Source organism: Melanotaenia boesemani, chromosome 5 (assembly GCF_017639745.1).
Source record: "Melanotaenia boesemani isolate fMelBoe1 chromosome 5, fMelBoe1.pri, whole genome shotgun sequence".
Taxonomy (NCBI): domain Eukaryota; kingdom Metazoa; phylum Chordata; class Actinopteri; order Atheriniformes; family Melanotaeniidae; genus Melanotaenia; species Melanotaenia boesemani.
The window spans coordinates 18,397,755-18,541,933 of NC_055686.1; the positions used below are offsets into that span (position 1 = coordinate 18,397,755).

Genomic DNA, 144,179 nt, shown 5'->3' on the forward strand with positions numbered 1-144,179 from the left:
AATTAAAAATGCAGCAGAAAAGGTTTAATGATGTAATCAGGCCATCTCCTTTTATCTTTGAAATGTTAACATCAAAGGATAGTAAATAGGGTAACATTTTACAGCGTTTCACAAACAGGTTATGGGTGACAAAAGACAGCAAAAATCTTGAAATATTTAAGAGCAGGAAAGAGAAAGAGAAAAAAATGTAAAAGTTTATCTTCACCTTTAGTGGTTGTGGCTCAGGAAGTAATCTTAAACCTTACATCAGTGTGTAAATTGATGTGTGTGTGAGATGTAGAAATAAATCCTAACAAAGGTTTAAAAATATATGTTAACAACCAGCTCTGTGTTGAGCATATTTGTACCACATTTGTTACCAGAGGTTAGATTTTGGAGGTGGTTGTTTGTGTGTGTGTCTGTGTGCGGCTGTACATATTGACTTACTGCCATTATTTTTTTACTCCTCATCAATCAATAATCATCACGTAGGCTATCCGATTGTTTCTCTCCCTAATCCCCTGATCAGATGAAGATAGCTTCAGTGTGCAGAATCATAGTGTAACACTACATATGTCTTCAGCGTTAACTATTAACTGGATTTGGGTCGTGAATAAGAGAAAAAATTCTGCCATCACTGGATAATACATCCAGTCAAATTGGACCCTTCCCCTAATGGTTTCTCGCATGTTGCCGCTTGCAGATTTGTTAGCATTCATTTCTGAGGATGTGCAGAAACAACACTTCAAACTACTCCAAGATATATGAGGCACCCATAATAAACATGCTTACACATAATTATATTTATATAATTATAAGATTTGTTGTATGATAGGTGAGTGTGCCTAAAATGAGCAAAGTTACATTATATCTTTATAGTACGTACTTTTTAAAATCTGCTGTTAAAGTTGAGCTATTTCACACTTGATCACTCTTATTTTTGCCATCATCATGACCAGTTATTTCCTGTACGTAGTATTTCATATTTCTATTTAACTTGTTAATGACAGATTAATGATTTAAATCAAGAAAGACAGAAAACAAAAGAGCAAAGCACTCTCTTCTTCTGTTTTTTTGCAAGAGCTGAAAATTAGTACCAATTATGAGAATCTCAAACATCTTAGAGAAGAGCTTTTTGTTTGGGAAAGCAAAGTTTTGCTTTTGTTTTTCCACTTAACATGCACCTGCAGCATTACATTTAATTAGAGTAGTTAGCATTTCACAGCACTGTTAATATGAAAATGGATGCACAAATGCAGAAGGAGAGCTATCTAAATTGTCTTAAAACTGAAATGAGTGTGAAAATCAATCCAAAATACTTCAGTCTATGAAGTGGTAACAGGTGGTTGTTTATCAACGGGAAAGGAGCATCTGCTTTTTTGATCCATATAAAGGGCTAACATAAATTTTTTTGAACACACAGTTATGTCACTGTAAATGCAGAGTTGTTTTTTTTCCATTTCAAAACTGTGATGAAAAATAAATGTCTTATTCTTAAAATACAAAAGCACACAGCTTCTTGGCCTCCGTTTGGATGTGTTTGAACACATTTAGCATGTTGGAAATGAAGCACAGGAGGGACAGAAGCAAGCTGTCGTTGTTAAAGTGGGGGTGGGGCTGAAGGGGATAAATGAGGAATGACTTGTGCGCAGTGTTGTGACTAGCTGGTTGGATTCATAATCCTGCAAAAACTGCTGAGAGACAAAGACAGAACATCTGCTCGACACATCTGAAGTGCAGTCTCCGGCGAAAAATAAAATGTGATGACAGTAGAAGTTCCTCATTTGTTGTATTCTTGTCTGGTGAGAAGCAGACATGTTTGCTAGCATGACTGCTCAGTACATTCAGGAATTCATTTCAGCCAATTTCCATCAAATTGTGAGAAATGAGAAACAAGGTGAAGCAATTATTGTACTTGCCATGAAATAATTTGTGAACATTTTGCTACATGTCATATGCAATTCTGCATGCATGGCAATATGATACTGTTGGGTGCTGAGCGGTCTGTCTCCACAGCATGCTGTTTTGGTCTGAAGTCTTGGCTGTAACTTAGTTTATGGAGATATTTTCTAAACATTTGTGGGGGTGGCTCAGCTCAAATGGATGCAAATTGATGCACTGTTGACACTTCTAGCATAGCCAGAAAGATCAAATATCGCTGTACAACACCACATTAAGAAATCCTCATTTTTCATACTTGAGTTATGTTTAAGTTTGAGGTGTGATGTACAAAAACAAAGAGCAGCAAACTGCAAGCCACTCAATTACAGTCAGGGCTGCACATTTTTACGTTGACATGTAATCTCTATTACAAAACCTAAGACATTGTACATATTTATTAAATTTTAAGCGTTATGTACTGAAATGCTGAGTGAAGTTTTGCAAACTTATTATTCATTAAACTGAGAAATATGTGCACAGACTGTTGTCTGAATGTCAAGTAACTTCAGCTGGTGAGGCGTTACTTTGTGTTCTCAAGGTGTCAACATGTTTCTATGTCCTAACATTTCTTTTGTGTAGAAACATTTTACTTAGCACTAGATGTTGTTTGTTTTAGACAAACTGAGGATGGTAGCTTGGCTTATACAGGGAGTACTCTGAGCAGAATGATGGCTTAGAGAGACAAATACTGTTATTTACTCTAGCCCTTGTCAGACACAGGTTCCTAAATAAAAATGACTCTTTTCTTTTTCTCTTTTTATTCTATTAATGGCAAAAACTGCCCTGTAATGATGGATCCATATTGAAAATGTGTCAAATTAAATATAAATATATAAACAGATAAATGGGTCATTCAATTAATTCGTTTAAAAATATATGTTTAAATATTGCAAAAATGTACTTTTATTTTCCCTTTATTCTTCTAAAGGAATCACAAAAATTCTTTAAATTGGATATTAAAAATTCTAGTTAAACTAACTTGATTATTTACTAAATAGTATAAGAAATTGATTTTTTGAAAGGTTGAATTAAAAAGCATAGTCATGCTCATATTGCTAACATTTTAAAGAAGAACAAACTGTTTTACACTTCACACAATCTGATATTGTAAGTATTTGTTTATATTATACCTGCACTCTACAAGGTGACGAGGTATGCACGTCTCAGAGCAAAACAGCTATGTTTGACTTTTGTTCGTTTCTCAAATGCAACTCACAAAAAGCATTTTTATTGACCAGAATGTCCTCATAAGAAAGAAGAAAAACACTGCACACAGTGCTCTTTAACTTTAAAAACATGGTTTTTAAAGAGCCTCCTTTTTTTACTTCTTGGTTCAGTGTTAACACAGTAACATTACTTGATTAGGGTTGGTAATCTATGTTATTGATTAGAAAAATACCCTGTTTTAAACTAAAATACACAGCAGACATTCACAGCGGAGTCGAACTAAAGTCATAGTTAGACCTGGCTTTTTAATGACACCATCATCCTTGTCCCTGAATATATGCCAAGGATGGTACTTAAGTGTTTTACAACGGCATGCCTGATGCTAAGAAAATTGACTGTATGGAAAAATGGTGCTTTTATCTTACTCTGCAAGAGATCATTGGACAAAAAGTTTAGTTGGAGTATTGTTGGTCATATTTCTGTGGAGGGAATGTTGTTGTTCTTAACACAATATCTGGGTGAGTTAATTCAGTTTAAAGTGCACTTGCGACATTTGCAAAGCCCAGTTTTGGTTGGTAAAACACAATAACTTAATATTAATTCAGTCATGTAAACATACTAAGTATGTTTTCTCTTTTTTGTGTCATGCAGACATTGTGATTCTTTCTATTGTGCCACTGTTACTTAATGGGTACCAATTTTGTACATAAAAAGCAAAATAAGAATAAATAATAAAAAATACTAATGGAAATATGCCTATATCAGGAAGCATTAATAAAGTGGATTGTGTGCTTTAAACATGTGCTAATATTAATTAATCCTGACAACTGTATGTCAAATTGACTGCAGACATTGCTTTTCTATATAAAGAAATGGATATGGGCACGTGAAATTTATGATATGTATAAATTTCTGTTTATGGAGTCACTGCATAACTGTATAGTTAATCACTTTGGTAATTAACACACATAAATGGGAAACACCAAACAAACATACACATATAGACTCTCACAGCCACACCCACACACACAAAAAAAGAAGAAATGCAAGAAAGTACAGCAAAATGTTTACAGTGCTGCAACATACAACTGAATTAACATTAAAGACACGTCCGGTGAACTGAGGCTTCCACTCTGAGTTACAGAACGCACCCCCAGTCACTAGGGTGACCAGAATTCAAGTAAGAAAGAAAAAAATAAAATAAAACACAGAAGCTTTGAAAACATTGCATTTCATTTGTCAAAGGTTCCTTGGATGATTCATTGTAGCTGACATCAGTAACAGAAAAACCAGAGCAATGGAAATCTATTCCAATGTGGAGAGGCTCAACTTCCCCTTTCGCAAGAAAAACTGGATAATGTGTTGGACCCAGACCAGTAGGGGGTAAAATAGCTTCATCAGTCTTTTCAAGTCAAAGTGAGATGGAGAGAAACAAGTGAAACACCAATGCATAACACTGACATTTTTTAATAGAATTCATTTATAACAAATGGAACTTGTGTCAGCAAAGAACTGATTTTCGTACAGACTTCTTTCGTCACCAATGTAACCTAAGTAAGAAAATAAAAAGCACTCCTTTCATTCAGAAAAAAACCCAAAACATTTTACGCTTACAACTAATCAGAGGTAATTGTATGATCTTTTTAACAAGCCTTTTTTTTTTTTTTTTTTTTTTTTTTTTTTACAATTTCATTATTTAATTTTCAGTCTATGCATCCAGACGAGAGATAGATAGAGAGCAGAGAACACAACGTTTATTTCTGTTAATGACACTCCAAGCTTGAATGGCAAAGCCACAAGAACAGATGGTTTGGGGGACAGATTTATCTGAAGTCATCTGCTGGAGTTACCATGGCATCTGAATGGATGCTCTTTTTTCCCCCACAAACTTTTTTTTTTTTTTCTTTTTTTGTCTTTTTCAAGGGTTGATACCTTTTTTGTGTTATTTACATACACACAAAGTGACCGTTTCAGGAGAATTTTTTTTCTATAGATGGGTTCAAGTAATATATTATTGGGTTTAGAATCAATAGGGCAGTGCATAGTACAAAGATAGAGAAAGTGCAAGTCTTCCTACCAGGCCAGCTTTGGCCACTCTGCAATGTTTCACCCATGCATATGAAAAATCTATTTAAAAAAAAAAAAGAAAAGATGAGAAAATAAACATGTTCTGAGACTTGAAAATAATGTTACATTAGTCACCATGAAGTTAAATAATAGCACTTTTACTGTATATATCAAAATTATGATAAACATAAGGAAATTTGTTAATAATAACCCATTGCTGCTTAAATTAACAAGGGAAAGAAAGCACCTGGAATGCACATCCACAAAGCCATCAAAGAGGGTATGGAGAGATTAGTGATGAATCCTAACTCATTTTTGCCTCCTCCTGTTGACTTGAAAACAAAAAATGGACATGGCACGCTGTATAGGATTGTCAGGATAACGGAACAAATTTGTTTCTCTCTGCATCTGCTCTCTTGTGACGCATATGTTGTCAAAAGGCATGAAGAAGAAACCCTTCGGTGATGACCTGTGCATTATGCATCCTTTTACCAAATCTGTTTTGGAATTTGAGTTTGCTAAGCTAATCTGTTATCAAATGCAACTCTGGGAACAATTGGTTAAACGCTCATTATTATTATTAAAAGTTGACTTAGAGACATGGATCTCTCATGCTGTGTATATCTGGGTTGAGTATTCTGAAGTCCCTGACTCCATCTGAATGTACTAGAGTATACGTATTGTAGCTGTTTTGACTGTTTGGTCAGTGACTTATAAACTGGTTTGTTCTAATTCACTCAGCCACAGTAAGGCCACTGCAAATGAAAAATATGACCTCTGAAATGTTCTTATTTGCATATATAATCTCATTATGTGACAAATGAATACTAGAGGTAAATAAACTATACATTTACATTTACACTAGATGCCTAGATTAATCGAAGGATACATTAACGGTAAATAAAACATTATAAAAACAGGCATAAATATAAGGCACTCTAAATGCAAAATTAAAAACATAAAAAAAAGTCATTACCATTGAATGCTTTAAAGAACCACAAGAAAGTGACGTCTTTGTACCTTGCCCTATTGTGGGGAGTGTAAATGTGGGCATGTTGACACCTGCTAGAAACTGTGAGAGCTTGAAAAATGTACCAGCGATGCTTTGACTGGCAACTGATGTTGAGGGGGTGTGGGAGACAGAGGATAATGTCATGAGTGAAAATATATCTACATAAAACCCTACCTGAAACACACATTTATTGCACAAGAAAATATGCACTGAATCAGAATACAGTTTTGTCCTACTGATGTGCATTCCAGTGAAAAAAATCTCTTCATTTCCCCCACAGTACCCCACTCTCACTCTGAAAGCTTTCATGGACAACCCATGTTTCATATACTTTTACTCATAAATTATATACTTTATCAATATATTTAGATCATATTTATAGTTGATATACATATTTCACATATATTTGACAATATAAACCTTATCTTTATATATTCTTGTCCAATTCATCAGCTTCTCTTTATCAATACTGTAACATGGAAGAACTAAGATAATCTGTAGCAGCAACTTCATACTTTGCTCATCCCTGTTGATTCCACAAAGCCCCAGTTTATCTCATGGGAGTGATTAAGTTACCATGTATATGAACATGGACAAAAAAAAAAAAAAAAAAGAAAGGAAAAACATTATGACCAAAAAAAATAACTAAGTTACATTTTGGTATTGTGAATTCTATCCTGTGCAACAAACTGAGAGACAACAATGAAATAAAAAGCAAAGAGACTCTCTGCAAAACAGCACATACATTAGAACAGTTCTACAGCTTAAAAAAAAAGAACATTTATGTAAGTACGATTACCACTTTTTACCAAGTGATAAGTTTGTGTAAAAAAGGAAAATTCACACAGTTAAAAAAAAGCACATCAGCTGTATAATAAAGAACTATAAAACTAAATCAATAATTTTTATTTATTTCATAGATCATTTTAACTTTACCCTCTCCCCCAAATTTGGACGATGAACACTGTGATGGGAAAAGGGGTGTTTATTATTACTTTAAGTCTGTCCTGCTCTTGTGGATCAAGCATTGTCATCCTTTGCGATGGGTTGTCTATGTGGACTTGATTGTGAAACAGATTTTTTTTGTCTTTTTTTTTTTTTTTTTTTTTACAATGTGCATTGAGTTTTTTCCCCCCGCAATTTTGTGTGCTTCCGATGCCTCTCGTAATGGTTCATAATCACTGATGCATTTCTGACGATGTCATTATTGTTCATTTACTTTTTTGTGTTGGTTTCATTTAGTTTTATGAGCCCCAAAATGAATCCTTGAAGCAAAAGAAAAGGTAATTCCATATGATGCTTCAAAAGTCAGGATTCCCTCACTTTGTGCCAAGGCAAGGTTTTACTGGGGTTGAGAAATACTTGGTCCTCTGGGAATCATCTTTTTCATTTTTTTTTTTTTTTTTTGACAGTCATGTCGCACATCCAACACTTAATGAGTTGTTAGCAAAGTTAAGGAGTACTTTCTCAAGCAGGAATTTATGGCTCAGAAGAGAGGCTCGCTGGGATATCTTTTTCCAAAGGGCCCTCTGCTTTTTTTTCTCTCAATACCGGATCTTTTACGTTGCATAGTGATCAAAGCTTCCCAAGTACTCCAAGCCAGCTCTGTAGCAGAACTGGTATTGATCCTGAAAATAGAAAGAGAAAGTATTAGTGCAAACTGGTTGTATTTATGTATTTCATTATTATTATTCAGTTTTACACCTAAAGAACTAAACCACATATAAAGTTCTGTTTAGGTAAAACAAGAAAAGAAGAACACTTCACCTCTGTCTGCACCATAGCTGGTCTTTGTGTTCGGAGCATTTTCACTGTCTGAAAGATGTCTACTACTCCCTCATATCTCATTCGTTCCAAGACGATGCTGAGGGTGATGAAAACCCCGGTTCTACCAACGCCAGCGCTGTGTAAGAGGCAGAGATCAACATAAACAATGAGGTTGATGTTGTGACCAGAGACACTTTGTGTGTGATTCTTGTTCTGCTGATACAAATTTTGTTTTAGATATTTCAAGATAGTAGGATTCACTTTTCCTACAAGAATGCACAGTGCTTTGTAAAGCTGGTTGTCACTTACCTACAGTGGACCGAGATGGGACCATCTTGGCCAAACTGCTCTTTTGTTTTATGTACTTGGCCGATAAAATCGATGAAACCCTCTCCTGATTTTGGCACTCCTTGTTCAGGCCAGTCTGTGAACTGAAATTGCCTTACTGTTCGTGACTGTCCATCCTGAAATGGGAGAAAAAAAAAACCTAATGGAATCCACACTATAATGATAAAGGTCTTGTTTGGATTTGAGCTGCAAAGTGTCATTCTTGAAAATGCAAGACACAGGTGGCATCAGAGAAAATGCATTATTAAACATGCCAGTCATCTTTCCTAAATGCATTTAACGTGATCACTAAAGATGATTATTCCTTTGATGTGCTTCCCTTGAGAGAGTGCTATGAGTGAGTCGACTTTGAGGGGTGTGCATTTCTTAAGTGATGTTGTATCCCCTTGATAAGGAAAGCAATCCCATTGACGAGACAGTGTAACGTGCTCTACAAAGGGATGCAGCCTGCAACATTTATCTGTCTAAGCCTTTGATGGAATTAAAAAAACTGGCAGCTATGAGCTGTCGGCACCAAACTTGTTTTTATTTTTTTTTTTGGTTTCTTTTTTTTTTATGCACACTGACATGTGTCATAATTTCCACAAATTTACATGTATGTCTCTTTTACACTGTAGGCCATATTTTGGTATAAACAAATACGTGAGAAGAATGCCAAAATCTTCACCAAAGATGACTGAATAAACCTGGGTAATTAGTTAGTCTTTAAACATTTTTATTCCTTTGGATTTAAAATGAAATGTGATTAAAAAATTGTAATATGGGACATTAAAATAACCAGTTGGTTTTTCTGCCTTTGGAAATTCCCTGTTCCAGTGACCTTAAGTTAAAAAGCAGTGTGGCTTCAAGTTGGAGTTAGAATATAATTGCTGACCTTATGGTGATCCAGTCATCATCCTCCATGACTCAAGGATGGGTCACAACCCACACTTGTATTTTAGAGCTCCATTACCACAAGATTTGATTTTTAGAGGTTGCTTCATGAAACAATGTCTGCTTACCCTGGCATCAGTCACTTTGAACTCTCTCAGGATATACTGGGGCATGTTATACTCTGCCATAGGGTCCACCACAAAGTACTGGTATCTGGCCGACCTCTCTGCTGGCCAGTACTGGTGGCATTTTTCCTAGAGGAATAAAGCACTGTAAGCAACAGCATTCCCTTTATATGAGCTTTAATGTCCTAATTCTTAAAGGTTTTCTTCTTGTACGTTCAGTAATTGCTGCTGCTGGGAATCTTAGAAACTCAACTAAAGAATCTTACAGTTTTACACATGAAGATGCAAAATCAAAGTCATAAGTGAAGTACCCGTACCCTGCCCATTTCTCTAAGCTTGGTGAGCATGACGACAATAGTGGAGTTGTGCTCCCAGAGCATTCTCCAGAAGTCCTCTGTGGTCTCTGCCAGTGGTCCCTGTGTTGCAATGTAAGCTTTCTGTTGCCTTAAGGAAACAAATCACATGATACAAGGTGTAATGCTATCACCATGGAAATAGATAATTTAATATGCCATATTTTTCTATTATATTGAGCCAATTAATTGTTTTTCTGGTTACATATGTACTTACCTGTACCCATCAATGAAACTGGCATTGATGTAGTCAGAACCCTCAACTCCTCGAATGGGCTGAAGACACACTCGTGTGGACTCGTATGGCATTATGTTAACAAGGCGGTTCTTGAACTTGTTGCAGGGGAGATTGGCACTGATGAATCGTGACGTATGGGCTTTAGTATTAGCTAAACGCTGAACAGGGAAAAGATCAGAAGATTTCTTTTAGCATAGTGCTTCCAGGTAGAAGTGTTGACATTAAGATTTCATTTTATTATTTTTTTTTTTTACCATTAAGAGGTATGTTTCTGAAACTTAAGAACTGAAAACCTTGAACAATTGCATGACATGTGAGTATGGAATATAATGAGCTACACAAAGATGATCTTGTAGGAAAGTATGGGTCATGCATCAAAGTGATAATTAGCCCAAATTGCTCTTTTCTTCAAAACAAAAAGAAATATTTTATGAAGAAAAAACTGGATCATGGATACACCTGCAAGTCTTGACTTGGCAGTAGTGCAGTGTAATCGAACCTGTTCATTTCTGATGGCAAAGCAAGGCAGCATGTGCGTGACATGGAAAGCAATATCATGCTTACAGCAACACCGCAGACTGCAAACTGCTGGATAAGGTTGGTTGTAAATGCAGATTTTATTGCTCAAGAAGTTCTGGAAACTGTTCTGCGGTGGGGCAAACCTGTGTTTGGCGTTTTCATGTAAACTAAGACCCTTGTTACTCTAGGGAGGGGATGGTAGGGGAAACCAAAAAACGGTGAATTTATCGTATATTGAGTTACACAAGCAAGCAAACTAAATGGAATAGAGAGGAAACCACAGGCCCCATGCTGTCTAGTCAGCCTAATGGTGACTGGAAAAGGGTTTGAGGTATGACATTGAAACCTGAATGTGACTTAATACAGAGGATGCCAGAAAATATACATATGGAAAGAAGTTGAGGTAAAACATTGTTAGGTGTGGTTTGCAATATGCAGAATATGCTGGTAAGTCTGTACCTTAAACTCAAGTTCCATGCCAGTGACATTCTCTCCACCCTCTATCTGGGTCAGTTTCTGGATGTAGGCGTATAGGTTTCTGGCGGGCACTTCGGTGGTGCCGCAGTTGACAGCCTCCTGGAGGGCGTCATGTATGAAGACGTACTGGTCCTCTGTCTGCACCATGTAGTTGCGTTGGGCACGCATTAGTGTTACATGCCCGTAGATGTCTGCAGTCTTCTCGTGCTTGATACGTTCAAGCATGGCGTCAATCACGATGAAGCAACCTGTGCGTCCCACCCCAGCACTGTAGCCACAAAAAAAAAAGTTTTATTAAAAACTTGCATATATATATATTTACAGTCTTGCTCACAAGCTTTATCGCAACAGCGAATGCACACGATGCATCTGAACGCTTGATGAAATTTTATGAGGACAAAAGTTGAACACTACAAAGTTTGTCACTGCAAAATGAGCCATTTCATTTAGAGTATAATTGAATCTGAAGTGGCACTGTTCCAAAGAAGGGTTAGCTCTCAGCTTTTAGCAGGCTTAAAACTGGCTTTGCAATCTAGCTTTTTGCCTCCAGACCTCACCTGTGCTCTCCACCTGATCAGAACTAATCACTTATGCAACATCAACATTTAACCTTTATCTCATGGTTCTGAAAAGTGCCACTACAGAAAATGTGATACACAGCTGCAAATTGGAGAGAAACATCTTTTCCCATGGCCCTGTTAATGTGCCCGGCAATGTCTGAGAAGTACACCTGACTACAATTAAGGCCATTAGATTAGCACAGTGCACCTAAATGGCATAAGAGCTTATTAAGAGGCACTGAAAGGCAGGTCTCTTCAGCAAGATTTGCACTGGCATATTTTTTCATTAATGTGTGGGGAAAAAAAACAGAAAAAAGAACAAAACATTACTCTGGCAAAGGGGGGGAAATGTTTTATAGTTTCACTTTGACCTCTCCTTGCAAGTCAGAATGAGACATGTTGTATAAATGTAGCTCATTCCACAGACTGCTGACAATTTAGAAATGCTCACCCCTGCACATTACATGTTTTAATAGTGCATGGCTCAGCACAGAAGATGCTTTCTGATGACAATTTATTTACTGTAGGGCAACAGGGTTGTATTAAATTGTGTTTATTAACTGTCCTCCTATGTTCCACAAAGCTTGACTTGACTTGCACTTGACACTTAAAAGTAAATAGGTTATTCAATTCATTAAGCTGACATGCCTATGAGGTGTGAACCATGCTCGTGTGCCTCCTCCTTCTGAAGAGGCATTTGTTTTTCATTTGCTTCGAGGAACAGAGTAAGGGTTTAGAAGGGAAACTCAAGAGGCAATGAAGTTGTCCCCAAGGGCCAAATCTGGTTAATGTGCCATGCTGCACTGGAACTGTGCAGCTGCAAGTGGAATAAAGACACATAAGGGAGTTGTTGGCTTTAGCAAATGATTTGATGATCAACCTGAAAATGGTTTACACTGGCTGTGTGGGACCTTTATGTTTTTTTTTCTTCTTTTTCTTTTTTTTCTTTTTTCCCTCTCTCTCTTTTAGGGTGAATTAAAAGTGAAGAAGGGAACTGGGGTACAAAGAAATGTAAAAGTGCCCCTAGGATATTTAAAGAATGAATCACTCTCAGGTCTGAAAACACTTTAGACTTTGTGGACAGGATACAGAAACTTGAGATTTCCTCCTTTACCCCAGCTGTTTCCAATCTGAAAACATTTTACAGTGCAGACCTGAAAGTGGGAGAGTGATGACCTGCAAGAGAGTAAGTGACAGAGAGACAGCACAGCAGATAAATAGATGGAGACAGAGGGAGATGGCGAATGGGAAGGGAGGAGAGGGAGGAGAGGAAATGGAAGGTAGAATTGTATTATGCAGCTGAAGAAACTGGCACCTATCTTGAAGTTGAGCAGTTCTTGAATTAGTTTTATGATGGCTAAGCTGCAGGTTTTTATTTATTTCTTTTCTACATGTTAGACAAGGAAATGGTGAGGAACATGTGTAATGTCCCTTTATTGACAAATTATGTTGTGTGTGCGTGTGGTGGAGTGAGATGGTGCAGAAAGCTGTCAGTACATTTGACAGCTGAAGGAGAGCTGGCGGACTGACTACACTAATGACCTGACACTGGCTTTTCAGCCAGTCAAAACCAGCTGCTTGGGACATAGACACACACTAAGTGTCAGGCTAATATGCTTTGCAAGAGTTTAGGGAATAAGGGATGGGAGAGAAAATTCTGTGTAAAACACAGCTGCTATGGGTCCGGTGAAGATAAAGCAGTGAAAGCAATTACACATGTATTGTTACAAAATCTCTAGCTGTCAACCAGCCTGTCACTATTTTTGCTACTCTGCCTATAAAACAAGCACACATGCACTTACTCACCAGGAAAATTTGGTTGCTATTAATGTTGTAAATAATCCTAGTGTGTGGCATGTATGAATACTTTGCAAATGCAGAAATTAAATAAAATTTTTGGAAATGTAAAAATGTGGAATCTTCAAATTTTAAACCGGTTTTGTTTGTTTTGGATTAGCCGTAACCCGATGGAGGGTATGAGTTTTTTCTTTCTCTTTCATTTTCACAGGAAAAAAATCAGTATGCCTATCCCTCCCTTTATTAAACCATGAATATACCTAACTGCATTGGAATCGCTACTGTAATTTGGCACCTTGGAGGTGGTGGTGACTCTGTACAGCTTAATGGAAAAGAAGCAACCATGTTTAATCTTGTCCTCTGGGGGAAATGTTCTCTCATGTTCCTAAACCTGCCCATGAGACTGGAATTTTATGCTGTATTAGGTCTGTGATTGTAAGGAAGCCAGTATTGACAAATTCCAACCAGATTTATTATCAGCATAAACTGAAACCTCTTGGTCTTATGAAGCCTTGGTTACATACAAAATGTCTAATTTTTTTTATATATATTTTTTATTTAGATTTTTTAAACACAGCTGGGTGCAGTCAGGTGAGGTATATTGTCTACATTTACTCCTTATGGTATAATGGATTTCATTAGCGGTTCCTTTTTGCACCAATCAGAGTCCATAAAGTCTTGTCAAAGCAAACCTACAGTATAACATAATTTAATCTCCTGAAATCCAAAATAAATCCAATTGTGCACTGAAGTAGGTGCCTGACAGAAATCCCAAGAAAAACTATGTCCATGATTTTGCCGTTTCCTACAACACATGTAGTTATTGGGGGAGATATTGCTGAGCTAAAGCAGCTGAAATACTTTAAACCTTTGTGCTCTATCAAATGTTATCCTTTTGGGTGGCTGAGAGAGGCCAGTGCTCTCTAAAGTATTCAATCTTGTCCTTTTGAACTCCTGTAGGACTTCACAATGACTGCAAAGCCCTTCAGCTAGAAGAGTAAACAGACACTGACTTAAGGGTGAGTGAAACAATAGGAATTGTCCTGGAACAGGATTTAATAAAATGTCTACAATGCAGATTTTTTTTTTTTTTTAAATAAAAACAAAACAAAACACCTGCACGTGTTTTGATGGATGGGAATGCATTAACCATCGATTAATCCCATGTTAATGATTTTGCATTAGTGTATGCATTAGTTTTTATTTTATTTTTTCTTTACTATTTGGAATGGTGGATTAAATTGGGACATTATTTGATATTTGTTATTTTACAGTGTGAAAAGTTTTGTTTTGTATGGAATAAAGGTGATAAATTGAGTATCCAAAAATAGCAGCAGTTGATGTAAATTAATTAGGTAGGAACCATGTCAAATGTTTTTATTTTAAAAAGTTTTAAATATTCCCTCGTATGACTCTCATTAAGACATTTGTGTAAAGTCTGTTGTTGGCTTTTACAATCTGCTTTCCTACAGATTTCTTATAGGTGTTATAAATGTGCAAAATAAAAATCTGCCCTGATTTCTACAGCACCAAATATTCTTATCTTTACAGCTTCACCCCAACACACATATTTTGTCATATAATGCAAATATGTAAATATAATTCCCGCTCTATTTAAAATGGTGGTGGAACATGAAATTAGGAAATGCCTGTTGAAGGATTTGGAGCATGGACATGACTGTATCTGATGGGAAGCCAGAGGAATTCAAAAGCCCCAATCTGCTTTGTGACATTAATTCCTCCTTTTTTTTCATAGTTTTTTTTTTTTTTTTTTTTGAAGTGATTCGCCAACTAGCACTAATTAACTCCAGCATGTGGTAATTCTAAGTTTTCCATAATCCCCCTTCTCTTTTTGTGACTTTCTGACAAAAGTTTGTATCTGTAATGCTGAGTGTTGCAGCTCTTCTTTAAAGTTCTTCTCCTCCCTTTGCCACTTTTTTCTGTGCAGAGCCTCTGATGACTCCCTGAGTTAAGACAAGCCAGAACAGAAGTCTCTGTTATGTATTTGTGCTCTCAGTTGGGAGCCTGGCAGCTTATGCAGCTTTGGAATCTGAAGTTGCTCTGAAAGTTTGTTTTTACTGGATGTACTGGTCTAAGATATAAGCCAAGGACTTGTGGATCGGTGATGTGCGATATGTTAGAGGTGGAACGAGGAATACAAGAGGTCAGTGTGTCAATGTGTGGGAAGATATTTTTAAGTTTGCTAAGAAAAATGACACTGGTGCATTTTTAAATCACTGGGTTATTTTAAGTGGCCTCTATGAAAGCTAGTGGGCTGACTTGTTTGTGCAACAGAAGGCTGAAGTATATTTTCTTTTTAGAGATATTGTCAGTAAATAGACTCAACTATGAACATCTAAATGACTGAGGATATGTCATGTTTTTCCATATGTATTCAAATATCCGTTACAGGAAATGGAGAGGGAAAAAAAGAAATCAATTTCATGCTTCAAGATGTTTTTGCAAAACCCTGTTGTTTCTTACCTGCAGTGCACCACCATGGGCCCTGCATCTGGAGGATTGCAAGCTTTCACCCGTCTCAGAAAGGCCAGGAATGGAGTGGGGTGCTCTGGTACCCCATGGTCTGGCCAGGCAGTGAACTGGAACTGCCTTACCTCTCTCTTCTCACTGGAGCCATTCTGAATGTGGAGAAGTAGGAAGGTTAGTGACAAACACATTTTGCATCAACCATCTGACATTTGAGGTAGTGCTGGAGAAGTGCATTGTATAAAGTTAAATCCCTACTTTAAAAAGTGCAAATGTCCTGACACAGTAGGTGGCCAACTCTACTGTGTCTAGCAGTGTTACTTGGATGAGTCCGTATGTCTCTGTCCCTCTTGTGGGCCAGTATTGATCACATTTAACCTGCAGTGGAGAGAAATGTCAAATTAGACCACATCTGAACAAGCATTTAGAAATGCTTTCTGCCCCATAGTTAGAGTGAAATAAAGTGGAAAATGATGCACGTCTACAATGTATTTGCTATTTGAACACTAAGCATGAAGGCTGCACTCCACCAAGTCAAATAATGGCAAAATGAATGTTGAAATCCTCCTTATTCCTGCTGACTGAGTTTAATTTTCTAATCAATGAAATGGCCCGCAATATTTGTATACAGCTAGCAGTGCTATTAATTGTCCTGACATACTCTATAATTACAAATGTAAGCACAATGTCCAGTCATATAATCGTCTCAGCTTTATTGCTACTTGAATCTACAGCTATTTTCCACTAAACGGCCTATAAAACACTTTTCAATTGTGGTGTTACTGCTTAGCTAACAAAAAAGAGGTACTACTAGGGTAGCAGAGGAAATAATTAGGTTTGTATAGGATTTTTTTACTACATATTATGTGATTTTTAGAGTATATTTCACGTGTGAATATTTGCATACTTCTCAGCATATCTTATGGCATTTTTCTATATTGAGCTTTAAAACAAAATAAACAGGTATGAGTATTTTAGTCTGGTGGGCAAAGGGTGTGTCATCCACTAATATCAGTTTCATAGCAGCTGCCATTGCATTTTCATCAAAAGGCAGTACAGTGTGTGTGACACCAGGACTAATGAAATCACTCGTAGTAGTGTTTACTTGCAAATAGTTGAGCTTTATATATCCAAAACATACAAAGGCAGCATAAATGCTTCTCAGCACTGATTAGTATGAAAGTCCCAGGCTGTCAGCAGGAGCAAAAGCACATTATGAGCTACAAATGTCATTGTATTAGTATGAAATAATCAGGGGAACAGCCACAAATCATACTAACATCCCACAGTATCCACTCAGTAAATCAGACACCTGGCGACACGGATCTCATTTACCTATCAAATCATGACAAAGAAATATATTTGCTTTGCAGATTTTATGGAAACTGAGTGAAACCTGCTTTTTAGATGGAGTCGGCACTCCAGTCATGGAAAAGACACGCTCTTGAAAAATGCATGCAAGTGTGAAGGTCAGTACACACTTGTATGCGTTACAGCTTTCGGTCTATGAGTAAGCCTTTGAATGCTCAGTGAAAACACTGCAAGATGTTTGACAGAAACTGTGACTTTTGATCACGTTAACCTTTAAGAACTAGTAAGTCCTGCCTGAGTACTGCTGGGGAGAGTGGCTTAAGAGTCTCTGTCTTTATTGCTGATTGTAATCCTGTATCTTCAGCATTAGAAGGTAGGTAAAGTAAGTCGAGCTGCTAATTAGTTCAAACAATTCAGAAGTGAGAGACTGGTTGATGGAACGTCTATTGGGTTCTTGTATAGGATAAACATGTCAGATATAAAAAAATAAATAAATAAAAATATCTGTCTTTACCAAAGAATTTATGTTGGAATTACATATCAGCATAGAATGGAAAATGAGTGTGCAAAGCTAACAAAAAAAAAAATTGGACCCTTACCCTGGATCTCTCCTCCAGTTTGGTCATCATGACAATGACAGCACTCCTCTGCTCCCAGATCATCCTCCAGAACTCTCCAAATGTCTCTGGCAGAGCTCCTTGGGTGGCAATATATGCATTCTGCTTTCTGTAGCCATCTATGTAGTTGGCATTAATATAGTCACTACCAGGGATACCTTAAAAGAGAAAAATATTCAGAGGAGAGAAAAATTCTTAAGTTAGATTGATTTTAGCATGTAAAAATTAAGCACAATATATTCTTTGGGCACCTTCTTAAGTTTTCAAAGTCTTTTCCCCCCAGTTTATTGGTAATAATGTCAGACTCTTGTCAGAGTGCCTAGATAACACCATATTTCACCCTTCATTGTGCTTCCTAAAAAGATGTCTGTAAAAGCAATGTTTCTGTAAGAAATATAGCAAAATCCATCACTTTTGGAGGCAATGTTATAGTCCCAAAGGGATTTGTATATGCTATCAACAACATATTTAAATCAACAGTTTTTTCCCCCTCATTCCATATCTGCAACCAACAAAACAGATAAAGCTTGGTCTCACACACAGAAAAACAAACCAACAAGAAACTAGGAAAACAATTTTTCCCCGGCTCCCCTCACTCCCTCTTTCCTTTGCTTATATTAAATGAAAGGCACAGCAGCCTTTTCGAATCCAGGCAAAGAGACAGAGCTGACAGCTAGTCAATGCTTTAGGACTGGCAGTTTAGGGGCTCCGTGCACACATGGTCGGCCAAGATAAGTCTCATCTGCATGGGCGCCACGTTTCAAAGAATCCCCTCACTCTGACTGCTTCCTCTACCCCCTCCTCTCCTTCAGACTCCCTTTTACTCCCAGGTAACTTATTCAACAGAAAAAAGGAAGGAAAATGGAATAAGAACACATTAAAAGAACCCTCCCACATTATTTCTCCTCCCCACCCTCGCATTCTGCTGTTGAAGTTGTCCACACAACCAAGCAGCTGTGCATTTCTGTGATGGACAAGGGATAAGTACAATTAAGCCGAGTGTGTTTTCAGTTTGAAAAGAACAAGCAAAAAAAAGAGACATGACTATGGTTTAATGAGAACGAGGCAAGTTGTTAAATGCACATTTGCAAAATGGTTTTCTTTTATTCCTTCTGTCACTCAGGATTTAGACAATTTTTTCCATTTTCTAAGTCATAATGGCTATTAAGAAATAAACATAGCTTTTTCTGCAGGGTTGCTTGCTATTCAGTCTTCAACAGAGAAAGACAAAGGAATCTCAAAGAAGATGCTGAGCGCTTCCGGGATGTAAAATGGTTAGGATGATGATTTGTAGAGTTTTGTTGATTTTAAACATTTCTTCATAGACTGTTAGGAGCCTAAATTTTCGAAAATAGCTAATATAAGGGCAGCTTTCTTACTTAACACATAAACATCAGGGCTGTCAAAAATAACATGTTAACAGTGGTAACTAAATTTTTGTAATTAACAGCGTTGATTTTTTTAACACAATCAACACATGCATGGCATAGCAAGCTCCATTCGTTATGCGGGACATGAAGGCATCTAGCGGTAAGCTGGAAAAGATGGATTTAAGAATAAAAAGAACATTGATGGAACAACACATGGGCGTTGCCCGCGTGGAGGATGATGGTGTTTTAACACCCACACTTTTCGTGTTGAGAGGGTTCCACACCCAGACTTTTTTTTTTTTCCCCCCTGTGTTGTGCACAAACGTGGCTGGTCTAGTGGCTCTCTGTTCTTCTCTTAGTCTGCTCCTCCTCTTGGTCTCCTGTTTTTCCGGGAATCATGACGGCTGATGGGCTTTTCTGACGCCAGTACTGTCTCTCTTCTAGCATTTGTTTACTGTTCGGGTGAGAAGGCAGTTCATGGTACATACCAGCACATATTTACCCCAAAGCAAGAGAACTGGCCAGGAAAAGGGGGACACAAATGGGATCTTTGTGTTTTTGGCCAGATCATCAGTTTTATCAGAGTTTCTTCATCAATATCAGCTGTTTAACTTTATTTGTCAACATCTGGTGGTTTTAAGACAGACATTATCACCATGTAGATGTGCTGTAATTCTTCATCTTAATCTAGAACAATGGTAAGAGATGATGCAGAACAACATAAAGAAGTACATGACATGCAGAATTTACTGACCGTTGGACATCTGATATTACCCAAGGAAAGATCAGTTAACACAAAATACTTGTATGCACTGGCTTGCAGTAAAAATAAATAAATAAATAAATAAAAAATAAAGGGAACACTTAAACAACACAATGTAACTCCAAGACAATCACACTTCTGTGAAATCAAACTGTCCACTTAGGAAGCAACACTGATTGACAATCAATTTCACATGCTGTTGTGCAAATGGAATTGACAAAAGGTGGAAATTATAGGTAATTAGCAAGACACCCCCAATAAAGGAGTGTTTCTGCAGGTGGTGACCACAGACCACTTCTCAGTTCCTAAGCTTTCTGGCTGATGTTTTGGTCACTTTTGAATGCTGGCGGTGCTTTCACTCTAGTGGTAGCATGAAACGGAGTACACAACCCACACAAGTGGCTCAGGTAGTGCAGCTCATCCAGGATGGCACACCAATGCAAGCTGTGGCAAGAAGGTTTGCTGTGTCTGTTAGCGCAGTGTCCAGAGCATGGAGGCGCTACCAGGAGACAGGCCAGTACATCAGGAGACGTGGAAGAGGCCGTAGGAGGGCAACAACCCAGCAGCAAGACCGCTACCTCCGCCTTTGTGCAAGGAGGAACAGGAGGAGCACTGCCAGAGCCCTGCTAAATGACCTCCAGCAGACCACAAATGTGCATGCGTCTGCTCAAACGGTCAGAAACAGACTCCATGAGGGTGGTATGAGGACCCGATGTCCACAGGTGGGGGTTGTGCTTACAGCCCAACACCGTGCAGGATGTTTGGCATTTGCCAGAGAACACCAAGACTGGCAAATTCGCCACTGGCGCCCTGTGCTATTAACAGATGAAAAAGATGAAAAACCCTCCATGTGCTTGCCAGAGGTAACCTGACTGCCATTAGGTACCGAGATGAGATCCTCAGACCCCTTGTGAGATCATATGCTGGTGCGGTTGGCCCTGTGTTCCTCCTAATGCAAGACAATGCTAGACCTCATGTGTGTCAGCAATTCCTGCAAGACGAAGGCATTGATGCTATGGACTGGCCCGCCCGTTCCCCAGACCTGAATCCAATTGCACACATCTGGGACATCATGTCTCACTCCATCCACCAATGCCACATTGCACCACAGTCTGTCCAGGAGTTGCCGTATGCTTTAGTCCAGGTCTGGGAGGAGATCCATCAATAGACCATCCGCCACCTCATCAGGAGCATGCCCAGGCGTTGTAGGGAGGTCATACAGGCACGTGGAGGCCACACACACTACTGAGCCTCATTTTGACTTGTTTTAAGGACATTACATCAAAGTTGGACCAGCCTGTAGTGTGTTTTTCCACTTTAATTTTGAGTGTGACTCCAAATCCAGACCTCAATAGGTTAATAAATTTGATTTTCATTGATGATTTTTGTGTGATTTTGTTGTCAGCACATTCAACTATGTAAAGAACAAAGTATTTAATAAGAATATTTCATTCATTCAGATCTAGGATGTATTATTTTAGTGTTCCTTTTATTTTTTTGAGCAATGTGTATATATATATATATATATATACATATATATATATATATATATATATAGAGAGAGAGAGAGAGAGAATGAGAGAGAGAGATATAGATAGATAGATAGATAGATAGATAGATAGATAGATAGATAGATAGATACAAAAATGGCTTTGTGCATCTTTCATGTTCCAAGTTGATATGCCAAAATTATAAACCAATTAGTCAAATTAAAGGTACACAAAGTTTACGGGAATTATTTAAGATAGATGAAGTTGAGAAAATTCAGTGATGTCACTGCATTTAAGTCTATAAATGTACTTTAGTATCAAGGTGCCTGTTTGCCAGAGATTCTTCTGGTGAAAACTATGTCAAATCCCAAATCCCTTTTTATTCAAAGAACTCAAAGTAAACAATGGGTACACTACTTACCAGAAGGCTTTGATAAAGCTTTAGAAGGAAAAGAGGGTGTCCCTTATGTCCCTCTGGCAGAAAACTACTCAATTCAACTGCACAAAGGCTCCAGTGTGGTTGTACAGATGTGTTGGCTGGCTAATGGATCTCCATCAACACTCAAGCTGTGCGCTATTTCTGAGAGCCCACAGAAAAGGCTCTCCAAGTCTTTATCTATCTGTTATTGTCACATTATCCATTTACTACTTTGTTTATTTTCCATCACCCTCCATGGGAGCAGTTCAATAGAAATGGTTAATTAATAGCTCTGTGTGTAAGTGCAATTTTGTTTAATCATAAATGGGTAAAGGAGTTAGTACTTTGAAAGGTTATTTCATAATGCCCTTACAATTATTAAAAGCTGTGGTGTGCAACACATATTTAATGCACTGAAAGATCATGCAACACTGTTCTACAATGGGCTTGTGTGACATTGTGAAAGTAAAAATTGGAGGTGAAAATGTGACTTTCATTGTAGTGCAACCAAATGAAATTCTTTTAGCAAGAAGGGATTACTTAATTTTTATAGGTAGCAAAAAAGGAGACACCTACCCTAGCACCTACCCAAGAGCAAGAAATATAATTTATATTATAAACTAAACTGTTTGTAGCCCTGTACTTGTATTGCATTCCTAATTGTAGGTGAATACTTAGCTCGATTCTCATTTAAAGGAGAAACATGCTTTTTTCCCCTCATGTTATATCTATCTTTGCAACGCCAAAGCTATCAAAAGTCATTTCTGAGCATGAATATAATCCAAAAGAACAGCATGGCTCCCCTCTTGAGGTTTTGAAGACATATTTGTAACAGTAGGATCAATGCAACAGTTAGGAAGAGGAAGATGTTGGTGGGTGGCATACCATCGATGGCAGTGAGTAAGACTCTGGAGTGGTCGTAGGCAATCACGTTGGCATATCTGTTCTTTGGTTTGTTGACTTCCAGGTTGGAGTGCTCCCATGTAAACTGTTGACCAGGGTCAATGGACTAAAACAAAACAAACAAACAAACAAACAAAACAAAAAAACAAGACATTCTTACATTAATACAGTGATGATTTTCTATATTGAAACCTTTATTAAAAAACTTCCTTGCTAAAATAAAATTTCAACACTGAAGTTTTCTCCATTAGAGGACTTATTGAGACATGCCTTTCAATATCGAGCAATTGTAAATATAAGTCTGATCTATTGTATTTTACTGATGTTTAATTCAGCTCCTTCAGAGGGTGCTTGGAAATTTTAAGCTCATTGAAAGTTATGTGCATTTAGACTTTTACCAGGTTTTGGATTACCAAGGTCTGAAGAAAGGGCTTTATAAAGGTAAAAGCACTGCTAAATATTTTAGCCATGTTTGTCTGATGTTTGAGTTGGCCCTGCAAGCTATTATAGTATGTGCCTAATGGCACATTTGCAGGAGAGCAAAGGCTGAAAATATACATTATGTGCTACAGTTATGCATAATATTGATTTTAGTGGTGCTGTTATACCTCCTCCAGTGCACAAAACAGTGAAGCAGAAAGGCCTGTAAAAAATAGCTCAAATATTACTTTATGGAATAATCCCTGCTCTAACATTAATACTGTTTTGGCTTAAGCATAAATACTGTTAACTAATTTAAGCACAAAACCATAGCATAAACTCTCAATTAGTCATGACATTTTCATTATATATATATAAAAGGAAATGTAATAAGATAAAATATAATTAGAATCAAAGTTTACTGCTCAACAAACGTATCATGCAGTACTTTAACTGTCCAAGGTGTCAGGGAAATGGTTTGGCATCAGCATAATCTTGTTTTTTTTTTCCATCACAATGTGAAATGTTTTAACAGGATCCGCTGGTAAGTAAAAAATGGCCATTAAATATCCTTTGTGCAAAAGTCCATGAGATTACTGAGTCGAAAGGAAATAATTTTTCTTTGAGTGTAAGCAGATATATATGTAGATGGATAGTCTCATACAGATATGTAGTGTTTGATTTTAATAGAATTTATTCTGCTTAGTCATTTCTGTGGATTCGTAGCAGACACTGGAATGAAAGTTGACTTATAGTCTGCAGAAATTTGACTTTCATGTGAATATTTTTACTTTAAAGTGCTGCATGAACAATATTAATTGGCATGAAATGACCATACCATACATTATAAATGAGGATATGCACAAAAAAAAGCTTGTATTTTCAATTGGTCACAAAGGAAATTATGGTGTTCTTTCATGCTTTCTTGCATGATTAACAGAACTTTATGGAACATAGTGGAACACCACACTTGAGACTAGTTTAGTTTGATATCCAAAACCTTCTCTCAGCTTTCTAAGGCATGGACTGATAATGGTCCCTCATTACTGATAAATGAACTATATAATACAGTACCACATTGGGGAAAATATAAAGGTATGAGAGATATAATTTCATAGAATTTAATATTAAGAGGTTCTTAAAAGCATCTAAACTTAATGTAGCTCTGCACTGACTTATTTATCAACATAAATAAATCAAACAGCAATACATGGATGACAAACCACTGGTTAAGCATGACATTTTATCAAAATATGTCAGTGGATTGCAACATTGCTCATAATAAAAGTCTTTATTTCATTGTTCTTAGAAAATTGCTTTCCACTGCTCTCAAGTAGGCAGTATGAAATTGGAACTGAAAGGTACTTAAGCTGCAGTAATGATTGGGCAGCTTGGCAGGCACCAATATGGTGACCTCATAGATTTTGGAGCGGCTGAAGGACCTGCACAGAGAAATGGGCAAAGAAGGGGCTCCTATTCTCACAAAGAGAAGATCTCTTGTTAGCATAGTTTTTCAGGCTCTGTATGTGTTCTGCAAGTATAAGTTCATCAAAGTAGCTGTGCTGCTATATGGGAAAGGATAGATGGAACAAGAGTAAGCATCTGTCTGGCTTTTACTGGCTGTAGAGTGCTAAGAAAAGAGACAGGATGCAAGATGGATGCCAAATTAGCCTTCACCACACCAGTGTGCAAAAATTCACCAAAGTTCAGCAGTGTGGCTTTGAAATGCGTAACATTTTGGTGACACACCAAGCATGAAATCAACTTTATTCAACTTTACTGTTTTGGAGGATCCCTTAACTTTTGGAAACACTGCTTGACAAAGTCTCTGGTTGAAAATCTGATAACTTACTTTGAGTCAAGACAGCTAGAAGCAAATGTTCTGAAAAAATGGTCCATATATCTAGATTATATACAGGCCAGTCTTGTTCCTGGATAACTGGTAAAGACACCACTTTAAAGTCTAACAATTTAGTAGATTTGTGGCTTAAGTAATACAGGTCAAAATTTCCCCTCAGAGGCTGGAAAAAAAGAGTCAGGCAAAGTCTTTTCACTTTAACCTCTTCTGTTGGAATCAATAGATTCAGGACATGTGACTGGTTTCCTACAGGGACAGTCAGGAAATACTATAACATACATACAGTACAAATAGTTCTAATGTGGGCTATTTCTTTTTTTTTCTGAATGAGTCCTGCTCAGATTTGTAAAAAAAAAATTAATTAATTAATTAATTAATATATATATATATATATATATATATATATATATCAAGGTATAGTTGCCATACATGATATGTTGAAAAACCATAGTCCATAGAACTTATTTAATATCTTACAGTAAGGCTGTACTGAATATCTATATAATTTCGAATTTTAAAAAAAAGTTATTGCCTGCAGTTTAGGTATTTTAATAGCCTACACTTGTCAAGCTAGAAAAGCACAGGTGTTACTGACAACATAGGTATTGCCCTGTTATCCATTCATGTTTCTCAGGAAGTCATGTCAGTGAGCCAGTAGGCATAATAGCAGGGTCCTGGCACAGGAAATGGAATGCAGCCATTATTAATGGTATTATTTACACCTGAGTGAGAGCCTGCTTTGGAAATAGACAAAAAGGATGATTTTAAATCTCATCTCATTTTCTGGTGAATGCATTGATTACGGAAGTGTGGCCAATGTTCTTCAGATAGAAGCCACACTGGAAGCATCGTGTGAAAAGGAAAGTACATGCTATCAGATCAAAGCTTTTAGAAATGAAGGTAAGAATAATAATAATAATAACAATAATAATAAAGAAAAAACATGACATTATATAGTGCTTTCACTTTCTTAACAGCAGGTAAATCAAGATGCGTCATTAATAATTTGATGTTTTTGACACTCACCTCATATTCTTGGGAAAACTTGAGGTTGTCGTTGGCTTTTAGGTGCTCTAGATGATCTGCAAAGTCCATGACGGGGATGGGAGGGTGGCTGGCCATACCTGTCAATCAGACGGGCTGAAAGTTAGTGACCAGAGTTTAAAAATGGCATCACCCAAGCACAAGCAAACAGTAAACCATTAGAGAAGCAGCATGTGGTTATAACAGGGGGGAATGGAAAAGTGTGGATCTTGTTAGGCTAGTTTGTTCACTCAAAGCAGTGACCATGCTTATAGAGGGAATATGGACACAGAAGCCAATGAGAAGTCATCGAGCAAACTTGACACCCTCCCCCACCCCCCCACTGGGCCTCTCCCTATTAAGAGAGAAGAATGTTATTCACACAGAACGCCATAGTGGATAGTTAGCATGACAGTAAGACACAGACACAAACATCCCATCAAACAAACAAAAAGACATTGAATGTTAGGCCAGCTGTTGATGTCTGCTTTGAGTGATGACATGTTTTCAGGCTGTCATTTCAAACTCCGCCTCCTGTGATGGCATTAACACCAGATGGATTAGATGCAGATGGGAATACAAGACTTGGCAAGAAAAAAAAAAAGAAAGACAAGAAAGAAAGGAGCGAATTTAAGCTGGAAAAAGAAAACAAAACAAATACAAGTTGTGTCAAATGCATAATCGAGACCAACTAACTTGACAAATGGAGGTTACTGGGGTAACTGGGCGCACCTGAACCTGTGAAGGAAACGGCGGTGGAATTAACTACATTGCAAATGTAAAAGCAATGTGAAGACTACTTTTCTTGACAAAAGAAACTAAAAGAAATCTAAATGTGATAAGAAACAGCTGAATGATTAAATGGGACATTCATTAGTAACATACAACTCATGTCATTACGCTTATTTCATGGAAACAGGAAAAAAAGAAAAAGCTTTGGAAGCTATTAAAATTCAAGCAACATGAAGTTTTGTTTATGAGCTGAAAGATATGTGATTTTAACTTTAACCAAAGGGTGATGACGTGGTGTGCTGGATTAGACTTCAGCCTGTTGATAGGTTTAATTTAACAATGAACACTTAACATGACTGAATAAAGAATATGGTTGAGCGCTGGGTTAGGTAAAGATTAAGGAAAGATTGTTTTTGTGTTTGTGCAGAAGTTATGCACCATTTTGACGCACAAACTCAGTGACAGGCGTTCCGTACAACACTGAGGTGATGTTTGATGTTGGTTTCTGGCACAAGTGGGCATTAGCTAATGGAAGCTGTGCTGTTTTCCCACTCACTCTTGCATCTCTCTGAAAGACGGCAAAGCCTGTTTCTATTGCAGCCCACTACTCAAAATCCATTTTCACCATGGGGGTACAATGAAAGTTCCTTTTTCTGACATGCCATCATTCAAGCATCCTTAAGATGAAAATGTCCAATGAGGTGATAAAGAGGTGAAAGGAACGGAGGGGGAAAGAGAGGTGGTCTAATGTAGAAGCACATCAGGACTTGACATAAAGTGGTCTGATGATAAAGAAAAAAAAAAAAAAGAAGTTGGGTCCTTTTTACAAGCTCTTATAAAGGCTTTTGGGGGAGGAAGATGATGGCTCCGTAGGTGAGCAAAAATAGTGGAAAGATGGCTGAGATCACTCTGAACCAAAAGGAAAAATACCCCTCTGCTTGGATGAGAAAGTCTATAATGGTTCTAAAATCATTGAAGAGCTTTCATAAATATGCATAATCTTTTTGTAAAAATGAGCCTGCGGGCATAATTTCATTCTCTGGAGTAGTCTGAAAAATATGGCTTTGATATTACATTATTGGCAGTCTTTAAACACCTGTACTAAACTGGCCAATGCCAGAGGAAGTCAAAAGGCAGTTTAGATGGTCTGCTCTCAGTCAGGCTGGGGGTAAAGATGCATACTGCAATTTTTTACAATAAACTGTGAATCTAATAATTTCTCAAGATGAGAAACGGTCAAATGAAAAGGCTTAGGTAGGACTGAGGTCACTGATCGGTCACTGCAGCAGTAAAAGTCAACGTCCACCACCAGTGTCTCCATTTTCTTTGGATTTTATGTAGAATAAAAAAAAAAAAAAAAAAAACATTTTGCATTTCCCTCACTTTCTGCAGTACAGCATCCTGTGACTTTAAACAGCACTGTGTCATCCAAACAGGTCTTTGCTATTCTGAGTAAGCATGACAAGTTGTGATGACCTGGATAACCCAGGTGCAGATGAAGATAACATATGCCATGGAAGTGTCAAGCTTGCATTCCTGCCTCTTTCCACTATGAGGTGTCTCCAGGGAAGAGGGTGTCAGTTTTTACCCTCTCTGCCTCCTCCAAGCACCTGTCTGCTGTCTCTCTACAAATTGTTGTCTTGTGTAGTGCCAATCTCATTGTGAAGGTGATGAGGATTTTTCTATATTGTATCAGCAAATCAAGGGACAATGAGTTATATCATGTTGATAATGTAATTTTTTCCCTTCAAACAAGCAATCAGTGAATCACTAATCCAGAATATACATTCAGTCTTAGATTCGCAGCAACACAAATGCTTTTAGCTTCATTCAGAACCCTTACCAGGTGTTTGGAAGTTCAGACGTCGGAGCTCAACGGGATCAGTTGGATGATGAAGCGGCATTTCCTTGCTGTTGGGTAGACTACCTTTTCTGGCTTCAGATTCTGTTCTTTTTCTGTAGAACAAATGGAAGTTTTGATGAGAAAATGTACCATTTGGTGCTTGAAACTCATAATTGTTATTGTGCAGCCTCAAACCCTGTCTTGTCTCATGAATAATAAAGGCAGATATGTAATTAAGCAGGTGATGGTACTACAGGGCATGGACTAAACATCACTTTCTAGTATAATGGCATGCAGAACAATAGCTGTTAGCCATTAAATGCCACCTAAGTGAAGCTTAATGTTCACTTTTCAGTGATTCTGTCAGATGCAAAGATCTTTTGAAGACTGAAAGCTTTACTTAGAGCATCTTTCAGTATGTATAATATTGTAAAGTGGTCTTATTACTTTGTATGTTTACTATAAGCTTACTTCATATATTGTAATGTATAGGTTTTCTGTATGGTTATGGTTTCCCTCAGGAAAAATTTAATAGATTATCAGATTTCTTACGTGCTCCAGTCCTTTTTAATTATAGCTATCCTTTTTTTAGTATTATGCAATTAGCTTTGATCACTTTTACACAGCATGTTGTTTAAGTTCTACAAACACGTTTTTTCTCTTTGAAACTACTTTGTCACTCTTACCTGTCTGGTTTGCTGCTCCATTGGTCAGCAAGAAAAGAAATATTAACACAACATTAGATAGTGAGATTTGTAGCTTTATATTATTGAGAATTCCAGAAACCAAATGGCTTGCTATATAAGAAACAAACAATGCTGTCGTATCTTAGTTTTGCTAAGATTAGTTACGCTTCACTTCAGGGATTATGTTCAATTATGCAGCCTTGGGGTTTTTTGTTTCCAATACTACAGATTCCCAGGTGCAACCAGGATTTGTACATTGTAACTCTGTTACTTTAAGTAGTTTCAGCTGATTGCTTATTGTTCATGCATAAAAGTCATCTCTTGACTCCTAATTGCTGTATCTGTCTTCCCCTGCCTTCGACTGCCGCATTTATTGAACTCACAAATTATGCATGTTTGAGATTCTTGTATGAGTTATTGTAAATGCAAGCGACGTCAGATCATGTTCTTTATTGAATGTGTATGAATTAAGCATATGCAGCAGCAAAATTAATGCTTCTTTAGAGAAAAAAAAATGTTGGTCTGGCAGCAAATATGACCTTACTTTTTCACTGTCCATGTAGCATACCAATAAAGAACAGTTTACTCTGATTAATGTTAGTTTTTGACATGGTTATCCATTGGTTCTTTCTTAGAACTTAACAAAACATGGTCGTTTTCTTTCCTTAACAGGAAAAATACTTCTTGGTTATGCACTGAATGCTCCCTAATATGTAACGAGTGTAACTGCCTGCCACAAATAGAAACCATTAAGTCTACCATGTATGCAGTCTTGGATCATTTTAAATTCATCTTCTTATTATTCAAAGTTTAATGAAGGACAAAAAGGTTTAAGCAAGAGCCAGAATAAAGCTGTACATATAACTTTAATGCAACTGATATATACATTCCTAAGTATTAGCACTGTAACTGATTTTAGCTTCTGCTGAGTCTTCAGTTACTAATCTCACCTTCTAAAACTACACCTTGAGGACTACTATGAATTTCTGCTTATGTCTGGACATTTGATTGAATGAGCTCTGCAGAAAATTTGCCTAATGTAAAGAGAGAATAGAGACAAGGTAGCAAAAGCTGTAATACATAAATGAAGATATGTAAATGCATGTTTGTAAGCTTTACATGTCCTAGCAAAACAGGAGGCAAGCTTAAGGTCAAAGTGGGGATCTGAAACTGAGTTCCCACGTGGAATGGGTAATGGTGAAAGGGGAGGGGTTGGGATGGCTGGGAAGCAAGCCCAGACCCCAGGGTCTTTCTAAAGCTGCACACACACACGCAGTGACAAGCAGCAGATAGTCAAAGCTCTTCCCTCCCACGCTTGACTGATGAGCAGTGACAGTCCGGGCTCTGACTACCACTAGGGGGTTTGAGATTAAAAAAAAAAAAAAAAAAAGCCGTTTTGATTCGTTTTGATTCACTGCAGCAAGTGTTTGCTACAGTGGTAAGCCAGTTTGTCAATGTGTGGAGGGATGTGTCTGATTAACTTGCAGTCAGCGGACTTGACTGTAAAGGATTGTGGGCGCCTGCGCTTGATGGCTTGACAGCTTGGGTAGCTGCATGTTTGGAGTTACTTATGCAAGATTTAAAGTATGTGTATCACTGAGAGTGAGGGTCATAGTTAATATGAGGATCAGTGTGCCTCAGATTTTAAGTTAAAATCTTAACTTTGGTGTCAGAATCTGAACATGCTAATTTGTGATTTGGCTTTTTGAATTTAAATATCATAAAAATACTGACAAACCATACGCTACTTGAATTTTAAATTTACATAAGCAAAATAAGTAAAATATAGAGCCCAACAAATCTCTTGCATTGTCCCTTTTTTTTTTTTTGCTTTGGAGAGTGTTAACACAGTTGATTCTTTCAAGGTGGATTCCTTTGCATTTCTTTAGCAACAATATTTAATTTTCTCACCTCTTATAAAGGAGGATGGCAATGACGATGCATATGATGAAGACAACCGCTAGCACAGGACCCACTACCCAGATGAGGCCTTCCTCCTCATCGATGATTGGCTGGGGGTCTATGTCAGCTGAAACCACTGGGTCAGAGTATGGGCTGGTGGCATACATGATCTGAGTAGGAAAAGGGAAAATCAGTGGTGAAAATTAACCATGAAACAGGAAACGTCCTACTTATATTGGAATCCACAGTGCATCCCTGCTATTTATCTACCCATGACTTCTTTTATCATATGTAGGAAATTGTCACTTTGAAATAGATCTATCAAACACTTCCACCCAATCTGTTACGCAAACCTCTATTTGGGGGGCTATAGACATACAAAGCAGCAGTCCAATTCACACTTGAAGAGTAAATGGTGGGGGGGGGGACTGCATGACCAACAATACAAATTAGGCCAATTTTAACTTTTCCTGTGTGTAATTTTTTTGTAAAGCTGCAGTTTGACCAATCCAAATGATCTTCTATAACTTTCCTATACACAGACCCTTGATTGAGTCTTTTTATATTCTAAGCGAATATATTAAAAAATGGTCTTGTGGGAAGAAAATGTATGCCTCAGTGGGCAAATTAGAGATTTGCCTTCTTCCATCATTATCGTTTTTGCTCTACCTGAACTCGGGGTTAGTGAAGAGAGTGTGAAGCAGCACTATAGACCCTGGAGCTCATCAAATCCATCATCTCGCCTGCAGCTACCTAATCATGTGGCTTTCTGGTCTTTCATCCAGACATACACATGCATACATATACACACACACACACACACTAGCTGCAGCAGCAAAGATAAGGTGGACCACACGTAGGATGCAATTAAAGAAGAGCTCTGTTATCGAGGAGTTCTGGCGATCGGCTAAGGTCTGAAGGGGTTTGTCTCCCTGAAGCAGCAAGGCTGAGCTTCTTGGGCCTGCTGCTGCTTTAAGTTTTTTTCTTAAACAAAGCCTCACAAGTGCTCAGAGTAACACATCTGACCAGAGGCAAATTCAACCCTCAGTGCAGATGAAGTGGATTGAACACTTAAAATCACTTGCATGGAAAACTGCAGACAAGCAAGAGGAACCTAAACATAATTGATATAAATGAGATTATACAGTAAAAAAAACGAGAAAAAGACAACATACGTTTTCAGACATTTCCAGAACAGCAAGCACAAAGAAGATGTATTCCTGGCCGTTCTGGAGTTTCTTGTTTTCAAACTCCCCATAGACCTTGCCGTCTCCCAGGGTGAATTCTTTGGGCAGGTCTTTGAAGTAAGCTGCAATATAGGTTTTGGGTTCTGCGTGTCGCTGGAACCGAAGGCTTCTGCTTGTTTGGTTTATCTCCTTCAGCAGCTACAGGGAGGAGTAAGAGACAGACAGTTGATAACATACAGAGACATATTCCAGTACACAGATGAAAACATATCCACAATTAACTGAATCGTACATCTTTTTAACATTTTTTTTTTTATTATTACTGAGCTGAAAATGCTGATTGCAAAAAGCGGAACATTACAGAAAAGATCAATGACTTATTTAATCTGTTTTTAGACTACAAAAGATTCTAAGATTAAAAGATTGTGTGGATTTCCAGCATATAAAACAGCTGAGGATTATCCAACAGCTTCAAACACAAAGAAAGAGACTGGTTTAATTCAAAACTTACATAGCTCAATCATTTTTTTTCTTGTTGATACAATCAAAAGGCTTTCTGCCTAAATGTGTCGACAAATAGAATCTGGGGGAGAATTTTGCAGTATTTGATAAGTATGCAGTTATGCATTTTCTATCCATTTATTTTATATATATATTTTTACTTCTTTAGAATTTACTTGGGTAAGTAATTTCCCCACCTTCCATCTCCCAGCTGTCAATAATAATAATTCTCAGAGGCTGAAAGAGGCACTGTGCCCTTTATATGAGTCTGTATCATCAGACTTCAAATTTCTAGTACAAAGCATGGATGATAATTATGCTAATCAAGCCTGGTTAGTTGTTTCAGTGTCTGAATGCATATCTCTGACTCATGTGCATGGCGATTGTGTGTATGTGCTGTATGTGACTGTCATTCACATTAGGAGTGTGTGTGTTCTTGTGTGTGCTTTGTTTTGGCTGCGGGGCTGTTGGTGCTGCCCGATAATGTCTTCAATCATTTCTCCTGTCAACACGGCTAAATCTAGCTGCCCTTGGGAAAAGTTGGGAAAAGGTGAGTGCCAATATTGACAAACAAATAAATTCTGACAGAGGGGTGACTTTTGGGCAATCGGTCAAGGCTACCGACATGGGCCTGTGGGTATGAGCTGTAAAGTCGATGCTGGATGAGACACTGTGTGTTTTCTTTTATCCTCCTGGACATGATATATTGTAATGTTTATATCATGGAAATAAATATTTGGAGGGTCCGTATTGAAAAAAAAAAAAAAAAAAAAAAAGATTTGATTTGATTTGCAGTACACATTACACGAATATTTGCCAGAATTTAAATATGGTTGTAATCAGAAAAGAAATTAGTTTCTATTTTTTAAACTTTCCAAGGGGAGAAACTACAATAAAAGCCATACTGGATTTGCAGGACCATCAGCTTTTAGTCTGGGACACTCCATCTAAAGGAATACATGAAATGTAATCACAGCTTAAAGCACATTGTGATAAAAGCTTTCATTTGCCTTCACGTTTAGTTATGCATGCAACGCGCCAGAATTATCTCACTTGGCTAAATATAAAAGTTGTCAAGTGTTCTGTGCATATGCAGTAGCCTAGCTTTGCCTCGAATGAGAAGAGACATGAAGGCCCGATGCAGCTCTTCAGGTAATTACCGCAGACACAAAGAGGAGGAGGAGGAGGTGGGGATGGGTTTGGAGTTTGCAGTGCACTTGATGGCTACTTCATGTTCTCATTTCCATATGAACAGTCTCTCTGTAGCTATTTATGTCAATCAGTAAGCCTCATCTTGTGTGTCTCCAGCCCACTTAAGTGCCTCAACTTATTTTTTCCAGTTTTGTGAAAATAAATATGCAGCCTCTGTTTATTATTATGAAGGCTGAGTTAAGAAACTGAATGCAATGAGTAAATAACAAAAGAATAACTTGAAATTTACAAGTAATATTTTCCATCTTGGTTACCTGACTGACTAGAACCAGGTCATGCTTTGAACCTACCTCTTCCAGATTCATGTCATCTGGACTGTCCCAGGGTTTGAAAAACTTTCCAGTGCGCTGCTTCTTCAGAGGTACAACCACGATATAATATCCCCTGAAAATGTTAAAATGTTAAGATGAAACAGGCAGTTGCACTTAACATTTTTTTTTTTCAAATCGTAGGACTTTTGTACTAAATAACCAAAATTAATGTGATACAGGAACAAAAGCAGAAGTCTTTAGTCTCTCACATGCCCAGTTATGCTAGAAAGGGTAGCCAGATGGCCAAACCTAACACTGATAGATGCATAATTGTGAACTAAGCAAGGTGTGCAAGTCATAATCATTCAATTAAGATAATTCCTTTAGTTTTAAGCATGTTCTGAGAAGTTGGTCAGTGTGGTTACACATCACTCATGTCTCCTGAGGACTAATTAAATGACCTCCGAGTGCTGAAAAGATACAGAATTAAAGGATTTTTACCCTTTCATCAGGGTGGCAAGAAAGATAACGGCCGCCTGCCAGAGTTGGGCTTCACGCTTAGGCATTGCACTGGCTAGCAACAGCCAGTATGGCACTGTGGCAGGCTAATGGAAACCTAATTAGCTTAAGCCCTGGCATGGGAGACAGTAGGCCAAGTGCATCCAGCAACATAAAAAAAAGGAAAAAAAAAAAGATGATTTGGAAGCTTCAATCTGCAATCGGATGTGCTCCTTGGCCTTCTGACAACCCTGGGCTTTGTTGAAAGGCTCTAAGAGACTTTATAAAGCTTAGAGCAGTGTGCTTAAATGAGTTGGGCAGCTCCATTGTGTAATGACTGAGTTGAAGTGGATATTACACTGGAATGCAGGGATGCATATAAATGACTGTTTTGGAAGAATCACCCCATACAAGGTCAGCTATCATGGTAAGTTGTTTGTTTCAAGTCGCAGTGTATTGGAAAAAAAAAAAAAAGTTATAGACATGAATAATGGTCAGAGAAAGTTGTGCCTTGCTGTCATAATGTCTTTATAAGCCAGATTTCTAGCAATTTAAACTATATATACTTCTTCTATACTTCAGAGGGGCCCTCTGACTTTTAAAACAAGTTGTTTTTTTCCTGTAACTTTATCTGTTGTTAATACATTTTACTCTCTGTGCAATAACACAGGTTTAGTAAATTCAAGTTAACAGGTTAGGCAATAACAAATTAAGATTTAGGTTGTAGCTTTTATTAAAAACTGATCACATTTACGATTATCATTTGTGCTTACCTTACTTTATCAGATGTCTGCACTGATGGTAGCTCTACAGTCACCATACCGTCTGAGTTGGTCTTGCCAATCAGGTAGGGTTTGGTACGGAGAACATCTGGGGCAGTCTTGGTGGACACGCGATGCTGGAGACCTCCAGCACTGTTCCCACGGTTAGTCAAGAGGAAAGAATACTGCGTCTCTGGTTGAAGGCCCGTGATTAGTTTCTGTGTTAACTTTCCATCCACTTCCACACTCAGCCCATTGTCATAGAGGATCTATGAGAAAATCAGTTGACACTGTAGTGATGCATTCTATGTGCTCCTCTGTTTTCAAGTTACCAGCTTTAAATGAAGCCTGGTAATGCTTACAGTGAAAGGTTGTGCAGGGTTGTAGGTCTCTGGTATTTCCCATGTGAGTAGCACCGATGTCTTCGTAGCAGCTTTCACGTGGAAATTTTTTGCAAACACTGCTAAAAGAAAGGGGGAGCATTTGATTTAGAAACAAAACATCAATTTTCTTTTAACCATCCCATAGTAGTGCTTACCTGAAATCATCTCCTTCAAAACCAGACTGAAAGCAGTACTACACTGAACTCAACACTGTCCTCTTACCTTTGTTTTCCTAAACACCAGCTCTTAAAATTAATGACTGACCTTTGCTTAACTGACAAGACATAAAGAGACATACATACATACCATGTGAGTTCTTAAATCAAAGATTAAAGACACTAATGATAGGGCTGTATGTTAATAAAGTCTTCTGGTTGAGTCAACTTCTGCCATGTGAGGCATTGAGAGGAAGTTGAGGCTGGATAGGGCTGAGCAGGGAAAGGCTGATTTTTTAGGGAAAGGGCTAAGAAAGTTCAGGGACTGGTCCTACCTTGATCCACAGGCTGTGTCCTGAATTGGACACTTGGGCTATAGGGACCAGAGCCCTTGCTGGTGAAGGCACACATTTTAATATCATAAGTGGTGTCAGCCCTAAGGCCATCCAGGATGACTGTTGATTCCGGGGCAGTGATGAAGAGTTCTGAGGGACTGCGTGGACTGTTGATGTCTTTATACTGCAGAGCGTATTTCACTATTTTGCCATTTCGCTCTGCCAGGAACACAGCTTGCCAGCTAACCTGGATGGTGGAGGTGGTGGCGCCCTCTGCTTTAATGTCCTGAGGGTAGCCACTGGGAACATCCTCATTTGTGGTTACTTCTTTGACTGTCTCTTCACCAAAGCCCACCTTGTTGCGTGCTGAAAGGCGGAAAGTGTATGAGGCTCCCTTATGGATCTCTTTGGTTGTGTAGTGGTTCTCTCTCTCTGGAAACTCAATTACAGTGAGTGGATCCACATCTTTGCGGCCAAAGCGAAGGCGATAGCCTTGCAGGGGCCCGTGAGTTACTGCTGGGGGATGCCACTGGAGGAGAGCTGTGCCCATGTTGGTTGTACTGACCATTAGCCGAGGTTTCTCTGGAACTAATGGTAGTAATGAAGAAAGGGACCATTTTTAGAAAGGTTAAAACATATTTTATTCTTGTTTTATTCTATGATTCATTGAGAAAAAAGAAGTGAGTCTTAAGTATACACTCAGATTTCCCCTTTCTTTATCACTAAAGTTCCCATTATCTTAAATCCCTTCAGTATTGCTATGTCACACAAGTGATAGTTATTTCTTACGACAGAAATGAACTCCATCCACACTTGCTGAATGTGGATAGCGCAGGTGCAAACATTTTTAGTCTTTTCATTACTCTGCAGAGTGGAAATTCACTTTTACATAGATTAGCAAAAAGAAAGGCAGTATTTCTCATCAGTGATGGTTACATTACCTGCGCCAGTGGTGGTGATTAGTTTGGGCTTGCTGCGTGCACCATCGCCCTTTGTCGTATAAGCTGCCACTGTAACGGAGTATGTGGTCTCGGCCTGCAGCTCTGTGATGATCATTTCCTGAAAAAGAAATACAAAACTTGAGCTGCAGAACTTTCATTTCCCAATTTGCAGATATGTGCAAGCAGAAAGATAAAGGTAGGATGTGATGGCACATTCAGCACGAACAGACTCATTCTCTCATATCTCATACAACTGAGGCAAATTTCACTCGATGAGAGTAGTGTTGATAAGCATTAAATTAAAAAAAAAACAAAAAAACTTAATGGTAAGTTCTTTTTGAGTAAACTAATGACTTTGTCAGGCCATGATAATGGAAAATGGATTACCATTTGGATTTGCAATTTTATCTGTTCTCTTTGATTCTTCTGAATAAAAGGTTCATCTTTAGTTTTCAAAGTAGGTATAAAATGCTCAAGCTATCAGTGAATATAAGGGGACAAACGTATTTTTAGCAAGATGTTGAGATTTTCACAACATGCCAGACATGCGGAGGATGAAAGCATGTTTAGCTACTCACATGATCAGTAGAATCGTCATATTCCCACTGATTATGATATCCAGGTTTGAAAAGAAAAGAGACACCAAATGAACAACTCACTGATGAGGAAATATACACACAGTTTGTCTGCAACCATGAAATAAATGTGTTGATAAATATATATAGCATAAGTACTAGTAATGATGCATATGAATATGTACAGATAAATAAAGATCAGTGTCATCTTTCCAGTAACAAAATTAGTCAACAAGTTAGTTCAATATTAATGTGGTACGAGTCAAATAATTCAACCATAAATAAAAGACATTGTTGTTACCCATTTAAAGGTGATATAGAGATAGCAGTACATTGTGCCTGAGGAATGAGGTGGCTGGCTGTGGGGGGTGTTGTACCTGGGCATCATCAATCAGGATGTCCTTGATGACTGGCTGTCCTGTGGGCTCCCCATTAACCATCCTGACATAGTGCACCTGGTATCCTCGGATCTGACCGTGCTGCTTGGTGGGCACCGGTGAACGCCAGATCACTTTAATTGATGAGGAGTTGACAGCCTCCACCTCAACTTTACGAGGTGGCCCGCTAGGAACTGGAGGAACACCATGGGATAGAAGAAAAAAGGTCAAAATTATAGAGAACCCCTTCACCCTCTTATTAAGCCTTGCCCAAGCTGTAGCGCAAAATGCTGCAGTGATCCAAAAAAAAAAAGGAAAAAAAAAAAAAACAGCACAAAAGTGCCTCAAACTGCAACAAGCACTGCATGACATTGATATTTCAACAATGGTTAGGGAAAAAAAACAACAGCAAAAACAGGTCTGACAGCTGACCTAATCTTGTAACATTAAAAATGGGTAGAGTGGATTTTAAAAACATGGGATAAAATTGTGTTTTTGAAAATAGAAAAGTGGAGCCAAAAGGGACTTCAAGACGTTTATATGCTTGAAGCAAGCAGAAGAATTTGGCTGTGAAATAAAAAAAAATTAATTAAAAAATGATTGTCTATCAAATGACAGAAAAATATATACATAAAAATATTTGAAAAAGTGCCAATTTTTTCCACTTTCTGCTGTTCCCACTCTCCAAAATGTCTCCTGTTGTCATGTGAAAAATTAGGCAAAAAATTCTGCCTTTAGGAAAATATAAAAAATAAAAATAAAAAAGTAAGAACAGCTGCAGTTAATATTAAAAAAAAAAAGAAAGACTGTAAGTTGGAGGCCTGCAGCTGAAAATGTCATACCATCTGTTGAAATAGAGCAGCGAGAGGGGAGAAGGGTAAAAAAAAGGTAAAAAAAAAGTGCTTGTGTAAGTCACAGTTTGTTTGGGACACAAAAAAAAAAAAAAAAAAAAAAAAAAATGTCCATAATGTGGCTGACAGCATCAAGCCGTGTAATTTCTGAAGCAGGCAGAGCGGGTAGATAAGAAGAGGTAGATATAGGCAAGATTGTTAGTGTTTCATTAGGTAGGTTAAGAGGGGTAGACTGGGTTTGCAGCTGGAGCTTTGGGAACACATACCATCCTCCTCTGTGCGGATGAGCTGTGGAAGGCTCTCCGGTCCTGCTCCAACATCTGTATGAGCATTGACCGTCACACGGTACTCTGTCCATTTTTCCAAGTTTTCCAAAAGGTATTCAAGGCTTTCTGGAGGGATGCTGGAGATTTGATAGGTAGTAGTATCCTCCCCTCCAGTAGCAGTATACTGGATGGTGTACTGCGTTATGATCCCATTTTGCAATTCCACTGGGGGTGGCCGCCAACTTACCAGGATGTTGGTGGAGCTGGGGCTAGAGCACTTGACTTCCTGAGGTGGGCCTGCAGGTTCTGGTTTGTGGGTTGGTTTTGTAGCAGGAGCAGGGTGTTTGTTTCATTTTGTTTCATTGAGTTGAATTTGTTGTTTTGGAGTTTCAGTGTCAGTTTTTGGTTTGATCAGGGTGACGATGGAGAATTGACCAAACAAAGGAAAAAAAGAAAAGGAAAATAAAATGAAATGACAAAAAAGGACAAGGACTTACATGGGCAAATGAAAAACATGTTTTAAATCAGTGAAATATAAAAAATAAAGACAAAACAAAGGCAAAGATAAACCATACACATGATGAATGGAATATGTCGACAAGAAAAGGGGAATCTTTACAACACAGTATGTCACTTACCTTTTCTATGGAAAAAAAAAAAAAAAGTGAAACTAAAATACATACTCATATACTAATTCTTAGATCCTGAATTTCTAAATGAAAACATATTGCAAACGACTTCAGATATAATTCAAGATAAAGCATTGAAAGTAAGTACATCAAACTTAATTCAAATTTTGCAAGCAGTTACCATCAATCCAAAAACATAAAGGTTGATGCTGTAGCTAGTTTAAAATAGAAAAAATGTTGCATTTGTCACCAACCTTTCCGAAGCCTGTTGGTTTGTGGTAAAAGCCTGATTGTACAACAGAGAACTTCCCAAGGAGACATGACTGATTTATTAGATTCTGATAACAATGGCATGCAATGTTTTCCTTCTTTAATGTCCTCAAAACACGAGACTGGGCAGAGTTTGGATATTTGAACTTTTATACCCACCTGATCTCTGCATCAGTCAGTCAAAGCCCTCAGATTTATCCTATATGTGCCAATTTAAACATTAGAATGAACTGTTTTGTGTGTCATGTATTTATTTATTTTCTTTTTAAAAAAAAATGATATTTAGCTGGTAATAAAAAAGACCCTGCTCTGTATATATATTTGTAATAGTGAACAGAATCCAATTTTTTAAATTTTATTATAAATCTGAGGTCTTTTCCTTTATTATAAAAGTAGTTCTTACTTTGAGCTTTCTATGATCTTAATAGTCCAAATTTTTCTTGATTATAATTTGAATGGAACATTAACCATTTTCAAAACCTCTTGTTAAGTCCCAATTTGTTATTACTACTAAAGCTACATAGAAAGCTCAGTCTGAAAATGTAAATATTCTCCTGTTCTTGGCTGACATGCTATGTCAAGAGACAAGGCATCCTAAAAGCCAATGATGCTCTTTAATTTATATAACACATATAAAGATCAGAGCATACACATACAAAAACTTTAACATTTAATTTAGCCAAGACTGATTTGGTACAACAAAGTTGGAAAGAAGTGGCTTTTATAACCTTGTCTGCTGACTTTGCAGGAAAGCCTGTTTACACTGTCCATGCTGCCCTTTTAAAGTGAATGCTACATAATCTGGTAGTCGTTATTTATGTGATTAGTGTTTACATCTTGAGAAATTTTCAAATGCATCAAGCATCTGGAAAAATATATATATGTATCTGAGCTTAGTCAGACATTACTGCCAGTTTTGTCATGTTTTGGATGTTACTGCTCTCACAAAATAAAAGGAAAAAACAAAAATCCAATGCATTTGAAAATGTGTTTCTTCATAAATAGTTCAAACTCTGTCAGATAAGGAAGAAGACCTACGTGTCTGTGGAGTTTCTGCAGATATCTCACTGGTGTAAGCTCCAACTCCATGTTTACTACGGGCTGCCAGCCGAAAAGTATAAGTAGTGAAGGGCTTCAAGTCCTTCAGAAGGTATGTTGTTGTTGGTTCAAAGCTGATTTGTTTCTGTGAAGAGAGTTTGACATTGTGAGATTTCATATAAAAACAGTGAATATGCACATTGGCAAAAGAATATTGTTTTATACAGTTAGATTCTGCAGACAGCATTATTTTAATATGCAGATTTAATCTAAATGTGACCCTCTACCTTCAAAGCTAGTGTCAGACAATATTACAAGTGTAAAAAGAAAAGTTAGAACCCTTAAATTGCTGATTTATCATACATCATGATCTACTTGTGAGTCTTGAAACACCAAAATTAGTACAGCATTACACATATCATGTATTTTGTTGATATTCTTACAAGACTGACAATATATGAGCAAATGATTTAGCTTACCAATGATCTGTAAATGTCAAGCTCATAAATATAAATTGAATGATAATAGGACACTGAAATATTTTCCAGCTATGTCCAGTTAAGTGCTCATGACATTGTTATCATGGACAGAGCAGGAGGGTAAAAATCAAGTCTTATAATACAATATAACTGCACAACAAAATTTAATTACATTGACACTACTGAATATGCAATTACAGACTTAAACTCTGAATACTGAACTCAGTGACTTCACATTGTAATATAATTACCTCCTCTCTGTCGTCTTTCTTGCTATACATGAGCTCATATCCCGTGACTGAATTTTCTTGTCCAGTCTGTGCCGGAGCGTTCCATGAAAGTAAAATACTTGTTTCTGATTTGGCTTCTCCTTTGAAGTCAGTCGGTTGGGAGGGAACTGGAATTTCAACAAAGAGATGTTTTTATTACATTATATTACTCTTAATATTCTGCATGATTTACTTTCATTTCAGTCACACTGTTTTTGCATCAGTATCCACAGTGAGATGCAGCTCTGTCAAAGCAGGCAGTGTAAATAAAACATAATGCATTCTTCTTTAAATTTTTTCATTAAGAAGTAACCAGACAACTTTTTAGCTGTGTGTTTTGAATTGACTTTCTAAAGCTAAACATTTTTTCTTGCCTAATTGAAAAGCAAACCGAAATGTTAGTTGACAGCCTGGAGATGTTTATATGTGTTTACAATGCACAACTATACCCTGCTAATGAGGGGGGGAAGAAAAAATGAACTGCAAGAATATTTGTGACTGAGTTAAACTGTAGACTAGGAACAAATTTCAAACTTGCTCGTGTTGTATATTAATTGTCACCAGGATTCTTGTATAAGGAGAGTAAACCCACCTCCAGTTTTAGCGATGATTTGCAGGTCTGGAGAGAGGGGCCCATCACCTACCGATGTGTAGGCCAAAACCTTGATGTAATACGTCTTATTTGGAATGAGGCCCTGGATGGTGACAAAGTTGGATCCCCGCACAATCTGCTTCTCCCAGAGGTTAACATGCTGAGACGCATCCATGGTGTAATAGACTCTGTAGCCCATGATCTGTCCGTTAGCCTCCTCTGGTTCATCCCACTGGATGACTGCTGTTGTGGTGCTCATCATGTGACCTCGGACCTGCCTTGGGGCAGTGCTCGGGGCCTGCTCTGCTGTTTTGGCCTCGATGCTTTCGCTGGGCGGCCCTCGTCCAATGTTGTTAACCGCCACCACCCGAAACTCATAGTCAGAGTAAGGGCTGAGCCCTCCCACACTGTACCTGGTGGTGGCTACGCCATCAATCTCTTTGTACAAGTCGTCTGAGTACTTGGACTTGTGTTGGATGATGTAATAGGACACTGGTTCAGGATTACCAGAGTCCCAAGTCAATGTTATGCTGGTTGCTGTGCGTTCGGTTACTACAGGAATGCCAGGAGCCTTGGGTAATGCTGTGATGAGAATCATTACATAAATATGAATTAAAATGCTAAATTTATGGGAAACGGTCAAAAGTTTTATCTCTGTTGAGTAATTTATTCTATAAACCAAGGACACCTTTGAGCCATGGAGATACAAGCTTGTATTCTCCATGTTCAGCATTAAACAGTGCTGTTGTTGTCGTTAATCTTAGATTTCTCGTTATCTCTTTAATAATTAAACAGGTAAATTTATTGCTTTAATTCCCCCACACTGTGGCACACAGCAAAAGATATCAGGGCAATAGATTGTCTTTATATGCCATCTGAAGTAGGCTACTGGGAGAGCTGCCTGACTGTTATATTGTGACTAATATCTCTATGTAATGTCTCGGAAAAACAAAGCAGAGAGTGTGTGAATGGGGGCCCTGTCCCTGGTGTGCACAAGAACATGACAACAACAATCTGGGATATCTTTCTGGTACACTGCAGCACAGATATGATTACCCTCAGATAAGTCCAATGTCTACAGAGGACACCAAACAAATAGTCACTACATTTCTACTTCAACATACCCCCTCCTGCCTGCCTACATCTTCCAATTAGAAATGGTGAGCTTGTGGCTGTGTAGTTCTCTGGCTGAGAGATAAGCACTTCACTATCACTGTTTTTTCAATCTGACATCAAATGCTTGTGAGACTGGCATCAAAGTTTGTGGAAAAATTTAAGGAAATCTCTGAATATAGCTTGTTGTGGCAGTAAGAGATAAAAACAAAGCTTCTATATGCACTTATATCCTTAGAATTTCTATAGATGTTGCAGTCATTCATTATGAATGGAAGTGATAAGAAGCGCCTTTACCTTTTACTGTTATCTGTGCCACTGCCTCTATCACCCCAAGGGTTGACATGGCCACACATGTGTAATTGGCTGACTGCCGGACATCTGTAAGCTCCAAGACGTTACGTCCAATGGGCATGTCGTCCTCTGGGGTAAGGTCCTCAGCACCCAGCATCCACTTGACATATGGCATGGGAGAGCCTACTGCCACACAAGTGATATTAACACTGCCGCCTGGCATGATCTCATTGTCTGTAGGTGGAATGGAGAATCGTGGTGGCACCCGGCGCACTGGAAAAAAAGACAAAATGAAGTGAACACCAAACAGAAACTGCAACAACCCTGTTTCTTTATAAAAAAAACGATTTTGTATTTCCCTGAATGTTGACCAAACAAGACACTTTAATATTTATATAAATAAGAATATTAGTAAAATGTTAAAGCATTAATCATAGCATAAAAACAACCTGTTTCTTTAACAGGTAGTTTATGATAAAAATTGAACATTTTAGGTGTATTCCATCTCAGAATTCGATTTCATGGTGAATGGGTAAACACCAGCACGAGCACCATGCACAAACTACTGCATCACATTGGTACAGATATATGGAGAGTCAACAGCACTCCACAGTTGTATGCAAAGAAACAACTTTTGGGCTGCGCACTTCCAGCTGATGTGAGATAATGTGCTGCACATCACATCCTCACATCATACAGACAAATAGATACTAGACTGGAGCTGCACAGACAACAGAGAGGAATGATGTCATTCTGTGCTTTTCTGGTGTGGTGCAAATATAAACTAGGGCTGCCAAATGTTATGCATTAACACTACATGAATTTAACAGTGATAATACCATCTCTGGGAAAAAACTGACCCAAATAAAGTGGTCAAAAAATATAAACCTTTAACACCAAATTCTTGTAATTTCAATAACAAATGAGATATCTTTAGCTTATCAGAGAAGAAAAAGTTATGCTGGTTCATAAAGCATTAATGTATCCACATTTCACTTATTGGTTCTATGAATCAGTGTGTGCCTGACAAGGAGTCAAAACCACGAACATTAACTGCTGCTAATTTGAAAGGGTTCATGAGCGCTACAGTTCTATAACTGTGGTTGGACAGAAAGGGCCAGCAGAGGTCATTCATATTTAAGGAAAACCAACTTTCTTATGAGGAGAATATAATATAAGACAATAAAATATACACATCTGTTTGATTATCAATCTTTAAACACTCAACTGCCTCATATGGCTTTTTTTTTAAACAGTGAATCTACATTTTGCAGCACTGTAGTATAATGTATGATATTAAAATGGACTGATAAATGCATATCATTTGACAACTCCAGCAGCTATCCCTATCCCCTATGGAAAAAAAAAAACAAAATAAATCAATAAAAATCTAAATCAGAAAATAAAAAGCTACAACTTTGCTATAAAATTTTAAATGAACTTAAATCTACAATGTTATGGACACATGGATGGCCTAAAGGCCTTGTAGAGGGGAGCAAAAGTCCATCATGCATACAAGGAAATTATGAGACTCCTGGAGACAAGCATGTAAAGGAGTTATAGCAGGGAAAGTGCTGCAGGACAAAATAAGTAATCAAAGGGCATCACATAATGCAAATGGAAGGGTTAGTCTTGTGTAAATGTTGCACAAGCTAAAGGTTCTGGGAGGACCAAGGGAGAGCAGAGAGAAAAGGAAAGAACATCATCATACAAAACAATTTATTAGTTTGGATTTGTCTGCAAAAAATGTGAGGAACATAAGGACAAAACCGGACAGAGACAACCAGGTACCATTATACAACTTAAAGGGAGCATTCAGATTATACGTGAAGTCAGTGTTACTGCTCATGGCATTCAGGATGGATTACTGTTATCTTAGTTTATATTATTTAGTTCAAGTAAGCCTTCAAATAACTGTCATGTAATATGTCACTTGTAATCATTTGAATACTGATATTTATTGTCTGTTAATGCACCCTCTTAATATAGTGGGTCTGTAATATACTTATTTGTGGAGATATTTACTACACTTGACTATAACAAGGACCATGCACTTCCTACTGTCTGCTACTAATTCACAAAGCCCATTCTGTTGAGCAGACTGCAGCTCTCCAGAGAGGAAATCTAGGGGAACTGCTTGCATTATTAAATACAACGTTTCTCTCACTCAATATTTAATTAATATCCAATTGGATCACGCTCCCCACAGACATAATATTATCCTGCTCATTTGAATATCATTACATTTGTCAAGACTTGTGGATAACACTCTAAATGCATGATTCTTTCATGACTTCCAGAGCAGTAACATCCTCATCCAAGGAAATGTATAATCTCTGCGGGCAAAATTGTTTTTCCAGCTTGACGCTTGACTTTAGTGCCAATTGCAGCAAAGGGTGTATTTTTCTTGAGCATACGTTTATCTGTGAAAAAATTCAGCTGGAGAGAGTGCCAGAGGGAAACTGCTTAAATGGCTACATGCAGAAAACCCACATCAGTCAACAACTTGTTCCTGCTTCCTTTTAAGGTCTTTTTACCCTACTGGTGTGCTATGCTTAAGAGTTATCAGAAAAACCAAGCAGGAACACTGACAAGGTAAAGACTGGGGAAAGGGGATAACTAGTTCAAACATTAACAGGTGATCATGCAAATAGACCGTCAGGCAGATGCAAATATCTTCCCCACCGTCCCACCTTAAAGATGCAAACATGCACCACCTGTTGGACAGTCAAGCATTCTGACAAGGACCAGGGGCATTCTCAATGGCAACATAAACACTGAATGTACAACAGAGAGTGAAATGATACTGATAGAAGCAAAAAAATGGGGGGAAACAAAAAAATCCAAGGTACTGCATCTGTGCTTATATCTCAGTATCTTTAATGTGCATTTCACTGTAATGACCTGGAAGGGGGAAAAAAAAAAAAAAAAGTTGTTTCTGTTTTGTGTTGTGTTCAAAAAGTAAAAACACACCAACCTTCTCGTAGCTCTGAGGAATGTAGGGAATTTGATGCAGAAAAAAATGAAATGAGGAAAGGAGAAAAAACAAGGGAAACACAGAGAGTAAAAAGGCCATGTTTATAGTGTTAAAAATGCTGCGCAAAAAACCCTCAAAGGACCATAACTCTCTAGGGTGGAGGGAGCCCCTTGTATGTCCCTGACACCCAGGTTATAGAACAATAGTTTCACCTATCTGAGCTCAACATTTATAATTGACAAAAAGAAAGAAATAATAATTACTTTTATATGTTCTGCCCAAGCCATGTGGTTAGCTTATAATAATCAGAAATATATGTGTAGTTTAGCTTTATTATATATTTTATTAAATATACTTCAAGCTGGTTGGTAGCATAATGTTTATAGAAGTTAACCATAGGACTAAGGAGCATTGTAGAGTTGATGTGGAAAAAATAATAATAATCTGTTAAATAAATTTCAATGCAAACAGTTAAACAACAAAACTTGACTATATCAAAAAAAATTTACAGAGGATCTTGTAGATAGAAAATGTAGATAAAAACAAATGATATCTCAACTGCGCCGCAAGTACAAGATTATTTAATTTTAGCAGAATAACAGATTTAAAACCTGTAGCTAACACAAGTGTTGCACTGTTTTTTACAGGCCTATTTTATATGTGAGGTAGTATTAGAAGTGTGTAATATACTTGGATGATTGATAGCACATTAAGTTCTCTTAAAAAAAAAAACTAAACAAAAACTAACAAAAAACAAAACAAGAAATACATGATCACTAACAAAATTTGGTTAACTGTATCCTTTATACTGGTGGAATACATTAGGGACCAATGGAGGAGATCTGCCTACCCTTTACCACCCCCACCAAGCAGGTTTTAAAAGTAATTAGTAGATAAACGCAGCAATCAGTTTCATCACTAGTGTTAGACTTGGGATAACCAACAGAACAGACCAGAAACAAATAACATAGCACTGTAGGTTCAAATCTGTGCAGGTAAGCCAAGTGCAAGGAAGAGAAAATAAACCAAAATGGAGCATACTTACAATGACCTCACAGAACATGGCCCCTGTAGACTTTATTGGCTGATTTAAACATTTCTCATGAATTTTAAAGAAAATGTTATTACCATGTTTGACAGAAGCATACTGGTGGTTTTAAGACACGTTTCCTACCTCTGACATAGAGATTTGCTGGGGCAGAATAACGGGTTCCATCGTTGTTGGTTGCCACACATTCATACTTCCCCTGGTCAGACTCTTCGCTTTGCTCTATCTGGAGGGCTCCTAGTTGGGAATAACAAACGGGGCAGCGAAGTATATGTGGTTAAACTTGATTTATTAGCATCAAGTTCATAAGCAAAAATGAAAAAAAAAAAAAAAAGAAAAAACAGAAAACAAGGTTGTTTGGCCTTAAGGAGGCCAACTTAAGCCCCCTCCATTTCTAGTTTTCTTTATCCTTTCACACCTTAGCAGTTTGGACAGTTTGAGGAAAATTATTATTAAACAGTCTCCGATACTGCATGAATAAAATTACATCCTGGTATTAGTTACTAGGAACAATATATTTTAGACTTCATCCTCCAATCAGTATCACAACTGGACCTATTGGCTAAGGTTAAATGGAGACTGTGTAATCCCACTATAGGCGAATCTTTTGTGACGTCAGTGTTTACCTTTTGCCGCATTGCATCACGGTATTGGGTGGCAAGAAGCTGCATCTGTTAGCTGGATTTCTTTGCGTTTGGAGTTTGAGGGCGATCTACTACATGGTTCACTCGTGTTGTGTGATTGGCTGTACGGCTCGTTGGGGGCCCAACAAAAAGTTTTTCCGCATTCCCACCGAAAAAAGAAGGAAATGGTTACGTGCTATGATACGTGCTTTGATACCTGCAAGCCTCACTGGTACACGCAGCTGTTGTAAGTCCTATCCTGACCGCTGTTTCTACTTTAAACATTAAAGCTGCTACATGACTGCATGTTTCTCCTAGACTGGATTTGAAAGAAAAATTTTGTAAGATGTTATGATCGTTTTTCACGATAGACCAAACGCCATTTAAATTATAGTTAACAGGACCAATAAAATTGAAAAACAGTCATTAGATTTAAAATAAAAAATTCAAAGGCACTGATAAATAAAGCCTTACCCGGCTTTGCAGTCGCAGTGACATGTGATTATTTCACCGGTTTCTTGGGCGATCACCCACGGAAGATGCGAATCACGCTGTGACTCTGCTTGGCCGGGTCTGACCTCCGCTTTGAGCACGACCACTGATTTTTGTTTCACCGAAAAGATTGGCGCAACCTTTCTTGAAACAAAATAGTTATAAGCTTCGAGGCTTTTAAAAGCTTTTAACTTCTCGTGGGTGAAGGGTCCAGGGCTTTCAACTAAATAAGAATAAATATCTCCCCAGCACATCTGTGGCCAAGATGCAGGTGAGTCAGACCAGTATTTTTCGTCATCCCAGACTTCATATGGGCTTTGTATTTGTTCGATTTTGTCTGCAACACAAATTTTTAGTTTCTCTCTAAACCTCCTCTGGTCTTCGGAGCTTAGCGTACTTATATAATTTGGATTTCGCCCGCTTACTTTCTTGTTTATGCTAGCAGGTTCCGCCATCTCAACAGGTCTTCTTGCCACCCAACCAAACGCGCATGCGCAAAAAGATGTAAACAAAGATTCGCCTAGGTAAGGGATAGCTGCAGATGATAACCATGCAAGACATTGCAAAACAACTAACTGTTTCCCTTAACAGAGCTAGAAAACACACACAAATGAAAACAGTTTAAACCAAAAACAAAAAACATAATATACACCTAAGTTATATTTTATAGTTTATACATTTACATTGTTAATGATATCTTTAAAGATAAAAAAAAAACGATGTCTTATAAGGTCTTAAAATGACACTCATCCTGGGCCCAATGTTAACAAAAAAATGTAGTAAGATTTACTTGGAAGAATAGGGGCAAGTCCATCAAAATACAACATGTCACTGGACTGGTCAATATGGGGATGAGTGATACTGCTTCAGGGAAACATGGATCAAACAAAAAGAGGTTTACAGTATAAGAAAGCAGCATAACAAGGGAGGACAATTGAAAGAAAGAAATTTAGGTATGTTTTTTTTTTTTTTTTTTTTTTTTTTAGTATATTCAATCACAGATCAGTTGTAATATTCAGCCTAGGGATTAATTTGGGACTTCACCTGGGTGAAGCAACTTTCAAAAAAAATGCAGCGCATAGAAAAAATTTGAAAAATGCTGCTCAGATATCTGGAAAAAATGTAATTGAAGTATTATGTAAGGCAAAACCAACATATAACCCTCTGTAACAAAAGTTTTGACATGCAAATCTTATCAAGAAATGTATGTCGACACAACTTACAACCTTCTGACAACCCTTAGCTGAAAAATAAAATGCAATTGTATTAGAAGACAAAATTCAAAATATCGGCCTGAGCCAACAAGAATGCAACCAACCACTGCTTTAGCTTGTGAAAGCCACAAAAGACACCCATAAAAATCCACTAATGGGATCAGCAGTGTGGTGTCACATGACCCAGAGAAAAATGGCTTTATGCATCAACAACTCTCCAGCTCCATGTCACACGGCAAAAATGAGCCAATCAGGTCCTCGCCAGACTCTACTGTTTGCCTTTCCCAAACCCTGAAGAAAAAAAAAAAAGTCAAAAAGTAAAATAGCCTCCAAACCCAAGAAAAGTAAGAAAAATAGGTGAAAGAGGGGGGAAAAAAAGCACCGTAGAAACTTTATCAAAAAAGTGGTTGTTTGGGCTTTTTTTTTTGTAGAGGTACAGGAGAGGAAAGCAAATAGAAGAAATGGAAAAAATAGTTTGCAAAGATAGAAAGAATTCTTTGGGAGAAAAAAGCAGAGGAGAGCAATGTTGTCTTCAGCATGCCTGCGTGATTCCACAGCATCTGTGCATATTTTTAGTGCTGAACAAGAACAGCTAAGGGGGAAAAAATGCTTGGTTGTTTTAGTTGGACAAAAAGAGGGACACATGATTCGCTATGGCCAAAAAGAAAACAAAAATGAACGTAAAAATATAGTTTGGGAAAAAAAATTGTCATTGGATATGCTTATTTGAGCCAAGGCAAGCATATCACAACTGAGCTAAACGGGCTTTGAAACAAGAATACAAAGGAGTAAATAAAGCGTAGACAAATGATGAAACACTAATTTAGTCAACAAAACAGGACAAAGAAGAAATATGGTCCATGTGAACGTAATGGTTTCTGGTCTTGGTAAACAGGACAAGAATGGAGGTGATTCAGGTGAATGGATGGGTTGACAGCAAGAATGAATTAGTATTATTTTCATTCTGTGAACGTCAGTTCAGCACTCTTACCTCTTATTGGTGTACCACCTGGGTGGATAATATGAATGCAAATAAGATTAGAAAGAAGAAGCATTAGTACGAGTAGATAGAGGCTGGGGGCTTTGGAAGAAGAATCAAATTAGATTTAACAGGGTATGTAAATAAAGGTACTACAGGACAGAGAAAGGAAAGAGAAAGAGAGTAAGAACTTTTCTGTACTCTACTGGCAAAGAGAGACAGGATTCATAGAATCATAGAAAAAGCATAGGTCAGAGAGAAGAACTTGTACATTGATGTACCAAGAGGGAGGTGCCATTTTGGAAGTGGCAATGCCTTCTGAGGACCATCTACTGAAGGGGAAAGACTTTCAGGACTGTGTATAGGACTGACAAAAGATCTTCATCTGAACTAAGCAGAGCTGGTCACCTCCCTAAAGCTCTTGAACTTCCAATACCTAAGGTGCTGATGTTTAAAAAATTAAGTGAGTAAGTGGTGGATAAGTAGTGAGGAACAAACATGTGAGGACAGATCATTACTCGGGTCAGTATATGACAGAATTAAACTAAGGTTTAGTGATCATAATCTCTAGATAAGGTGATGATATAGTGGTAGGACACTTGAACACTGTGGAAGTGAGGGAAGAGTGTGTGCATCTATAGTTGTAGCCCTGAAACTAAACTATCTGTTAGTAAAATGCATGCCATGCATTTTAATTATTGTAGGAACATGGAAATTAGTGGGGTGATGTGTGCTTTAGAGCTAAGCACTTACCAAAGGATTCTGTAGATTTAAAAATATAGAGAGAAGAAAGACAGCATAAGAATATGATTATATTCTTTAAGTAATTTTAGTTAACAAGGTTTTGTTAATGATTTAGCAACTCTACGTGAATCAAAGTCTCAGGTTAGAAATAAGGGTTAATTTGACACAGTTCTACTGAAAACAAACCAGCAAGGAAGTAAGGTTAACATGATGATTTAACAAAGGACAGCTGTGAAATCTGTGAAGACAGGTGGTCAAACAGACAAGACTGAAATCTAAGTTGTTATGCTATTGTGTTGTCAGCTGGCACATAGCGCTGTTAGCTATAATAGAATTTTTGGAAAATAGAAGAATTTCTCTAATGAAATATCAAAATCAAACTGGGGAAACTGGGGTGTAAGGGCTTATTAGGGTGTATCAAATACAAATAAAAACAAATTTGGCATCAAAACATTAAAGCAGGGACTGCAAATTCAAAGAATTAAGAGGGAGGTGTAAGATTTCTGACATTTTATGCACTAAGGTGGCTGATTAGTGCCTACAATAAAAATATTTTTTTCTTTCCTTTTTTTTGTTTAACCTTAAAATGCTTTTTAAAAAAATATTTTCAGAAAAATGCATAAGCACATTGATTCATTTGCTTTCCTGGATCCTATTTTAAAAGCATGTACACTCCTTAGTCGGTTCTGAATGAAGTTGAATGTTGAATAATAACTGTTATAAAATAAAAAGACAGAAGAAATGAAGAAAATGGTGGTTAAAAAATTTTGCACCAATGCAGTGGAAAGTAAATGAACTCAAAACGGCAAAAATAATTCATTGTAAATAGTCACAGCAGTGAGCAATGATGGTAGAAGTTAGGGTGGAAGCCAGCAAACACAGCAACAATCCCAACAGCCCATGACAACACTGGAAGACAAAGGGAAACACATACTGTACAGACGACACACAGAGGGGCATACATAGAGTAGAGAACAGGAAATAGTAGAAACAATGCCATTACCTATAAAATAAAAAGCCAAATGAGAAGTTAAATCATGGGAGGAAGTAGAGGATGAAAGAACAGAGGATTCAACAGGGGAGCAGATCAGATAGAAGAAAACAAGAAAGAAGAAACCCTGCTTTATAATTGTGTTTTTGGCAGAGGAAACCTACCTGATCTGAGCTGTTTAATGCGTCCATTGTTGTTGGTGGTGTTGACAGGAAGAAAGTCTTTGAACCAGGAGATGTCTGGGTCAGGGTTGCCGCTGGCAGCACAGAGCATGGTGGCAGTGCGTGTTCGCTCCACCACTTTCAACTGTGGGCCCATGTCTATGGTGGGGAAACCAGGGGGCAGCTGGTCCTCTGGAAACAGGTGGGAGATATTGTGGCAGACGTCAGACTGAACATGTCAGCGTTACTTATTAAAGCTTGTGCTAGTGAAGAGGGAAAGCCCGAGGACATTAAGAGAAAAATGCAGAGATATGCGGACTGAAGACAGCACAAGAGACAGAACAGGAATGCTGACGTTCTAAGGGAAAACTTGTGTAGTATTTTTCCTTACAGGATTGCGATTGGCTGGGACATACAAAAAGTGATGAAGGATGGACTAATATATCTATCTATACATATATATATATATATATATATATATATATATATATCTATATATCTATCGATCTATCAATAGATAGATATATAGATATATAGATAGATAGATAGATAGATAGATAGATAGACAGATAGATCGATAGATCGATAGATAGATAGACAGATAGATCGATAGATCGATAGATAGATAGACAGATAGATCGATAGATCGATAGATAGATAGACAGACACACTCACTTCAGGAAATGTCATTTCAATTAAAAGTTTAGAAAGATATTTGGTCATTTGAACTTCCATTGAAATGAAGAGAAAATGTCTCTATTTGGTAGACAGCTGCTAACAATTCTAACTAAACTAACTAAAAATACTTTAGTATTAAATACCCAAAAAGTTGCTAACCACTAGTTTCAATTTTAATAGTATTTACATACACTACTGTTCAAAAGTTTGGGGTCACTTTGCCATGGGATTCAATAGGGAAGTGACCCCAAACTTTTGAACGGTAGTGTACATAATTTCCCCTTATTTGATTTGTTACACAAATAATAAAGAAGGAGATTTCATGCCTACAATATGGGGTGGAAAGGAAGTTAAAAATGGCATAAAACCAAAATTATAAAGTACACATGCTTTAACATTATAGTCTAGTGCAGCACTTACAGTTGAATTTAACCACTGCAGGTGTTAAAGAAAGTAAACCTCAGTTCTACTGTTGTTTAGCTTAGCTTGAACAATGGAAGCTCAAAACTATTTTAAATGAAAGAAAAAAAAAGAAAAAGAACTAAATAAATGAGAAGATTATTTGCTAACTGGTGCGCTTGACAGATGACAGTCGAACTACCCTTGCTTACACTCTCTTTACAGCTAAACCTCTTCTAGTGGTAATTCTACGATACCCCTTTACATCTAACATTGGGCAAAAAAAAAAAAAAAAAAAAAAAGCACATAAATACATTTTCTAAAATGTCAAACTCTTTTTGTGGTGATGGAAAACAAGGGAAGCAGCCACCATGGCTATACATCCATTCAGGAAAGGTGGAGTTTTGATGTTCTTTGATGATAGCAGGTGGCTTTGCACTGTTGTCTAAGCTGTTTTGTTCATGCCTTTGTCTAAATTTTCTGACGGAACAAGGGCAGGCTACGACTTACTGTTATTTTAGATGTGACAGAAGATAACTCACATTTCGCTTTGCTCCAAATGTTTATTTAGCAAAAGAAAGAAAAGAAAAAAAAAAAAAAAAACACAAAGCCTTAAGCAGCTTTGCCTGAAGCTCACTACTCTGAAGAGGAAGTATTTTAGGCTTGCAGCAAGTGAGGATTTCTGGGAAGCTGCAGACTGGAATATTCTATACCATGTAATATCCCCATTTGCAAATTGCCAGACTCTCTGTAGTGTTAGCCAAGTCCAGACCTGCAAAACAAGACCCGCTTCTTCCAAGTTCCAACAAGGTTTATGTGCACCTTAAAGTCGTCCTTTTCCTGCTGTGATATAGCTAATTAATGTCTTTCCTTGCTTTTGCAAACACCACCTTTTTGGAAACTATTTCTTCATTAAATTTTCATGAGGCGTCATCAATTTGGAAACAACTTTGAGATGCCATAGCCTGCACACTGCACAATGACAAACATGGCTGCTTTCCAACAGTGCCTTTGGGTATCTGGCATGAAAAACCACCTCCATGGATAAATCTTCTCAGAAATGGAACTGCATTACAAATAAGTGACTTCAGACTGAACTAGAAAACTTTTCAATGCAACTCTGTGTCCCTGCCTGAACTAATGTGTCATAGACAGGTATTGTTTGAGCATTTGAAAATGGCCTGTCTCAGCAGCATTCCTTCTTAGCGGTTTTAATTCACTTAATTACTTCTAATCCTCTATACAGCCTACACTGCCATTTAAAGATGGTCATTTTCTTGGCTGCCATGTGCAGTTAGTTATACAAGATATCATAGTCCATCCATCCTTAATGTCCACCACTGCAAGTCCTTCACATCATGAACAATATATATGTTGTTTATTATGTGTTTCATGTCCATTACCATAATGAGATATGCTCCAACTTTGTGCTTGTTAAAAGTTTGTAGGTGTTAAGTGTTGTGTTTGCTTGTTGTTGGCATAAAATGGCTGCTTATAACAGCAACAATCACTTAGGCAATTGCCCTTAGTTACATAGTTTCCACATTTAATTCACGTCAACGATATGCTGGAAAGTTGAACTGGAGAACAGGACAAATTTTTGGAAAAAATTTATATGCCACGATTCATTTAAGTGCAAGCATATATGTCTACAGTGTTTTTTTCTTCTTAAATTAGCACAATGACATATAATGAGGCAGTCAGTAGTTATTAAGGGGTTAGGGTAAGGGTTATTAGGGGCTTTGCTGCAATGCAATGATATTAAATATGTAATCTTTTAACAGAGTCAAAACAAAGATGTCCAATATTTACTCAAAAGAGAATGTAATCATTGATATCACTGACACATCTTGGAATTTCTTAACCTTTTGCCTTTAAGGACTGCAGAAATACTCAAAAACGTTGACGTCTACTAAAGTTTTCTACCTTAAATCCACACATTTATTTAAAAAAAAAACAATCAGGAAAAAAGAGTAAAAAAAAAACAATGTTCCCAACTACCAAGGAATAAAGTTTAATGTTAGAAACTGTACTGTTCATTCAAATAAAGAGAGACAGGGAGGAGGGGAAAATGAATTAATTGTACAAGGTAGCTCTGGTCCAAGCTCCCTCCAGCCTGTCCAAGGTCGAACAGACAATTAGTTGATTCCACAGTGAGTCAAAAGTAGACCTGATCAAATACAATAGCCAGAAGCAAGCCTACGAGCATAGATGCATGTTGAATATAGTAATTGGATGTGACAATCCATGCGAACTAAAAAGCAGGTCTTGTGAAAATGTGATCATAATTTAGCTGTCCTTTCAGACCTCTCATGCTGCAGTGTGTAATGTCTCTGGTTATCCAGCTCTTTGGAGAAAAGATAACGTATCGGACCAAATATATTTAAAAAGCCACATGGTGGAGCCTCAGTTGTCAAGCCTAGTTTTAAAAACAAGAAGTCAGTAATTATCCCTTATTTACAGCTGAGATGTTTTCCAGATTGTGAAAAAACATGTAAAATTGTGGTTCAGTCAAATGAACAAAAAGACACTTTCCAAACCCACCTTTGCCTTCCTTTAGAATGAGTAAGTGTTACATGAAGCTAGCCTGTAATTTCAGTGCAGGCAGCTGATATGACTCCAGGCAGTGCATTTAAAATTAATGATCTGTTACATGGGTTTCTGGCCTTTTGGATGCATTGTTACTTAGCCAGAAATGCAATTCACAGCTGCCTTGAAAGCTCATGCTCATCGAGAATTACTATAAAGTCTTGACATCAGCAGTATGGTATCTAGAAACTTTTCTCACAAAGACTTTGTGATTTAGATAAAATAAACATAAGTATTTCAATGTTCTCTGGCTGCTTGCAGCTCTCAGCTGTACCTTCATTTATTTCACAGTGAAGTGAATTACCATTGTGACAATAAATAAAGGGAGGGGAAATTGAACACATCTGGTAGCTCGTGCTGTGATTAACAACTCACGTCAACAGAGCTGCTTCAGCATTGTCCTTACAAGGCCAAGCTCAAGAGACCCAAATGAAATCAGATTAATCACTATTTAATCACACATATACATTTTTCGAGAACTTGGATTATTGACAAAGCCTTAAAAAGTAAAGATTGAAATAATTAATCAAGTGGCTAGATGTTTTTCCCATGAGCTGTTTGTATTTTCACTAACAATCATAAGGTCGGTTTGGTACTTGCATAAATTGCCACCAAGGAGCTGCTTCATTAAGACCACTTCAAGAGCTCTGAGCCGCTATGTAATAAAAGTGGGAAATTGAAAAAGAAGTTTAGTTTGCTTTCAGTTATTTATTTTTTTTCCCATTAGCTTGCAAGGGTGACTGGGTATGATGGTAAACATGTACTGTGATCAGAAAAGGCAGTAAGTCTGTGTATGACTGAAATACATGCATTTTCCTGTGAGAGCTGGTTATATAATAAATATTTAGTTTTATATGTTTTTCTAGAAAACTGCTCTCTAACAAGGATATGATTTACTGTAATTTCGTGTCTGTGCAAAAATGGTTATTTAGCTGTTAACTGTTTTTCTTTGGCTTTAGTTAAAACCTTTTTAAAGGGCACTAAAAACCCACCCCTGCAGGGAAACCTGGGTTGATATTCAAACTGTCCTTAACATATAGCGCAGTTACCCTGTATAGCATATGAAAGTCATACTTGAAAGGTGAGATTAATTCGAAAAGAAAAATGAAAAGTTTTTACATATTTTCCTTGCTTCTTTACTATACCTCGCTGAGGACTGCAAACTCAAGGACAGACTAAGACAAGGGCACTTCCTGCTTTACAGACCCATACTGTATATTCAACAATGGATCTACACACTAAATGAGATGGAAGGGAAAGAAATGCTGAAGTCACCTTCTAAAGAAGTGCTGAGCACTGGTGCTTGATATAAAAAGACTCCCAATGACAATTTGCACACATTAGCCACTGCCAGGCTATCAGGCCATATGAGTGTGTGGTGCCAAGTACTGGATGAGTATAAAAAGGACATTGGCTCAAAAACTACCTCAGTGAGCAGATTTTTCTTGAAGACATAAGGCCGTCGGACATAAACTCACCCCATTAGCAGATTATATCTATTGATCACTCGCACAAAATACGAGCATAAGTGAAATCACATTTCCCTTGTATGACAACGGTGGCCACTTCAGATTACAAAATGTTGTTTCAGTGCACCAGTAAATTCTGCACAATTTGCCGTCATAATGCAGCTGTCACCAATGCAGAGTCCGTTCAAAGTAGGCTTGAAACCTACTGTGGTCTAGCAAGTGGAATAACTAAATCAAACAGTATCCTTCTTTAAATAATCTTATTTTGAAAAATGAAAGCTTAATAGAGTCTCAAAATATGAATGCATTCAGCAGTAATAAGTTTCTATTTACATCTTTGCTTAGTTAGTGCTGTGTTTCGTTTCTGCTGCACTTAATATGACTCGAGCTTGATGTTTAAAAAGCATTACAAAGCTAATGTGCTTACATACATGGAGTGGTTTCATTAGAAAGACAGGGTAGCCAGACACACAGTGCCTGCTTGTGTTCAACACAACTTACACTCTGTATATGTAAATTGACAGCTGTTTGACACTGTGTCCAGACATCAGGATTCAGAGCCTATTTCTCTCTCCTGCTTTGCACCTTTACAGAGTCCCCAGAAATATGAGCATGTCTCTGTCAGTTTTTTTATTTGGTTTGCAGTGAGTTAGTGTTACCAGATATTAACTCTCTGCTATGTGCATAAAGTGGAACAGACTGGACAGTCTATATCAAAACTATTAATATTTATACAAGAGACTGTGGGGATGTCTTAACATATTCTAGGGATAAAGACATTCTTTTAAAGGATGTAGCATGGGCCAATATAATAGTCAGGAAATGAAGTGCATATATTAAGTCACATCGATTTTGTGAGCTATGGGTGATCTTTTATGACACTGAAAACAAATTAGGCTCCAAGAATAACCCAATAAAAGACTTTGTTGCACCAAAAGATTGGCTTCCAAGTGAAACCATGAAAACATAAACCTTTCTGGTCACATTCTGGCTTTAGTTCTGTAGTTGCTGCACAAGGATTGGATTTGGTCCGACCTTTTTCTCACCAAGCGGAACAAGACTTTTCACCCTGTGGTTGAAGTTATTCTTCAGGGAAAATCCCCGCCGGCCATAATAAGATATATTTGTTGGACCTATTTGAGTGGATACAATCTCTTCAAAGAGGCTGTCACAGGTCACTTGCTGTGGCATGGAGAAGAAAAATGTGTGTTGAGACGTGATGTTGTTTAAATGCCCTGCCTTATAGCCCAAGATGCTGGATATTGAGCAATGTAGCCCAGACGCCAAGTGTGACACTGATGTTTTGAGCTGATTTTTACTTTGTACTAAATGTAATTTTTGTTCTATCTGAAATTAGCATTTTTTTTCATGACCGCCTCATTTGAGAACCACCAGGAGAAACAACACTCACAAAAAAGAAAAAAAAATAGAAAACACAAATCTTCCCCTTGAAGTATGACAGCACTGCTTATTTTTTTCCCGCCGCTTGAACCAAACACATTTTTCCCACTACACCATAGCATGTAATTTGAAATTGAGGGACACTGATTAAAAACTCTTTTCATGCTCAAGAATCTAAAATAAGTGAGAATGGAGATCAGAGTGCTTATCAAGTTAATCATATAGTTCCCTTACAGAATACAAGAACATTATTTAAGATGGATTTTTTCTTGCTTTGCCAATGCATGAGTGTGTCTCTGCTCAAAGTTTTATAAACTGGTTGGAAGTTATATAAAACAAAAAAAGAAAGAAAGAAAGAAAAGAAGACCATGTTTACAATTTAAGGGAGTGTGTGAAATATGTGAAGGTTTGCGAGTTTTCATGGCAGTAAACTGGAATTGGTGACTACATTTCAGTCAGTGTCCCTCTTTCGTTGCACAGATGGTGTTCAGTGTCCTCAAAAACACTGACATTTTGAGACACAGTTTTGTATTTTAATATTTTGTGTTTCCAAAATGAGGCTGCTGATTTAGATTATGTAAATAGAGAAGCAATGGCCAGGATAATTTGTTTGCAGTTTTGTTTTTGCTTTTTTTTTTGTTCTTTTTGTTTGTTTTTTTTTTTTTTTTTGCAAGCCTCGTTAATACATCTGTTCGGAGATGACCTGTACTCTCCAACAAAACACTCTGTTCAGCTCCTGTTCCACTGACATATTCTTTTTTTTTCCCATTGGCATGGAGGGAAATGTTAATTATGCTTTTGTTTTGACACAAACAAAATTACTCAACCAAACGTAAGAGCTCTTGATTAACAAAGCAAAGCAGCGATTCCATTTTTCGCCAGTTCCATGACGGCATCTGTTCTATTTTTCCTCCTTTCTACACTGTGTTTCACAACCATTGCCAACATCATCATTGATTTCCTTGCTCTATTTACAATGTCCAGTTTGTGCTGTGGTTTAAAAAAAAGTGTACTTTTTACAGTTTAGCACCTAATGATTGGCATGTTTTAAATCTATGCCCAGTCTTTATCAGCTACCTGCAGCTTGGTGTAACAGTCTCAGAGCTGCACTTTACACACAACACTCCATCCATCATTCTTTCAATAAACGTTTGCAGAGGAGACTTGGGACATTCATTTTTGGTTCATTAATTTTTCTTTTTTCAAATGGCTTTGCAGCAGCATTTTGAGGTTTTGACAATTTCCTTCATAATTATGTGGAATTATGTATGTGGAATCCATATAGGAATTTCATTTCTTTGCATAAGAAAGGCCTCAGGACAACACAGTAAACAGAGGCTATAGATCCGGTAAAGTTTTTGAAAAATACTACTCCAAACATGCCTAGACATTTTCATCAGCAAATGTCCTGGCCCTGCCTTGGGTGGAATACTTGGAATAGTCAAGATGCAAGTGAGTGGGATGACCCTTGACATTAACAGCATAAAGTAGCATTCATCAGTGGTGGGTAAAGACATCAATTTAGAAGGCAACAAGTCACATAAGAATGCAGAGTATAAACATACTGCTCAGAGAAATGAAAGAAGAGGAACTGGGATGCTTAAAACTTTCCTTAATGCCCTCAGAGAATCCAAAGCCTGTATTTATCTCATAGATACATCCCAGTGCTGTTTGGCACATATGTTGTCCAGTCTAAATAAGATTAGGTTTTACCCGAGAGGTTCCTTTGAGCCAGATTTCCCCAACATGCCTCCTGGCACCTGCACAGGGTAGATATTGCTTAAGTAATCCAATAATGGATAACAAAATGCTTAGCGCTTCTTTCTGCTGGTGTGTGATGGGGAATAAATCTGAAACTGACCCTCTTGCATTGTTTTTACAGGATAAATGAGCTGAACTCTGTGTCAACTTTCGAACTGTTTTGAAATGTGGCATGCATTTGGACTGATGTGGTTTTTATGATTGCCCAGACTAGACAAGATTTCCGAGGAGCTCAAAAGTGAGAGCACATCCCAATTATTATGTCTGAGCCCACTTTTCAAAAGCTTATTTGAGAAAATAAGTAGTTTAACATAACTGCTCCCCAGTCTAGGTTTACAGATGTGTCTCTACAGGACCTGCAGGTCAGACTTAATAATATGTATGCCGGTGACTTCTCATGATACATTTATCTTATAAATGAATATCTATGTTTTAGTAATGATTCTAAAATCAATCAGCTAATAATTTAAAAACTGCATTTGTGGTCAGTGGGCCCTCTAATGTATTTATATCTGTAAATGTGTTTAACAGCTTTATGTCGAGAGATTAACCGAAAGAAAAGAAAACAATGTAGAGTGAGTTTGCAGACTGAAAAACAGTAACCATGACCACAGTATGGCTTGCGGAAATTAGAGCATTCGTTTGCTTCTCTATAATGTGTTTTGTGCAAAAAATAGCATATTTCAAGAGAACCAGCAGCAAAAGCCTAGCTGCGCTGAAGAAAATATGCTTAAGTTTAGCTTATTAGTTCATACTACAGGTAGAGAACACAAGAATGAATATTACTGTGAATGCGTCACTGCTGGCTCATTCTGCTAATTTCAATTTACTGTAATAGAGTTTTTAGAGAAACATTCCCAGTCTGATATGTAGTGGCATTAAGTCTTTCTGGGTCAGCACCTCCGAAAGGTTGTGTAGTAATTTGTTGAACCATTATAGTTTCTTTAAGAAAACTGCTTAAAACCTGAGGGCAAACAGCTAGGGACCATTGACAACCCACTAAAATTTGATTTTACTCTTACTGCCTTTAGAGGAGAAGTCAGAAGAGGCTGTGAAATACTATCCAGTGTTCTTTAAAACTCTTGTGATGATGAATGTTTGAAGGAAATATAGGAGGAGTAAGGTGAAGGCACAGAAAGCTTTCCGATCCAAAGGTTCATAGCAGTCTGTCTGGGTGAAAAATGGCATCCTTTCCCCCTTTGCCCCGCACTGATTGTTTCTTCCATAAATCCCCTTTGAGATTGTCTAATTAATTGAATGCTGCTTATTTGTCATTAAAATCTCTCACCTAATGCCTGAGATTATGAACGAACCATTGTAAAATCAATCTTATTAATCATAGGGCTTTTTTTCCTCCAGAAAAACCTTCACAGATGAACAATCTCAGCTTGTGTTGAATGACATTGAAGAAGTAGTTATAAAACTCTTAATTGTACATATTGTGGCCCAAGATAAAAAAAAAAAGAAATGTCATTTGTAAATGGTGCTAAGGGGGGGAAAAAAACAGGAAAAACACTTTTTTTATACCCCAATACAGCAAACAAAATTTATATGAGCACTTTTCTGTATTTCTTATCAGTGAGTGCCCATATTATTGACATGCTTTTGATGCTTTTGAGTCTCCATTCTTTGAATGAAAAGTCTTCAACTTTTGGAGTTTTTGGAGTGCACACTGCAGAAAAGCATTTAGCTGAATTTTAGTTAGAATTTGTACATAATTTGGTGAAACGGTTTTTTGATTTGCTTTTAAAAACCCTTAAAATGACCTGGTCCAGCGTTCCTCCAAGCATGCCATCCCCTATGGACATTTTTTTTTTATTGCCAACGCTCCTGGGGCAGATTGGATCAGCCAAGCGGAGGGCATGCAACAGAGATGTACGCCACTTCTGGCAAGATGCCCCAACTCTCCGTAGGCTTCATGTCATTCATAAATATGACGGATTAGCTGTGATATTCCTCCATTTACAACATAAGTGAAGGGAGTGGGGGAAGAGAATGAAAGCAAAGAGGGAGTGTTAGTGTCGGGATGCCCTGTAGGGTTGGTACTAAAATGGATGGGTAAAGAGGGAGATGAAAAGGGGAGATGAAGCAAGAAGGGCGGAGAGAGGGCCTTTCTCTACAGGCCTGGCTGGGCAAGCAGCAAGGCAAGCAGGAAGTCAGGCACAAAGCTCCATTTACGCTCAGATGCCCCCCTTCCTCCCCCTGCTTTACAGACTACACATCAGCTCAGCCAGATGTACCGTTCTGAGTAAAGATCACCTGGGGCAAAGGTAGAAAGGGAGATTTCAAGACCTCCCCTACCTACAATCCTGTCTTCCACAGTGTGACTGTCTTATCCAGTTCATCTGAGACTTTGAAGTTGCTGTATATTCAAGGCTCCCTCAATCTTTCCTTGTCTGCCTCCATTTTTTCCCTCCTGTCTTGCATCTACCCCTGCCCCCACCCCCTCTTCAGCATTTCACTTTGCATATTCCATTTACTGGTTGTTACCCTGAGCAATGATTCCATTTACTTCATAAAACAGAGCCCCATTTATTTAGTTTGGGAAGAAAAAAAAAAAAAAAAAAGAAAAAGAAAAAAAAAAAACTCTGGCACTTGTCATCTCATTCGCCATCAGCATGTTCTTATCAGTAATATTCAACAGAGGAAGCCCAACTCTGTTTCATTGCTTTCAGCTATTTGCCAAAGACAAGGCTAAAATGGGTGTCACTTAATGTCTCTCAACTTCACAAAATGCCTCTGTAATCTATCTCTTCTTCTTCTTGTTTTTCATTTTAGCCTTTTCTTAACAGTCCATCAGCCTTCTATGATCCTCTTGGGTGCATTAAACATTTACAAATAAAGGGGACGTGGAAAGGAATATATAAACAACCACGCACTACCATCTCCTTAGAGACGCCTCCATCCTCACCATCACTCCTGTCACTTTGAAGCATATACTGCCAGACATCTGTTCTATTTTCATGTTTAAAGCTTACTCATTGTATATTTATCCTCTCAGCGCCCACTTGGGATGACAATATGATGCTTGATCTTTCAAAGTTTTATGAAGTATATGTTCAAATGTCAACATTGATCATGAAATCAAATTTAATTATTTAGGTTGTACTTTTTTTTATATCTTCCAGTCTGAACAGGGTGGTCTATAAAGACCAAGACCAGAAGCTGGAGCCAGCAGGGGCTTGAGAGAGCATCAGCAATATGGGAATCTTCCTACCGGGCAGGAAAAAAAAGACAGAAGGCAAAACTGTGAGACACACAGTTGCTTCATTAACCTTCATGTACTATACATTTAGAAGTAGATGGGCTAGTTTGGTCCAACAAGCATTTTCAATATGTTTTATGCAGAAATAAACACGAGTCTGTATATGGAAACTGGCCAAAAATTCACCGTGTGAGAGTTTTTGTGTCTGTTACGATATTACTTTACAAGCAAAATGTCATCTCATCAGCTGTCAGAGTATCTGCACAAAATCCTCTGAAATTTAATCACTTTAGAACTTTGTGCATGACAGTGCCAGATATCTTTATGATTCACGGCTCAGGTCTACTTCATTTGAACACGCTATCATCAAACTAAGACGAATATTCTGATGTGCGGTACAAATGTCTGAGGAAACCAACTTCATATGAGCTGACTTCTTTCTGAGAAAGGAAAAACCTAGCACCAGCAATTTCAATAATTTATAAATCTAAAAGCATGCTACAGGAGAAGGCAGCATGGGAGATTATTCATGCTTGCAAACATCCTGCAGAGAGGACCTTTTGGCTTTTAAAGAGCCATAATGGAAAATGGGGTAATGTTAGACTTTTAAACGTAAGCAGACAGACATTCCCAACCAAAAGTGACTGTGGGGGACGGTAGGTCCTGCACCAGGCTTTGGTTGATGATGTTTGAATATAAAAGCAGCTTTTTTTGGTCACTTGTGTAGAGATTTAGTAAGTAGGTTTTAAGCTGATGAAATGCACAATAAGAACATGTAAAACTGTCTTCCTTTCTCTATATTTCCCTTGCCCTGTACTTAACTGTGCTGAGTATAATGATGTATAGACAACTACTCAGGCCCTTCTTGCTACATCCTTATTCTCCAAAGTTGTTTGGTTCTAATTAGCAAGCACCCTTACATAGCTTGAGAAGTTTCTCAAGATCGTTACATGCATTAAGGATGACCCTGCAGTATCCAGTTAATCTAGTAGAAAATTACTTTTGAGTGCAGCTAAGATCAAAGCTCCTAATATTAGCACCCCTTGACTACCTGGTTCAGACTCACACACTCCTTGTTTTATGACTGTGTTTCTGCTTGCCTTGTATATAAAATATTCCTCAATGAAAATGTAAGATGTTCTACCGTAATGTGCACTGATTCTGACTGAGCCCTTTACTTTAAGGAAATTCCTATTGGGTGAGTCGTGTTGTGGTTTGATAAATTCTGTTGTATGAAATAATTTTCTGCGACTTAAGTTACTGTGGTCCACCATTAAGTATCTCGTTTCTACAGTTTTAGTGTATCCATCATTAATTAATCATGCTCGGTTGACAGAGAATGTGCCATTAGCTGTATACACATTCAGATAATAGCTTGATAAGTTGAAAAAAACAATCATCACATCTAATTTGAATCATTAATAAAATGTTCTAAATGCAGCAAAGATGTAGCAAAGGCTAACATGCTAACATGGAAAGATATCAGTATGCAAACATTAACATTAATTAGAAGCACTGTCACAGTGAGATCCTGTTTTGAATAATGTCAGCCCTTTAAATGGACGTTGTGACTTATCACTCCTGTGATTGTAGCTAAGAGGTGCTCCTCTAAGACTTGCAAAGAGATTAGTAGCCAAACATACTATAGTTTTAGTTTCAGATTATTATATCAATTTTTAGTCTGATTGTTTTGGTCTAGCCAGCAAAACTATTCTGTTAAGGTTTGAAATTAATTATACTATGGGTTAAAATGGAGACTTTCTGGTGGTAGTTATTTTGCATGTGTCATGTTATCTGGGAAGCTTTTTAAGTCTTAGTGATCAGGTTGGATAATGATGCCTATCTGAGCTTCCCAGTAGGTGGAAAATGGCATAACGTGGAAATATGTAAGCAAGTTAAAGCTGATAATCATGTCCATTTATTAGGGCAACTAAATTTAAGCTGAATTTAAGCTATGTGATTTCATTATGGCTTGTACACTTAAATACAACACACTGCTTTTTTTCATTTTTCTTCCACTCCACAAGATGAAACACTTTAAATTTTAAGTCTTTGACCACCAAAGTCAGTTTTTAATATACAATCTTATTTCACATGAAAAACTATTGCCACTAAGAAATGACTTATGTTATTACATTGCCTGGCACTGCAAGATCACTGAGGAGGAGAATAAAATACATGGATGGCAAGAATGAGTAAATATACGTGTCATTTGTCAGAATCAATAATTATTAATTTTGGATAATGTGTTTACTTTTATTCAAATGAGCACAGAGCCACAACATGTGTAGTTATCTATCTTGGTCAGAGTGCAGTATAAATGCCTGATAAGCCCAGCAGATGTTTTTGCACACTATGCAGACTGTTAAGTCCAACATCCATCTTGCTAGCAGTGGTTTTGTTTTGAATCATCCTGCATCTATGTAGATACTGATTGGCTCTAATGATTAACAGCGCTGTTAGTCATAGAGTTTTTGTGGAGGATATTTTTTTCTTTTCCCTAAGAAAAGATCAATTTTTCTGAGGACAGTTAACTTATCTTTTTAATTACAGTAATGAATAACTTGTCATTATCTGCTCAATTTTTGTGACATATGAGAAAGTGAAGTTGGGAATTAGGGGGAGAAGCATCAAGGCGGTATTGGCCAGATCCCAAGCAATAACTCTCTCTGTAGATCTTTTTGTGATACATCTAATGGACAAGATGATAATAGACTGTCTGTCAGGGAAGTCGTTTTCACACCATCACTAAATTCCCCTGCATGCTAAAGAGAGACAAAGATAAACAGAAAATCTGAAAAATGGTGCAAATACTGAAGAACAAGACAAATATAGCTGAGGAAGTGAACTGAGTAGAAGAAGCTTCACCAGGGTGGTATTCCATGGAGCAGGATTAAAGGAAAGCCTTGCTTATTTTGATAAGTCTGGCTTATTAAAGTGAGAGTTTTGTCACACCGACATGGCTTACATAAGTCCTGGCTGAGTTACTATGGTAACTAGTGCTAGAGAGCAAGTCTGCTCCGGACCAGGATAACTGCCAAACTTATACAAGGCTTGCCTCAATGTCTGACAGATCAAAACAGGACTCCCTAAAGAGTGAAATAATAAGAGATAATAATAAAATAATAACAAAATCTATTAAAATAACTGCATCTTCATTGTTTCTAAAAGAATCTGATCTGCTGAAGACAAGAATGGTGCTCTGAAACTGCGTTCATGGAACGACTTGAGACTTAATTAGGAGAAGGCGCTAGTTTGAGTCTGACTTTTTCAAGCAAGATTCTCTTCATTAAATGGAATAATGGAATATCTCCAAGATGATTATGTGGGGTTGACAATTCCAAACTTAACTGAACCTGTTAACTTTATGCCATCCTGCATCAATTGTGTGAAATTTCTTCAGAAAAGTTAAACAAACACCTCATATAGTGAGTCAGCTTTTTTTTTTTTTTTTTTTTTTTTCCCCAGCAATGTTTTTACAGGAGTAAAATGTATTCTTCTGACAAAATAATGTTCCGTGCTGCAGCTCGGATCTGGCCTTTCACAGAGAAGTTTAAGGCAGCTGCTGGCTACTTCGTCTCCTTTTTTGTAAGCCACTGATCACGAACACAGTAATTTAACAATGGTCACTTGCTTCTACCCGAGTGCTACATTTGCTCCGGCAGTCTAAAACAGCTGATGCAGCATCTATCTTCCTAAGCAATTTAAGCATAAAGACCAGCTTTTGTTCTTCTTGCACACTGCACTTGTTGCAATAGATGCAGGAGCAGACAGATAAAATATGACATTGAGTACTAAAGAATTAAGGTGCAATTTAATCATTATTATTGATTATTACTGGTTACTTCTCAGTTTTCTTATTTTTGCTGTGCAGAATGATACACACAGTTTATGTTGTTCCACATCTTTATATCTGTCACTAAGGATATTAATAAATTGTTTTTTTTTTTTATTATTAAGAACCAGAACTGATTTTCCCAAAATGATTCAAGTGCATATATTGTCAATAAATAATCACAGATTCTGTAGAAGCTCTTTCACTCGAAGTAGGACTTGTCTAAGCTACACAGCTTTGACCATCCCATTGCACCATTCCATACAAATGGAAATGATGCATTCTGTTTTTCCGTCACAGTAGAGCGGCTTCCCATTTTCTGCTCCTACTATCAAGTTGTGCACAGCTGCATAAGTTTGCTAGCTTGTGTGTGAGGCACAGGAAATGGCTGTTGACAGCATAATGGGAGTATGGCGATGCAATATAAATCCTTAATCATGCCTGAATCATGAACTGCAGCACTCAAATGCACACATCATTCTGCTGAAACTATTATTAGTAGGAAGTCTAGACCCCAAGAGGTGTTTTGGCTGCATTTTCAGGTTCTTTTCTTTACTCCTTGTTAATAGATTTCAAGCTGTGCTAACAGTGCAGAGTCAAATGTACTGTTGTTACAGGGTTGGCATGAGTAAACATATACATATAAATACAACATCTTTTAGAAATAAGCTTATGAACGGGATCAGATCCAACTGAAATGAGATCATAAGCAGCTATGATGCCCAAAAATCTGCTGTGACTTCATTTTTCAATTCTTGTATGCCATTCTCAGTTGCCAAGCTAATCAAGACAACCTTAATTCAAAGACACAAATCACATATGAGCTGGGTCATTTCCTAGTTAATCAAAACAGAGTTAACAAAAAAGAGGAGGCTACCTCGCGGCGTAGCCTAGCAGATTTGACTCAGAACATCATTATGTTACAGGGTTCGCCTTTCATGCAAATCACTTCTCTGAGCCTGGAAGTTCATTACTAATGGCGGTTCCCATCAAGTTGGAGGCCTATCAGAATACTAATATCCCCTGGTACTTTGGATTTGTCACCTCGAGCCCTCTCTCTTCATAACATGGCAATTACAGCGATGTGCTTTTCCTTCATGGAATTAGGCATCACCCCCTGTGGCGAGCTTCCCACAACAGATGCTTCACAGTCATTTCCACAGACCATTGGAGCCTAAATGAACTAAATGAACAGTCACTTTATATGTATTAGGCCTGGTTTAATGGCACTTCTCTTTATCTGCTTACTTATCTATTTCTTCAATCCTGCATCACAAACTTCTGTTCAACTCTAATATTTATTCACTGAAATGGTCCAAGTAGGCAAGAAATATTTTTTTTATTATCATTGTCAAGAGTCCAAACTTGAATAATGTGCAATTGCTTTTTTTGTCATTTTTCCAAACTGCAGTTTATGTAACTGCAGATCAGCAGTCCTATATTTATTGTACTGTAAGAAATATTTTTGGAAAGAGCAAGCTTTTTAGTCTCGTAAATAATACATAATGCATTCTCGAGGTAACCTTGCATCTCTTTTTATACAGTATTATGCCCTCAACTGTGTCTGCTTACATGCAGCACAATAATCAACAAGTTTATTAGGTCTTTTTTTTTTCTTTTCAGAATTTTTTAATACTAATCCTCAATTTCCTATGCAGCATTATAAAAATGGTTCCAAAATAGGAAAGACAAATTACCTAATTATCACATTTCCTTTAAGCTATGGTTACAGTTATGATAATGTTATTACTTCTCATTCTTATTCTAAGATGGTCATATAATTACTGACACTTAGCTCATATTGAATTCCCGCTATTTCATAGTCAGTAGTGATGGATACAAGTAAAATCAACCTATTTTTATATGAGAAATTTTAGATTAAAATTTTAATCCTGCACAATGTTAGCATTTCATCTTCATGGAGGTCAACGTGATTGAGAACAACTTTATATTTGAATTGAAGCAGAAAAGAAAAAAAAGGGAAAAAAAGAGAAGCTTGCTCCCCTTTTTCTATTTTCTTTCTTTTTTTTTTTTTTTTGTACCTGATGGGTTTCTATACACCCTCAATACATTGATGGGAAAGGAGAGAGAGAGAAGAGCAAAATGGAAATAGTAATAAACATGCTAATGCTAGGCCGTGGAGCTGGGAAGAGCAGCTTCTATCCATCCCTCAGCTATCTGTTAGTGTGTGTGTGTGTGTGTGTGTGTGTGTGTTAGGGAGACAGTGAAAGGGAAATACAGAGATAGAGACTGAGTGAGAGTGAAAGGTAAAAAGAATTGTGCGCAATATTGCATGTGAGTAAGAGGAAACACACGCTACCACACACTCACTGTGTGCTGCCGAGTAAACAGGAGTGAAATGCATGTGAACGTGCCACCTTTCTCTTTCAATCGGCCTCTGGAGACAGTGCAAAGGGCCTTTTGTTGCCTCACTGGTAAGATAAGAAGCAAGGGAGGGGGTTGTGGGGGCTTCAGAGACTCACAGAGCCAGCTTTTTTTCTATAGGATGGAAGCACCCCTCTCAATAGGAACTCATTTGCCATGTTGTGTAATTGTGAAACATAATAGAGCACACCTCATTCAAGCAGCCCAAGGCCTTTTTATTCTGAAGCCATTTTCTCCATTCACAGCCAAACAAGTCATGTTTTAGAGAGATATTACACAGTCTTTTGAGCGCAGGGCCACTGCAAATTTGCCTTTGAAAGGAATGTTGTGTGTAATCAAGATCAAGTTTTGATCATTGCTTTTTATAAAAGAGGCACTGTCGTCCAGCTTGATATTTGTCATCTGACGTCTGTCCCCTCTGCTAACAGGAAGCTTGACCTTTCTTGCCTGGATTTTCACATATGTTTGCATAGAGAAGAGCAACGTTTAAACACTCGATTGCTGGAAGATAGTAACGGAACTAACCTGCAATTGGAATAGTGCAGTATGCTTGATAATCACATGATAATATACTGCTTTATTTTCTACACGGTCAAATGAATATCAAAGCTGAGGTACAGAGATGAAAAATGAGTGATTTGAAAATTATTGCTGAGCTTTTTCATTAAACCACCGCAGGCTAGAAACGGATGGCTATTTGCATAATTTAACTGGCATCTTAATTATTGTGTCAGAAATCTGTATGCAAATGACTTAAGTCACTTATAAACGGAAACTTACTTGGCTAAATGGCTAATGGTCTCAATTGTATCAAGTTGGAATATACAATGTGAGCGTAACCAGACTTTAAAATGAGGTCTAATTGTGCAAAATGATGGGGAGAAAGTAAGCAAAGCCAACAGGACAGAAAACAGATCAGTGCAGCCTTACCTGGGTTAGCAGCAGCAAAAGAGTTGCATATCAGGTGTATACTGTATGTGTGTGTTTTTATTTATTTATTTATTTTCTTTTAAGATTATTAAGAAAGACCTACCACGTAAAACAGTGAGTCTGGTGGTAGCGCTCGTCTCTCCAACACTGTTGGAGGCAACGCATTCATATATGGCTTCATCTCGGGGCGTGCGCAATGGCTGAATTCTTAGCACTGAACCAGAGCCGTCATCGAACTCAATCACCTGCAGGTGCGAGAGACAGGATATGTTAAAGGAGATTTTTTTTCACAATGGGTGAGGGACCTTCAGCAGAAAAAAAAAAGAATAAAGGAAAAAGAAAACTAAATTAGTAAATAAAAATGAACAAAATAACATAAAACACTGTTAAAGACAGGCCAACAACACTGATGGTGACTGACACAATGTGCTTCCTACAACAGAAACAATAGCTGCTGCCTGTGTTACAGTGAAATCTACTTACTTTTGCGTGTATTTGTGGATATTTATTGTACATGTAAAGGAAGGTATTTAAGAATCTGTGCAGTATTAGGAGTGCGTATAGGTGTTATGTGGGCAATAAGCATATTTGGTTGAAAGAAGCATAAGAATTAAATCCATTTAAGTGGCAAGAAGGGAATACTTTAAGAAAATGACCTAAATCACATGTATAGTTTAACTAGTAAAATAATCAATGTGGCTGACTAACTTTAAGAATGGGGAAGGTGGTGTTAGTCAGAAATTTTTTGCTCAGATATGGGGCTGCAGATTATAATTTAAGCCTGAATGTGTCCCACTCTTAAAGTTAACACTCGATCCCTTGAAGAAAATGCATCACACTGGATTGTGTCAATGGGACAGAAACAAGCACAAACAGTTAAAGGTGGCTTGATACTCGGATACGGACAGTTGTACCATGAGGTGAGGAAGTGGTACAAAAGACAGGACCGACTGTTTTGGACGAACGACACATAAATGTTCACAAAAAGGTGTTTGTTGTAGCTTATTCAGCTATTGTTGCATGCTACGTGTCGTATACTCACTGATTTTAGAAAGATCTGTGATAACTCAATCTCTTTTAAGCATAGAGGTAGATTTAAATAAAAAAAATAGACCTGACATCTCTTTCTCTCTCCCACACACACACATGCGCGCACACACACACAAACCCACAAAAGCCTACAAACATTTTAAAGTTCACAGTATATCTGAGCAATTGTTGGTTAACAGTACATTTTAACATTTCATTGGCCAAGCTACAGCAGTGTTTGCATTCAATGTGTCAGCAGGGGATGGTAAGAACAGCCTTTCTTACTTAAAACCAAAGAGCAAATTGGAAATAAATTTGAGAGACTTGTGAAAGGAAATGGGTTTTTGTTAGAAGATGATGTGCCAGTGCGTGATTAAATGATTAGAGTTGTAGCAGCCAGCGAGCCCTGTGAAGCAATGGGTGAATGGAAACTAATGTGTTAGCATTCAGAACAACATGCAATGCAAACACGATGAACCCTGATAAGATTAGATTTCTGTGGGCATGAGAGGCAGAGTAGTAGGAAAGGGTCTCTGAACTATGTAAAGCCATTGCTACTCCGTAGGAGCTAACAAATATGGCAACTGGAGCAAAAGGAGCGATAGAAGTGACAAGATGATAGTCCCGAGGACTGACACAGAAATTAATAGAAATCTTATCAGTGCTCTGCAATGATTTGTTATTACTCATGGGTATTGAGCTCTAGTGCAGATTAAAGCTGACCAGAAATCAAATCTTCAGCTAAAAATATGCAGGGTAGGACATGCATTCAGATAAAGCTGCCACAAAGCAAAAGGATATTTCGAAGTGAAAGCATTACTTCCCCTTTCACTTTGCATGAAACTGGCTAATGTAGTGTGATGCTAACATAGGCATCTGGGTCACACCACAAGTTGTTTTTGTCTTCTGTCCAATTGCTTTTGTCTTGTCATTTAATAAATTACAAATTTGTCCCAAGATATTTTGTATACTTGCTTATTAATACTCATGCATGCTTAAAAGCCTTGGCCAGAATGATTCTTTGAGCCTGCTAATGCGTGGTGGCAAGTCAGGACAAAAAGCAAGCAAGCAGGTCTTGGCGCGATGGATTATGTGTGAGCAGAGCCAAAAGCAGTGCTGGAGCATTCCCATTTTGTCGAGCATTTTACATCAGAACAATAGACCTAATACCTCAAATCTCTGGTTGCTGACTTTCTTCCCCTTCTTGTTCCACACAATCTTCGGCCGTGGATCTCCTGTGGCTTGGCAGATGAAGGATGCCACACCTCCCTGCACGCCTGTTTGGTCATTGGGGGTTCTTAAAAACTTTGGTGGTGCTGGTGAAGACAAAAACAGAATAAAAGGTACCAAAAGTTAGTGAGTATGCTAAGCACAACAGCCAGGCATTAATCTCTTTTATCGAGCCACATACACACACATACACACACACACAAAAGAAAGAAAGAAACAAAAGTTGCAGATTTTAGCATTTGGCTTGTAAGAGGATTGTCTTTGGAGATCAAGGGAAGATTAAAGTCTCTTTATTAAGCAAGTGGAAACAAACTGAGATCAAACATAGAGGAACTGAGATATGGAAAGTACAATGTGCAAATCGTTTCATTTTGATCCCGGAAGTACTTCAGAAGTAATTTTGAAACCTTCATTGAAGGATGACTAAAACTACATCTTTCCTGTAACAATGTTGACAATAGCTATGTTTACATGGAGCACTTTTGATTCGATCTAAAGTTCAATCAGGATAATTGGAATTATTGTAAACATGTCAGCTGATCCGATCGGCCTGGACTGGAAAGAATTTTTAATCATATCGAAAGGGGTGGTAAAAACCTTTTCACAATCGAATATGCAGGAAAAAATAACCGTGTATACATGTATACACAGAATGGGAAAGAGTTAAGGATTTATGAGTATTTCTTCTTCCAAACTAGTAGGCATTGTGCATGTCAAAAGGATTAGGATTGTATTAAATCTGTCCATCATGTAAATACAACTGAACACTATCTAGTGCCCATGTCAAGTCAAGTTTGTTTGTAATGCACATTTTAAAACAGCCTCTGTTGACCAAAGTGCTGTACAAATAAAATCCCTAAGTCAACAATAAAATTATCAAATATATCTAAAAAAAAAAAAAATGCAATAGTAAAACCACACCATAATAAAATACATTACAATAAAGTAATATAAACACATACAGTATAAGAACATAGACACATTAAAAGCCGAAAGAACAAGCTGAAGCTGGAGGAAAAGCCAGTGAGGAAAGGTGTTTTTAATAATGATTTTAAATGATCAGTGCTCTGTACAGATCTGATATTTAAAGGCAGGCTGTTCCAAAGTTTTTCAGACTGATTTAAATCAGATAGATGAATTAGTTGTCCATGTAAACACAGCTAGTTTTTCAGAATGAGAGGGGGGGGGGTGTATCGGTACACTGCGATCATTATTGCTTCATCATAAATTAGATTACTGTCTGTGAATTTGTTCTTTACATTTCATTCTCCAGTCTTAAGCTAATGTCCATTGATTTTTTCTATCTTTTAAGAGAAAGATAGCCTTGATAGTTGTAGGCATGGCTAATCTCTAAAACAAAACCAACTGGAGGAGTAGTGGTTCCCCACACAAATGAGACGTTCACCAGAAATGTGCCTCAAAATGCTTTCTTTGTCATCGTGAGCTTCCTGTTGTTCCTAATTGCTCATTTAATTCAGCACAAGTCAAGTGTAAAGAAAATGATGATAGAAATGCTAAAAACAAAAGTGACTGGAGGTGAAAGAATAGCCAAGAGGAACAGTGTTTGCTTTGTGTGAAAATGGCATGAACGTATCTCCTGGGATGGTTTGACAGAGGTACACATTTGTATCTGCTTAGATTTTCTCCACCATAAGGAAGATCGCCGCACTGTTCATGCAGATTGACTTTTAGATGCATACCATTTACTGCCATTTTCAAGAGCAGAGCATTCTTCTTTAACTATATATTTATTTGAAAATAAACAAATGAAACTGATTAGTAATCAAAGGAACTTGACTCTTGATTGCATTTAGATTTTTCAGGTTTATACTGCTTGTTCATTGTGATGATCAATAGCTTCATAATTTAAATCCCAAAAATGTCAGTGTTAAGTTAGACCCACCCCATTATTTTCCTCTGAAGCTTGAGTGTCAGCTTCAGTGGGAGGTGCAGCTCCATCTGTCCCCCCTGCAGAGCAACTGTTTGCCTTTTATCAATCACTTCAGCAGGCTGTTAGAGGCCACGCAGCTGCAGTAATGCCAACCATCTGAATCACCTCATCTGTGTGTGTAAGAATGTGTCATTGTGCTTGTTCGCGTGCCTGCCTGTGTGCAAACAGATTTTTCCCCTCCCAGATTGTACTGCCCAGAAGCAGTGGAAGCAGCGCTGCGAGTGAAGGACAAATTAACCTGCGGGATTCGTAGAGAGGTGACATAAGATGTGTGGCCAGCAATCAAAAGGGCGAACAGATAAACAGGCAAGCAGCTGGGCTTCCACTGGGCAAATGAGTCTGGGAAATCACCCGATTTCCTCATGACACGCCACTGCATCGAGTTCACACGGACATTAACGGCTCCCTGCTCCACAGCCAAACACTCACACACATATTTTTCTGAATATTTCTCTCATTCACCTGCTGACAGATCCGACAAGTGGGCAGCAGAGTTGTTATGGTGCAATTTGTGCATAGAACAAAAGCACTACTAGATCTGCATTTTCACATTATCTCATTGACGTGGCTGAGGTGAGGTGCACATTGGCATCCAGCCAAGAAGAAGGTGCTGGTGGGTAATTGATATGCTATTGGGGCTGTTTTCACTCCGGGGCCATCCATTATGGCTCAGTGCGTCTCCCTACGCTGCCTGTAATAGACTTCTACGGCATGTATGGGAGATCAGCACTGGAGGTGAGGTGAATCGGGTGGGTGGGGGGAGTCATCGCACAGTGGGGAGTGACTGAGGCGTGACATGGAGGTAATAATGTTTTCACAGACATGGCCGCTGATATCACCATCATACACCAATTTTAGGCCTGCTGCTGACAAACATCCATTTTTGGACGGCTCTTCATATGGCTTCAGGTAGATGGAAGCTGAATAAAACATTGGTTTTCTCCGAACACTGACACAACGAGAACCCTGACAGAAATAATGAGATACGGTCTATAAACAAGTGTTGTACAAACTCAATCCACATGAGGGAACCATACAACAGACCCCAGATGTTTCCTTGATTGTCTTAAGAGTTTAATTATGTCCATTATCATCCAAATGCATTGGAATAGTAATTACAAAGTATAAAGAAAAGTTTGCTATTTGTCTGTCTTTAATCTTGTCCAGTTTCAATTGAAATTAATTTTATTAACATGGAATAAAATTTGAAATAGTTAGTGGGCTTTGTTTGGTAAAATGAGTCTGAACTGAAAGATGCTCCCGACACCTAAGCAGCATTTGTGCATCTCCTCTGAGAGGTAACCATAATCTACTTTAATTAATATTGTAGCTGGGAACCTGTTAATCCAGGGTTAAGCCGCCTCAGGCAAACAAATGAGCAGAGCAAAGCCTGTCACAAGCTAAAAGGTTAGTGACGAAGGCCTGTACCAGCCCTCCCTTAAGGTCATTATATAACCTTATGCGTTCACAAAAAGAGAAAAGCTTGTCATTACATTACACAGCTCCACCGCTAAATGCCATGTTAATAGTTTGGTGAGTGAAAGTCATGTCTACAGGGCTGAAGGGGCAGACTGCTTGATGACTTGAAATAGTTATTTTCTTTAATATCTGAACAAAATGAAAATTGGAGGGCTTTAACAATGTGGGCAGAGGACAAAGTGTAACACTGCTGCTGCTACTGTCTAACTACTGTTGCAGAACAGCTGAGATGCTCTGTAACATATGGAAAAATATATATGTAAAAAACAGAATTCAACTATTCAGTCAACTCTATCGGTTCCTGGAATCACAAAACTGAAAGTTTCAGCATTTGAAAAAAAATGTTTGCCCTATATTACAGCTAAAATAATTTAGATTATTTGCACGTAATAGTATTAACAATCAAATTACCATCAAAAGTGCTTTTATTTGAAAATACATTTATTTTAAGCAAGGTGTTTTGAGCTAGGTTGTTGTAGGTGATTGTGCTAAAATGCTTTTGCCACTCTTCTTCTGATTATTAAAAATGTTAGTTTTGACAGCCTTCGCACTGCTCTGCAGTCAACATCTTACACATAAAGGTAAATATTAAATATTGGAAGTCCCTGGAGCTGTGTTTGCAGACCTAAACCTTACAAAAAAACAAACAAAATCATAAATCTTCAAGCATATGTCAAATGCAGAGATGCTCAAAGCAAAGCCAGTGACGCAAGCTGTAAGGTACAGCAGTTAGAAAACAAACTCCTACCCTTTCTACAAATAACTCTACAGTAGACTACTGTGCATGGTCTAACAGAAAGTTTGCTTAAATAAAAAAAAATATATATGTTTGTGCAGTTTATTTGTGCACAGTTAAACTTACTTACTCTAAACTATACAAAAATGGATTAATACAGTAAAAACCATGAAGGTTGTGAGAAGCATAATGCAACTGAAGAAGATACGGTCAGTAAATGAAGTTGGTTAGCATCGCTGTCTCGTACAAAAGTCCTGGTACAGATCACAAATTTTTTCTTAAAGTTTGTGCATTCTCCCTGTGTCAACAGAGGTTTTCTGGAGGGCAATTGATCACAAGTCTTAACTTGAATGTGCATGATTGTCATATATTAGCCCAATGATGGTAATCAACCGCTGACATACTCAAGTCTCCTTATGGCCTATTCACACCAGCTTTTTTGTATCCTAGTCTGTTTGCTTAAAAGTTTGCTTTGTTTGGGGTATCGTGAATGCGCAAGCTAATTCTGATTAAATTCTGATAAAAGAAGGGGACTTAGTCCACCTACAAACATGGATCTTGGTCTGCTTTAAACAAATCAAATACAGAAAGCGGACTACAAAACTAAGTGCACTGTGGGTTCAGCGCATGGCATTGTGGGTAAACCCAACTAAAACATAAGTGCATGTGGGATGATAGGCGTATCTAGACATGATAAATTACTTGCGGACAGATGTGAAAAAACTTTTAAAAAAAAAAGGCTATAGAAATATGATCAAGACAAGACCGCTAGGATCTGATTCAACTCTGTGTTTAGCTATTTTGTCGTCCTGCATTAACCAATGAATTAACGAATTTTCTTCTTTGATGTGTGTCTTGACTTCTCCTGTAATTCTTGGTGCAGTGCCACCTCTGGCGGAGAACGTAACACATTATTTACAAGGTCCGATTGGTTTAAGTAGTGCAGCATGAACACAATCTCAGCCCGGACGAATGTTGCCCCAATCGTACAGAATCTAGCGGACTATCCTGATGTGAATGCACCCTTAGACCCTAAACAGGACAAAAACAAAATCTAGTAATAAATTAAGGCCATTTCAGAAAAAGTTTTGAAACTTTGAACTTTCATATTCATTCTGTATTTTTCCTGTACCTGTTGCATGATCTATAAGAACGATAAGCTGAGAACAAAGTGAGAACTGGAACAAATTATACAGTTTCCCGTCATCATTGCAAGATTCAGAGCATCCTGCAGAAGTGTGCTCATTACAAACTTGTTTGACATCAGCTTAGCTCATAGCCGAACATTACATTTTAATGCTCTTTTCAAAACGATCTGAGCCTGGGTTTCATTCACAATGGCCAAAACATTTCAAATCATCAGGAGTCTGCTATAGACCTAAGTTTGATTTGCCAAGCTATTAAAAATCATGAATCAAAGAGTGGAGAGAAGAACATTAATAAACTGACTTTTAGTTGGAGCTTCTTTTCGGCACAGACACCAGTCTAAGACAGGCTCGGTTTTCACAATTATACTGACTGACATATTCAATTTCATTTGCATGAAAAGGGCCATTTCCCCTCTGAATCTTTAACTTGCAGGGTGAGGTGGGGTTGTGGAGGGCAGTAATTAATCCTAACACATTGGGTGGCACTCTGCAAATTCCTTGCTTCATTTTGGACATACGGATGGAAGAAAGGAGCATTTAAAGATGTCATTAACCTCGTTCGACATCTTAAAGCCGCAGCATATCAGTTCTGTGTTATTGATGAATTGTCCAAATGGCACCGCGTGACACAAATTGGACTGAAAAGGGAGGCTTATGGCAGGAGAGGGTAAAATTGACTCATGTAGCTTAGTATAGACTGGATAGTTGACATATAATATACTATAAATATTCTGTAAGGCAAATAGCAGCAATATCATAATTATAGTATTTAAAGATATTTACAAAATGCTTTTTTTAAAAGATTGAATGCCATTGCATATGAGGTTTATGTTTGCAATCTCTCTGAGTTAATTTTACTGCCCATGCAGACTTCAGACACCTCTGACCCAATGCCAAAACAACAACAGACTGTAGTAATGCAGGCCCACAGAGATAAATAAATAAAGGCGATAAACCACACATGCTAAATCAATGGCAAAAACCACAAGAAAAAGTCACTTTCTTTGGGTACTACACAGCTCTCGATCTGCAGCATTACGATAACATTTGTCTTTTGTAATGCAGAGGAAACAAACTCCACATTGTATGTGCTCACAAAGGGCCAAGGCAGAAAGAAAGGAAAAGAACTGAAGCTTAATTGGAACTGCTGGCTGATTTGCATTGCATGAGCATCGGTAATCTTGCCTTAAATGGAATCTGAAATTCTTATTGCAATTAGTGATTACTTGAAAAGGGATATGGCCTCTGAATGATTGTTAATTACTGGATCAGGAATAGTACATTAATTCACTGCAGAGGTTTTAATGCAGTGCAATGATGGGAACCTGCTCTTCCATCAATATTGTGCTGGTTGTCACACATAATGAAGTTCATAATACAAGCCTACTCCCACACTGCTTCTCCTTTCCAACTGCTTAAATGTGCTCTCTAAGCAAAATTTCAAACAGTCATTATGTAAAACTAATTCAATGGGAAATACAAAGATGCAGCTTGATGACATGTTTATATAGAGAATGCATATGGATGCTTGTGCAGCAGGTCCATTTTGTGATTGGGTCATGTTCTCTTATTTGCCTAGTGAGCTACAGAGTCTCCTGTGAATGAAGAAATGCACATCATCAGTTACTGTGCATCTTCAAAGGCAGGAAAATTACAGCAAGCATTATAATGCACAAACTCACTGGTGTATATTTTATTGCAAGTATGCAGTCCAATGACTAGGCTGCAAAGAAAATTCATATTGTGACTTTTTCAACCTCAGTGTGTATTACTCATGCTCAGTGGCACTTGTATGGAAGGTCTGAGCTGCTGGCTATAACTCTGCAGGAGAAAGGACACTTTTGCACAGACAACAGCAAGAGCTTCAAAAAGAATGGCTTATGCTCTTGTCCCACATTCAATACACTGACAGATACTCTGACAAGATGGGGGAAGAAAAAAGCTCCAGATTTGCGCAAGCACAGCCTGTCACGCACATATGTACACATGCACACACACTCTCCTGGGTGTTAGAATATTCTCACTGAATGGAGGTGGCATTGCAAATGGGAGAAAGACATTAATAAGTTGGGGGATGTGGAACAACAGAAAGTTGCGTAAGGTTTCATTAAATAAGTATAAGCGGTTATTTATGGAAGAGTGCTGATCTTCTTAGACTGAGTTTTATGTGATAAGATAGAAAATGAAGGGTTCCTTATTAAATTATCATTGTAGATTCATACAGGCTACTTTTAAACCTCTCAGTTCCATAATAACAGTTGTAGAGTCTATGTCATCTCTTCTGTGGTATGTCACAGAAAAACCTATGCTCTTTACTAGACACACTCAAATACACAAACACAACTTCCCATGGGACACATTAGTGAGGTAGAGAGATTCAGTTTGTCACTTAATAAAGCGGCCCACTCAAACAGATGGCTTTGTTTAAACAGCCCCCACCCCCACCACCACCACCTCTTTAAAAGCTGGAGCTGAATTGTAGCTTTGGCAAGTCAGACACATAAAAGCTAACCCCCCACCCTTTGCAATGGAAACCAAACAGAAGGAAACATATAAATATTGAATTGTGCCACTGTCAGTGTGAGACCATCCACTAGTGTGGGGGAAAAAAAAGACAGGAGAACAGTAGGAGGAGGTGAAAAACACTCAACACAGATATTCTGAACATCTGGGCTGAGGTTGTCAAATGCCACAGCAACACAATCCAGAGGCTTTGCTTCCAGCCAGACTTCAATTTCATCTTTGCTCATTCATTATTTGTTGATTTGTGTATGAATACACAAATGTGGGGCCACTTTGTGCATGACCATTTGAGGGGGAGAAAAACATTCATGCAAGAAATATGAAAGTTGGATTTGTTTGTCTTGTTTGTTTTTCCTCCAACGTCTGGAAAAAAAAAGAAAGAACATAGATAAGTAATTCTAATTGTGCAGGCTTACTCTGTTTGGTAGTCAGCACGGTCTATTTGCAAAAAGTTAATTATCTGATAGGATAGGCAGTGGCAGCCGCTAACACAGAAAGCCATTTGTTCATTCTGTTATCCACAAGGCAATGGAACAATTCATTAAATGGCAGGGCTGCAGCAAAACGACCAATAGTTATCATGTTAACGCTGCACACGCTTGAAAAGATGTGAAAAATGGCAAAAGTGATAAACACTCTTTGACCATGTCAGATTGCTGCCGATGTAATGGCATGTGTAGATAGCAATAAACATGACTGTGTGTGACTCTGATGCTTCTACTAAATGCATGATGTATGTGAGATTGATTGAAAATATCGCCATGACGCCATGGGAAGATGACAATCTCAAACACTGCTGGCTTTCCACTACATCTAGCAGAAATCAAATGTTAAGGATGGGAAAAGTGGAATGGAAAATCAGATGAGCAGCATATTCAACAGACTCCAACCACGAGAGAATTACACTATGCTTGAGCCTGTCCTATTTCTTTACAGCATAAACTTCACATAATTGTCTTTGCCCCTAACCACAGAGCGGAAAGGCTTGCCTCATATTTGTCGCCATAGGAGCAGAGATGGATTATGTAGCAAATCATTCCATGTATTTGACATTGTATATTTAAACAGACTCTAATTTTATGGCTAAGCAGTGCCAAGTCATTTCCTATGGATGGCAGTTGTCAGCACATGGAAAGTGACACATTCTCTGCTCTGTGTTTTCTCAGGCGTTTACAGGCAAACTAGCTCAAGCCCTAGCAAAGCTGCAAGATGGCAGCGGGCTTTCCTTGAGCAGTTCAGTGATACTGCCAAGCAGCTTCCAACTAAGCTAAGGTTTATATGGAAAAATTAATTGAAGGGGCTATTTCGCTTAACTGGTAGGAGAAAAATGTAACAGACAATCATCAATATATGAAACTACAATCACAGTACAGCTTACTGGGAAAAAAAATAAACAAATAAAATCAAGAAAGAGCAAAGAGCTTCTCTTTAAACTATATCCTAGAATCAGCTACAATCCTCAGACTCAGAGGTGGTACCACTAACAGTCACTCAAAAAACAAAGTGACCTTTCACAGGCTACTAATTTTATGCAGCAGTGAGGGAAAACCACTGTGTATAAAAGGGAGGAAGAAAATTATTGTTATATAAAGGATTATGACGCCTTTTGCTCTTCCTATATGAAGCCTACATTCAGTATGAGCTGTCAAGATCCACTCACATACTGTAAAAACTGCCACATACCCCATAAGCAACACAATACAGATTTATACAGCATATTTCATACACAAGAGCAGTCTGTGTGCATAAGAACGTACATGAGAGGAATAAAATAAGACAAATTGAAGAGGACAATGAAAATATTCTTGGAATAATATGACCTTTTATTATAATAGTATCACAAAGCTGCTGCTTATATCTCAAAAAGCCATTTAACTGTCCAGATTTATTATATTTAAATTATTCCTAATGTGCCCATTTTCATTACTTTTTAATTAATTTGTTTTACATTAACATAGCATATTAGCTCCCTATTAGTGGGTTACTTTTGTCTGTCACACATTATTAATATCTTTGAAGTCTTTAAATTCTTTTATGTGAACCTGTGAGGATTGCTGCAGAGTGTGTGTGTTGCTATGTTTTTGAAAAGCTACAGGTGGGAAACAAATGAGGGCATATGGTGTCAGGGTCAGACTGGTGCATGAGGGAATTTCACTCAGAAACACATATCAATGTCACCACAAGAGCAAAAAAAAAAAAAATAAATAAAATAAAAATCAACAACCCTCAGGGGGTATAATTAAAATCCAGTACAATGAAGAGCTTCAGATCATTTTTAAACATTTAAATATAGAAGTGTAATGAAAATGGCAATCATTGTGTACGTGTGTACCTTTATGTATGGGATGTTAATTAGACATAATATAAGGTTTAATCACATAAATGTTATTTACATCATGTAATACTGAGCATATCTGCAGAATTTAGGATGCTAATTTGATTTAATTGCACCTCTGAATTAAAAAAAAGTGACAAATATGGCCAGAAAAAATGCAATTGAATTAAATAAGAATAAATTAATAATTTAAATGAAATGACAAAACTTTATGAAACAACAGCAGCAAACAAACAAAAATAAATAAATAAATAATAATAATAATAATAATAATAACAAAAAGGCTGTAAATAACAAAATTGTTATTGAGCATTAATAATCTAAATTGGTTTCCCAGACAAAAACGTATCTGAATTAACCAGTGATTGATTTTCATACATGACATGGAGCTGAGTGTTTTCATAATGGTAAAGAAAGATGCTGAATATACAATTTGCACTGTAAAATAAAAAAAAAAAAAAAAAAAAAACATTACAACCTTAAAACTGTTCAGATACTTTCACAGCATTGCACTAAAAGGGCACTTGAGATGAAAAGTTCGTAAATACTGATGAAATATGTAAAGGGAAAAGGGAAAGAAATGTCCTAAAAGCTTCAATTTGAATAAGAACAATCTACAGCTGTGGTTTTAGCTCATTTCATATATTGTAAACTGAAGCAAGCAGAGCTCCATGGGCCAAGGAGGACAAATTGACAGAAAAACACGCAAAAAAGATAGACTGATGTTTGCACAAACTGACAGGCTGATAAGCCACAGTCTCTCAGAAGTAATGATCTATAGTCAGAGGAAACTAAAGTGGAGCTGTTTGGGAATTAAGTGCAGCATCTGTTTATAACCAGCAAGGAAAATAGCACAGTAACAACACAAAAAAAACACAGTGGAGGGTCTATTGTGTGTAGTTTCTTCTAGTGCTGCAGGCGCTGAATATATCAAAGGAATGATGAAATCAAAGGACTACTGAAGTTTTAGAAGGCAACTGTGTTAGTCATTGTTACAAAACTAGATTTTTAAAGCAAAGGTTTGGTTTCATGAGGACAAAAACCTTAAGTAAACATATAACCTTGCATTAGCTCATTTGGATTTATTTCTGATGACACTCAAGTTGATTCACTTGCAGTTTAGGGTTTGGAATAGATCTGGAAATGTACAATAGTATCACACAAGTAGTTCTACAATGTTCTACTATTTAAGCCTAAATCAAAGCTCTGTTTTCCTGAAGCAGAGGTGTAAACTGGTTTATTGGATTACGATTAGCCAAAATATAACAGCTACAATTGTTTTAAAGATTTGTTTCCCTCTAAAGATGGTGATCAGGTGTAATTAAACCACTTTTGTAGAGTAGAAATGTGTTAAAGCAAGTAAAGTGGGCTACAGATGACTCAAATTACAATTCACATGAGAAGAAAGTAAAAATAAAAAGTAAAGGGAGCCAAGCATTTATTCGTATGAATAATTATTGTAATGCAATATGCAGAGTTCATACACATCTTTCCAAATGTGCTCTGATTTAATGGCATATTCTTATGTTTTGTTAGACACTGTGCAAAAAGAAGGGTCAACCTACTGAGGATGAGGAGACTCTTCTGTGTGCAAGACTGTTTGGGACCAGAGATGTGGCCTTTGGACAGAAAGAGTTGGTTCTGCTTCTTTACTTAGTCCTTTTCAACCATCGCCAAGCAGAGCCTCAGTTGACAGAGTGAAAGGGTACATTAAGGCGCCAGCCTCAAGTGCAAATGTTTGCCAGCAGTAATGGGCTTTTGTCCACTGGGCAGTGAATGGAAGGTTTTTATGTGTGTATTAAATTTGATGACAGAAATGTGAATACTGTACAGGTCATGTATTTAATCGTGGGTCTTGATAAAGTGTCTGCGATTGAGGAACAAAAATTTCCCGTTTAAAGTTTTAAGATGTATTGATCTGAAACTCATTTTTCCCCACTTATCTACAAGCAGAGGTGTGAAGATTGGCTTTTAATGTTGAGTAGTGAAACTGCAAAGAGAGAGGGTGTGAACAAAATTGGCACCAAATGCCACGAGTAACTATGATCCTCTGTAAGTAATGACTTCATTCTTTTCCTCACATAGATTAAAGGATAAACAGTAAGCCTGCAAATTGACTCGCTGCAATTGTTAACGTCATGGATATTCTAGGAAATCTAGTGCACTTAACCACATAAAGTGAACACAAAGTGGCTGAATTTCCAACTTAGGAGGGGATCAAACTGATGAAGAGGTTAAGGACAATTTTGGACAGGGCTTCCCGCTTGCTCTGTGATGTGATGGCAATAGACTTATACAACACAATGCAAAACTAAATGCTTCCTATTTCTGCATGTGAATGTCTTCCTTTGTCATTTGTTAATTTATAAGTGCAACACTTCATCAATCCACAATACAGTTTAGTTACTTCTTATACCAAACTATAATACATGTAGTCATTCATTAGATTTCTCTTTCATTTTGTGCATGTCAATGCTTCAGATCAGTAAAAATGGAAGAACATCTAAAACCTACATTTATGTGATGCATTGCAAAAGTGTCCTCCCTGTGTTTCGAAGCCAATATTTCCACTCTGCAGCAAGGAGGGGAAGTTTGTGGTCATTAATCATTCCACAGGTGCAGGAGCGTTGTCAAAATCCTTGCGTCCCTTTGCCTTTTCAATGCAGATAGAAAGTAAAATTGCAGGAAGGTTGAAGACTTTGGAGTTGGGGTTCAGCACATCCCTAAAAACAATTTCCTTTCTTTTCTTCTGTCCTGAATTTGTCAGAAGAAACCAAGTCCAGATTAATTAGATTCCATTTTGTGATCATCTCTGCTTTTTCTTCTACTATGATCCTTTTCCTTTACTTTGTCTTGCCTACAGTCCTTACAGCCATCCCAGCACCATTTATCACATTGCCATCTCAACAGTGCCTTCTCCCTTCCTTGCTGGGAAGCCATTAGAGCATCTCTGCATCGTGGCGGCCAGATTGCATTCCTGTCCCCACACTCAACATTTATCATCTTTTGTCCTAACTTTTATCTGCCCCTGCCCTCTGTGAAGCCCTATCTCCAGTGCCCAGTATAATGAAACACTGGGAGGTGAGGCTCAAGTAAATAACCTAATTAAACCTAGCAAACAGGGACAAAGGAGAAAAATGCACAAAAGGCCTTTGTGAGGATGCCAGAGGAGGAACACTCACAGATGGCAGTGAGGAAGTCGAAGCAGTGATGTGGCACAGTGCCCATACCACCTTCCCATCTCAGTATTTATAGTACTCTTGGTGGTGCTGTTGTTTATCCAGAGATTTCCTCCTTACATGATTGGGATTTACAGGGTATGGCAAGTTACAAATACACTGACAAAGTCCTAATTATGCCTCAAAAAAAAAAAAAAAAAAAAAATTAAAGACTATATATTTGCCCCAAAGCACTGAGTTCTAAGAGAAAATCTTTCTTTCCCTTTCACTCTCTTTTCCGCCTTTGTAATTCTTAGGCAAAAGTCGAGCCAACTCTGATTGGTCTCATTAGGGACAATTTGAGGAATACTATACGTCATAATTATCGGACAACCCCTGCAAATATTATCGAGTAGCTGCAATAAAATGTCAGGGGGGCATTAATGGGCAATTATTAATCCATATCAAGCTGGGGTGGACAATTTAATTATCATCTAATCAATATGTCCAGATCTTGTACAGATGTAGAACTGTGACTGAATGGATGGACCTGCTTTCTAAGAAGCTGTCTACATGTGAGACAAAAGGGGTGGTTGTAAGCATGATAATACTGTTCTCTATGTGTAGGCACTGGTGGATTTCACAGCTTTGTCCAGTGATGGACAACAGCTCTGCTGAACTGGGATACTTTTTAGCCTCATTCTGCTTAACATCAAGTTGGTAAACCTTTTAACACGTTCATTTTCAATGCCGGAACATAAAGCATTAAGTTCCACAGCTGAAGAGTTTTGTTTGCAACAATCCAAAGATTAACATTTCAGAGTTTGTGGATATACTTAGCCATTTTTAGATGTGCACTTTGACAGTCAAGGCAGTGGTATTTTCTCTTTGCTCATGTTTCTTGACTATTTCTTATGTTTGTTTTCATCTCTTAACCACAGAAGCTGAACCACAACTGGAGCCACTGATGACAAAGAAATAGGGATTTGTCTGCATATTCATTGATTTCCCAGAACACTAAAAGAGGAAAGAATGTAGTATTATTATTATTATTATTATTATTATTATTATTATTATTATTATTATTATTATTATTATCTACAGCCAATTTAAGGCACAAAAGAATAATTTTCAAGGGACAAAAAAATAAATAAATAAATACAAATCCTAAATATGGATTTACAATTAAAATACTATTAGTTGAGTTTTAATGGTTACTCAATGCCCAGAGGTAGAGAGATTAAAAAAAATAAAATAATAAAAAAAAAAGTTAACTGTCTTTTTCATTAATACCCCCCCATGGTTGTTGTAACATGAATTTGCACATTAACTGATCCAAATTATATCCATTTACTACAGTAATTTGAGTAAAGAAAAGGCTTAGTCTGTGTATCATACAGCCATGTGCTACTCAAACTGTGCCATATACTAGCAAAGCAAAAAAAAAAAATCCATCATGCACTGCTGACACAGAGCTGAGTTTGCTAGCTCTTATTAGTAATTTGTTATAATATCGCATCATTGTCTGTAATATTACTCACATTTTGTTGGTACTCTCTCTGTTCTCTGTGCAGTCTGAATAATTACTCTCATTGTACCTGAAACAAACTATCTCAAATAATGTCAGTCAAGGCTTTGTGAGAGTGATGAAACAAAATGAATGGTGTGTAACAGACCCTTTTGGTTTTCAAAGATGCCACACAATGAGGCATGGCAAAACAAAAGTGGCTGTCTGCCATGAGACAGCAGCTATCTGAGATAAGAACACCCTCTCATGGTTTTGTTTAGCTTTTTTGTTTGCTGTAACTGTGACTCCCATCTCCATCCCTGAGTTGCTTTAGTCACTGTGCAGCTGATTCCCATGAAGATGCCTGAGACTTCATCATTTTCGCCATATACTGCATTTCTTAATGTTGAAGTAGATGTATCATAAGACTGCATATTCAGGGCACCTTTCTTGCTTCCATTTTTCCCCTTTAGTGATTCAGCTTGATTTTGCAGTGCTGTGAGCTCGGTTGCAAACCAACAGTGTCACTGTTTATGTGCAGATAAAACCTCATTTGATACAATGAGGTTTCATTCAATGAGGAGTAATTTCAGCTTTGACAGAAGTTAGTTAAAGTTCTTTTAAAGGCACCAATTTTCTAGATAACAGAACAAAATCCAAATGTGTCATATCTTTAGCCTGTTTACGTTTGATTTTCATAACACTATTTCAGATCCTTTTGAAAAGGGTTGAGATTATTTTTTAATATGCCACATCCAAATTATATCAGTAGGATTAAAGTTGTAGGCTTCAGGATTAACTTTTGGAAATTATCTTTGAGCTTAGGAAAAAAAGCATAAAAGAAACCACTGTAACTCATATTAGACTCATATTAGCCATCTCTTCTCTTCAGAACTATCATCTTGTCTGGATTGAATGCCTTTGAAAGTGAATCTTTTCTTTCTCCTAGTTAATCTCCATCTAAGCTCTTCCTCTCCCATGTTTGGCATTAAGTGTCTCTGCATCCCTTTGTTCTATGTTTCGTTTTTTGGGAGTTTACATAATTATTGTTAGTCAATCTGACCCTTTTCTCTGTATATATATATATTTATATATATATATATATATTAATGCTGGGCATGTTAATTGACGCCATTATTTTTTTTAATCACATGTAATTTTTTTTTTTTTGCTGGTTGCTGGCTTTGATAACAGAAACATGGCATCCATGTCTCTCTTCCCTGCTGCAGCGGTGTGTCTGATGTAATCAGGGGAGAGCGGGTTTATTAAAATGAAGAGACGTTTTCTGTCTTAAGAAAGAAGAAGAAGAATCGACGTTTCGCTTTGTCTGTCATAACCCATGTAGATGGACAGAACATCATGATTTTTGGACGGGAAACTGCTCCCAAAAGGCAATTAGAAACTTTTTTATTTATAACAAATTTTTTTAATAAATGCGGTTTTAATTTAGGCAAGACAGCAAAGGTAAGACATGTTTTCTGACTTTTACAAACGTGAAACATAAATCGGGTCTTCTGCCTCTGGTTCGGTGAATCTTTGTCATAGCGAGATAAAACTTTCAGCTGTGGAACCTGTGAAATGTGAGCTTTCAGTAGAGGAGTCGTTTGTCCGTGTTCATGGGGAAATATCATCTGTGTTTACATATTTTTCGGACTTTGTGTACCTGGTTTTTTAATTGTTTGTTGTCTTAACTGTGTTTGGTGGTCATAGAAATGATTTTGCTGAGCTGGTAGCTGAGACTCTGGACTTTCTGTGGATACCACACATGTTTATAGTTACATTTACAGACCTGACGTTACACCTGGAAACAAGATGTTAACCCCTTAATTCCCGGTAGCGGAGGCTGCAGGTGCAGTCAAGCTAAAAATTAAAGTTTAGAGAATTTATAGGCCAAACATCTGGATAATGAAGCACTGAAGGTGCATGGATGGAAGTTATTGTGCATATTGTGAATATTTCTCTCTCCTCAACATCTAGAAGCTGTGAGGTCCTAATCCTGCTTTTTGTCTCTTCATCTGATGCTGATATTCATCACATATTGTTCCTTCTGTGTTTAGAAGGAAGCAGCTTCACAGCTTTAAATTCATCCTGCTGACTTTTTACCTGTTTGTTAGCAAATCCTGAACATGTCATCCTTCTTTCTCATAAATATTTGATTTTATAAATATATATGACAAAATATTTTAACTGTTGCTGTTTAAAGAGAAAACTGATGCTAAATCTGTTTATGTGTTTAGTGCAGGAGTCTGCAGCCTTTCCCATCCAAAGAACCAATTTCCCCTCAGCCAGCTAAATAAAACTCCTTTAGAGCTGCAAAAAGGACACTTAATATATATATTCTTAATGAACAACCACATTTTTATTTCCATTTTTAGGTTGTAAAATAAAGAAAAACATAAAACCTTTATAAAAAGAGGATAAACAGACTTTCTTTGAAGGGATGCAGATATTTGTGGAAAATATTGTAAAGTAAGAAAAAAAAAAAGAAAAAAAAAGTCCCTGGTTTGCAACCTAATAACAAGAAAGATAGATTTTTAAAAAGCCACATATTTAGAGGCATTGTGGAAGGTCCAGAGAGCCACTTGCGGCTCCAGAATCGCTGGTTGGAGGCCCCTGATGTCGTGCTTGTGAACCAAAATTTACTGCATTTTCTTTATATAGCAGTTGGCCTACTTTTTAAAGGGAAGACACATTTTGCATGTAACAATGCGATTAATCGCAATTAATCGCACCATGTCATGCAATTAATCGCTATTAAAAATTTTAATCGTTGCCCAGCACTATATATATATATATATATATATATATATATACACATTCAATTAAAGTTGCTGTTTAATTTGTTTACTTATACAGCATGTTCTAGGGTGTGTTATGGTTGTATGGTTATGGTTGTCCTTCTTTCTCTCATCGTCTAACCAGTGATGCTCTTTGGCAGTAATGGAGAATGAAAGCATATTATTAGACATAATATGCTGCATTGTGCCTCTCCAGGTTCCATTAGTTGTCTGATGTGGATGTGGAGAACACAATGCTTGTTTTACACACACACACACACACACCACCCAAACAAGGAATATTAACAACCATGAATGTTGATACTTGAGGCACAAAAATATATACTATATGCCTGAAGAATGCACATCCATCATTTATTGTATATGTGGCGTGTGCAGAATGAAATAGATGTATTTGCGCAGTACACTAGTGTTACATGACATAATGACAATGATTCAACTGATTTACATCATCACATATCTTAAGGGAATTATTTAGTAAAAAGGTGTGTTTAAAAAAAAAAAATTAAACTCAGACTCAACAACATGCATTTTCACATCATTTATAAACATGCCTCTCTGTAGCATTTAGCTACCTGCTAAGCGAGTAATTTCTCCAGGGTGTTTCCATTCTCCTGCCCCTGAAGTTGGCATAATTTAACCAAAACACACAAATGAAGATGCCCCTATAGGATTTATTAGTGAAACTACAACCCAACCTTTCTGTGGACCCCTCTCCAGCAATAAGGAAACGCACTGCCAATTAAATTGTTCCATGAAATGAGAGCCAGCAGATCACGCAGTGTGAAATTTCTTTAGCCAAGCAGTTGCGGGAAGGGAGTGAAATGGAATCTCATCAAGACTCTCTGATCATGTGTAATTTTTCTTCTTTCCGACAGACACGAGGAAGAGAGTGGGAAAATCTTTAGTATAGTTAAAAAAAAAAATCCATGTAGGCACAAATCTGTACATCACAGAGCATGCTGTGTGTTTTCCTATACTAACTAAAGAGACTGGGGGAGAGATAAAAGTAAGGTGTGTAAGAGCTGAATGAGATTGGACTTATGAGGTCTTAAGTTGACAGTGAATTCTGTTTGACTTCCTTCATGAGGAAATATTTTGAGGGAGGAAGAAACCAGATATGGTCTTCCCTTTAAAAGCTAAAAGAACTGAGAATCCCACTGCTGTCTTACCTCCAAGTTGTACATTAATTATCTTCACTTAACCTGAAGTAAACTTGATCATGATTGAAGTGATGGAGGGGAGTGTTGTAATTAATTAGTTGATGAGAGAATGATGAATACCATGGTACATAGTATCAAGGGAGTATTAAAGTTAAAGGGAAACAGCCTGTTCATGGATGTTATGATGGATGCTTTCTAAACACGTCATAAATATCCCAGGACCTTTAGTAATGGCCTGTGTGAGAACACATATTCCATGTTCCATGATGTGACGGGATGGGCACTTTGAGTGCCATTAGAAACAAGGGCTTGGCTCAGTTTCAGTTTGAAAAGCCTGTGGGTCTGGCTGTGGCATGAGAGCACTTTCACCTCTCAACGGAGGCTTTTACTCTCATTTGCCATAACTAATAAACCACACCAAAGCCGTGTGTCACAATAAATCTCTGCCCCTCAAATGGCATGACTCATTTGGCCATGCAGCGAAGCCAAAGAGGGAGGGAGTGTAAGTCGCAGAGTGTGTCAGAATAAGTGTGTGAGTTAATGAGTGAGCTTGCATACAAACAAGAGAGAGGGTGGAGTGACAGAAGAGTGACAGATGCAGTGTGTGAGAGAGTAGTAGGTGAGAAAAATGACTCTCCAACGTTGGACTTTGTGCACTCACTCCATCACTCCACCGAATGTAAATCAGCTTTGACAGGAGGAGCTTGGGGCGTAAAGATTCCCAATCCGTGTCAAGCATTGGAGAGTGCTTTAGGTAAGAAGGTGGCGATGTAAGCTTTCCTGGGTATGACTAAGAGACTGCCCCAAGGCACTCCATGGAGATGAATGGTTTAGGCCATTAACCCCACTGCAGAATCCCAACATACCCCACAGGCACACAAATGTGCTGAGCTGAGATGAGTGCAATGTGTCGCCTTTGCAGGACCCCCGGAGTGAGACCAAAGCTCCGGCCCAGGGCCAGGTGTTACCCGTACGAGCACATGCACAGGACCACATGCACAGATGCATCAGTTCTGAGGCAGAAAATTCCAAAAGATTCTAATAATGATACACATATGTGTTATGTGCACAAAAACACTTCAACTCCCTGCACACAGAAAAATCATGGATGTGATGTGATTCCTTAAACATAAAACATTGAGGAGAGGAGGCTCTTCAGTGTTCTAGAAAATAACCAGTTGAGAGAAAGACAAATCCTTCCACAAAACCTCTGTAACACTGTACTTACTTTATGATACACAGAATACGTTGGAAAAGTTGTTTGAATAATATAACATAGCAAACGCTGCACACTTGATAGGTCCGCTTGACATTGTAATCATGAAGCTGCCCTGCAGAAGGGCCAAAGATACAGTAATAAACAATAACAAATAAATTCAGAAATATAAAATAAATAAATCTATTAAAGATATTGTAAAATTAATTTATACTCTTAATGTTGTTGTACTTCTGTGCAATATACTGTCACTTTAATTTACATCATTCTACATTTATTAGCTTAGATTAATTTATGTGCACATTTTTTAATTCTGCATTTCTCTGGTATATGATAAAATGTTACCCGGAAAGAAGGTTGGACAATTTATATTTGACATACTATATATATATATATATATATATGTGCAAACAAATAAAAGAATGAATAAATAAAAAAAGTATTTACACATTTATTTAGGCTGCCATTTTTGGTGCTCCATATATTTGCTGGACAAATTCAATTAAATCCAAGATCTAATAGCATTAAAAACTATAGCATTAAATGACCATTAATTTTAATTTTAGGATACCTGTACGTCATGGTCATGTTGGTAAGACTCCAGTGATACGAATTAGATCATAAACTAGTTACTGTGTATGGACTTGGGAATCACTGCACTGTGTTTATAAAGCATATTAAATCATTTAATTTTCCTGCTCTATTTTGCTGCATCAGAAACAGTTTACATTGTGTGTAAGGTGCAAATATGAATGGCGCGTAATGAAGGCTAGAGCACTTTAAAACATCTTCTGTGACATGTTTCAAAAGTCGGGATTGGGTATGCACATTACATTAAAAAGTAAAACCATCTGTGGTTCATAAGTCTGAGTCTCTTTACCAAAAGATAGAGTTATACCAATTGTAAAAAGTTCTCAGCTATTTTGTAGTCACGTTTTTCCCTGTTTTATCTCAACTTCTTTGAATTTTGCCAACTACTGCACGTGCAGATGATATGATCTCTCACTCTTCATTGTTCACACTGCCATGAAACATCATCTGCGCAGTGAATGCTCATGTATTTCAGACTTGACTGGCCGAGTAATCCCATTGCAGCCGCTACGGCATCAATCTATTAATTGCACTGTCACTGAGGCAATGTCATTGAAACACCTGCATTTTGATACGGTTCAATGGCACGGTGTGTTGAAGGGTGATCAGATTGAGTGCATGCGCCAGCGAGGCCAGAATCGTGCCAAATGTGAGCCCAGCAGATGCAAAACAGCTGGCATTGTGCTCAGCTCACCGGCTGACCCGCAGCTTCAAAGACATGTGACGAGGTACTATTTGTGTGTGAGAGACAGCAAGGAAGATAGTCTGTGTAACTATAGGAACAAATCTCAGTGTAAGCACGGTACGCCATTATTTTTCTGGAACTTTAATGTTTAGAGAACAGATAAACAGACTGAAGTAAAAGACGATGATGATTGTTTTGTTTGGAGCTATTCAACTTCATGGATTTAGAAATGGGCATTTTTGAAATTCATTATTTGCCACAAAAATAGATTTCCAACTTAGATTACGATGCTTTTTGTTCTGTCAATACTCCCAGACAGAAATAAATGCTACAACATGGTTAAATTGCTCCACCATTTTTCTAGTCAGTTATGAGCTTACTTTATTATAGTATTTGCAAGAGAACTAGCATTTAATTACCGTCATGCAGGCCTGTACAACATGTCTACATTGTATATGATTATCTACTTTTCTTAAGTGGGAGGGTCAGGGGTGTGAGCAAAACTGCTTGGCTTTTGTGTGTTTTTTGTAGTCCAAGTCCAAGGCAAAATTACTGCAATACACATATGAGGCTAATGGCCTTAAATAATACACTTGAGTAGTTGGGGTACAAATCTGTATTCATCGAGTTAATAATGGGTCTGATACAACCTTCAAACATAATTGCACAGCACATTGTTGACAAGCAGTCAGTATTGGCATTTACAGAGGAAGAAAAAATGATAATGACTTCTTACTCATTTAGTTTAACCTGCAAGCAAGAAGCATCTTGCAGGGCGATGATAACATTGTTTTATCTCAGATTCCAAGTCTTGTCACAAGGTCTTCATCCAAACAACTAGATGGTAATTAAGTGCTGGCACACTCAGTCGAAGGTGTTTTCACCACATTGAAGTGTGAACACGATGCCCGCTCTCCCCTTGTAGATACCGATGCATGTTTTAAGGATATACTGTACCAAGGCACGTTTTGAAATGAACGAGTGGAGCCAACAATGAGATTTCCACTTGAGCAGTGTCCGGCAGAATGATGAACGAGGTGGTAGACTTGAGGAATTACAGTGATTTAAAGTTGGATCAAACCCTCCGCGAGTTCTGCTCCCTCTTACTTTAATGTCACCTAATGTGGGCACACAAACATGTAAGCTCTGTGTGTTTATTTGTGTGTCTAATTTGATGTGTACCAGGCAGTGTGTGGGGGGTGAATGTAGGCTGCAGCTCTTAAGAGTGCAAACTGGGTGTTCGTACGCGTGTGTGAATGTATGCGCCTGGCTTGTGTGCGTGTGGGTAAGAGTGTAAAAGGCAATGGAATAGACTCAATTTAAATCAAATTAGCATGCAGGCAAATTAAGCACAGGGATTTAATTTGAGCTGTTGTAAAAATGCTAATTTCAGTACAGCCCGGAAGCCTATATGCAAATACAACACTATTTTACAATAATTCATATTAGGCCAGGCATGCATAAAACACACATATTACAGCCTGATGTAATCTGGGGAATGGAGTATCATTAGCTTTTGGACTTGCTACAAGACAAATCTGTAGGTATATATGCACATCCATGTATTTGGACTACTTTGATACTGTACTTAGTCAAGCCACTGCTGCATTTCAAATGTTCTTGCTAATGGGATGCTGCTGCTGTCTGTTCCTCCAGTACATGTTATTGGACACATATCTCATTCACATGTCAAAAAAAAAGTATCTTAAGTTGGTCAGGAATTGTGAAAAAGACACAAAACCCATTAACATGAAAACATGGCTGATTTATATGTTGTTGTGCCTTTAAAGTATGAAGAATCATGCACCCACTCAGCACCATTCAGCCTTTTTCACCCTGCAATGGATCAAAAGAACTGCAACATCAATAGACGATCTGCTGATTCCATCCCATGTGATTCACCTTTGATTGCAGGCTCAAAAGGACTACACATATATTAGGTGCCTGTGGAGGTTGTGAGTGCTTGGGTGTGCTAGTGAGAGAGATGAGGTTTGGGTGCTAACATCTTCATGTTAACAGAAGCCAGGGTAGCCTGTCAATACTCATTTGACGTGGTAAAGAAAATCATGCTGGCTCAGTGGGACTCACCACGGCAACCACCAGCAATAGGGAGGAATCAATTAAAACACAATTAGGCCCAGGATGTGACATGGTCCAACTCAGCATGGGCTAGAGTGGGCTAAATAATGTAGATCTTGGCTGGAATTTAGTCAGGATGCAAAGATGAGCTTTGTTTTTGTTTTTTTCTCAAATTGGATCTTTGGTGGGAAAGTTGTTCTCTATGGAAAAAATAAATATCCTAAAAACAGCTGTCTCATTTTATACTTAACATTTCTGCTAGAATAAGCTCCATCATTATAAATTGATATGTTTCATCTGTGGCTCAGTATAAACATAAAGGCCAAAGGATTTTTTTTCTACTTTCACTGGCACTTTTCACTTCATATCTGTGTTCAGCTCATGATGAAGCCTTTAATATATTTTTTTTTATTTCTGATTCCTACAATAAAGTTGGAAGTTGTTTCATCCCTTCACAGGTGAGGACATCAAATGCCTGCAGCTTTCCTCTCATCTCAAATGTTTGATTTTTGCATTACTGTTCAGCAAAAGACAGATAAATTGTTTGCTCTCTCGTTCTCTGTGCCTTCAGCTCACAAGGGACAATTACGCCCCCCCTGCCCCAAACTATTGCCAAGCCCAATTTGCCACTCAAATTAAACATGCCACAACTGAAGAGTAAGGAGGCCAGGGTGAACAAGAAAATGGGATAGTACAACAGTGAGTGAGCCAAAAACCAAATTCTCTCAGTGGAAATAATAAATAAATACATGTCACTATAGGGAACTGAGAAAAAAAGACATGCACACCTCTTAACAAATTGAAAGAAATCTATTGCATTAGTCTTCCTGATTGCCATTTTTCTTAAGAAGGGGCAGTAGTGTCCGCTGTGCAGGGAAAGAGTGACTCTGAGGATCGTACCATCTGTTGAGCAAGCAGACTCAGCCATTTTCTGCTCTCGTGTCTCATATCCTCAACTGTGTCCACAGCCGGAGGCTAACTCACACCCAAATGCACCTAGTGTGACGAAAAAAGGGCAGCTTTCCTTTTAGAAATGCAGTCGGATTTGAAGCTGATCTGTTAGTCTGTTAAACTGGTGTGCACTAGGGTTCTTGGTGCAGAAAGAAGTCTCAGTATATCTAGGATGGATATGCCAGTGCAGCAGCACAGTACACTATAGAAGGAATTAGGGCTGCTGTGAGTCGCTGGAAGGGGCTATTGCACTGCTTCCAAATAACAGGGGGAGAAGGTAGGGGGAAGACAAAGAGCCAGGCGGAAAAACTGAGACAAAAAGCCCAGAGAAGAAATGAGGAGAAAATTGGCAAGAGAGCGATTAGGAAGAAAAACAATAGAGGGGAAGCTGGGAAAGCGGGGAACAAACATGCACGTGGGAGATCAGGCAGTGCAGGAACAGAGAGAACTAAATATAAATCCCAGAGCTAATATGTACAGCCTGAAGTGGTTCTGGCTAAGAACGGGCACTTTTTCTCACACCTCGGTTTCAGACAGGACACACACATCAGCCACATGACTTCCCCAACTCCCAGACACCCCTTCAGTCATTAACAGAACGCCACTGTGGCTCCCTCATGATAAGTTTGTTTTGGCTTCGGGATGATGACCCAAGCACAGCTGTTTAAGGAGAGTATGGGGTAACAGCAGCTGTTAACAGCCAGACAGCTAAAGGAAGGAAATTAATGGTGGGGTTGAAGGGGGGGTGGTGTGCACTGCGGTGTCAAGATTTTGGGGGCTGGTGAGTACAGTTGTGCAGGGCTCTGTTTTTGTGCTCATTTGTGCACATTTGTGCTCAGAAGCAACAGTCTGGAAGTTTTATCAACACAGTTGTCTGCAGGAAGAATTTGCTACAAGTTTTTTATATTTTCTTTCTTTTTTTTTAATCATCAAATGTTATGTAAATTAACACTGGGAAGATTGAAGTTTTAGAAAAGATAACTTCCAAGTGCTTCCTCGGTAACATTTATCGACCGTTAATGCCTTTTTGAAAGGGACCCATAATTAAATTGTGTCAATAAATCCTGGAGCAGCACATAAAACGACGGATAAACGGAGAATATGTTCCTCCATTTGCCTCTCCCCTGCTGAGAGACATATGTGGCGGGAGGAAGGGAAGAAAAATAAGACACATTTGGAGAGATTGCAGGGAACATTTCTCAAGCACAAAGTTGAAAATCTCACCCATCAATTTCACTTTGCGTGGCTCTGTTGTATATGACCTTGGGTGAATGATCCTTTCAGTCAGAGACATTCAGCTGAACTGAGGGGATTTCAGTGAGTGCAAGGGGAGCAATAAAATTTTATTCATCCCACTGTGACTCCAGAAGCTAATGATTCATGGATCTTAGTGTTAAAAAAAAAAAAAAAAAAGGGGGAGAAGGTGGGAGAAGGGGAATCTTTGGTGTAGGACCAAAGCTCAATGAGGTTTGAAAACTGTTGTCACACATCAACGAGCAGGTGTCTGATGTCAAGTAACTCAATTCCAATGATTTCTCATTGTTATAGTCTTGGCTGTGATCTGAGCGTTTCTGGATTTTACTGAGAGAAAAAGAGATAGAAGATAAAGAGTAAAACACATTTTAAAATTTGGTGAGATAAAGAGATTTATCTTCGTGAAATGCGTCAGAGAAGGTGGGAGAAGTGAAATATGACTAACAAGAATCTGTGCTGAAGTCAGACTGATACTGTTCAAGATGTAGATTTTTTTTCTTACAGACGAGCTTTAAAGGTGACCTTTAAATATATTTGATTTCAGAAACTATGACATCCAAAAATCATAAAGTTCTCTAAATGAAAATACTTCACAGTGGACACACTCCTGGGTCATAAAGTCTGGTATCAGAATTCCTTTTAACCTTTTTCATTTACAGCCAGGACTCGAGCTGGTTCTGAGAAAAGTTGCTCCTGCACACATACGGCTGAACTCAGAGACTGAAGTCATAAACTGCATTTGCTCTTGTTCTTTAATAGATCTAGTATTTTCTGTGCATGTGTGTGTTTTTAAGTGTAATTTTCGTTTTACTTGAGTACCATTTAATAAACTGGTACTATCACTGTGTAAAATAATGATACGAATTGTCACAATTAACTAAATGGGCACACAGTTATCATATTAATGCAAGTAAATGTAATGAATGTTGAGACATTTTGCTCAGGCTGAACATGAAGAAATTCACTTCTTACGTAGTTTTGAAATAATAGCAAAGAAAAACTGCATCCAACCTGAGCAAGCATGTGCAGGTAAGTTAATTACCTGTATCCATTGAATATAGTTTGACAATTTCCATTAGCTGGGCTGATGAAGGTTTTGCAGGTTAGCAGCAGCATGCTTTTTCAACTGAAAAACATCCATATCATTTTTATTTATTTATTTATTTATTTTGCTTTCCAATCCATTAAAACCCGATAAAACGTATGACTGAATATTGGCCCATTTTTACAGGGTGCATTGAGTGTTAATGGGTTCATTTGATAACGCACTATGCATGTGTGTCTGAAACCAAACAAATAAAAGTTATAATTCTACTACTTTTACTCAAAGTAGATTTTGTTTACCACAACTTGAGATGTGATTTTTGTTCACTTTACATTTGAGAATAGTGATTGTGTGATTCAACTCTGTGATCTTTGTACTTCCACTTAAACTCAAAGTTTTAAGTTTTTAGAAAAAGTTTCCTTTAAAAGTGCAAAATGAGTTCTTCTCTGTAAAGTACTGGACTTTACTTAAACAGGTTTTTAACAATTTTAGTATCTGTAATGAACCTGTATCTTGTCTTGAACCTGTGGAAGAGTGCAACAATCCCATAGTGGTCATACTGCCAAATTATCTAGGATTAACATCAGCTTTTATGTTTTTGTGTTTCTTGAAGAAGCTGTATGCAAGCATTTAAGTTTCTAGAGTGTTACATTAAGTGTTCTTTTGCATCTACTCATAAAATTTATAAAAAGAAGGAAAACACAACATTATGCGTCCCAAACCCAGCAGAACTTTTCTTTTGAGACTTCCATGAAAGTGTTTGGTGTTGTACTTACTTTGAGCGTCGGCAAGGTGGAGGAGCAGACCCTGGACAAGCAGCAGCGGCAGCAGCAGCGTGGGTCTGGCTCTGTGCATGGTGGGACAGCTTGGCACCAGCATGCTTTGGCAGCCTCGGTGGCACTGGCTCACAGAGCCCTGTGAGTCAGTCTGGTCTGATTTCTCAGATGCAGGGTATTCACAGCCTATGCAATGCAAGGAGGGATGGGAAGAGGGAGAAGAAGGAAGGAGGGAGGGAAAAAGAGAGAGAGAGAGAAAGAGAGGGACTGAATGAAACAAAGCTGTTTGGCTCCATGGGTTTTATCTATCCCTGCACATTTCTGACATACCCCCACACAGCCTCGGCTGGAGCTGACAGAGGATAGGAAGAGCCTGATGTGCTCACGGGGTATATTCTGACAGTTCTCTAAATGGAATAGTCACTTCACACAATGCGTGTGCACGTGTGCATGAGAGGGAGAGAGATAGCGAGTGCACGAGAGGAAAAATCACATAGATGAAAGGGTGAGTTAACATGATTTTGTCTTCACAGCTTAGGATGTGAGCACCAATTAAATATGCTGCATAATGTGCAAGCATTTTAACTCTCCCTCTGATCAGCATTGATATCTGTATCACCTTAAGAACATCCCTTTACAAAAATTGTCAGGAAATGCGAGACATAGTCAGTCTAGAGATTTAGTACAACTACTCAAACTATAAAAAGTTAAAACAAAACATTTGGGACATAGTTATATATTGCATACACCGAATTTCCTTCTATTGTCAAAGTTTAAAAAAAAATCTTAAGGTACTGTTCAGTGTAAAGGATGTAGCTTAGCTTCAGAGCACACAGATTTTCTTTTATCCAGCAGTACACAAACACCAAATAAAATCTTTAAAGACACAGTGGCCAGCCGTTTCCATTCATGTTTTAGCCTTTTATCAAAGGACCACTACATGGCTGTGAAAATCAATGTCATACAGTGAGCTAGTATTAGCTGCAGACTGCCTCTATCCCTTGTCATCCATTTGCCTAAGCCTGAGCTTGATCCTTAGTGATGGATGCTTTGCGGTAGACTTCAGCTCATAACAGAGCTCCCAACTAATCTGAGTGTCATACTGTATTTAGGGGTTAGCGTACTAGCTGGCCTGCCTGCATTGTTCTGCAGGAAACTGTTGTTTCAGCTATGGCAACTGGTGGAGTTCAAGATCAAACGGCATAAGGAAATCTAAGAAGTTTTGTGATTGTATAGATTTAGTAGCATTGCATTCAGCAGGGGTAATATCATACTGGACTGTTTATCTGCAGATTTGACCGCCACCTATTAAAAGAAAAAAAAAAAGGAAAAACAAGACCCCCTAAGCCAAATCACTAGGCCCGATGATGACAAAGTACCTCATTTCCCTCTTAGCAATCATCCTCTTTCCCGCTCATAGCTTTCCCTCTTGCATTTCTGTGGGCTGTAAATGGCAGAAAAGACGGGAAGATAGCGCACCTGTCACACTCGATTTGTGTTGGGGGGAGATAGACACGACTACCTGTCTCCAAGCGCCGCAGGGCTGGTAGCGAGCGTGAGAGCGGGGGACGTGTGGCGAAGGGAATCAATTTGAGGCAATCTCATCCCCCGTGCATGCCGCCACCGACACATACGCACACAAAAACACAAATGTGTATGTCCACACAAACATCTGAGAACACTAGCCCAAATTTTCACATGAGCTGTGTTTCGTAACGACAGTGAATTTGATTAAAATTAACTGGACTGAAAAACTCTGAGAAGAGTGTGAGGGGATAAATCTGCTGCATGATCCATACATAGCTCAGGTACAGCTGTCTGTCTCCTCCGTTTATTGTTTTACGTGTCTACCCCTCCAAATAAAAGTGGTAGCCTGGGAGTTAATTAATGAGGTGTGAATTTCCAAAATGACATGAGGCTGCACTGACATCGCAGTGCTCAGCAGCCCTCCCCTTCTTTATATTCAACCTGCACATACACACACCCATTTGCACAATTACACACATGCTGATGGAAGCAAAGAAAAACCATCTGTATGTTGTGTAACCACCGGTGAGACAACTAAAAGGCTTTGCCATGTGAGTAAATGCAAGAGAGTGTAATATAAACTCAGCTAAAACACACCCCTTGAAACCATCACTAACATAAAAATTGAAAGCTTTAATTGGCTGTAATTTTTAGTAGAAATACCATCAAGCAAATTGTGCTGCAGAAGTTCATAATGCACTAAAGGGTGACGAGCCACCTGCCAAACCTTGCAGAATGACTGCAGCTTGCCAGCTCCACCGTTATCTGACAATTGATGTCAGCTTAGTGCTGCATTGATGTTGTTAAAGCTCATGCCAATTCACATATGGATGCATGTATAAGCGTGTTCATGGGTTCAGATCTTTTCTGACTCGACAAAGGTGGCACCACCTTCACCTGTTTTGTCCTCTGCAGGCTATACCTTCATTTTCATACATTTGGTGGCACTGATGCTTCCCATTGAACATTTATTACATTAGGAAAAAAAAAGGAAGAAAAACAATCTTGTCTTTCTTCCTGAGCCTCTGGTGGTATTGTTGTGTTCCCATTCAGTAGTGCCCCATTCAAAGGATTTTGCTGCTGATAGCAATCATGCATTATTAAACAAAGCCTGACAACATGCACCATGTTAATTAGAAAAGGAGGGAGTGTGTGGCAAGAAAAAAGAAAGGAGCCGTTGAGCTGTCTACTCTCTCTCCTTTGCCATGATTCTTATCAGAAATGTGAAAGAGAATGAGGGTGGGGTGTTTATATTCTCCATAAAGACTGGTCTCGATTCTCATTAGAGCATGCTTGTTTGGCATTCTGGTCTTTTTGTTCAGGGTGGGGAGGGGGTGGGGGGACAACAAAACAATTGGTTATATTTCTCATATTCCATCGATACCACAATAAACTTATTATGGGAACAAATGCAGACAGAATGGTTATGAGCTCACCAAGGCAGCAGGTTCGTAACATCAGCGTCATGCCAAATGTGTGTTTCCATGCTCTTTTACAAGTTGCATTAGTTTGGAAAACTGAAAACAAATCATTGGGAAACCAGAACGTACATAAAAATGCTACTGATGGTGCAATTTTTAACATTTCCAGCATGGATTTAAGCATTGCAGTTGTACCACAATATGCTCATCTTTTGTGCAAATTGACTAACTTCACATTGCCCAGCTCTGGGGGGTTTTTAAATGGCGTGTTTGTAATTTCAGGCTTATGCACAGACTCAATAGAACTTAAAGGAAACAGTGGAATTATGTTTTTTTTTTTTTCTTATCCTGACAGACCAAAGCAGCCACAAAAATGCCACCAAATCTATTAAGGCCAATCCGTCTGTAATTAGCCCAACACATGCAAGGACAAAGCATGGCTAAACTGCACAGTGTGTGAAGCATACTAAACTGTGTTATAATATCATGCCCAGCCAGGCACAGCAAACACAAATTTGTGAAGCAGGACTTTGTATTTCCCACCAGAGTTGCAAAGTTTGAGAATGAAATAAATACATTCTACACCCACTTGCTGCTGCACAAAAAAGGCAATGGTGTGTGTGATTTCTGTTACTGAGTTAGCTATGATGCTGTCACAAGTTTCCTGATAAGATTTTAGAGAAAGAAAATGTTAGAATTCTATGAGGTGAATTTCCGAATGAAGCAACATGTGACATGGCTCAGAGATTGTGGTGAGATTCAGATCTACAGTCAACATCACTTAATCAGGACAAAAACACAGTGGAGTTTAAGGCTAGTGATATAACTCAAATGTTAGCACTTGCATTTATTTAACAGTTTTGTAGAGTAAAACATATCTGTTTGCACTCCAAGGGTTTGAAGTGAGGATATATTTTTTTAAACAATCAGAATGAAAGCAAAGGTGGCCACCCCACCTATACTCACCTATATAAGTTCTAATATCGTTATCCTATGTTAACTTAGGGTTATGTCAAAATGTTTTTTACTGGCTAGTTGCAGTTATTTTTAATCTTAGCCTCAAGTTCCTTCTTAATTGCCACCATATAAGTTTCAGGTTCTTCTTATTCCTTACTTATGTGTACTTCTATCTTTTTGTTACGTTTCTTCACTGATGTTATTTCCCTCTATTTTCCTCCTCTTTCATCCCCTCAACTGTTATTTTCTTCTTCTTCTGTTTGCTATGGTGTGATTTAAGACCGAGTGACAAGGCCGTTTCTCACACATCGCTCTCGATTAGCTGGCATGTGTAATAACATCCCTCAAGCTAGGCTAAGCTATGCCCTAAAGTGCAGCTGCCACATGAAAGACCCTGACAACCACACATCAGAGGAGTTTATTTGCTATACTTACTTATTTACTCCCCCCCCCCTGTTTCCTTGCCTCCCCTGACCTCCCTCAAACAAGCCTCTCATGGTCATAAACTATCCTTTTGGGTGGTGCCAGCAGACTTTCTGTTTGAGGAAAATAAGGGTTTACGGCTCTCACTGCAAGACTGAGTAATTTCTGACAAACAAATTTTTCCAGTGCTGTAGCTCTTGTCTTTTTGGTTATATGTTATTTTCTTATGAATGGATCGCCCAACATGAAGCGCACAGCTGGAAGCTAATTGGATGTGATGACATTTGTTTGCCTAATAATTGGTTTAAAAGCACCTGCTGTGATGGTGGGACATGGAAATGATCCCAATCCCATCTCAGGTGTGTATATGACAAATTATTACTTGATTTCAAAGTGGCTCCTCTTTTTGTATCAGAGGAATAATGTGGGCTTTGTAATGTCACAACAGAGATACTATAAAGTAATAACTTTTGTTCCTGCTTGCGAACTCTCTAATTAATGAAATGATGTGACAAGTGACAAGTCCCCTAAATTACAAAAAACAGCTGGAATTCCCTAGGCCAAGGACAATGTGTTACGTTTTAAAAAATGTTAACTTGTTTGGGTGCATGCAGAAGTGTTTTCTGTCATAACTCAGCCTACCGATACAGTCCTTGCGCATACACATAAGACTAACCAAAAGATCCACAAAACCTGATTTCACCTAAACTCCTTCACCTGACTGCTTCTTTTTTCTTTCAACAGCTTCACCTTGACTTTTCTCTCTCCCTGATCTACCTTGCCACCTTCTCTCACTCCCCATCTCATCACCCATCTTTCTCCCTCAACTCATTCCTCCTGCCACCTTCCACTAGCAGCTGCTGAGTTCAGATGGATGGTGCCCACAGTGCAAGACCCTGACCTGCAGTCTAGTGACTGATTATCCCTGTGCCCTGTTGTGCTGCTCCTTCAACGCATACCAACACATAGTGCACACAAAGGCATAATAAACACTCACACACAAGGTTATGGAGCCATTGGGCAATAGAGAGGGACGCTGGGGAATTTAGAGAGGAGAAAAAAGCAAAAAGCCAAAGCAACCTATTTTATCTTTGTCTCCATGTTTGAATCACCTCCTCTGACCTTGTTGACACTGGTAAACACACTTCCTATTGAGCGCTAATGGATGCCACTAATGCTTTTTCAATGGGCAGCAGAAGACACAACAGAGTACAGTCAGCCCTTTGGTAAGCACGCGAACTGTGTAAACTATTCAAATGATTGCTGGCGTGTTGGGAGACCTTCCCTTGTGCTGTGTTTTGTCACAGTGTGGGGGCTTCTATAGTACAAGCATGTGCCACTCGGCTTGTGCTTGACCTTGCGCATCAGCATTTAGTATAAGGATAGAACTTCTTATCATGCAAACAGGCTGAATGTTGAGGAGTCTATTGTGTCGGGAGCAGCAAGTGTGGCAAGATGGGGGGAAATGAGGAAAAACATGTTAGATGCAGCAGCCGCAGCCAACCTAGAATGGTTGGGATTAAATTTACGCCGCATGAACAGGGGTAGGGAGGTGGGTGGTGTGGGGTGGGGCTAAATCATGTTACATATTATGATGCAGAAAAAAAAAGAGGGGAGTGAGAGAAAGGCGGAGCAGAGGGCTGGAAATATAATGGATAAGGGGAACAACAGTCAGAGGGGAACAGAGGTGGCAACAGAAAAGAAAGGAGGAAGAAATGTGGGAGAAAAAAGAAAGGAGAGGGAAGGTAGAGGAGAACGCGTTGTTAGGTGGAGAGCGGGAGAGGTGACCAAGGGTGGAAAGCAGGGGAATGTGCCTCACTTTTTTTCTTTTTTCCACACTTCGCCTGTGCTTGCACCACTAACAGATATTGCACTAGAGAGATGGAAGAGAAAAATGAGGGATGGAAGGAGAGAAGACGGGAACCGCTGAGGAGGAGATGATAGCTGTGAGGCCCCTCTAGCAGTTTGAATGTATTGTTTCCTGAAGGGTAGAAATAGTAAAGATGACAGCAGGTTGGGAGAGCGGAAAAAAATAAAAAAGAATAAGACACATGGTCCATGTACACTCTTCTCTCCCTCAAAATCTCATACCCGGGTTCAGGACCACATCCAAGCAAATGGATGCAGCTGAAAATGCACAACTCCTACACAAACATGCTCAGAAATGTAGACTAAGGCATTCATTTGCACAAATAGGCACATACACAAGCATACACACCCTTTGCACCACATGCTCCTGGCACTTTGACATCTACCCCCAGCACAGCAACGGTCTGTGGGAGGATGAATAATCTCACTTCCGTGAGGCAGAAAAATGAGAGAGAGGAAGGAGGGTGAGAGGGAGGTTGTTCCTAGCCTGAGCCCATGTCGTTTTATGGAAAGTACAGAGCTCCTGAACAGACGAACAACATTCCTCTGCCACTTGCCGACATGGCACAAAAACACAAGAATAGAGACCTACTGAAAATAATAAATAACACAGGATGGGAATTGTGTGGCTCTCTAATACATATGGCACAAGTCAACACAAATATGCCTCCTTATCTACCCAAACAATTGAACAACAAGGTGCTTTGTGCTCTTGTGACATTTTAGTGCCTTTTGTACACATGCCAAGCTGCTTGGTATGTAAATACACTACTTAGGCGTACATGAAAGATGTACGGAAGCACTTGGGGCATACATGCTACACTCACAGGGCAGCAAAATAATTAAAATGCCAAGTGTCTCCCATTATCTAAATGCAAATTGGTCTTGATATACCCTGAGCTAAAATGTAATGCCACATTATGGTTGCTGTAATGCACTAAGGCAACATTGGGGAAATCGTCTTTTAAATAAACTTATCAGAAAGCCTGAGGACAAATGGTTTTTGTCTCTCGTTTCATGGGTATTATCATGAATACCTTTAACTGACATTTTTATAATATATAAGGTGAGTATTTGCTGTGTTACACGTTTACTTCTTTTACATAATTACAGGATTTAAATTATGCATGGATATTATTCTTTCTCAGTTGAAAGTTTTCAGAAGATAAATATTAGACACACCAGGGTCCACAAGGGCACTGACAGCTCTTCTTGTTTCTCAGTTTATTCTGGACACTGTTGTCACTTTTTGTTCAGATTTGATAAGAAATGCTGAGTCAACAACTGGAAGAAAAGGCAGGCAGCATTAGAGCCATCTGCTTATCAAAGCTTTATTGCATGAAAAATTGTCAGTGTCAACATTTGAGGGCAATGGGACACAAAATATCATCACAGATATGTTTTTGCTGAATATACAGAAGTAGTGAAATTATGTTGTTCCCACCCCTCCATCTATATCCTGATAAGGCTGTCAGCGAACACGCAAGGAAGGGATGGACGCCGTTTTGAAAGCTGTTTTAAAATTTTAAGAATTCTTACTAAGGTTTACTGATCACTTTGAAGTTGGTGGTGCCGATTATTAGATCTGAAAAGCTAGCTTTTGGGTGCCCTTGAAAGGTGTTTAAGCAAAGCTAAGCCAAGCCATTGTTCTCAGAGAAGCAGTGCAGGCTGCTTGTGCAACTCGGTGGGGGCAAAGCAATGGTTTATTCTGAGGCAAATGCAAAAATTCTGCATTTGTTCTCTCACCAAAACTGCAACATTAGCAACCAACAAAGTGTATTTTCCAGTGATGGCATATTGTGGTACTCAAATAAGGCCTTTTATTTTGCTCCTGAATATGAACAAGTTATCCTTTTTCTCCAGCAACCATTTAAAGATTAAAATTCAAATCAAATGCCACCTTCAAACAAATGTCAGTGTACAAAATCAAAACTGTTCTGACTATGCCTGCCATCAAGCACCATGCACAGTTTGACATTTAGAAGTGATTTTCTCTCCTTTTGTCTTTGTTTAACATAAAATTAACTTGATAATTGTCCACAAAATATTTATATATATAATTCTTAAGAACCCACATCAAATAGCCTTTGTTTTCAACCCTATGTTTCTTAAAAAACCTCTATAAATTCACCCTCAACCAAATATAGTCCACCCCCAAACATCCAACAAACATAATGAAGACACTGTCAAACCTGACATTGCTATCTCCCATGCTGTCAGTGGTCCTCACCGGGAGTCGTTGACTGACTGCTTGGATGTTCCTCATCATTAACAGGGCTGCCTGTGCCACCATGAGGGCCTTTGATGACAAGAAACTACAGCCCCAAAGCCTGTCCCTCCTATTTTCCCTGTTTGAATGTCATCTAAATGAGATAGGGCCCAGGAGTTGTGGGATTAGGCACCGCATAATTACCTATTTAAAGACCCTAATTGAGCATTTCATTAAGAGAGAGGCACTAAGATTTTGTCAAATAGGACACTACAGATGTATGTTTCTTTGCATGCATGATTGAATGCATGTGTACGCAGTGGTGGAGAGGTGTGTAATATGAATAATGTGTGTGCACATGCTTGTGTGTGCTCTGTGAAACTGCGGTAGACCGTAACCTTGAATTCAAGGGTTATTTTGTTAGCAGCAAGGCCTTGTGCTTGTTTTCTGTTTACATTGCACTTAGACTGTTTGGCACATGATTGCACAAGTAAATCCAATAGACATTCACCTTTAGAAATTGACTGTCATAAGTTAACAGGAATTTTCCACAAAGGCTGAGTACAATCCTTTGATACTCTGCATCTAACATCTTTAGATGATGGCTGGTTTCAGAGATATTTGCTGGACTTATTTAAGTTTTCAGTTCTCCTGAGTAAACTTAAAATATTTGTGAACATAATAATAATTTTTGTGTTAAATTACCACAAACACTTATCTTATTCTGCGACTTGTGTTAGAATTTTGTAATTCTGAAGTGCTGATGCTTCATATTCAACTCAAACTTTATCCCCATTTTCTGCATAAAAAAGATTGTTCAAGCCCAAAACAGTAAAGACAGAGTTACTGCCAGTAACATTATCAGCTGCCGGACTCAAACTAGCTCCTAGGCTTTCAGCATATCTACAAGTTTTGTCAGACAAGAGTTGAGATAAAAGACAGATATGTCTGCTTTTTAATTTCCCAAAGGCTATGAGGGTGCAGCTATCTACTGTGATCTTCACCACCAAAATTGCTGGGGTTGGGTACTAAACTACATTTATTTTCTCAAGAGGAATTTAAATGAGTGTTTTTACCAGGTTTTAAGATCTTGGAAGCCATGTGACAGAAAGGAGAACAAGCACAGTGTTTAAGGAAAACTATTAATTAGCCTAACCAACATTTTATATTTTGGATTACACACACATTCTTCTGCTGTTCCACAACATTACTGTGTCACTCAGCTCATTTAGTTGGACATTGCTGTAATTCAAAACTCTAATTATGGGATCTGCAATCTGGCACTGGCCCATGACAGAGGTTAAAATCAACGAAGTGAACTGGACTCCTGACAACAGCAGTGTCCCATGATTCTTTGCTGTTACAAATACTTTTAACAGCTACAATCTGTTGAGGAGAACTCTAGACCCAGATAGTTTGCTGATGACAAATTTGACCTGATTTTCATAACCCAGCATGCCATGACTCCTGTTTGCCCTCTCATTGCAATGTCAGGGATGACTGGGGACATTGGCAAGTCACTAGCAGTTGCCTCACACATGATTGACTTGTTTGCTAAATGACTAGCATCTGAAGTGGCAATGAAAGCTTGGGGCTGTTGGAGCCTTTGGGGCAGACACCAGCTGCTTGACTGCTACAGATAAACTGTCCTTCCCTCTCGGGATTCATATTTGTTGAAGTCTGGCCAAAGATGCTCAGGGCTGTAATGACACTGAAACATTATGTGTCTGCCTGTGCTGTTCTAGCCCAAGAACTATTATTCTTCTTTGACATGATGGAAGTTGAAAAGGTTCCTACATTAGCTGGGAAATGAACCAGGATCAAGAAATCTGTTGCTGAACCACCAATGGTAACAAGCCCAAAGATTAACACAATGTCAGTTAATTTTTTAACAGATAAAAGGCCATACGATGATTACATTTTATAGTATCTTTTTTGAGTGTCTGACCTTTTCGCAAGCCAAGTTCATTCCATCTTGTTAAGGAAGGAATGAAGAGTGGCTTATACAATTACATGTAATGCTGAGAAACTATGATGTGCAAGCAAATACAATAGGAGCATTTCTGTCAGACCATCTGGGACAGATGATGTGGCTTTAAATAATCTGGAATTTGCGTCTGGTCCTTTTGCTTTTGTGATGGCTTTATTGTAACCTTGTTTAGGTGGTCTGGTTGGTTTGTATAATACCTTACCTCAAAATCTCTCAACTAAAAATGAAGTTTTACTATTCTCTTCCTCCCATTTTCCCTTACAATGCACTTTAAAAATTAAGCATGCAGTAAATATTTACACAAATTGCAGACTGCAAATGTGAGTGTATTTCATTAAAGCCAAACACTTTTGACAGTCATGTCTCGGCTGTGATTGTTGAGTAGAATATAGATTCAATACTTTGTACTATGAATTTTAAAAATAAGAAAACAGACTAAAGATGTACCTTGTTAATCATTGTAATAATTTAAAACAATAGCCTATTAAAATGATGATGGTAGCGGTATTCAAATAAGTAATATTCTCTGCAAACATGACTATCTATGTTCCTTTCACCATTTTGAAATATCATAGAAATCCAAGCACACGTTGACATAACATTTTCATCCTTCAACAAACACTTAAGTGGAAGAGTGTGAGCAGATCATATATTTTAATGCCCATCTATTGTGTGTTTTATTCAGAATAGATCTGAAGGAGTGTTGCTTACTGTAACTAAGGTAGACTGTGGCATAATTGGACATTTATGTGTGGCACACATCCCAAGTGTGGGCAAACTACCTACTCGGAGTGTGTGCTTCCCATCTGAAAACACCCACTACAAAATATCCTCTAACCCATGTGGTTTCTATTCTAAAGTTCCTTAATAGCTCTTGCAGTGAAGTGGAGTCAATCTAATGGAAGGCCCAATGTGGACCTTATCAGCCAGAATCTTGGCCTTGTACATTCACTATCTCCTCATCTCTGTTAGGGAGACATCCATCTTGATTTCTGCTGAGTGCCAAAAAGAAGTAGCAGGAGAATCAGATGGAGAGATGGAGTGGAGGATGGAAGAAGGGTGTCCACCTGATAACACAGCTGAAAATCAGAAGAGTGGATCTCAGGGAGCGTGGCCCTAACGTGCTGGAAAGAGGAACTTCATCTTTATCTAATTACCACAGGGCTGTTTTGCTATGGTAGATAGCAAAAGCATGTATGGTGGCTGGTTGGTATCTCATGCCTTTACAAGCACACACATTCTCATTCACAAGCTCATGGAGATATGATTAACATTCAAACACACGTCCATTTATACACACGCACGGTAGCAAGCACACACACATACATGGGACTTGGGGCTGTGTGCCATAACAGCCCAATGAAGTATATTCAGATTAGAAAGGTGTCGCATTACTCTCCAGTTGGATGATAAATACGCGGTTAGCACCATCATTAATCTTGCACCCCTCCCCACCTTCTGCCTCTAGACGCGGTGATGTAAGGGGAGGGGAGCAAGCACACACTGGATGGAGCTACTGCCTCACTTAAGTCTGCAGCAGTGTCTCTGTGGCTTTCATGAAGCAGTGGCACATTACAGTGCCACTGCAGTACATAAGGTCTGAGCAGTCTGACCCGTTGGATTCAGTTTTAATATCATTGCTCAGGCATTCAGATTGTTGGGTCGAACTCAGGTCTTCTCTTTGGTTATTTATTTGGAGTTAACTTCTTTAAAATGCGAACTAACATCCTGCTGACATAATACACTGCCTATCACTTCTTTCACATTTACCTCACTTTCTTTTTACTCCAGCCCTTTGGTCATGTGTTAGTTTCTGAGCACACAGCTTTCTGCTACCCTCCCGTCCTTCATCCCAGGGATTTGCTGACATATTGCCCTGAATGGCATTTCATTATAAGTGGCCATTGTCTGGCTAATGAGCAGCATGCATAAAACACTAGAGGGCTGACAAGACAATGGCAGACATACACCCAGAGAAAGAAACGCATGGTGGGAACAAGTGTGGATTTGCCACCAATAGCTTAAAGCAGCATATTTCTCCAGCAAAAACTGACATGTCCCTTTAGGGAGACTTCAGCCAGCTTTGACAGTGGCACGTTGCCTTCAATACAAACAAAGCCCTATGGAGGACCAAAGGTCAAGAGCTGTGGATATTAGGTAAAATAAACTGGTGCCTGCTGTGTTGCGTATAACACAGTCATCTTCCCCCATCCCCTTCACTGGTTCATTTGATGAAGTATATGGGCTTTGAGAGTATATCTCTCGGATTCTGCAAGTCAGAGTTTAAGCAGGATCCTCCCACATATCTTCAGTCAAGTGGTGCCTCTTGGGAGAAAAAAGGGAAAGCTCTTCACTGGATCTGGTCCAAAAGGTTGACTAAAAATCTGGACTGATTCACCAAATGCTGAAGAAGCATCCTGTGTGTTTATGATCCATAGTAATGTAGGCTACTGTAAAATGCCGTTATGAGACACTTGCCCTGTTTTGCTTCAGAATCATATTGTACCATTATGAGTCAGCCAATGTCTTACCTAACAGTTGCACTCTATAAAAAGCTGTCGCAGATAACTGTTAAATCGAGCTGAAAATAACTCTATGCAATGCTAAATTTGTATCATATCTATCTTTATACATTTTCAACAGAAAATGAATGCAGTCAATCCCTGAGAAGTATGTGTAGAAATGATGACAGTGGATCTAATTTTTGTCCTCAGTGGCCTTGTTGCCTTTTTCAGTAATTGCAGAAACAGCGACAAGAAGAGTTCCATTCTTGCCAAGATCTTTGAGCTTAACAACCACCATACACTGGCACTATTGTGTGAAAAAGGACAATATAAACACTGGTGTTTCATTGCGAGATGGCTGATTGGCTCTTGAGGGGGCAGTAAAGAATTTGCTAACTTCGGTTGGAGCCGAGTTATTTGTTAAATTAGGGTGATGAAAACTCCTCTCTATATGCATCACATACACTGGTATGTAAAATATGGCTATAATCAAGCACAAAATCCAGACAAAATTGTCCATGCTCACACAGTTGTCTCGTGTTGGCCCACTTGTGTTACCACACTTTTATTGAATCTCTCAGTCGCCCCCAATCACTCTGTGCCTCATAAAATGCGGGCAAGTGGATTGGGGCTACTATAATAGTCGCACAATACAGAAATAAACTCCTTTTACTGCTGCAGACAAAGTGATGTGACCTGGAAAGGTTGTATGTTTGCTGGGATAATGAGTGTATTTTAGAGACAGGCCTCTAATTACTTGTCTGGGGCCACTGAGCTACATTTTCTCAAACACTTAGTTATGAAGTCCATATTGGCTTTGTTTATTAAACACAACATGGATGTCGGCTGAAAACATTCACTCTGAATAATGGAGAGCTTGTTCTGTAATTCTGTAAGTTATCACTTTTAGTGTAAAACAATCCTGAAACATAGAGTTGTTGGTCTGACACGGATCACTGAATACTTAAAAGGTCCATGAGATAAGATCATGTTCATAAAGAACAGAAAATGAGCAAAAGATACTCAATCAAACTTCAGGAACTCTGCAGCAACATTAAAGGGATATTTTTAAGAAAATACCCTTTGACTTTCGCATTTTATATGATTCCATTATCTACACTCTGTGGAACAGGCTCCTAGTTAACTTAATCACTGTGACAACCATTTCTCATAAATATGCAAATATAATATAGACATTCTGAGTAATTCCAGAAAAACGGTGTCTTAAGGCAAGGATGTGCCAAACATCCTTGCTTAAATTTCAAGTCGAGTCTTCTGAGCATCTCATGCGGGACAGACTGTGAAGTTTCTGAGGTCCCACAGTAACATGTTTAGCTAAAAGACGATATGTTTGCTTGTCACAGTAAATTTAACCATACAAAATGGCAGCACCCTGAGCCTTTCTCATCATTCTCACTTTCGTCTGAGTTTCCACTGTGGTTAGAAATGAAGCAGACAAAGTGGGAGGCACAAGAAGAAAGAAAAAAAAAAGAGACTGAGAACTGTCCCTGCAATCTTAATGAAATAATGTCATTGCAATGGCACAAAAGAAGTCTGATTATATAGCTTGAAATATCATTTTAAACTCAGCTTCTTTGTGTCCTGCTTGACCATTGCCTTGCTTGTAAAACAGTCCCCTGCAAACTGAAAGGCATCATGGGTTTATGACATGGATAAGGAAAAATAAAAGAAACAAAGCAAAAGAAGGGGGGGGGGGGGGATGTGGGGGTATTAAGGCAATCCACTCTTGCTGGCTTGTGACTTATGCCACTGTACATTCCAACAGTGCTGTGTGCAAAACTTTACTGTCTGCCTAAAAAAGGAAACAACACTAAAGAAAGGGAAAAAAATATGGGTTGGGTGTAAGCAACTTCTGTCCCTGGTAAAGAGGGCCATCTCAATCCATTTTGTGTCAGCTGTCTTGACTCACCTTTGTGTATGTGCTAACATTCCTGTGATCTACTTAATCTCTGACAGGGAGGCAGAGTTTCTGGACTAACAGCTGGGAAATCTGTGCCCCCTACTGCCCTTGCACTCCTGCCACCCACTATTTCTCCCTCTCACTGCCCTACCAGGTCAGCCTCCTGACGGCTAATAAAAGAAGCGGCCCTTGACTGCGAACAGCTGGGTTCCTGTGAGCTAACTCGGCAAGCAGCATGCCAGGGCTTTTCCTCCAACAGCAGAAGAGTAAAGCATGCAAGAATAGCAGAAGAACAAGGGGTGACAAATACAGTACATGGAGAAGATTGGGATAATTGAAGGAGGGGGGGGATAAAATAAAGTTAAAAAAACAGACATAATAGTATCCTTAGGTAAGGGAGTACAGTGACTGTCTTGGCCCTTGCTTTTCATGGCCTAACCAGCTAATCAATAGCCCAGAGAAACACTATTTCACCTGACTCACTGAGCTCTCTGTACAGAAGAAATACTCAGAATGCCCTCTCAGTCTCAGTTTTTTATTTTTTTATTCACTCCCTCCCTTTAGCATTGGACAACAACATTTCTTTTAAAATGAATTCATCTTTTACACAGGAAGTGATGCATCTCCGGCAGTGGTAAGTGTACACCTACGCTGGAACCTGAATTGGACTTCAGAACAAATACAGCGAGTGGGAGTAGCTGAAGTATGCCATTGATACTAGCAAGAGAACGCTCTGCTTTCATAGAGGACAGACATGAGAGTTTAATGGATAGAAAAAGTGACTTTAGAAGAATGAAATAATGAAAAAGAGCAGGCAATAAAAAAGCTGGTTCCATCGCTACCTCATCATCTGTTAATAAACACAAACACAGTTAAAATGAATGCCAGAAGCTGAGCATTATTTAAAATATCGACCCCCACTTTGAAACCAAATTCTTTTTATTCTTGGGAATGGCTTTGATGCATCATGGAAGCAGAAGCTGCTGGGTGTTTATGAGGTCCTCCCCTCTTGACTGGTGGCATTCAAATCTCTCGAGAGACGTGAGAATGGCACCGTTAGTCTTAAACAAGAACTCCATTCGGGGACAAGGGGATGGGACTGTGATGTGAGGGAGGCTTAAAATATTGACAGACTTAAATAGCTGCTCATATGACCCATCATGCCTGACCTACACTTCCTTATCACATTGCAGTTCTTTAGATATCTTTCTAATTTCATGAATGTCTGTATGCATGGACAAGTATGCGTGCAGTGAGTATGAAAGACGATTCCAGATGTTCCCAGCTGGCTGTTGCCCAGTGAAGCTCGTACAGTACATTTCTGCCTGCCTAATTAGTGCACACACTCTCACACGCATGCACAGTCGAACCCTCCTCACCACTCATGTCCCACTGTTTCACTGGGTTTATGGTAGGAAGAACACATGCACCCCCTGTGTGCTTTATACAGGACACACACGCAGACAGCTAAACAAACAACCAGGGGCTTAATTACCTCATAAGGGAGGCCAGGGGTGAGGGTTGATGATGAGTCACAGTGGCATAATGTAAAATAATGTGCAATGCAAGAGGGGTAGAAAGCAATGCTATACTGCAAATGCAACTGATTGAGGATTTTGATTAAAGCAGTTATTCAGTAGGACAAATTATTCAGCACCAATGATCTGAAATGGAAAGAATTGCTGGGGTGTAACTGGCTATCTACTTACTGAGCTGCTTTTTGCAAACATGACACTGTTGACTTGGAACGATACAAAGATGAGGATGGGACATTCCAACCAATAATCTCTCCTTGTGTGTAACTTGGAAAAAAAAAGGAAAAAAAAAGATTGCATAACAAATTGATTCAAGATGCCAAGTAGAAATTCTTGTCTTTGGATATGCTCGCCATACTGACCTTTACTTCAGGCGACAGAACAACATTGTATGTTGGCAATAGCTTCACTTCCTCAAAACACAGTATGTCTGACATCTCCTGCCAGCTTGTCAACTGTAGGCTCTGTGTGTGGTTTTAACAACTTCTTCTTTTTTGTTCTTTTTAAAAGGCGCAAACTCATTTTAAGCTAGAAGCACTCAAAAAGTGCAAACCTCCACTAAGACATAGGGTCACTCAATAACCCCAAAAGCCCACCCAGTACCCCCAGTATATTTCTTACTTACTGGATCACCAGATCCAAAATATTAACATGATCCAGTAATTAAAAATGTCCTGTATGCAGCAAATAAATCAGCTCATCAGCTTCAAGTAAAAACATGTTTTACAAAATTATGTAAGGTTAAATACACCCTGATTGATTTCCTTTTCTTTGCTTAAATTTCACTGCATTCCTGTTGTATTTTTTAAAAGATAAAAAGCATGATGACAGTTTCAACACTGTTGACTTCAAACTGACATGACAAGAGCAGGAAATTCGAACATGGTTATGTTTAAATATCAGTTTACAAGGTATAAAACTAAAAATTTGCTAAATAAATAAATAAATACATGCAACCAGTGCCAAATGTATACAATGAGGGATGTTTGGGGCAGTGGAGCAACAGAGACAGAAATCCCAAGGTCAGTATTTCGGGGTAAGCAACCTATGAGGGAAGAGAGATGGTGTGGACAGATGTCAAAAGTAATATGCGTCAGGCCTGACAAGCTCCAGCTTGGCTATCACTTACTACTCTGAGCCTGCAGTCAGGCTGGTGCCAAAACAATGCCAACGCCTCTCTGTGACGATCAGTGCCTCCGGAGGTTGTGCAAAATGGCTGCCGCCATGCCAGTGCATTACTACGAGTCACTAGCTTTGCAGTTTTTTTTCTCTCTTTTTTTTCTCTCCTCAGAGGAAGTGCCATCTGTGAGTGACAGCGGGGCCTCAGCCATTTATTTTGAATGCAGTAAACAAAGCTGCCATTTTTTGCATTTTGAGGGTCTATGCTGCTTGCATATTACCACTAGCAAGGCTGTTTGTTGTCATGAGAGATATTAAACATGGTGTGATGTATATCCTTTCTTCATCTTCATTTATCTAGTTGAGCCCATGCTCTCTTACAAGCAGCAGGGCAAAAATAAATCCTCATTTTCACATTTGAAAGCAGGCTGGACAAAAATTCAATACACATGAGAGTGCTTGGTCTTGCTTTAAGCACAACAGCTGACAAGAATAGGTGGTTGGGTGGGGCATTTGGAAATAAATCAATATCATGCCATTTACTGTCATATTCTATGGCCATCGATGATCTGTCAAACCATTTATTTCAAAGTCTGAACTCCTCACCAAAATAATTTTCCAAGGAACTTTCTCTACATCCACAACAAATGATGAATAACTCACAAATCAATAACGTGGGCTTTATGGAGCGCACACGCTTGATTTGAGTTTGGCACCTGGCCCAATTGTTTTCCACTTGCCAAATAACCCCCCCCCCCCCCCTTCCTTGGCCTGCTTTGTGTTGTTCTAAGTAACAGCACAAAGACACAAACGCTGAAATAAGTGTGTATGTTTATATGTGAGATGTGAGCCACAGTGAAAAGACTCAATGTTTTTTTGAGTATAGCGAAGCTTTCATGCGCCCTGCCAGCTCCACTGAGTCATAGTTTTTCAAAAGGAAAAGCAAGCCCTGTTTTAAGCAGACAGATTTGACTGCTGAATATATCGAGACTCAGCAGCATGAATCAAAAAACATCCGCCACCCTTGATCAGTATTTCTCAATAGGCCTTGGGTTTCTCAATGAAATCAAAGTTGGCAGTGCCACGTTGATCCGGGTCAAACCCCGCTGTTATACTCAATGGGGCTGAATAAAATCATGGCAGACAGACTGAGAGCTCGCCAGGGTAAGGTCAAATGTTTTGACCCATACCGGGAGGCCGGGCCCTGTCTCTATGAAAAACCACCATCAAAAAATAAATTGTCTGCATCAGCAGGATGCTTACAGAATCACTGGAGAAAAGGTTCCGCTAACACGCTTTGACGGACAGGCATACAAGCATTTTGTGCAGTATTTGACAGTGAAGCATAACCAGCTCTTTGAGAAGGTTTTCTTTAAGTGAACTGTTCCCAATACTAAATCAGTTAGCCTTGGCTGCAGGGCATATCAGCAGTGCAACTTTAGGAAAAGAAATTAGATGTGAGAGAAGAAAATAAGAGAGGCAGCAGCCTTATTTCAATGGAGGAAAAAAAAACCCTTAGGCCTTGCAGTTACAGAAAAAGCCGAAGCACTAAAGCTCTTTCATTTCCTGCCTTCCTCTCACCTAGGTGAAACTGGGGCATTCCTGTCTGCCTAAGTATGAACAAGTGACTAGCAATCCTCACTAACCCACTCAACTTCATCGTCTAACGGGCCCTCTTGGGTCACAGCCTCAGTGTCACATGCCAGTGGACAAGAAAAGAATATCGATTACCAATAAACTCATTAAGAACTAAGAGACGGAGTCTCTGCACTGACACAACAATTTGTTTCTGTCAAAACAAGAACTTAGCATTCAGATTGCTTTCACTGATTCACTTCACTCTTTTGCCCTTTTGAACTCATTGTTTTACAAATGAGCAGCACCTCCATGCCAAGTCAACTATTCATATATCAGTTGTTCCAATATATATTTAACCATGTTAGACAATTAAGTGGATGTACATAATGTGGTGTTATTTTTGTCAGGAGTTTCCTGCTTTGGGACAGTGGCCATTATTTTACAAAACAAGCAAATGATAATGTCATATCTGCTGCTCTTGTGTTGTGCATCTGTTATCCCTGATGTTGACTGGCAGCCAACCAGCAGATATCTTGCCATCCAATTTGCATTTTAGGTTTAATATGATTTGAAGCTCCAAAGGTTGTGAAATCTAGCACAGAATAATGAGCCTGATTTATTTTCCCCATTATTTTTTTTCTTATGCCTCCTTACCCAAGTTTTCTTCAATAACATACAGATTTAAGCATTACATTCATTTCTCATTAGCACCCTTTACGCAAACACTGTATTTGTGCAGCCGTTTTGTCTGCTTTCAGGCTCCTGATTGAAACATTAAACTAGCTTAGTATATCAGTGAAAAGTTTGCCCCTTCGCACCCACTATGAAGCTTCTCCTCTTAAGGCACTGGACAGGATGTGCCTGAAGATCGAGATACCAAGTGAGGACATGGACAACTACCGTTATCACAGCTGAGCTATTAATAAGATCGCCAAGCTTGTGTGCAGACGTTTGCTGATCTGTGTTATCATGCTTTGGGACAGTGTAAAATGAAACGATGCTGGAAATATGGTGCAACTGTGACAGGGAGCAAAAACGAGAAGAAATGTGATGTGCCATGGTGTCGGCGTGGTTAATCGAAAATAATGGCCAGCAATTTATAGTCGCCATTCTGACCAGCAATGAATGTACTGATGCAGGAGATCGAATTTTAATGTGAACATTCCATCACTTTATACAGGCTACTGATGTTTAGGGCCCTTGCCTACTGGGACATGAATGTAAGGATGGAGGTTATCACAGAGCAAAAATAAAACGGGAAACACTCTAAAAACAGTTCTCTCTTACTCTGCTGTGTTTGTGTAGTAAAGCTCCTGTGTGTGTATGCAGACTCATGTTATAGAACATTGTACAACATTAGGGTGATCTGACAATTATCCGATTTCCACCTGCGCCAATTGTTATAGATAAACGGACAAGGAGGAAGGTAAACTCATGGGTGATGCAAATGAAGACCACCTGCTCTGTGAGACCATGGGAAATACTGCAACCTAACAGTATTTATCCTAATCAGACAGGAGTCCATCTAATCTCTCTTTCTTGTTAGTCTTTCAGTGCTCCCCTAAGTAAAACAATGAATAAATCCTGATGCTGTACGGTCCTGTGGCCAGTATTTAATCTGATTGTCCAGGAACACAGTCAATTAGTTGGGCTTCGGTGTATTGATAAGTACAGATCAAATTGTTTTTAATACATTTAAACTGTTTTAGTTTGTAACGCAGATATTATATGTTATGAGATGAGAGAGAAAACTTTCCTAAATTAAACCTGCATTCATTCTAAGAATTCCATAATAACACTAATTTGGCTTGGTGATCCTAGCAATAATTATTTTGAACATCCCCCACTACCTCAATAAAGGTAAAGGAATTTGCTCACATTTTGCAAGCAAATTACACTTCAGCTCATGTGTGCACTGGGACGTAAGAATGGAGAGAGTCATGTCTAGATGATCAACTCCATGTCCCATGTTAGTGGCAAATGCACACGGAAGGGTATTAAAAAAAAGGTCAGTGGAAAGCAGAGCAAATGGACAATAATATAGTGTTCATATATTGCTTTTTGTATCAAAGTGCAGCAAGAGGGGTGTTTTTTTATTTGCATTAATTTAAGGAAAACTAAATAGCAATCAGATAGATGTGGTTTATCTTAAACTGTGGGAACTGGCATCATGACAGACTGATCAGGTTCGTTTTGTATCATGTAAAATTGAGCATGGTTGTTTAGCTTGACTATAAACAGGAAAGTGGCTCATGATGAATGCCATTCAAAAGAGGTTCTAAACAGCAGGTCTGAGATGAAATACAAAAATTACAGTTCAGCTGTGAGTCATGTTCCTCTGTGTTAGGGTTTTTTTTTTATTATTAAACTCACTCATTAAGCTCAGACTGTTGTCAGTTCCCCTCGGCTTTCAGCACAAATGGCAAATAACCTCCTATAGGGCATAAGAGTTAGAAATCAGCTGCATACAATTTTCCTTTTACACGAAGTCATTTTCTGCATTTCACTCCTGACGTCAGGGTACTTAATGAAGACAGTGTATAGCTCACTGCTGCCGAGTTCTGCACAGCCAGTCTAAAGATTTTATTTCACCGCTTCCACAGCTTGCCTTATTTCACTATGCCTTAATGAGAGTCGTTTGCAATAATAGGCTTCCATTGAACAGAGGCATCTGCATCCACACAGCTCTAAATGAGTGAGCTAATTTACAAAGATAATCACCTCTCCTGCCGTGTTTTTATTCAGCGAGGCTGTAGATTTTTACCTTTGGATTTAATTAAGTCAGAAATTACCCCCAATCCTCCAGTAAATGCTGAATATGTCACCAAGATGTGTCTATAAATTGAGAAAGAAAATGTTATCTTCATAAACATTGCTGTTAATTCAAGGACCTATGTCACCATCCAGAAATACAGGACGAGAACATTTTTCAATGAACTTCAAATTAAAATAAATAAAAGCCAAAAATCCTGAAGTAAAATTTGGTTTATTTATGAATGTTCTTTAATCTTGTTGGATTGTTAAATGTAAAAACCATCAGAACAATTAGTTTAGCACATATAGCAATGATCAAACCTATTGTACTGTTAAGAGATCTTTCTCAAACTCTTTCTAACATGCCTCGTTCTGCACTAAAAAGAGATTTTGAGTAGCCTACTGAAGCACTTTATGCTGCTGTAGAGACATAAAAGGAACTACAAACAGTTTTTACATGTTTCCAAGAGCAAACAAGTGAGATTTCTTAGGATGCTCGGGTAATGATGTCCGCAGGGACATTCAGACACACAACTAAAGAATGAAGGGAGCTCTCTTTTAACACTCTCTCTTCTGTCTCCCACTGCCTTCCTCTCCTCTCTTGTTTAGTCCCAGTGTACATATGAGCGTTGTCACTGATGACACAGAAGCCATGGCTTCATGCAGTCACTGCAGATGGCAGATACGAAAAAAAAAAAAAAAAAAAAAAAAAACAACGGACAGGAAGGGAGGAATCACTTGCAAACGGCGTAGGCCATTTTGACAGAGTGAAACCCAGTCTTGTCAGAGCAAACGGGAAAGGTCACAATTTGTGACAATGCAGTAATGTCCAATTCAATGAACTACACTCTCCTTTATTTAACTTCCCACTTTGGCGTTGACTAACTTGTCTTTTAAAAATGTCATGCCCTTTTATTTCTGTAAAGGTTGCTCAGGAGGCAGCCATAAGCAAGAGTGACTGGGCTGTTTATCACATTCTCTGTGTTTTTAAGCAGTTGGGCCAGAGCGAAGCTGTTAGTGAATTGGCAAACATTTACAGTACATTTCCCCTTGCAGCTCTGCTGGTGTGGCTGTTGCTCAAATTCATGAAATATGAAAGAAGAAGCAGAAGCAGAGGTTAATTCCCTGGTGCTGTGTTATGCAGGCTGGCAATCCAAGACGAGGAACAAGACAACAATATGGCTAGCAGCTAGCGCAGGACATCCTCCTCGCAGCTTTGTGTTTAGCTTATCACAATAGATGGTCGGGATGGTTTCCAAATAACGGCAGAGGGTGGGAAGACAGGAGAGAGCAGAAGGAAGGGGAAGAAGGGATTACATTGTAATGTGTTTTCATGGCTACCAAATGAACCTTTCTATAGACTGACACAAAGAGACCAGTACTGTAGAACACACACACACACATTCCTGGACTGTCACAGGAATGAAAAGCAGCTCTGGCGAAAGGAAAATCCATTTGCAATATTAAAAGCTTGAGGGGTGACGGCCAGCGTCAGCGGCTAAATTGCAATCCAGCTGCACAATTTTTTTTTTTTTTTAAATGCGTATTAACTGTATTATTGAGTTAAGACAGTTTTAAAATAAAACATGTTGTAATTGGCACCTTTCTTCCTAGCCCAGACCTGAGGCAAAACATCAAATATGGATGATACTTAAACTTAATAAGGCATTTTACTGTCTAAACCTCCAGTTTCAACTAGAGTCATGATGAAAAGGATCCAAAACATTTTTATATCCTTGTTTTGAGATTTTATTCTGTTTGCTTCCATTTCCTGCAAGTAATCTAAATATATCATATTCATATATCAGTGTGTGTGCTTGTGTATGCAGCTCTTTCTCTGACATCTACTACTATTCAACTGAAAAAAATTGAACCAGTATTGTAAACCATCATGTATGCCCAAGATTTTGCCAAAGTTTGCCACCTGGCGAAGTGTTCTTGGGTTCATTTGCTTCTTTTGCATGATCTAAACTATTAAGTATGTAATGTTGGACCATGAATAATCGGCGGGGGGGGGGGGGGGCTATACGAAAACATTCCAATTCCCCCTGTACAAACTTTTTTTCTTCTTCTTCTTTTTCTCACGGGCAATTGGTGATGGTGTCCAGTTACAGCAACACTAAAACTTTCCTGGAATGTTTCTTTAGGGTAGATCGACATGAGAGAACACATGCTAGGAAAAGGTAGGTGTAGGTAGAGGATTTAGTGTGGAGGCTAGGATTACAGTGCTTGACGCCTGACGTGGACTTCTTACGAATTGATTGAGAAACTCTGTGGAAAATCTTTGTATTGCAGATCACAAAAACTTTTCTTTAATATGCTCTGCAGGTTTTGGGGGATTTCATGAATGGATGATGCTGTTATTTAGGCCAGTAAATAAAAATCAATAATGTTGTTAGTGGTTTTGTTTTGTTTTTTTTTTGCCAGTGTGAATTGTGTTGTTCTGAATGTTAAAGTATGGCACTAACAATTTTTAACTAAGTCTCATGAGTTGATGACTGAGATGTAAGTTGGTAGAAATTAGACATAATGCTAACAATTAGGTTTTCATTGGGGCTGAATAGCCAGGGGAGTCCCCTTCTTATTATTTCCTGGGCTGCTGCTGTCAAACTACAACAAAAACCTAAAAGGACCAAACAAACACCAGCTCCAGAGTGGGTCTAATATGGTTCTGTAGAAATATAGTTTTGAGGGGTTGGTGAAACATATTTACTTAGTTGCAGTTAACCGCTAGATGTCATTGCATCCCAAACCCTGCACCTTTAAGTATGTCATGTCTATATGTGAGCAATTTCACGCTATGGCAAATATGAAAATAAAGTTATTATGACGTAGATCTTTATATACAGAGTCATGAATAACTTGGTGACTTCACACGGTGTGGCATGTGTAGCTTATTTATGCGATCCATCACTCTGTGCTATTCTAGTATCTTGAGCCATTCTGCATGAAGTTCATTTCAGAGTAACCCAAGTCTGCTTAACAACTCTGGCTAAAACTGCTTCTCTATGTTTAACTGTTGCTATCTTATCTCTCAGCAGATTTCAGTATGTCCAAGGCCAAATATAGTCAATTGCTCTGCAGCAGGGGTGTCCAAAGTTGGTTCACAAGAGCTGCTGTCCTGCAGGTTTTTAATGTTTCCCTGCTCCATCACACCTGACTCATGGTAATGATGGTGGCCCTTTTGGACACCCCTGCTCTAGCGGTATATGGAACTTATGAAAAAGTTCAAGATATCAAGTTCTTGTTTCTTGACTTTGTGATCGGTGCCAGCCCACATATCTCTTAAATATGTCGATGTATGCTATAATTTAAATCAGCTTTGCAGAAATGTGTGTACCTAAAGAAATTTAAACTATAAATACATTGTAGGGGAACGGGGGGTCATCTATGCCATAGTTTTTAGCCCACCTAAATATAAACAAGCCCCATCTGCAAAGTGTTATCCATAACAGAGTGATGCAACTCTCAGAAACTCCTCCGAAATAGTTCCTAAAATATACATGAAAAGGGAGCGGAAAGCTATACCCGTTCTTCTGTGTCGGGTGTTTGAAGACCTGAGCACAACCTTCATCTGTCATCCCTAAAAAAAAAAATCCCAACAAGAAATAAAAAAAAAAGGTGGGAAAAGACTAAAAAAAAATAGACTAATATACTGCATGAAGTTGTCAGCATTACTAGCACCACTGAAGCACATTCATATTATCAACATTATAATTCTAGTGTAATGAAAGAAATTACAAAATCTCAAAATGTTTCCTTTCAGGTTTTGGCAGGTTGGAAATAGCCAGGACAAGGAAATGCTGCTGCTCACATTAATGTCTAACACTCACTCATTTATTTCCCACACAGCTTTGTGTTTCCTCCGGGCTACCATTTGCTTTGCAAAATGCATGCATGAAATTCTTGAGACCAGCCGCCCCATGAGATTCTAAATAATAGATTACCAACACAGCATCCAGCCTGCACTATAACTTCATCCCCAACTGTCTGGCCTCATTAACGTGGAAAGTGTAAAAGATAGCCGACTGCTAGACCAGGTGATGGCACTCAGCTCTGGCCTTTAGCAGTAGTGGCCCATCCTAAAGAGAATATACGGCATTGCACTCTGTGCAGTTCATCTTGTAATCCACATTTAAGCTGCTAAGCTTTTTTGAAGGCAAATGAATGGTGACCGATGGAGAAAAAAGTGAGAAGAGGGTGAGAATTTCAGACAGAGGCACTGAGAGGAATGAAAAGTGATGGAATGTGGTAGTTTCATCTGTGAAGAATGAAAGGTGGTTGGTTTGGGCTGTATGGGTACAACCAAAGGTGACCTAAGCCATTTTCATCCACTGATTGCCCCCCTTCTCCCCCTCCTACTGCCCCTCCCTCCATCTTTTTTTCATTCTCTCCTCTGTAGCTCTGTCTTTCTCACCCTCTCTCCCCATGTCTGCTTCCAAATGGCAGTCATTATACCGGACATGAAAAGTCATTTTAGTTCCGCCTGGCTTCTTCAAAGCAGCTAGCTATAATTGCAGATTGAGTAGAGAGAGAATGCCAGGGTTACGCAGAATTTAAACATTGACTCCTAACCTTGTAGAGATGCAGGAATTTAATTTCAGAACTAAGCAGAAAGAACAAATAAGGAATATTAAAACCAATTATTTAGAATCTGTCCACATACCTTAACTGTTTTTTCAGCTGTGTTGCTCACTTTGACTGTAAAATGTATACAAAGATCTACCTGTGTATATGTGGGTGCCAGAGAGAGTGGACTGGAGGCACTGGGCCCTATTACAACACTTCAAAAACTCTGGCACTTCTTGGGGAAACACTTCCAAATTATGAAAAGTCCATCCCCTATTAAATGCATTCCTCATTCGTGAAATTGCTATGTGGCAATGTCACTGCACTTTTTAATGGAATTCTTTCCCCTATGCCAATTCCAGTAGGAGTCTGTAAAATGCAAATGGACAACAAATATTAATCTTAAGCTTTGTTTAAGACAGGAGTCTTTTTATGTCATGTTTAGTCTCTGCAAATGATTCTCCTTATGAGCAACACACTATTACATGTTGTCTGTTCTTCAGTGTAATTCTGGTATTGTCTTTCACAACCTTTTCCGTGTATGCACAAACTTGGTGTATGTCTATGAACGTGTCTAAGCTTATAAATGCCAGTTTACAGTCCCTAAGGGTCACTTATATACGTAGCTCTTTTCCAGTTTATGAAGTAGCCACCAGTCTGAGCTAAGCACCTTTCCCTTGCACTTCAACCCCTATATTTTGAACAGCAGGTAGTGTAATTGTTCTTGGAAGGAGCCTGTAAGTTAAAGCCTCCACTTTTACGTTTGTGCTGCACAGACCTTTATCACAACACCCTTTTTCCCACTGTCTGCAGACTCTAACCACAGACTGCCTCTGAACTAAAGCTTTAATTATTCATTTATTTATTTTTAGCTAAGTCATTCCTTTTTCATGGAAGGACATGAGAAAGCAGGGAGGGGAGTAGATAGAGAATATAACCTGGTATATATGTCTTCTACTCCAGTGGCTCCCAACACATGAAACACAGCCTTCACTTACTCTGTGGTGAGCAGAAACAAATTCTGAAACTGTCATACTTTAATTGAAATTCCATCACTTGTGTGGCTGCTATTGTGGAATAATTTGATAAAGCTGTGTGACATGAATGCACAGAGCCGCTCGTCACTTCCATTTCTTCCCCCCGCCTTTATTTCCTCATTCTGCAAGTTATTCAAATGAACCTCAGAGAATTTTGCTCTCAGTCTTTCCAAAAATTAAGATAAGAGAAAATGAGACAATGGCAAGGGCATCAAACAAAATACTGAAGCATGCAACACAGAATGAAATCTTGAATATCATCATCCCATCACCTTTGCAACATTTTGAATTAGAATTATTATGCTTACTTGCTGCTTTTAGTTTTCTGATATTTAGCCCCAACTCCCTCAAGGTGTTCATAGTGACAGACTGTTAGTGACTACATGATGGATGATCCAAAATGGAGGTCAAGGGCAGGATTACAATCCACTGCCAGTGCCACTGACCCTGATCCAAATCCATACCAGCATACTCGCTCCCCGCTTATGTCTTCACAACTGGCTACAGGCGTTTGGCATCTATCACATCTTCTGAAACCCAATCCGCAAGCAGCTGCGGCAGAAAAGCAGTCATACCCATTTCTGTCACACCGGTACTCCCCCTATATGCAGAATCTGGAGGCACAGCCTCAAGGCAACACATGTTCAACCAGGTTAAAAGTGAAGCTGTGCCTTTGTGTTACAGTAGATTGAAGTAAATTTCACAAGTGACTGATATATGTGGTGTATCTCAATCAAAATGAAACTGGATAAGGGTTTTGTTTAGTTTTCTTTTCCTTTTTTATGATTCATCATTTTTTATAAAACCCACTTGTGATCAAGTCATAAAAAGGGAAAGGGAGAACAAAGAGTAACAAAAGTGGAAAATAAGAGTTAACAGAAAAGAACAAGCTCAGCTCTAGCCTTGTGTTCCCTCCACTGCCAATAATATTTACGCCTCAGCTTTCTGCTCTGACAGAGTGATGGACAGCAGAGGTGATTTTTGCCTGGGCGTGAAAATAGGCTTCTTATTATTCCAACCTAGTGGCAACTTGGATATCAATAAAAAATAAAAAAAAAACTGCCAGTGTTCCCTTATGTGTAAAACCAATGCCCCGTAGCGGTGGTTTTTATCAAGCAACCCACCCTTGACGATAGTTATGCAGTACTAGAGGTTACAGGAGGAAATGCTTGCCAAGTAAATAAGTGAGTGAAGCGATTGAATAGAGGGGAAAAACACAGCAGGATCAGGGCCAAAGTGAACCAAGGGTAAAGTCATGATCACTTCATTATGCTGTGATGCAGTTCAGTGTTGTGCAAAATCAAACTGCTTTCTCATTTGTCACATTGCATCAAGCTGGCCTCTGTAAAGGGAGTTTTAGTAGTCAGCTGTAAGGCCCCTGAAGCACTAGCACACATGTCAGCTGATTTACAGGAGGAAACTTAACTGCACAGTATACAAAATGTGTGACACATGCTCATACACCTTGTTACCCTTGGATATGACATCTCCCAGTCAAACTTTTCTGCTGCATCCGCCAACCACCCACCCTTGCCAACAAGCAAGCCAGCCTGCCAGTCAGTGGGTAGCTGTTAAGGGCCATTGTTGGTACAAAATAAGCTAGAATACACCCACTGGATTACAGAGGGCAGTGAGGGGGGTGATTGCTAACAGACCTATTGGCACTCCATCTCCTCCAGTTCCAACACCACGGCGCCTGATAATTGTGGCCTCTATGTTTACGTATCCATTTTTGTAATGTAAGTGTTGATTTCTCATTCCACACTTGTAATAGAGGCCCCGGCCTTGGAATTCCTGAAGCGGTGCTCACAAACACAAGCTTGCAAACACATGTGTATGCACACAAAACGATAGAAAAACTTTTTTTTTCTTTTTTTTTTTTTCTTACCCTTCGCTCTCCTTTATTTTTCCCATACTCTTGAAAATAAACCTGACTGAGAGCTACTTGGCTGTGCTAAGAGAATGGGGCTGTGAGGTGCAGGCACACTTGTTTGTAAGAGGGCTTGGCTTAGTGCCCGAGAAGGACACGGATAAGAAAATATTTGAAGCTTGCCTTGTTGAAATGCCTCTGTTACACCAAATAAACTACAAACTATGAGATTTTTAATACTGAACTAACACATTTATACTGGTGTAAGAAAACGTCATAGCAGTGTAGATGAATTTTTTTTTTTTTTTTTTTGTTTCTTTGTTTTTATTTTTCTAATTTAAAACAAGATGATTTAATAAAGATGATTGAATTCTGTCCAACATTTAGTTTTAAAAATTCTTTGCTGCCTTTTCCAGACACTAAAGAAAACGTAGGATATGATTCAGAATTTGCTTTGAACACAGAAAAGAGGAGGAAGAGAGGATTGGCAGACACGCAAAATGTCTCAAATCTCTTATAGCTATGTTCTAACGCTTACCATTTCTCAATTTATTTACTTGGATGCCATAACCTGTATCTCTCATAGACATGCAGACCCACACAAACGCAGGTAAGTGACACACAAAAGCGTCACTCTTTAATCCTTCTCTTTAATACAGATTTATTTTTCGTTGTTTACTTCTATGTCAATGACTAAAGTTATATATTTTGAGTTTTCAGGATCTAAAAATAACATGAAAAGTGATGAAAGTTTAAGTGAAGATGGTCCCATTAGTGGCACTTTCTGATGACTGAGACACTTGTTCCCTTCAGCGACTTTGGATAGCAGCACTTAAACTGAACACACACCTTGGTGCGTATTCGTTTTGCCCCCTTTTGAGAGCTGCTGTAGCAACAGCAAAATTGGAAATCGAACATGTGGTGGCAGCATTAATTGCACCGTGTCAAAATTGGGCAAGTGCTAATTGTTTGAGCTGGGAACTGTAAAATATGGAAGACAGTGTAGGCTGCTGGGGTGTGTTCTCCCAGGGTGCTTACTGGCTATAAACTTGGAAATGCTTGAGCAAACACATGCACACAGATTTGCATGTTTAAACACATGCACATACATCTCCTGCCCTTTAAAACACATGGCAAGCTTACTCTGCCTTTATTTACCGCATTTTCATTTGGTTTCAACAGCAAAACTTGTCTTTAATGTGAATATAAATCCCAAACATGTAATGTTGATTTAGATTTGTTTTTATTTTTAACAATCACATGACCACATAATTAGTTCATTTGCTATCACCAAAAATCACCTTTTTTTTCAAATAAATTGACTAACATTCTTTTTTTTTTTTTTTTAACCTCAGATTTTGGATTGTACCTCGTCATCTACTGCATTTTCCTCACAGGCTGGGGAGAATGAGTCCCCTAGTGGCTCAAATAGCATACTGAGCACAGGTGGCACGCGCTTCTACTGGAGATAAAGCGTCACTTTCACCCTATTGACAGTACATTTGCGAGACTGACCAACTCTCTGCTTGTCTGACTGATATTCCACAGCCTTTAAAAATATGCCAGCTCTTTAAAAAGCACAGCATACTTTAAGCCCCCGACCAAAATAAAAACGTGGTCTAAAATAAGACACGGTGGACGGGGGATCTCTGGAGAGTTGCAGGAATGCACTTTGAAAATTCTTCACAATCCAGTCTCTGAAAAGGCTTCCACAACTCTAAAAGGATGCCGTTTATGAACTATATTTATTTGACATCTTAACACGGGGAGTTAAAAAGAAAAAAAAGAAAGATGAAATAAAGTGTGATCTGGACGCATTTGTTATTTTTTTTATGACATTACGCGGAACCGATAGTTGCTGGATTATCCAAATCGCAATATGAAGGCACTGGGTACACATTAATTTCCTAAGAATTTTCTATATTAGAACCTTTTGTCTTTTAGCATACAGTTTAGCTGCACATCACGGACGTAGTTTAAGTTATGCATTGTTTCTCATCGTGGCTGTCACAGCACAACATCTCAAAAGGTGGTACATATTTACAAGCACTGTGCGTAAAAACAAGACATTTAGCGGCTGTTTCATCAAACACGCCAACACACTGCTTGTATTCACTGGGAGAATTAAAGCCATTTAAATACGAGCACCGCAAGCATGTTTGGAGCAACTTGGTGAGGCTCTACGCACACCTGAAATCACTGCGGCAGCGACTTCAGTTTCCGACTGTCACAACCTCCAAACTCGCCAACAGTCTTACCTTATCACCATTTTGCGGCCAGTTTGAAACTCTGTTTCTCCTTTCTTTTTCTCTGTGTCAAGAGTATAGTCGAGAGTTTGTTTTACATCCAGTAGCCGAATGGCTGTCGAGTCCTGGGGGAATCAACGTGGAGTAAAAAAAAAAAAAAAAAAAAAAAGAGATAAAGAAAAGCAAAATAACCCGTCCTCAGGATTTCTCTTTTTCCCCACCGTGTGATCCCACTTCTGTCTGGTTGTCCGTTACCAGCGCGTTGATTGACGATTGTCTGACAGACTGAGTAAAAATCGCGCACATGTGGCGTGTATAATAAAATCTCTAGCTTGGATCTGCTGTGTTGTGCTCGTCAGATCTGCGCTGTATTGGACGTGGCGAGACTGTGGTTGTGTTTGGAGAGTGCGGTGTGACTGGGACATACAGCCCTCCCTCCCGCTCAGTCGCTCCCACCTTCTCTCACTCTCTCCGTGTGCCTGTCTGTCTCTCTCTCTCTCTCTGGCTTCCGAGATCCGAGAACGGACTATAGTGCTTTTCCGTGTGTGGGTATGTTTGATGGACTGGGAGTGACGTAACTCTGCGAGGTCTCAATTTAGCAGCTCTCCTGGATACCCCCCACAAAAAAAAAAAAAAAAAAAAAAAAAAGAGGTTTGTTTCAGGGATGTAGAGATGGGAACCAAAACCTAAATGCATACCAACTTATTGGGGCTCCCTGTCAACTAGGGGCTCTGCAGTTTTGTTCCCAGGAATACAAGAGTAAGGTTATGGTAAGGTTTAGGGCAAGGGTTGGGGTTAAACATTCAGTTTTGATGGCTAAGGCAAGGGAAAAGGGCTATGGAATGAACTATGTCAATGGGCCATGGAGAGTTCGCACAAGTAATTTAAACAAGGCATGTGTGTGTTCGTTTATGTGGGTGGGTGTTTACATAGGTCTCACCTCCTAATTATTGACAGACATAAAACCGTGAGAGTGTGAATTCATGTTCTGGCCATATGCGTCAGTTTTATTTGTGTTACTTTAAAGTCTTGGGCGCATTGTTGTTTTAGTCATTTAAGTAGATACAGACAGCATGTTGTCTTCTCCTTATTTGCATAAATGCAAACATGCTAAGGCAGTGAGTTCAGCAGCAGTGTAAAACTTGAAGAACTTGTGTTCTATATGCTCATAATAGCTATTAAAGACATTCATGTATGTTAAAAACACAAAAGCCTACCATTTCATAAAATACTAATTTAAAAATTTTTATATGAATACAAACAATATAGCATGAACAGAATAAATTTATTACCAATATGTCTATAAGCTTTTCCTATAAATGGGTGCAATGCTGGAACCCAAGGGTCCATTTATGCTCACTTTACATAAGTAAAAAGTAGGTGAAATACAAAAGTAAAGTAGGTGTACAGTGTGAAATAGAACTGAATTTCTTTTGCAAATGTCTGCTGTGGCAAAATTGCCCTTGCTTCGCAATACTGAGGATTTTTTGTCTTAAAAATCATTAGGGGAAGTCTTATATGTACTGTAGCTAGCAGGGCCCAAAGGCAGACTGGGACAAAAAAATCAGCCCCAACATTTTGGTCCAGACCAGCCCATATGTGTTACACCACATTTATTTATTTATTTGTTTGTTTGTTTGTTTATTTATTTCCCTTAATTGTGCATATTTACCATGTTACTCCTTGAACTAAAAAAACCATGCAGCGTTAGTAGAAATTAATGAGAGTGGACACAGTAAGTACTTCAAAAAAGTGTACTTTGTTAATACAGTAAAATATATATATACTCCAGTATAGTGATGGATATAAGAGCAGCATTTTCTACTGTGTTTGAGGGAGGGAAATAAATAGAAATTGCAGACATAAGAAATGATGAATCAGATGAAAACTGTTCCTAGACAAAGTGTAGAAACAGATTCTCTGTGTCTGCTGTCTGCTCTCCTCTTCTGGAGATTTTATTTCAAACAGGTTAAAACAAAAGATTGAATTGATTTTTTTAATGATGACCAAGAAATATTGGATTCAAACAGCTACATCAGTATTAATATATGGACTAAGTTAAATCAATAATTTAAAAAATCTTCAAGAAGTGTTTTATTTCTGTATATTGTCCATAAACAAAAACTGCCTCTAACACATTGTGACCCAAATGTAGCCAACTGTCAGCCCACAACCGATAACAGATAGACTAATAAAAACTCGTTTTCAATTAGATGATTTAGTTCAGAAAGACATAAAATAACTACATTTAAGATCTGCTGTTTTAACCAGTGAACACAACCAGTTAACCAGCTGTTCTCTTGCTGGAAACATTGACATAATCAACTAATTTATTAAACGCAACAAGACAAGCTAACATGGTAATAAAACAACTGTTTGACTGACTTGTCATCACTTCGTTATAACTTTGTAAACAGCTAGTGTGGTCCATGCTAACTGGCTCACATAGCTCAGATTAGCTGGGTTTACTGGGTCACTTTACTCAACAAAACCTCAGTGACGTGAGAGCAGTGCAGTTTATCACCACTTCTACCATCATCATTACCATCCATAGCAGCTGATGAAGGTCTGCTTTGGTAAACAATCAGTTTTAGTCATTTGACAGCATCTTTATTATTATTATTGTTATTGTTATTATTATTATTATTATTATTATTTCCAGTTTCTCCGCACATCCTCTCTTTTTCCTCCTGCATCCACTGGCACAGAGTCAAAAGGGATTTTCCTTTAAATCATTTACAGTATCTGATTGGTTCAGTCTGGTGTTTTATGGGCCTGTGGCCAGGAAAGGAAGTTTTGTCTGACTACTTGGACATAGGGACCACAGCAAAGGGGGATGGCGTCTAAAAATTTGAGCAGGCCGACCTACTGTTTGTCGGGTCACTGATCTACTGGGTTTTATGAACCAGTCAGACAAAACAATAAACTGTGTCGGCCCCAAAAAGACATATTGGTCCACCAGGAAAGTAACCTTGATGACCAGTCGGTCTCTGGCAGGGTCATAAAATTGCTAAGGTTGGTACCACAGGGTAAATGATGCTACAAAGAGTTGGACTAAACCTTGAAAGGATAGTTCAAATATGTATGATTTTGTTTTCTCTTGTCAGCTGCTAAAAATAATAAATTAATAAGCATCTTAAGTACAATCTGATTGTGGGGACTGTATGAAGTTGATAAATAAAAAAAGACAACTGTAATAGCAAAACAATAAATTCAGATTAATTCAGTCTGGGGTATCTATAAGAATGAATGTTCATAGCTTCATTTAACAGGAATAGAACACTTTTTTTTATTTTAAAGAAAAACTTAGTAAAATTTATGATGGCTTTTCACTACAGAGAGACAAAAATATGTATTTTGTGCTTCCCCCAAACACCCAACTGGTCTTGTCAAGAGCTTTTTACCAGTTGGCCCCAATCCATTGATCTGATGAGCTGATGGTAACCCGCGATAGACAGTTGCCCACCTGCCAAGAATTTCTCGAACAAGCTTGTCATCTTTCAGAAAGTACAAACAAAACGAGAATTGGGGTAATAAATGGCAGATGAAGCAGGGTCAGATTTTGTCATATTTGAGTATTCATAGTTACTTTTCACCCATGCAGAGGACATGCAAAGGAGAGAAAACGGAATCATAATGGTAATGGTAATGTCACGCTATTAAAAAAAAAAAGAGCATAAAATAAGGTCACTGTAAACCCATCACTAAAAGCCACAGACACATTGAAAGCCCCTGCAGGGATATAGTATTGATTTTATTGTCAGACAGGATTTAAATGTGCATCTTTCCATCTACCATTTTGTTTATTTATCATTGCTTTTGGATGTCGGAAACACATTCTGCTTTGTGCATTGTACATTCTAAGTAAGCAGTAAACTCTTAATCCATGTGTAATGGTTGCACATCATGTTTAATGATTCCAAGACATGATTCATTCACATCCATGACACTGAGTAGATGTACTGTTGCACAACACTTGGGATATAATGGCGTTTATGATAACACAGTCAAGTGCATGGTCCTCTGATGTAGGGCTGGAGAAAAATAATGCCGGTGGCCCAGGCAGACATATGACTATGACCAATTGTGTTTTGAGGAAAGTTACTTTTGTGGCAGCAGCCCAAACTCTGTGATGTACAACCTAACCCTGAAGACACCAGCATCTTGCATCTAACAATAGTACTCTGAGAAACAGAGACATACTACTACAGTCAGCAGATTTGGTTTTTTTTTTAACCTGCACTCAGATATGACATGTATCTGACTGAGTTACTGTGATGGTGATTTATACCTGCAAATTATACCCAGCTTCATTTTCTCAGGGCAGAATTTGATAGTCTTTGCATGTAGATACACAGGCCAGAAGTAAGTGTGCATTTTGTGACAATGAACAATGGAGAAACATGATGAAATTACTGATATGTGAACTATTACCTCTGAGAAAGTGCTGTGGGAGTGTGATGGCTGAATATCAAAGCAGAACATATTTTGGATCACAGATGTCTGGTTGTGAGACTGTCACAACAGCAAAATGTTTAGAAAATATTCGTCTTTATCAGGAGTATAGACTGAAAGTTGGTTATGTTATGGTTGTGAAGCAGACATGCAATTCCATAACATTTAAACATTGAATATTCCCCTTGATGAACCACAGATTGTTTTCACAGCAGCTCAGGCCCTTTTACATTTTCTAAATACATTTTAAATGTTTTTATATCATCCAACAATACCCTTACACGAATAAGATGGCAAAAGTGATTAGATTTACAGCTCGCTCTACATATAACCTTGTTCTGTCATATTTTTGGAACCATCTAAAGCTGCAATCTATCAGCGCTTGTTGACAAATGGGGAAAAGGGTAGGATTTATCAAGAGTCTGCCCTGCTGGCCTATGATAGCTGAACTTTGTCGCTTAACTGGACATGGTAGTAAATAAACCATTTCTCCTTCAATAAGAAGGATTCAACAATGAAAACTTGATTGTTAAGCTAAGAAAATGCATCACAACCTACAGCCTGTTTACCTATCTATACTCTTGACAACACAAGGGTCATTTAAAAAAACAAAAAAAAGGTTTTAAAGCTATTTTCTTTGCTTAAGAAGGGTGGCAGTACGATGGTATTAAGTGAGTCAAGAGTGTTTGATGTGCTGCCATGTGCATGTTTACTTTCATATGCATGTGAGGTCATCCAAAGTGTAGCATTAATTGACATTTCTTAAGTAAATATGATTCAGATTCAGCAAAAGATGTCAAAGGTTATCAATATGCATTTGCTTTGGATTAATAATGTAGGCAAATCTTTTGATGTGTGCGTTTCACTGCGTACCTGCCTACACAGTCAGTCTTTTGGGATTATTCTAGCTTGACAGAGCTAATTAGCACTGCATATCCTCACTGCTTTGAAATTCTGTTAATTCTTCTTTTTTTTCTTTCCCTTTTTTGTATTTTTCAATAGACAATAAAACAATGGCAGTAGGATTGACATTTTGAAATCCATTTTCAGTAATGAGGTCACTAGGCATTGTAGATGCAGAAATATTGTTCTAGTTACAAGCATGTAAATGCTCAAAACTAAAGGGAAATATCTGAACTGTAATCACTTTGATGATGTATTTATTTTATATTTGTCCATTCATCTCATGCATGAATAGGCACATATATGAACAAGTGATAATCCCATCAGCCTTAGCTGTACTTTGGATTTAGTGCTGCTACACTAAACTGTGATGGTTAACAATGGACACCATAACTGTTTGGTATCATCATGCAGGTTTTGTAACAGTGAACACCTTGGTGTGCACAATTTAACAACAACCAAAAATGTGAGCCTTAAAAAAATTTACTTTGTATAAGTGTTGGTCTTGACAGCTCATCTGACCCAAGTTGTTAATGTCATCAATGGTGACCTTGTTGGCAATGAAATGATTAATTGATTAGGTTTTCATTGTACAAGCTACAGTGTCTGCTAGTCTATAATATGAAGGAGAGAATCAAAGGTAAATAAATAATAAAAAAAAAAAAATCATCACAGAAAAACAAGATGACTGACCCTCTCAGTTGCAAGAAAAGAGGTTTGCCTTTAGTCTACTTAAAGAGGTCCTCAGTAATACTAGTCAGCTGAATCTGCACTGCAGGCTCAGACTGGATTTTGTTGCTCAACAGGCGGGATCAGTTCTTTTGTTAGTCAATCCAATAACCACCATGACGGTGTAAAGCTTTATGTTTGTGTAGGGCTGATACCTACTTTAGAGCAATATTCTCCTTCACAGAAAAAGTTTGATTCTTGATAAGTTGTACTTTAGAGCAACTGATTCTTGATAAGTTGTATTTTAAGTTTGATCATGCAGCTTATTTCTAATTATGAATAAAAAGAAATCTGACAATCTCATGTTTGATGGTGGACTGACCGTGAAAAATCTTTAACTGTACCTCTTTCCATAGCTTGGGGCACAGGACTTTTCAGGCCTTTACTGGCACTTTACAAATGGCTATCAGCTGAATCATCACTCTACCAATACAATGCCATGTATAAAGAGAAAAGGGACAACTTGTCTGAATCCAAAAAAAAAAAAAAAAGATTGTTTTTTAGCTCCTCACACCCCAGAGTTGATACATTTATAGCCCCTACCTACCCTGCAAACCTGATCAAGTAAACCAGTCATCGTAAAATTAATTTCCCCATCAAGCGAGACTCATGCTCTTTGGGATAACAATCTATCTTAAGAGGATAAATCTAATCCAATGTGTTGAGACGGATGGAGATTGACTTGTTTATGGCCGCTACCCAAGCAGTGAAGAGAAGGAGAAAAAGGAGGGGGGGTGCTTAAGAGCAAGAAATGCCAAGGTGATCTTAGACACATCTCCAAGGCATTAAAAATGTAAACCAACACCTAACTCTGGTCTTTGGCTAGGGAATCTGATCCTTCTTTGAATGTGTCTGCCATGATGTATGACTAAACACGCAGTTAGGCTTTCTTGAGCAATTAAAGTTTAGTTAAAACTGGAAGACTTAATAGCCACACAGTTCATCACAGACAAAACAAGATTTCATGATGTGGCTGAAGTGATTGTTAAGTATGAGGGTGAGATTGATTGCCATAATTATGTACGAGATCAACAAGTGGTTCATTTATTGGTTAGTTGCCAGACGGTTGTATACAGAGCCTTACACAATCACTGTTAACGCCTACAGTTATATATTACTTACTGACCTACTTAACTTGAACACTACACTGTCGTTTCACATGTCCCTCAAAGCAAAACATTCTTCAATCTCTCCTGAAACCAGATCATTAAATTATCCTGATTTATGTTTTCCACTGAACACACTGAACACTGAATTTCCTGAACCTAGGATTGTTTTTGAATGACGACAAGTGAAAACTGAACGTTTTTAACCACACATACCTAAGAAAGTTATCATAGTTTTGTAAAGAGCTTATGTGTCACAATCAGACAGTACTTCCTTTATGGATTTAAAGTCCCAGAATTCACTTTGCCTTTAAAAAAAATAAATAAACATTTAAAAAAATCATGTCTATGTATATATATTTTGAGCAGATTTGACTGACGCTGCATGTAACATGAGCAAACAACTCCCCCAACTGTCATCGCTGTTTGACTGAAATGTAACTAAGGTTTGGCACATTGTATGTGACAGACATTTTTCAGCTGGGTTTCACCCACTTCAAACCAGTGAGAAAAGGACAGACATGAATTCTTAAATACACGCCACACCTTTGCGCTGTTGGACCAGGATAACTAAACCTGGAGTGATTTACAGTAATGCATTGAGTCATACTTTTGGTGCTGCCAGCTTCCTGTCAGAACAGCTTCCTGGGGGCATGTGTTTTGTGTCTGATTAGATGCACCACATGCAAAGAAAACGCAATGCAATCATAGAAAGGAAAATAATATCTGTTGCTTATAGTTTTATAATCCATATGTCTCAATGCATGGAAAATTGCCTGCCACAGAGAGGGTCACAGGCATATAAACAATGAGAATACAAAAAGCCGCACTATTAAGGAGGTGCAGCTTTAACTCTTCTGTGCCTGAACAGTTCTGTCTGTCACAGGACCCACTATGACAAGAACCACATCTTTACTCATCTTTTCTGGAACTGCTGAGTCATGAGATCACCTTAAGTCAACCAGAATCAGATTTGTGATGTGGCTCATGGATGGGACATCGGTTTGATTGAGTTTAGAGCTAGCATGGGGTGCAATGAGCTGCAAAGCAATTAGGTCCATTAACAGATCAACTGGGATGGCACGAGCAGCCATGGTGCAAAGCAGCCTGTGCACAGAAACAAAGAGAAAGATAAAGGCAACCAGGGAAAAAGGGTTTAGACAGATTGTGTCAATTCTAGCTTAACAGAGTCACTCTGTGGAACCTGGCACAGGGCATCTGTCCACAAAAACAACTCAAATTCCCATGTGAATATGTGTTAAGTGATGAACAAAGAGCCCACACATGGGTATCAATACTGTGATCACATAACTGAGACAAAGGAGGAGGATACGAGAAAGCGAACAAAACTGGCCTTTTCCCAAAATGATCCAGTCAACTGATGACTTTTTACTTAGCTTGAAGTCACTTCTGCAGCTGTGGAGAGAGCTCCTTAAAGAATACATTTAAAACCTGTAAAAACTATCCACTTTTTGAGTCCTTAAGTGGCAAACAGCTGTACCCACAGATATTACACTGATGCAGTGGTTGCTGTGCTTTTCTTTTGTTTCCATTCAAATACAAATCATTTCAACGCAATATATAAGTAATCTTTATGCAGTATGCAGTAGCCTCCCATCAGAACAATCTACCCCACCTTAGTGCAGACATGCTCAGGAATGACTCAGAGAAAGTGAAAGAGAGCCACAAGAGTTGACCTTTTGATATAATATTGATCAACAACAACAATTAAGTTGTATGCTAATCCTTTAGGTTGTCATACAAGATATAGTAGCAATATCCACTGTTGTCCTTTTTTTCTTTCTATTCTTTGTTTTAAAAATTAAATGATAGATTAATAAGAACACAAAGTGCAAAGTCCCTACTTTGCTTACAGTTTTAATTTAGTGACAAAGTGGGCAAAGGCCAAGGATCATGTCAGGGTTTTATATTACTCTACCCACAAAACTGTTAAGTAAAAACTGTTGATAAAACGGCCACAGGAATGAGTATCGGTTAAAAACTGAAGAAGCTGGATGAATATTAAGTGTGTAAAAGCAGTAATGTGACATCATTGGGTCTCTTCATGCATTCTTTGTTTTATTTTCTTGCTGTTTTCCCTTCTTGTCTGATTAGAGTCTATGTTAGAGAATTGATGCACTCTTTCTTGGTGTTTCCTCATGTCCCTCTACTTTCCTTCATTCTCCTTTCATTTATTACATGCTCTCTTTAAAAGAAGTATACATTGTTCTGCCATTATGTTATCCTATTTGCTCACTTATTTACAGATTTTTTTCATTACCTTTCACCTTTCTTCTCCAACTAACAGTGACACATACCACATTTCTGTGCATATCTCTTTATGTCACTCAGTTTTCCTCCATTCCTCTCTCTTTTCTTTTTCCCCTCCTCTCAGCGCGTTTGGGACACCAGGCATTTATGAGAAACCTCTCACCATAGCCGATTGATCATGGCCATTGTTTGCACTGGGTCCTCCATTTTACAGTTCAGTGTTCATGAAAAAGAGTATTTGCCACTCCTGTCACCCCCCCCCCCCCCCCAAAAAAAGAAAAAAATATACTCACACACACGGTCTCTGTCTTTCTCTGGCCAATGATCCCCTGCTGACATTTTCACAAGCACACCTTCATCAATTTCACACCTCCGATGCCCTTCTATGCCAGTGTGGAAGGTAGGAGAAGGAGGGGAATTGATGGGTGGAAGCTGACAAAGCTTCCTCCAATTCAAAGTTGGGGGTTGGCAGAGCTACGTAGGTTATACAGTCCTTAGTACTGTCCATGTCCTATCTATGCAAGTTGTCAACACATCTGCAACTCTCTGCCTACATTTTGCCTCCCCCCTGTATTTAGCCTTCTTCTTATTCATTCATCTAAAGATGAGTCATGCAGTTTACACTATGAATTCAGTAATGCAATAAAAGGTGTGATGTAAAAAGCCATCCAGAAGGTAAACATCCTCTGTGCTCACATCTTCCCTTTCGTCTTGGGAAATTAGGCTTTCTATCATCAGCCAACTGGTGCATTTATGAGATGCTAAAGTAATTGGTGATAGTGGTGAGATCAGGCTCAGGCTGAGGCAAAGGTAGCACATTCACCTGATCAGAGCCTTAAGCTAAATACTTTAATGGAAAAGCATAGAGGAGATGAATGAGGAAGAGGAGGAGGCAGTGAGTGTAGCAAAAGAAAAAAAAAATTGTAGCAAGGTGTCTCATTCACTGGCTCAGGGGTTTATGGGATTGCTCCCAGCTGTCAGTCTGTGTAGTGAATCCATGGCGCCGTAATATCTTAATTGTTTCAAAATAAATGGTCATAAAATGGCAAAGGAAATGAGTTTTCTCTCTGGCTAATCCAAAGCAGCCCCTTGACTTACATCTGGCCCGTTTTAAGTAAGAGGGGGTTTAAAAGGTGGAATGGCTCCCACAAGAGATGGCTATGGATAGGCTGGCATTGAATTAGTGTTTATAGGCTGTGAACTGTGAGTCTATCACTGTGCGAATACTGTATGAATCACATGTCAGTGCATCTCCTAGCTTTTTTGCCGTCCGTTATTTCACTCCCCATCATCCACACTTTCTTTGCATAATCATTTCATTTTTATTATTTGCATTAGCTTGTTTGAATTATTGTATGTTTATGGGGGGAATGCATGCACACGTAGGTTTATTATAATATAGTCTAAATATACTGTGGGGACCCACATCATCACTTTGGCACGTCTGAGCTCATTCCACAGTACATGTTCAGATTACTCAGCCAACTAAAGGGTCCTGAATAATATCAGCCTTGCTGTCAAACACAGACACAAACACTTCTGCATGCATACATGCACATACATGATGAACATGTACTTGTTGGCATACATGAAAACAAAGCCCTTTATCTTTCACCACTTGACATTCA

At 38.4% G+C, this 144,179-nt stretch overlaps 1 protein-coding gene across 1 annotated transcript; it reads right to left on the minus strand.

Annotated features, from left to right (window-relative positions):
- Positions 1 to 4,538: 4,538 nt before the first annotated feature.
- Positions 4,539 to 118,154, minus strand: LOC121640653 (receptor-type tyrosine-protein phosphatase delta-like). The gene is made up of 38 exons (XM_041986456.1): positions 118,089 to 118,154; positions 101,559 to 101,744; positions 74,104 to 74,249; positions 72,008 to 72,149; positions 53,256 to 53,444; positions 52,110 to 52,118; positions 51,369 to 51,386; positions 48,175 to 48,285; positions 47,001 to 47,012; positions 44,027 to 44,296; positions 42,617 to 43,198; positions 42,007 to 42,152; positions 41,277 to 41,421; positions 39,340 to 39,645; positions 38,223 to 38,416; positions 37,849 to 37,875; positions 37,271 to 37,388; positions 36,330 to 36,917; positions 35,819 to 35,919; positions 35,469 to 35,725; positions 34,237 to 34,330; positions 32,222 to 32,431; positions 31,056 to 31,216; positions 29,145 to 29,156; positions 28,459 to 28,571; positions 26,580 to 26,621; positions 25,887 to 25,984; positions 22,565 to 22,688; positions 17,621 to 17,796; positions 15,969 to 16,088; positions 15,708 to 15,862; positions 10,849 to 11,134; positions 9,850 to 10,028; positions 9,597 to 9,723; positions 9,283 to 9,408; positions 8,243 to 8,397; positions 7,934 to 8,069; positions 4,539 to 7,794 (listed from the first exon to the last, which is right to left on the minus strand). Exons 1-38 carry the CDS (start codon positions 118,150 to 118,152, stop codon positions 7,726 to 7,728), a joined length of 5,994 nt encoding a protein of 1,997 aa, XP_041842390.1. The 5' UTR covers positions 118,153 to 118,154; the 3' UTR covers positions 4,539 to 7,725.
- Positions 118,155 to 144,179: the final 26,025 nt, after the last annotated feature.

What these genes read in the sequence shown, in the direction of transcription:
- LOC121640653 (XM_041986456.1), bottom strand. Translation starts at nt 118,152, where the DNA reads ATGTCCCATCCTCATCTTTGTATCGTTCCAAGTCAACAGTGTCATGTT. An exon ending in TGCAGAAACTCCACAGACAC is followed by an intron (nt 39,646 to 41,276) that starts GTAGGTCTTCTT and finishes CCCACAAACCAG; the next exon opens with AACCTGCAGGCCCACCTCAG. An exon ending in CTTACTCACTGCCATCGATG is followed by an intron (nt 17,797 to 22,564) that starts GTATGCCACCCA and finishes TTCTCTTTTAAG; the next exon opens with GTATCCCTGGTAGTGACTAT.